The sequence below is a fragment of the Leucoraja erinacea genome, chromosome 3 (genome assembly GCF_028641065.1).
Source record: "Leucoraja erinacea ecotype New England chromosome 3, Leri_hhj_1, whole genome shotgun sequence".
Classification (NCBI taxonomy): Eukaryota; Metazoa; Chordata; class Chondrichthyes; order Rajiformes; family Rajidae; genus Leucoraja; species Leucoraja erinaceus.
This window is the reverse complement of record NC_073379.1, coordinates 90,836,076-90,980,254: the sequence shown is the minus strand read 5'-3', so window position 1 is coordinate 90,980,254 and position 144,179 is coordinate 90,836,076. Positions and strand designations below refer to the sequence as shown.

The window sequence follows — 144,179 nt, the reverse complement described above, 5'->3', positions numbered from 1 at the left end:
TGCCTACCTGGGTCGCCGTTTGGACCTCCGGAGCGTTGGGCTGTTGCTCCAACATCGTGGAGCTCTGGTGCGGAGAGCTTCCAATGCGGGCGGCGCTGAACAACATCGTGGAGACCTGGGGCGCCTTGCAGAGGGCCTACAGCAGTAGTCTCCACCCGGCGCGGCCTGCGGACTTTGGAAGCCGCCGACTCCGGTAGGAGGGGGCCGACTCTGGTGTCGACGCCGCTGAGGACGTCCCGCAGCCCCGACGTCGGACTGGTATCATCCTGGCGAGCGGTCCTGGACATCGGGCCGCCCGTAGCTGCAACTGCGGAGGGCTTGGGGAGACCCTGACCACGGGGAACAGTGGAGGAAGAGACTGACTTTGGTGCCTTCCCACACAGTGGGAAACTTTGGTTCTGCTGTGTGGGGATGTTTTGTGTTGAATTCTATAGTGTGTTGAGTCCTGTTTATTTTTATTGTATGGCTGTATGGGAATTCATTTCACTGTGCCATCTGGCACACGTGACAATTAAATTTATCTTGTATCTTGTATCTTGTATCCTTTTATGGGCTGCTAAAGTAGACTCTGCCAATGTAAGTCCATTGGTAGAGTCCAGGAACCAAGACTTAAATAAAAAAATATACACTTTTAATTCAGTGCAGCAGACGAGGACACCATGTGCTCACTACAATTTCCTGACCTGTGTGAAAATATTTTATTTGGAACAGTCAGAATGAAATGGAAATAAAAATAAAAATGCTGTAAACAATTAACATTGAACAATATAATGCAAGAACAGGTCATTTGACCCCCAATGTCTGTGCGGAACATAATGTCAAGGTAAATTAATCCTCTCTGCCTGCACATGACCCATATCCCTCCATTCCCTGCAGATCTTCCCTCAGTCTCTAATGTTTCAGCCAAAACAATCCAAAAAGCTCCACTTTCTCCTTCTAACCACATAGCATTTTGGTAAACATCTTCTGCACTCTCTCCAAAGATCCTTCCTGTAATCAGGCAATTGGAACTGCACATAATATTCCAAATACAGCCTAACCAAAGTCCTATAAAGCTGTAACATGACTGCCTGACTCTTATACTCAATTCCCTGACCAATAAAGGCAAGTGTACAATTCACATTCTTTACCATTCTATCTACTCGTGTTGCTGCTTTGAGGGAGTTATGGACTTGAACCACAAGATTCCACTGTACATCAATACTGTTGAGGGTTTTGACATGAATTGTATATTTTCCCTTTATATTCAATTTCTCAAAGTGCAACACCTCATACTTGCTGTGGTTAAACTCCATCTGCCATTTATCCACCTATTTCTGTAGCTGATCTATATTCACTGTATTTTTTTTATAGCCTCTGTCACTGTCTGCAACTCCACCAAATTTGGAATAATGGATGTATCATATAAAGGGAGGTTTATTACATGGGTTAATTCTCTGTCCTTCAGAGTTTATAGAATGTGCTAACCTTACTGAATAAAACAAGATTTAACAGAGTAGATTTGGAGGCATCTAATCCCAGGCTTATAAGTCTCGTACGATGTCACATTCTCAAAATAAGGGTAATTTAAGTCAAAATGAAAAATATCTTCATTCAGAAGCGGAGAATATTTTAAATTCTCCCCTTCTGAGGGCTGTGGACAGCCAGTCAATGATTCTCCTCAAAATAAAGATCAAGAAAAGAACACAAAAAAGAGGAAGATATTTTTGGATATTACAGGAATCAAGGGAAACGGGGATAGGGAAGAAAAATAGTAGAAGAGATATGAAGTAAAAGATCTACTATGTCTTGTTGAATGGCAGAAGAGGTGTGAGAGAGCAAATAGCGTAATTCCTTTGTCCTCACATTGTTATGTGGCTCCAGTTACTCCAATGTAACTGTGCAGACAAGCTCCCTTCCTCCAAGAGACTCAAGAGACTACAAATGCTAGAATCAGGTTTTATTTTAAACTGCTGGACAGAATCAGTGGGCCAGGCAGCATCTGTGGAGGGAAATAGACAATTTTCAAAGAAGTTCAGAAAAAGGTTTCCACCGAAAACTCCAGCAATTTGATTTTTGCTCCCTTCTTCCTGAAATATTCTCCTTTGATCCTTTACGTCTTCATAAAGTGCATTGTCAAATTGAATGAAATACTCAGGTCCTGACCAATGTGTTATAAAGAGATTCAACTTGAATAACAATAGAGTGGATAGTGGATGTGTAGAGGATGTTTCCACTAGTGGGAGAGTCTAGCACTGGAGGTCATAGCCTCTAGCCTTTGCCACAGAAGGCTGTGGGGGACATGTTAGTGGATATTTTTAAGGCAGAGATAGATTCTTGATTAGTACGGGTGTCAGAGGTTATGGGGAGAAAGCAGAATTGGGTTAGGAGGGATAGATCAGCCATGATCGAATGGCGGAGTAGACTTGATGGGACGAATGGCCTACTACTGCTCCTATAATTTATGATCTTAAGAACTTGAACTCAGTGTCTCCATGAATTAAGCCCATGACCCCGTGTGCATTACTAATTGCACCATCAACACATCCTAACTCTTTTAATGATTAAACATACAAACACCCCAGTTCCTGTGTACCTACAGTGCTGTGCTATATAGCCAATATTATTTCTCCTCTTTGACAATGTATCGTTTTGCATGTTTCTGTATTAAATTTAGTTTTCCATTTACCTGCACAACCTGGCAGTTCATTTAAGTTTTCACCACGTTACTGTTTACAGCACCTCCAGATTTGATGCTATCTGCAAATGTTGAAATGTTATCCTGCATGGTCCTATCAAAGTCATAGATATATGGAAAGAAAATGTGGTTCAAGCATTAAACCTTAAGAAGCTTATCATCTAAAGTGGCCTCCAGTCTAAAAAAAACATAATTTTCTATTTTCTGTCCTTGAACTAATTTTTATCCATTCTGACACAGAGACGTCTTTGTTTCATGGTGTTTAGTTTTGTTATCCAGCCTCTTGTGTGGAGCTGTGTCAAATGGCCTCTAAAATTAATATTGGCAGCCTCTACTGCGTTCCCTTAATCATCATTCTCAGCTACCTCATCCCAAAAAGTACGCTTAGTCGAATATCATTTCTGTTTAACTAATCTGTGCAGGCTCTCCTTTCTGAACTAAAACTTATTCTATTAACATCTTCCCTGATTATTGCTTCCAAATGTTTGATCACCGCCAGAAAAAATGATGGGCCAATGCAGAGTGACAAAGTGTTTTGTTTATTTTTCCTTGGTAAGTTTGATTTATTAGTAGCTGAATAACAAAGTCAATATACCACACACGTTTGCTGCATTGTATTTGTTGAGGAGGTACTGGAGGAAAAATATGCTGCATGTATATGTTACATACATTTTTAAAATGGAGTTGAGGTGCCAATTGAATTGAGCGGAGTTGAGGTGCCAAAGGAAACAATCCCCTTTATATCAATGGGACGAAGGTGGGAAGGGTCAAAAACTTCAAATTCCTGGGCGTGCATATTTCCGAAGATCTTTCCTGGTCCCAGCACACTGATCCAATTATAAACAAAGCACATCAGCGTCTCTACCTCCTGAAAAGATTACAGAGAGTCGGTATGTCAAAGAGGACTCTCTCGAACTTCTACAGGTGCACAGAAGAGAGCATGCTGAGTGATTGCATCGTGACTTGGTTCGGCAACTTGTATATCCAGGAGCAGAAAAGAATGCAGAAAGTTGTGCCCACTACGCAGTCCATCATCGGTTCTGACCTCCCCACCATCGAAGGGATCTATCGCAGTCGCTGCCTCAAAAAGGCTGCCAACATCATCAAGGACCCACACCATCCTGGCTACAAATTCATCTCTTCCCCACAGCCATCAGGCTATTAAACTCACCATCAAACAAACTTTGAACTATAACAGTCTATTGCACTTTATCTATTTATTTATTGTGTATATATGGTCTATGCTATATAGACACACTGAACTGTTCTGTATTTATGCTTACAATACTCTGTTGTGCTGCATCAAGCAAGAATTTCATTGTCCTATCTGGGACACATGCCAATAAATTCTCTTGACATGGCTTGAATAAATTTAGCGTTCCATATAATCATATAACCATATAACAATTACAGCACGGAAACAGGCCATCTCGGCCATTCTAGTCCATGCAGAACACTTATTCTCCCCTAGTCCCATCTACCTGCACTCAGACCATAACCCTCCATTCCTTTCCCGTCCATATAACTATCCAATTTATTTTTAAATGATAAAATCGAACCTGCCTCCACCACCTTCACTGGAAGCTCATTCCGCACAGCCACCACTCTCTGAGTAACGAAGTTCCCCCTTATGTTACCCCTAAACTTCTGTCCCTTAATTCTCCAGTCATGTCCTCTTGTTTGAATCTTCCCTACTCTCAGTGGGAAAAGCTTATCCACGTCAATTCTGTCTATCCGTCTCATCATTTTAAAGACCTCTATCAAGTCCCCCCTTAACCTTCTGCGCTCCAAAGAATAAAGACCTAACTTGTTCAACCTTTCTCTGTAACTTAGTTGCTGAAACCCAGGCAACATTCTAGTAAATCTCCTCTGAACTCTCTCTATTTTGTTGACATCCTATAATTAGGCGACCAAAATTGTACACCATACTGCAGAATTGGCCTCACCAATGCCTTGTACAATTTTAACATTACATCCCAACTTCTATACTCAATGCTCTGGTTTATAAAGGCCAGCACACCAAAAGCTTTCTTTACCACCCTATCTACATGAGATTCCACCTTCAGGGAACTGTGCACAGTTATTCCGAGATCCCTCTATTTAACTGCATTCCTCAATTCCCTACCATTTACATGAACGTCCTATTTTGATTTGTCCTGCCAAGATGTAGCAGCTCACACTTATCAGCATTAAACTCCATCTGCCATCTTTCAGCCCACTCTTCCAAATGGCCCAAATCTCTCAGTAGACTTTGAAAATCTACTTCATTATCCACAACACCACCTATCTTAGTATCATCTGCATACTTACTAATCCAATTTACCACACCATCATCCAGATCATTGATGTACATGACAAACAACAGTGGACCCAACACAGATCCCTATGGCACCCCACTAGTCACTGGCCTCCAACCTGGCAAACAGCCATCCACCATTACTCTCTGGCATCTCCCATTCAGCCACTGTTGAATCCATCTTGCTACTCCACCATTAATACCCAACAATCGAACCTTCTTAACCAACCTTCCATGAGGAACCTTGTCAAAGGCCTTACTGAAGTCCATATATACAACATCCACTGCTTTACCCTCATCAATTTCCCGAGTAACCTCTTCAAAAAATTCAAGAAGATTAGTCAAACATGACCTTCCAGGCACAAATCCATGTTGACTGTTCCTAATCAGACCCTGTTTATCCAGATGCTTAAATATATTATCTCTAACTATCCTTTCCATTAATTTGCCCACCACTGACGTCAAACTAACAGGTCTATAATTGCTAGGTTTACTCTTAGAACCCTTTTTAAACAATGGAACAACATGCGCAGTACGCCAATCCTCCGGAACTATTCCCGTTTCTAATGACATTTGAAATATTTCTGTCATAGCCCCTGCTATTTCTACACTAACTTCCCTCAATGTCCTAGGGAATATCCTGTCCGGACCTGGAAACTTATCCACTTTTATATTTTTCAAAAGTGTCAGTACTTCCTCTTCTTTGAATCTCATAGTTTCCATAGCTACTCTACTTGTTTCCCTTACCTCACATAATTCAATATCCTTCTCCTTGGTGAATACCAAAGAAAATAAATTGTTCAATATCTCCCCCATCTCTTTTGGCTCTGCAGTCCACTCTCTAATGGACCAATTTTATCCCTCGTTATCCTTTTGCTATTAATATAGCTGTCGAAACCCTTTGGATTTACTTTCACCTTACTTGCCAAAGCAACCTCATACCTTCTTTTAGCACTTCTAATTTCTTTCTTAAGATTCTTTTTACATTCTTTATACTCCTCAAGCACCTCATGTACTCCATGTTGCCTATAATTATTGTAGATCTCTCTCTTTTTCCGAACCGTGTCCAATTTCCCTTGAAAACCATGGCTCTTTCCAATTGTTACTATTTCCTTTCAACCGAACAGGGACATAAAGATTCTGTACTCTTAAAATTTCACCTTTAAATGTCCTTCATTTCTCTTCCACATCTTTCCCATAAAACAAAATGTCCCAATTCACTCCTTTTAAAATTCACTCCTTGGAAAATGGTGGCACACCTGAATGCAGCGGCTCTCTCCCCCGTGTGGATGCTATTGTTTTTGTCTGTTTTGTCTGTTTTGTCCGTTTGTCTGTGGACCTGCGACTCGAAATACTAATAAGTGTACATACGTGTCAATGGTTGTCGTGTTTAACCGGAGGAGATGTAATTGAATTTCGTTGCACAGTATTGTGCAATGATAATAAACGTATTCAATCATTCACTCATTAATTCATTCATTCATTTATTTTAAATCCTTTCGCATCTCCTCAAAGTTAGCCTTTCTCCAATCAAAAATCTCAACCCTAGGTCCAGTTCTGACCCTCTCCATAATTATATTGAAACTAATGGTATTGTGTTCACTGGACCTGAACTGTTCCCCAACACATACCTCTGCCACCTGACCTGTCTCATTTCCAGCACCACCCCTTCTCTAATAGGTACCTCTATGTATCGCTGCAAAAAACTATCCTGCACACATTTTACAAATTCCAAACCATCCAGCCCATTTACAGTATGTGTTTCCCAGTCTATGCGTGGAAAATTGAAATCTCCCACAATCACAACCTTGTGCTTACTACTAATATCTGCAATTTCCTTACATATTTGCTCTTCCAATTCTCACTCCCCATTTGGCGATCTATAATACACCCCTATAAGTGTTGCTGCACCTTTCCCACTTCTCAGTTCCACCCAAATAGCCTCCCTTGACGAGCCCTCTAATCTATCCTGCCAAAGCACTGCTGTAATATCTTCCCTGACAAGCAATGCAACACCTCCACCTCTTGCCCCTCCAATTCTATCACACCTGAAGCATTTATTTAGTTTCCAATCACAGCCCTTCTGCAACCATGTTTCACTGATCGCCACAACATCATACTTCCAGGTGTCAATCCAGGCTCTAAGCTCATCCACCTTTCTTACAATGCTCCTAGCATTAAAATATACACATTTAAGAAACCCACCCCCTCTTATTCTCTGTTTATTATCTTTTTCTTCTTTCTCCCCTAGATTTTGGGTCCGAGTGCTTCCCTTCTCTGCCTCCTGCCTCACACACTGACTGCTAGCTTTCCCTATTTGAGTCCCTCCCCCCAACCATTCTAGTTTAAAGTCTCCCCAGTAGCCTTTGCAAATCTCCCCGCCAGGATATTGGTCCCCCTCGGGTTCAAGTGCAACCCGTCCTTTCTGTACAGGTCACACCTTCCCCAAAAGAAGTCCCAATGATCCAGAAACTTGAATCCATGCCCTCTGCACCAGTCCCTCATCCACTCATTTATCCTCCACCTCGCTCCATTCCTACTCTCACTGTCACGTGGCACAGGCAGTAATCCTGAGATTGTTACCTTTGCGGTCCTTCTCCTTAACTCTCTTCCTAACTCCCTAAATTCTCCTTTCAGAACCTCTTCTCTTTTTCTACCTATGTCGTTGATACCTATATGTACCACGACCTCAGGCTCCTCTCCCTCCCATTTCAGGATATCTTGAACACGTTCAGACACATCCCTGACCCTGGCACCAGGGAGGCAAACTACCATCCGGGTCTCCTGACTGCGTCCACAGAATCGCCTATCCGATCCCCTGACTATAGAGTCCCCTATTACTATTGTCCTCCTCTTCTTTTCCTTACCCTTCTGAGCAACAGAGTCGGTCTTTGTGCCGGAGGCCCGGCCGCTGTCGCTGCCCCCAGGTAGGCTGTCTCCCCAACCGTACTCAAACATGAGTACTTATTTTCAAGGTGTACAGCCACTAGGGTACTCACTAGTCCCTGCCACTGCGCATTGCCCTTCCTAACTGTGACGCAGTTGTCTGCCTCCCGTGGTCTTGGAGTGACCTCCTCTCTGTAACTCCTCTCAATGACTTCCTCGCTCTCCCTGACCAGACAGAGGTCATCGAGTTGCTGCTCCAGGTTCCTAACATTGTCCCTTAGGAGCCCCATCTCGACGCACCTGGCGCAGATGTGGACGTCTGGAGGGCACTCAGACTCCATGACCTCCCACATCTCAGAATCAGAATCAGAATCAGAATCAATTTAATTGTCATTTGGACCCCTGGAGGTCCAAACGAAATGCCGTTTCTGCAGCCATACATTACACACAAATAGACCCCAGACACAACATAATTACATTTAACATAAACATCCATCACATAGCTGTGATGGAAGGCCAAATAAACTTCTCTCTCCACTGCACTCTCCCCCCCCCGATGTCAGAGTCAAAGTCATAGCCCCCGGCTGGCGATGGCGATTGTCCCGCGGCCATTAAAGCCACGCTGGGTGGTGCGAGGTCGCACACCGGGTCTTGATGTTGGAGCCCCCGGTGTGCGCTCGCAGAGTCCGCGGCCATTCCAGCCGCGCGGGGCAGTGGTGTCAGGCCCCGCTCCAGGAGCTCTTCGACCCCGCAACTCGGGCGGGAGAAGTCGCCACCGCAGAAGCCCCGAAAAGCGGTCTCCCCCCAGGGAGCCGTGGGCTCCCGGCGCCGTCGTCCACAGACCTGTAGAGAGCCTCCGACTCTCCGGTAGCAGCAGCAGCAGCAGCAGCAGCAGCAGCAGCGCTCCTCCACCTCTCCAGACTCGGCCAGCTCCACGACGGCAACGGTGAGTTGACACCTGAGTCCCCGGTCTCTTCCTGTTGGAGGCCGCTCCTCGTTGCGGCCTCAACGACGACTGAGACCCGACGAGAAAAGGTCGGGTCTCCAGTGCAGGGAGAGATTCAAAAAGTTCCCCCCCCCCCCCCCTCCCACCCCACCCCCACCCCCCCACACACACACCCCAACATAAAATAACAAACACTACATAAAAACACAGACAAAAATAATAAAAATGCGGACAGGCTGCAGAGGCCGCTGCTGGCCAGAGCCACGCCGCCTACCGGAGGGACAGTAAACTGCCCTGGCCCTCATTCTCCCCCCCTTATTCTGGATACAATACAAAGCCTTACCCGGGATACAAGCCAATCAGCTGCTTTCTCTAGTCCGTTCGACCAATCAGCGGCTTCCTCAAGCCCACTTAATTTGAAGTGTGATCTGCGAATGGAACGTTGCAGATTTTGGCTCCTCCCTCACCAACGGCTCCTGGGCCTCTGTTGAAACAAGCCCCGCGATGAGATTTTACACTCATCGCTCGGACGTCGCTCCTCCCTCACCAACGGCTCCTGGGCCTCTTCCATGTTGATTGAAGTGTCCAAACTAGTTATTCATTATCCTCTACATCCAAAAGCTCTAAAGTTTGTTAATAGTGTCCAACTGATCACTTGCATCAGATAGTTGCAGCAGGAGTTAAAACTGGCATGTAACAAAGGTAATGCCACTATGGTGATGGGGAATTTCAACATGCAGGTAGACTGAGAAAATTAGGTTGGTTCAGGACCCCAAGAAAGAGAGTTTGTAGAGTGCCTTCTAGATGGATTCTTAGAGCAGCTTCTAATGGAACCGACCAGAGAAAATGCAATTCTGGATTTAGTGTCTGATGAACCAGATTTGATAAGAGAACTCGAGGTAAAGTAACTGCTTGGAGGTAGTGATTATATGATTAATTTTAATCTGCAATTTGAGAAGGAGAAGGCTAAATCGGAAGTGTCAGTGATGCAGTTGAACAAAGGGGACTATGAAGGCATGAGACAGGAGCTGGTCAAGGTAGATTGGAAAGGGATCCTAGCAGGAATGACAGTGGAACAGCAATAGCAGGAATTTCTGGGCATAATCCGGAAGACGCAGGATCATTTCATTCCAAAAAGGCAGAAAGATTATAAGGGGAGTAGGAGGCAACCATGGCTGACAAGAGAAGTTAGGGATAGAATAAAACTAAAAGAAAAGACGTATAACACAGCAAAGAGTAGCCAGAAGTCAGAGGATTGGGAAACTTTCAGAGGACAACAGAAGGAAACAAAATGGGCAATACGGGCTGAAAAGATAAAGCACGAGGAGAAGCTAGCCATTAATATAAAGAAGGACAGTAAAAGCTTCTTTAGATATGTTAAGGGAAGAAGAGTAGCAAAGTCAAATGTGGGTCAATTGAAGGCAGACACAGTTGAAATTATTATGGGTAACAAGGAAATGGCAGAAGAATTGAACAGGTATTTCGGATCTGTCTTCACTAAGGAAGACACAAACAATCTTCCAGATGTACTGGAGGACAGAGGATCTAAGGGGGTAGAGTAACTGAAATAAAATTTCATTTGGCAAGAAATAGTATTGGGTAGGCTAATGGGATAGAAGGATGATAAACCCCCTGGGCCGGATGGTCTGCATCTCAGGGTCCTCAAGGAGGTGGCTCTAGAACTAGTGGATGCATTGGTGATAATTTTGTCATGTTCAATCGATTCAGGATCAGTTCCTGTGGATTGGAGGATAGCTAATGTTATCCCACTTTTCAAGAAAGGAGCGAGGGAGAAAACAGGGAATTACGGACCAATAGACAATAGACAATAGGTGCAGGAGTAGGCCATTTGGTCCTTCGAGCCAGCTCAGCCTTTCAATGTGATCATGGCTGATCATCCCCAATCAGTACCCCGTCGCTGCCTTCTCCCCATATCCCCTGATTCCGCTATTTATAAGAGCCCTATCTAGCTCCCTCTTAAAAGCATCCAAAGAACCTGCCTCCACCGCCCTCTGTGACAGAGAATTCCACACTCACCACTCTCTGTGAGAAAAAGTGTTCCTCGTCTCCGTTCTAAATGGCTTACTCCTTATTCTTAAACTGTGGTCCCTGGTTCTGGGCTCCCCCAACATCGGGAACATGTTTCCTGCCTCTAGCGTGTCCAAGCCCTTAACAATGTTTTATGTTTCAATGAGATCCTCTCCCATCCTTCTAAACTCCAGAGTTTACAAGCCCAGCTGCTCCATTCTCTCAGCATATGACAATCCCGCCATCCCAGGAATTAACCTTGTAAACCTACGCTGCACTCCCTCATTAGCAAGAATGTCCTTCCTCAAATTAGGGGACCAAAACTGCATACACTACTCCAGGTGTGGTCTCACTAGGGCTCTAGCCAACTGCAGAAGGACCTCTTTGCTCCTATATTCGATTCCTCTTGTTATAAAGGCCATCATGCCATTCACTTTCTTCACTGCCTTCTGTACCTGCATGCTTACTTTCATAGATTGATGTACAAGGACCTCCAGATCCTGTTGTACTTCCCCTTTTCCAAACTTGACACCATTTAGATAGTAGCCTGACTTCGGTGGTGGGAAGGATGCTGGAGTCAATTATGAAAGAGGTAATAATGGGGCATTTGGATAGCAGTAAAAGGATTAGCCCAAGTTAACATGGATTTATGAAAGGGAAATCATGCTTGACTAATCTTCTGGAATTTTTTGAGGATGTGACAAGTAAAATGGATGAAGGGGTGCCAGTGTATCTAGTAGTGTATCTAGACTTTCAGAAAGCCTTTGATAAGGTCCCGCATGGGAGACTGGTGACTAAAATTAGAGCACATAGTATTGGGGGTAGGGTGTTGACATGGATAGAAAATTGGTTGGCAGACAGAAAGCAAAGAGTAGGAGTGAACAGGTGGCAGGCAGTGGCTAGTGGAGCACCGCAAGGCTCGGTGTTGTGACTGCAACTGTTTACCATATATATATTAATGATTTGGAAGAGGGAATTAGGAGCAACACTAGCAGGTTTGCAGATGACACAAAGCTGGGTGGCAGTGTGAACTGTGAAGAGGATGTTAGGAGGTTGCAGGGTGACCTGGACAGGTTGAGTGAGTGGGCAGATGCATGTCAGATGCAGTATGATATAGATAAATGTGAGGTTATCCACTTTGGCGGCAAAAACAAGGGGGCAGATTATTATCTCAATGGGGTTAGGTTAGGTAAGGGGGAGGTGCAGCGAGACCTGGTTGTCCTTGTACACCAGCCACTGAAAGTTGGCGTGCAGGTACAGCAGGCAGTGAAGAAAGCTAATGGAATGTTGGCCTTCATAACAAGAGGATTTCAGTATAGGACTAAAGAGGTTCTTCTGCAGTTGTATAGGGCTCTGGTAAGACCACATCTGGAGTATTTTGTACAGTTTCTGTCTCCTAATTTGAGGAAGGACATCTTTGTGATTGAGGCAGTGCAGCATAGATTCACAAGATTGATCCCTGGGATGGCGGGACTGTCATATGAGGAAAGATTGAAAAGACTAGGCTTGTATTCACTAGAGTTTAGAAGGATGAGGGGGATCTTATAGAAACATGTACAATTATAAAAGGACTGGACAAGCTAGATGCAGGAAAAATATTCCCAATGCTGAGCAAGTCCAGAACCAGGGGCCACAGTCTTAGAATAAAGGGAAGGCCATTTAAGACAAAGAAATGAATAGCCTCCTCCTGCACCTATTTTCTATGTTTCTATAGAATAGATTTGAATCAATTGTACAATACAATACAATACAATACAATACGGTTTATTTGTCACATTGCACATAAAGTGCAAGTGAAATGAATATGTCAGCAGCGGTACAATTATAAAGAACACACACAAAAACACAATAAAAATGTAACATAAACATCCACCACAGCATTCATCACTGTGGTGGAAGGCACACAATTTGGCCAGTCCTCCTCCATTGTCTGTCCCGCAATGCTAATTTTGGGCAAAAAAATAGTATTTTTGGAAACTTCGCACTTTAAGTCAAATCACGCCTAGTTTACTGTTGTATGCATTAGTGTGGTAAGATATTTGTACAATATAGCAACCAATAAAGCAGCCAAACAGTTACTCTACATGGAGCAATAGTAAAGAATTCCTGGATCCAATCTTAAAATTTAAATTCAGAATGGGACATTTCAAAGATATTGAGGAAAGGTAAGGCTTTATTTATAGCTACAATATGTTTTACTGAAGAACCACACATTTAGAATTGATGTTATAACAGAGGTAATGTTATTCACATGAAGCAAATATTATGAAGGGCCAGCAGCCTAAAATAATTAATGGTGTTGGGAGATGCGTGAGTAGAATGAACTAAAGAATAGGAGGCTGTAAACATTGGAAAGATCCAAAGATCTTTGGTTTTGGTTTGAACAAGAATACTATTTATAGTAAAAACTTGGGCAGTGTGCAATTTATACAATTTACTGATGACATGAAAATAGGTGTAAGGGCAGACTGTGTGAGCAGCTGAAATTTTGAGAAAAGGAGTTTAATGCAGGATAGAGTGAGGCCATGTACTCAGTGAGCAAAATAAAAAGGAGAGATGGCAACCAAAGTACAGGAGGATCTAGATATTCCTTTGCAAGAAATTCAAAATGTTACATGCAGGCTTACCAAATATGCCCCCCCCCCCCCAGCTGCTTGCACTGAGAGAAGAAGGCAGCCCCCCCCCCCCCCCCCCAGCTGCTGCTTGCTCTGAGCAAGCTCAGGCTGCCCCCACACCGCCCCTGGTTTGCACAGCCTGCCAGGCTACTTACAGTGAGCTCTGGCTGCCCCTAGAGTCTGAAGAAGTGTCTTGACTATACATCACCTATCCATGTTCTATAGAAATGCTGCCGAACCTGCTGACCTGCTCCAGCATTTTGTGTCCTTTTATGTATTAACCAGCAACTGCAATTGTTTGTTTCTACTGCATACATTGATAGTACCTTACTCGGTAATAGCAGACAATCGGCAATAATTTCCCCTATTCCCCCCTATGTTCTATTGTAACGAGGATTTACTGTAGCTGGAAAGCAAATTACATGCTGGCATTCATCATAAGGGGTTAGAGTTTACAAATGAATAAGCATCGGTACAATGATACAGGATATTGTTGAGGCCGCACCTGGAGTACTGCATTCAGTTTAGAACATATAGTAGAATATAGAACAGCACAGCACAGAAACATGCTTCTGATGTACAAATATGATGCTAAATTAAACTAATCTCTGATCCCTGCACATTATCCACATGCCCCCATTCCTTGCATTTTTCATGTGCCTATTTAAAAGTCCATTAAACACTATTATCTTATCTGCCTCCACCTCCACCCCCACTCCTTGCAGCACATACCAAGCACTCCCATTTTCTGTGTAAAAAACATGGCTGCACAGCTCCTAGGAACTTTCTCCCATTCACCTTAAAGCTCTGCACCCTAGTTGACATTTCTATCCTGGGAAAAATATTCTGTCTATCCTATCTATGCCTCTCATAATTTTTTTCAACATCTCTCAGATCTTCCCTCTGCCACTGATGCTTCAAAGAAAACAATCCAAGTTTGTTCAACCTCTCCATATGGCTAATACCCCTTAATAAAGGCAGTACCCTGGTAAACCTCTTCTGCACACTCTTTAAAGCCTCCACATCCTGTAATGGGGTGACCAGACTGTTTCCAATGCTCTTAATGTGGCTTAACTCAATGTTTTAAAAAGCTGCAACATGACTTTCTAACACATACAAGAGCAGCTAACCGATGAAGATAAGCCATATGCCTTCTTTACCGCTCTACTTTTGTTGGACTAGGACTCCAAGATCCCTCTGTACATCAATGCTCTCAAGCAACCTCTCCTTAACTGTGTACTTTGATCCTACATTTGACCTCCCAAAGTGCAACATCTCACACTTGCCCAGATTGAACTCCATCTGCCATTTCTTCATCCATATCTGTAGCTGATCTATATCTTGCTGCACCCTTTGACAGGCTTCACTGTTCACATCTCTATAAATTTTGATACCATCTACAAACTTACTAGCCAACCCATCTAGAAATCATTTATATATATATCACAAAGAACAAAGATCCCAGCTCACTTGCCTGCGCAAAAGCAGTGGTTACAGACTTCCAGCCAGATTATCACCCTTCCACCACTACCCTCGTCTGCAATGGTTAAGGTAACCTTGAATCCAAACTGCCGAGTCACCGTCCATCCCATGCAACTTAAACTTCTAGATCAGTCTAAGATGTGGTACCTTGTTAAATTCCTCACTAAAGTCCATCTGGACAACATCCACTGCCCTACCATCATAAATTAACGTTGTTACCTCAAATTACCCAGTCAAGTTTGTAAGACACAAGCTGCTCCATACAGGCTGTCGTAATTAGACAATTTCTATGTGTTTCCCTTACTTAAAAAAAGGAAATACTAACATCAGCAGCAGACCCGAATAGATTAGTTGAATTAATTCCTGGGTCGAAAGGGTTGTCCTGTCAAGAGCAGCTAAAAACTTTGGATGTATATTCTTTAAAGTTTAGAAGAATAGCTGTTGATTAAGGAATCATGTGGAACTAGCACACATGAGGAGTTAAGGCCTGGGGCAGATCAGCCCTGATTGTACTGAATGACAAGGCAGGCTGAGAGCCTACTCCTGCTAATAAATGTTTGTTGAGAAGTCTATCTATACAGCATTCAAAAATGTTACAGTACCATAATTTCTTTGAATGAAACAGAAATTGTTTGTCACTGCAGGAGTGATGACAATAGCCAGGCTTCTTCCATCTTGCACTATTTAATCCCATAGCACTCCAGAGAAACTTAATCAAAGAATATTAAAACCAATAGAAGCTGTAGCGGCAGTTTTTACAACGTCTCAAAGTCCAACCTTCAATAGCCACTAATTTGTTGGGTATGATAAGAAAAGTGGTCTCACGCACTCCACGACACATTTGAAACAGCAAAGATGAATTAAGAAGTCGATGGGGGTGCTGCGAGTCGGCTGCCCTGTCAGCAGCGCGTTCGTTATTTCGACTTTTTTGTTTTTTTTGGTGTGTCTAATGTTAGTTTAGATGTGTCTTGGTGTGTCTTGTGTGGGTGGTGGTGGGGAGGGGAAAGAGGGAAACCGTTTTCGGTCGCCTCCTCCACGGAGAGGGGACTTTTTCCATGTTGTCTCCCTCATGGCCTAACAGCTTGGATTAGTGCGGCCTTCCCCAGAGTTGGGCCCGGAGCATCAGCAGCAGGCACAGCATGGGCTTTTCCATCGCTGAGTGGGGGTGAACCCTTGCTGGGGGTCGCCAGAGAGGCGTGCTCCGATCGCTGGCCTGGTGATTTTGGCACCGTGGGGGCTTTGGTCCGCAGAGCTTCTAGCCGCGGGCATGGCGTGGACTTACTATCCAGAGTCTGGGATCCCTTGCCGGGGATCACCGGAGAAGAGCTCCGACCACCGGCCTGCAGCCTATAACATCCTGAAGCCACGGTCTCCGGTAGGGAAGTGCCGATTCGGGACCTCCAAGCTGCGGAGTGTGTTTGACCGTCCCGACGTCAGAGTTTTGATCATCCCGATGAGAGGGCCTGTACATCGGGTCGTCCATATCCGCAACTCCAGAGGGTTTATGACCCCGACCACGGGTGAACAAAGAAGGAGGACTGGCTGAACTTTGTTGCCTTCCACCACAGTGAAGAATGCTGTGGTGGATATTTGTGTTAAATTTTATTGTGTACTAGACCAAGTGCAGAGTGCAGTGGGTCTGTTCCCCAAACATGCAGTTGTGGGGGGGGGGGAGGCGGCATGCAGCGTCACACACTAACTATCCACCGCCCCAGCAGTCACGCTAATTACCCCCCTTGATATTATATTAATATTATTAATTTGCTCCTTTTACCCCATAACCACCCTATCTACTGACGCATAGCCCCCAACTTGCAGTCTGATCTAGAGGGGGAGGGGGGGGGGGGCGTGGGGGTAGAGAGTGAGGGTAGAGAGAGAAGGGGCAGAGACAAAGAGAAAGAGACAGAGACACAGAGAGATGGGCAAGAGGGATAGTGGGATGGAGAGGAGGAGAAGAGGAGGGAGGGTGGGTGAGGGGGGAAAGGTGGGGAGGAGGGGAGGAGAGAGAGAGGGTGAGAGTGAGGGGGAGAGAGAGTAGGTGCTGATAGAGAGGGGGGTGAAGTGGGGAGCAGGGGGAGAGGGAGGGAGGGTGGAGGGAAGAGGGTAGGCGGTGTGGAGGGGAGGGGGGTTTAGGGGAGGGAAGGAGGGTGGGGGAGGGGATGGAGGGGGGAGGAAGTTAGAGAGAGAGAGAGAGAGAGGGGGGAGAGGAGGAGAGAGGGGGAGAGGAGGAGGGAGGGGGGAGAGGAGGAGGGGGGGGAGGAGGGAGAAGGGGAGGGGGAGAGGAGGAGGGGGGGGAGGAGAGGGGGAGGAGAGGAGAGGGGGGGAGAGGAGAGGGGAGGAGAGGAGAGGGGGGGAGAGAGATGAGAGGAAGAGGGGAAAGGGAGGAGAGAGAGAGGGGGGGGGGGGGGGGGGGAGGGAGGGAGGGAGGGAGGGAGGGAGAGAGAGAATGCCTTTTTACTTCAACCCATCCAAACAACCATTTGCAGGCAGTGCTTTTTTACTTCATCAAACTAACTATATATTCATTTTCAAACCAAATTAAGGGTACTCACAGTGCTGTAGACATTTGTTCAGTGTCTAATTCAGAGCTCAGAGTGACAGAGACTAATTGACAGAGCTCCAGCTTGCAGAGAATAATTGAGGCACACCACTTGCTGGTTTTATAGTCCCTTCCCCTGCCTCCAGCGGGGGCAGCAGAAAGAATGGGGAATTTTGTAAAAACATAAATATCTCTATCATTTTTCATCGACGGGAAAAATCCTCGGCACACATACAGCGGAGGGGGGCTCTGAGCAAGGTGGCCAAAATGACGACTGTAGGTGGCGGCGTTCTCTCAGATAGTCAAGAACAGACTTTTAGTAATATAGATTGTGTGTTCTTTTTAAGTGTATTGCTGCTGGCAAATTCATTTCACTGTAGGGTGCATGTGACGAATAAAATTGACTTTGGCTTTGACTTTGTCTTTGACTTAATAGCTTCTTTATTGTAGTAATACAAAACAATGAAATCACTCATAACTTTCTGTTCTTTATCATCATTCCATTCATGTCATATAAATCATAAAAACTTCTCAAAGTTCTCACCTTGGATAGCCACTAATTTTTCGGGTATGATTAGAAAAGAAGTCTCACGCACTCCACGACATATTTGAAACAGCAAGGATGAATCTATCAGAAGTAGTCTCTTGATTAATAGCTTCTTTATTGTAGCAATACAAAACAATGAAATAACTCATAACTTTCCATTCTTAATCATCGTTCCATTCATGCCATATAAATTATGAAAACTTCTTCTTGTAAAAGTACATAGTCTGACTACATATATATCTCCCAATCATGCTCGTGGTCATGGTAGAAAACTGTTTTATTCCATGGCCCACGACATTAAACTAAAAATGAATCCTCTGAGAGTCTGCGCCAGAATTCTCTAGCCAAAAACACGCCCCAGCCTACGTATAAAATCCCACCCATATTAACACAGACAGATACTAATTAAAGGTAACGAGACATGACTATAATAAACTTACTTAAGCTTAATGGCTCCAACATACCAGCCCCGAATTGTTCTGAGCATATAACGAGGCAATTATTAATAGACATTAAAAAAAGGGAGCTATAAAAGCTTAACATATATCAAAAAACAAAAATAACATGCATATATATTTCTTTAGCGATTCTTCCATCTTCATTTTCGCCTTCTAACAGCAGACATATCTTGGTTATCGGTCTTACCAAGACATTGTTCTTAGTCTAAAGTTGTACTGTACGCACCAAACCTTTAACGTCCGGCATGATTTCCAGTATCTTTCCCATCAATCAATACAATACAATACAATACCATTTATTTGTCATTTGAACCTCACATGACGTTCAAACGAAATTTGGTTTCTGCAGTAATACAAGAAAAGAACCAAGACACACACAAAAACAATTTACACAAACATCCATCACAGTGAATCTCCTCCTCACTGTGATGGAAGGCAAAGTCTTGTCTCTCCCCTGCTCTCCATTCTTCTCCCGATGTCAAAGTCAAAGCCCTCGGCGGGCGCTAGCAAGTCCGCGGCCATTTAAAGCCGCGCCGGGCGATGTAAGGCCCCGCTCCAGGTCACTTTTAACCCCGCAATTCGGGCGGAAGAGTTGTTGTTGCTGATGCTCCGTAAAGCCATCTCCCACCGGGGACGCGCGAGCTCCCGGTGTCACCATCCACCGGAGTCGGGCCGCAGCAGCGCGCCACCACAGCTCTCCACGCTCCGAAGCCGGCCAGCTCCACAACGGTAGGTCCGCAACTCCGCCGGCTCCGTGACTTGAGCCCCCAGGTCGTTCCGGCCAGAGGCCGCCCCACGGTGCTAGGCCCCAACGGCAACGGAGACCTGACAGGGAAAAGGTCGGGTCCCCATACAGGGAAGAGACTTAAAAGTTTACCCCACCCCCCGCCCCCTACACATACACATTCAAAAACCCACTACAAACTATACCCTCACGGGACAAAAAAAAAAAAAGACAGACGAACTGCAGAGGCCACTGCGACGTCGGTCGTGCCCCCCATCCACGCTGCTCACCTCCGTGGTGCAGTAGAATCAACCACCAAAATGATATCACCTGGAATAAAATTTCTTCTTACTTTAAACCATCGTTGTCGTTCTTGGATTTGAGGCAAATATTCTTGTGTCCACCTTTTCCAATAAAGATCTGCTATTTATTTGTTCTCCAACTTTTCCACGCTGTCGTCTACATTCAACCCAATTTTTTATTACCTTTCTTGCAGCAGAATTAGCTTTGATAATCCAATATTTCTTATGAAGTTGCGACAGCATGTGATTTCTTCCTCCATGTCCCATCCGTTCATGAATATGTCGTAACAATAATGGTGAAATATGAAAGTCCTTCGAGAGAATAATAGGATGCTTAGCCTCTTCAGGCATTGCCAGTCTATTCAAGCATCCGCCAAATCCCAGAAGTCCTTCTTCCAATACCGGATCCAGCTTATACAATTGACTGTCTCTTTTGACACTATGTACTCCAGCTTCTAACCTTGATATTTCTTCCTTGTATTTTTCTCTTGGACAGAAAGGAATAATCGCGTTTTCTGCTCTGAGAAGATCATCAAGATATAAACCCTGTACATGGTACGATGCCTTAAAAACTTACATCTTCTTTTCAACCTTTTCCTTCAGTTTTTCCGGATCGTCTTAAGAAATACTTTCAGCAATCTCTTTCCTTTTACGGACAAGCAATAACCTTGTTTTGGCTTTAAGAACCCAAGCCACCACAGTCACCAACTTCTTCCATGATGAAAAGTGGGTAATTAAGTAATTTGTTATGTTTGATGAATCCTTAGCAATAACATTCATTGTAATGTTTTGCTTGATTACCGGATCATTAGTAGAGATTTCAAATCCCAACTCAAGCTTTGGCCATTCTCTGACTGGCTTAGAGAAACTCTGGTCCATTGATCCATCTCTTATTGCTTAAGAAGCGGTCTGCTGTTATTCCTCTAGAAGCTTAATCCGCAGGATTTTCCTTTGTGTTAACATATTTTCACTGTGATACGTTAGTAGTTCTCCTTACATAAGAGAATCGGTTTGCTACAAAATGTTTGGAAGCATTTGGTTTCGTTGTTGACGTACTTAAGCACGGTTGTGCTATCAGTCCAGAAGATGGGAACTCGAGATGAGAAGAACTTTTTTCACACAGAGAGTGGTGAATCTCTGGAACTCTCTGCCACAGAGGGTAGTTGAGGCCAGTTCATTGGCTATATTTAAGAGGGAGTTAGATGTGGCCCTTGTGGCTAAGGGGATCAGGGGGTATAGAGAGAAGGCAGGTACGGGATACTGAGTTGGATGATCAGCCATGATCATATTGAATGGCGGTGCAGGCTCGAAGGGCCGAATGGCCTACTCCTGCACCTAATTTCTATGTTTCTATGTTTCTATGGATTTGTCCAGCAGTAGCTGTAATTCCTTTCACAGTATTATGTCCACTCTGACAGCTAGGACTGCAATTATAAGCTCCATTCTGGGAATCATCATTTGACATTGCATATAACCAAGACGGCTCTTAGGGAGCGGCAGTGAGGGAGCGGCCTTGTGAGGGAAGTGCCTGTTGAGTAAAGTGTGAGTCTTTGGCTTGAGAGTCTTCGGCGAGGAGGCTGAGGAGAGGAGACAAAGCTCGAGAGGACGGAAAGTGGGGAACAAATGTTGGGGCAGATGAGACGGTGTGAGCCTTGCAGAATGTGGGAGCCCAGGGACACAGATGGAGCCTCTGGCTGCTACAACTGTTGCAAGTGCGTCCAGCAACAGCTCCTAAAGGACCGTGTTGCAGCACTGGAGAAGCAGCTGGATGACCTCGGGGCCATCTGGGAAAACGAGAGTTTCCTGGACAGGACCTACAGTGAGGTAGTCACGCCGAGCTTACTGGAAGAACCAAGGTGTGTGACGGAGAGAAAGGGTGGAAATCGTGGAGTGCAAAAGACCCAGGTGGCTGTACCTAATGAAAACGGGGTACGCCCCCTTGGGAACTGTCCAGGGAGACGATGTTTCCAGTCCGAGTGGCGGACACATCGGTGGTTCAAATTCTAGAGATGGGACCCGACCGGCGAGGCCGACATTGGGCAGAGCCCTAGTGGTGGGTGACACCATTGTCCGAAGATTCTATGGCCGCAGACGAGGTGTGAGGATGGTCTGTTGCCTCCCTGGTGCTAGGGTTCAGGATGTCACGAGCCGAATTCGGAACATCCTCGAGAGAGAAGGTGAACAGCCGGCAGTAGTTGTGCACGTAGGCACAAACGACATCGGGAAGAAGAGGAAGGAGGTTCTCCAACATGACTTCAAGGAGTTGGGAAGAAGACTGAAATGCCGGACTTCTAGGGTGGTTATCTCTGGATTGCTTCCAGTACCTCATGCTAGTGAGGATAGGTACAGGGAGTTAGGGGATCTGAGTGTGTGGCTGAGGTGCTGGAGCAGGGAGCAAGGATTTAGATTTATAGACCACTGGGATCTCTTCTGGGGTAGGGGTGACCTGTACAAAAGGGACGGGTTACACCTTAACTGGAGGGGGACTGACATTCTGGCAGGCAGGTTTGCTAGGGCGACACGTGTGGGTTTAAATTAAATAATGGGGGTAGGGAATTGACAAATTGGGAGTATAAAGATGGAGTTGAAGGGGAAGTGGCTACAGGAAAAAATTCAAAAGATTCCCGAATTAATGGGAAGGAAAGCTCAAGAATGGACAACAGAGTAAGGTCAGGGCCAATTGAGAGCGGTGCGAGGGGGGAAGTGTATACAGAGTTCAAAGTGTTGTATGTGAATTCGCGAAGTATATGGCATAAAGTGGACGAGCTTGAGGCTCATTAGAAACTGGCAAGTATGATGTTGTGGGAATTACTGAGACATGGCTGCAAGAAGGCCAGGGCTGGGAACTCAATATTCAAGGGTATACCTCCTATCGAAAATACTAACGGGTGGGCAGAGGGGGTGATGTAGCTCTGTTGGTGAGGAATGAAATTCAGTCCCTTGCAAGGGGTGACATTGAAACAGGAGATGTGGAGTCAGTATGGATAGAACTAAGGAATTGTAAGGGTAAAAATACCCTAATGGAACTAATCTACAGGCCCCAAAACAGTAGCCTGGACATAGGGTGCAAGTTGAATCAGGAGTTAAAATTGGAATGTAGTAAAAGTAATGCTGTGGTAGTTAAGGGAGATTTCAACATGCAGGTAGACTGGGAAAATCAGGTTGGTACTGGACCCCAAGAAAGGGACTTTGTAGAGTGCCCTCGTGATGGATTCATTGAACAGCTTGTATTGGAGCCTACCAGGGAGAAGGTAATTCTAGATTTAGTGTGATGTAACGGACTGTATTTGATAAAGGACCTCGAGGTTAATGAGCCATTAGGAGGCAGTGACCATAACATGGTCAGGTTTAATCTACAATTGGAGAGGGCGAAGAGTAGATCGGAGGTGTCAGTGTTGCAGTTGGCCAAAGTTGACTGAAAAGATACACGAGGAGGGATGACAGTGGAACAAAAATGGCAGGTGTTTCTAGGAATAATACAGAAGGTGCAGGATCAGTTCATTCCTTGGAGGAAGAAAGATTCCAAGGGGAGAAAGGACAAGGGACATCAGGGACAGTATAAAAATTAAAGCGAAGAAGTACAACGTAGCAAAGATGAGGTACGAAGGTACCTAGTCAAGAATATAAAGCAGGATAGTAAAAGCTTCTTTAGGTATGTGAAGAGGAAAAAAATAGTTAAGACGAAAGTTGGACACTTGAAGACCGAAAAAGGTGAATCTATTATGGGGAACAAGGAAAATGCAGATGAATTGAACAGGCACTTTGGATCTGTCTTCACTAAGGAGGACACAAACAATCTTCCTGATATAGTAGTGGCCAGAGGATCTGGGGTGACAGAGGAACTGAAGGAAATCCACGTTAGGCAGGAAATTGTGTTGGATAGACTGATGGGACTGAAGGCTGATGAATCCCCAGGGCCAGATGGTCTGCATCCCAGGGTACTTAAGGAAGTGGCTCTGGAAATCGTGGATGCATTGGTGATAATTTTCCAATGTTCTATAGACTCAGGATCAGTTACTGTGGATTGGAGGGTAGCTAATGTTATTCCTCTTTTTAAGAAAGGCGGGAAAGAGTAAATAGGGAATTATAGACCAGTTAGCCTGATACCAGTGGTGGGGAAGATGCTGGATGTAGTGTACCTGGACTTTCAGAAAGCATTTGATAAGGTCCCACATAAGAGATTAGTGGACAAAATTAGGGCACATGGTATTGGGGGTAGAGTGCTGACATGGATAGAGAAGTGGTAGGCAGACGCAAACAAAGAGTAGAGATTAACGGGTCCCTTTCAGAATGGCAGGCAGTGACTAGTGGGGTACCGCAATGTTCGGTGCTGGGACCGCAGCTATTTACAATATACATCAATGATTTGGATGAAGGGATTCAAAGTAACATTAGCAAATTTGCAGATGACACAAAGCTGGGTGGCAGTGTGAACTGTGAGGAGGATGCTATGAGAATGCAGGGTGACTTGGACAGGTTTGGGGAGTGGGCAGATGCATGGCAAATTAAGTTTAATGCGGATAAATGTGAGGTTATCCACTTTGGAAGCAAAAACAGGAAGGCAGATTACTATCTAAATGGCGTCAAGTTGGGAAAAGGGGAAGTATAATGAGATCTGGGTGTCCTTGTATATCAGTCTATGAAAGTAAGTTTTGGTCCCCTAATTTGAGGAAGGCCATTCTTGCTATTGAGGGAGTGCAGCATAAGTTTACAAGGTTAATTCCCAGGATGGCGGGACTGTCATATGCTGAGAGAATGGAGCAGCTGGGCTTGTACACTCTAGAGTTTAGAAGGATGAGAGGATATCTCATTGAAACATATAAGATTGTTAAGGGCTTGGACACGCTAGAGGCAGGAAACATGTTCCCGATGTTGGGGAGTCCAGAACCAGGGACCACAGTTTAAGAATAAGGAGTTAAGGGCTTGGACACGCTAGAGGCAGGAAACATGTTCCCGATGTTGGGGAGTCCAGAACCAGGGGCCACAGTTTAAGAATAAGGAGTAAGCCATTTAGAACAGAGACGAGGAAACACTTTTGTCCTGGCGACCAGCGACCCATGATATAGTCCCGGCGACCGGCCGGGACTACAGCTTCGGCGGTGGCACAGCGCAGGGACACCATCATGGAGCGGACGACGCCTTACTGGGTTGCCGTGCGGCAAGCTCCGGAGTGCTGTGACCGCTGACTTCAACATCCGAGGAGCTGTGGCTGCGGGCGTCCAGCTGCGGGCGGCGCTGGATTTAAAACACCGCGGAGCTGGGGAGGAGGGGCAGCGACATGTTGGAGTAGTCACACTTTTCCACGCTCCCGACTTGTTCACCTCCAGCTTTTATTATAGCTCAGCCTAAGTTTTATAACTACCCATAAATATTTAAACACCATCAACAGCACCTCTCCACGCCATAAAGATGCCAGGCAGAGGAAAGAAAGAGGAGCAAAAGACGGAAGACTCAACAACCAGCACCGTCATTGCTACGCTAGCGGCCATGTTAACAGAGAACAAGGCTTCGCTACTGGCAGAATTCAACTCAGAATTCAACGCAGCGTTCACCAAACTGGAAACGAAGCTGGACAATATCCAGACCACTATTTTAGATCACCAACAGCGTCTTTCGTCATTGGAGTCATTTGCCAATACCACCAGCCGACATGCGAGCTATAGAGACAAAGCTAACTACAGTGACCGAAGAGAACGCCAAGCTAAAGTCTAAGCTTATCGACCTGGAAGGCAGGAGTTGCCGAAATAACATAAGGATAGTCGGTCTCCCCGAGAACATCGAAGGCCCCCAATCAACAGCTTTTTTCTCTCAACTCCTGCTCAAGACTCTTGGCAAACATGTACTGGAATCAGCCCCGGAGCTAGACCGAACCCACCGTATGCTAGCAGCTAAGCCAAGCCCCGGTGAGAAACCCAGAGCAGTTGTGATGTGCTTCCATAGATTCCAGACCCGCGAGTTGGTGGTGCGTGTGGCTCGGAGGCAGAGGGGTAAGCTGAAGTACAAGGATATTCCGATCCACATTTTTGAAGACTACTGTCCCGAGATAGTTGAGCAACGCTCCGCATACCGAGACATTATGAAGGAACTGTACAACCTGGGCCTCAAACCCTCCCTTCATTATCCGGCCAAGCTGTTCATCATGACCGGGGAAGGAAAGAGGCGACGGCTAACATCTCCCGAGGACGCTCAGGATTTCATCTCATCTCACCGTCGACGCAGACCGGGACCCACGGATGACTGACTTCGCTCGGTACGTCTATATTCGAGTGGCACAGGGGCCCGGCTAATCTACGGTTATACTATGGGCTAACTTTAGCTTGACTGCTCTTAGCAACTGCTAACACTCGGCCTTGCTGATTATACTAGACCCCTGTCTCGAAATGTATGAGGCTGGTAAGAACTCACCATGATTCGTGACTATGTTATACCAACTTTTCCTTATAATGTTTATGTGTAATCATACTTGAAAGGTTCTTCCCCTGCACATGCTATAACATTACGCTTAAGGGACCCACTCTGTGGTTCGTGGTCTGGTCTCTGCCTTCTTGTTTTTAGCAGCTGGCTGCTAACGTTGCCAGCATTCGGCTGGTTTGTTTACACTAGTCTTCCTAGCGGACTGTCTGGGGCTGATAAGAACTCATTACAGCAAAGACTGTGTTACACCAATCTGCTCCTACAGCGTTTTTGTTTAACCATACTTAATTGATGTTCCTCTGCCCTGTGCTCTAATCCAAGAGCCCAGTTTACAACTTGCTAATTTCTCTAACGCTACTCTTTCTTTATACCTTGTTGACTTTAAGATATACTATGTAATACCAAAGGAATCTATTCTTGATTCACTTATACGTTGGCTTGCTTATTTAGTGGGCTACTATCTCTCTAATTCCTAAAAAGGAGATAGATCCCCTGCTTTGTAAACCAATCTCACTCCTGAACGTGGACCACAAAATCCTCTCTAAAGTCCTTGCGCTCCGTCTTCAACGAGTGATGCCTTCTATTATCTCGTTAGATCAAACAGGGTTCATGCCAGGCCGACAGTCCTCCCACAATACTAGGCGTCTCCTTAACGTCATCCATTCACCGAGTAGTGAGAACCCGGAGATAGTGGTCTCTCTCGACGCCAAAAAAGCTTTCGACAGGGTCGAGTGGAGGTACCTATATGAGGCGATGGACAGGTTTGGGTCAGTCTGTTATACTCGTCCCCGGTGGCCTCAGTACAAACAAACGGCACACTGTTGCCCCACTTCCCCCTTCGGAGAGGTACCAGGCAGAGTTGCCCGTTATCACTACTCCTGTTTGCTGTTGCGATAGAACCCTTGGCGGTTTGGTTACGCTTAGAGAAGGGCTTTAAAGGTATTACACAGTTCGACACAAATCATAAAGTCTCATTGTATGCGGATGACCTGCTCCTGTACATCTCGAATCCAGTCAGCTCTCTCCCTGTGATTACGAATATTTTGGAACGGTTCGGTGCATATTCTGGTTATAAACGTAACTACCAAAAAAGTGAGCTATTACCGATTAACTCATTGGCTAAGCAGCTCCCTCGCTCTTTAACCTCATTCAAATGGGCGGAGGACGGGTTTCGTTACCTCGGCGTTTTTATTACAACACCTATATCTGATATGTTCCGCACAAACTTTCTGCCTCTGGTTGAGAAAGCTGAAAGAGATTTTGACCGCTGGTCAGTTTTACCGCTGTCCCTCGTGGGCCGGATAAATCTGGTCAAGATGGTCGTCCTACCCAAATTCCTGCATCTTTTTCAGCACGTTCCTATTCTTATCACTAAATCTTTTTTTGATAAATTAGAAAGGACAATATCTACATTTTTATGGGGTAGCAAACCGGCTAGAATCCAAAAGGCGATACTGCAGTCTCCTAAGAGTGACGGCGATTTGGCACTTCCTGACTTCAGGTGATACTATTGAGCAGCTAACTTGCAAAAACTCCTGTATTGGATGAATGACAATTGCGACCACCTACCGACCTGGGTACACATGGAAAAGGCGAGTTCACGTCGCCCGTTGCGGTCTGTCCTATGCTTCCAACTCCCCCTTCCTATAACATCTGTGGGTGCAGGCCCAATTGCGTCCCTTTCGCTCAAGATATGGAGCCAACTCAGGAAAAACTTTGGTTCACAAGGCCCTTCCATCTTGACCCCACTGCTTAAAAATCACATCTTTAAACCTTCAAGTACAGACCCCGCATTCAAAACTTGGCATGGTAACGGTATCAGTAGTATCAAAAACCTATACAAGGATGGTATTTTTTTCGTCCTTTGCGGAGCTCTCGTCCAACTACAGCCTCCCAAACTCCCACCTTTTTCATTTTTTCCAGATTAGGGATTTTGTGAAGAAGACATTCCCCCATTTCCCAAATCGCCCCCCTGAAACCCTGACCGATACCATCCTAGCGCTAGACCCCAACCGGAAGAAATGCATCTCTGTTTTGTATAACTTGTTAGGGTCAGTTATATTGAAACCTCATACCTCATTAAAAGCTGCGTGGGAGGGCAAGCTGAATACGAAACTAACAGACCAGCAATGGGACTCTGCCTTGGATTTGATCCATTCTTCTTCCATATGTGCCCGTCATGGCCTAATCCAATGCAAATTCTTTCACAAAGTCCACTACACAAATGCAAGATTATCTAGAATTTACCCCGCTGTTAGGGACACCTGCAACAGATGTAATCAATCCCCTGTCAACCATAGCCATATGTTCTGGTCTTGCCCTAAGCGAGCAGCCTTTTGGAGGAGTGCTTTCGACATGATAAGCAGAGCCTATGGCCAGACTATTCCTCCAAACCCACTGTCAGCCATTTTTGGTACTCCTCCCGACACCAACCTCTCTGTTGCGTTGAAGTGGCTCCTGGCTTTTACAACCTTGTTAGCCCGGAGACTGATCTTGCTTAACTGGAGGCTCACTTGTCCCCCAACACACGCCCGCTGGATCAAGGAGGTGCTCTACAATTTAAAGCTTGAAAAACTTAGGTTCTCTCTCAAAGGCTCTACCAAGACATTCCTAGACACATGGAACCCTTTCCTGGAACTTGTTAACTCTCTTAACTTGTCCCCGGATTCGGATTCGGACTAAGTGCTTTCTATCACTGTCCTGCTTTACTGCAGCTGCTCCCCCCTTAGCCCCCCCCCCCCATTTATTTATTTAATTACCTACTTATTTACTGTTATTAGTTACTTTTTTTTTTCTTCCTTCCCAGTACATTTTGTTTTGTTTATCTCTATGTATTTGTGTGGATGTGTACGTATGTGAGTGTTGTTTGTCCCCATTTGGTTCCGACCTGATTCGGGTGGGTAAGGGTAAGGGCTTTGAGGGCCGCTTACATACTGTTGCACAATTATGCCTTGAGTGTCACTGTCTGTTATCATTGTATGTATACAAATTGATGTGAAATTCAAATAAAAAGATTTCAAACTAAAACACCACGGAGCCTGGGATTCGAGATCGCCAGAGTCGGAGCTCCAACCACCGCTCCAAAGAGATGTACCTTCATCCAATATTCAACAAGATCTTGTTGTGCATCCCCATCAGGCCACCATAGGAATCGCAAATAGTCAATATGCTTTTCTGATACTTTGACTTGATGAAATATTGTTTTAATATCAGCCATCAAAGCCACCGGTTCTTGTCTAAGTACTCCAACGAGTAAGTTGGTAAGGTCCGGACCCTACATTAGTTGACAGTTAAGTGATGGTCCTTTGAAGACTGCAGCACAGTCAAAGACCACCCTCAAGGTCCCTTTCTTTGAGTGATACACCCCATGGTGTGGAATATACCATAGCTCTCCATCACTTTGATTCAGCTGGTCTGTTCGTACCATTTCAGCATAATCATTGTCAATTGTGTCCTTTAGGAAAGATATACATTCTTCATGAAATTTCTTATTCTTGGCAAACTTGCGTTTCAGATTCTGGGTGCGTTGATCTGCAGTGCAATGATTATTCGGCAGGCTAACACTTTCCTGTTTGAAAGGTACGTCGAGACAATAGAGTCCATCTATCATCCTTACTGAGTAGTTCATAACATCCAAAAACTTCAACTCCTCTCTGCATATTTCCTCTGATTCCTTACTGGTACTTTCATAGAAGTTGTGATTGTATTGCTTGATCAATAGCTCTTCTAATTTACCACTAGATATTCGATTGACACAGGGGCAGGGTGGTTATTTTCGTTCCTCCTTCTGTTGTTCCTACTCAAGGAGCCATAGATAACCCATCCAAGTAGAGTTCTCATAGCAAATGGTTCATCTCTTTGACTGCTGATAATCTCTTTAGGTTCCAATGCCTTCAAAGCAATCATTCCAATAAATAGGTCGATACCAGAATTTATTTTAGGTATCTTGACATCCTTCAAGTAAGTCCATTGTTTCAAGTCTTCTTGCTTGGGTATATTTAGATGAGAAACCGGCATGGTCTCGTGTATAAACACATCAGATATTTGTATAAAATTGTCTTCATCCAGACTAGATATTTCCATAACTGTAATATGATGACCAGGGCCAGGATTTTGCCATAAATGCCATGTGCCTTTTCATGCCTTTTTTGATGATTTTAGGAAGAAAATGCCTTTTTCCCGATTGAGTGCCTAAATCAGCCTTTTTTTGCCATCTTAACGTAACTTACAAGAAAATTTACAGCACCATGGCAAAACCCGGCTGTAATTGGGTGTGTGGGAAAGAGTCCAGTCTTTGCAGACTGGAGTCATGCATTAAGTAGGTATGAAGTGGTGATTGGGGAGGAGTAGGTGGGGAAGGATCTAGTCTTTTCAAACTGGAATCAAGCTGTGAGTAAGTGTGAAGTGTTGGTTGGGGATGGAGTGTGGGGTAGCTTGTGATTTCTTGAAAGCCCTTCCACACTGAAGAACAGTCATTTGCTGAGAACCTGCTCAACTTCTCAGAGTACCTTTCCTTGGCAGCTCTGATTCCTCTTCTCAGCTTGTACTTGGCCTGCCTATAGATGTCTGCATCCCTGCTCCTGTAGAATCTACCCCTGCAAGCGTCAAAATGCCTAAAGTTGTCAACGCCTTGTAAAAAACTGAACGATTTGGTGAGAGTGTACGGGAGTGATATATTCTCTACAGACAACAGTGTGCAGTTTTGCAAAGCATGTGAGAAAGCAGTGAATCATGAGAAGAAATATTTCATCTCCCAGCATGTACAGACAACTAAACACAAGTCGACTGCAGAGAGACTGAAGGTGGGAAATACGCAAGCTTGTCTCCTCACAACATTTACTGCTGGCTCCAATCGCAAATCTGAGTTTTCGAGTGATCTGTGCAAAGCATTCATTGATGCTGGAATTTATAGAAACATAGACATAGAAACATGGAAAATAGGTGCAGGAGGAGGCCATTCGGCCCTTCAAGCCAGCACTACCATTCATTGTGATCATGTTTGATTGTCTCCTATCAATAACCTGTGCCTGCCTGCCTCCCATATCCCTTGACTCCACTAGCCCCTAGAGCTCTATCTAACTCGCTCTTAAATCCATCCAGTGACTTGGCCTCCACTGTGGCAGGGAATTCCATAAATTCACAACTCTCTGGGTGAAAAGTTTTTTCTCACCTCAGTCTTAAATTACCTCCCCTTTATTCTAAGACTGTGGCCCCTGGTTCTGGACTCGCCCAACATTGGGAACATTTTCCTGTATCTAGCTTGTCCACTGTGAAAATTGGAAAACCAATCTCTCAGAGGTTTTTTAGGGAAATACACAAAGGAACCTATACCGAGGGAGTCATCATTACAGAAAAATTATGATGACAGCAACTTCAACATTGTTGTGCAGAAAGTTTGAGATGGTTGCATGCATCAAAATATGGATCTCAATAGACGAGACAACCAATGCTGTGGGGAGATATGTTGCCAATGTGGTCATCGGTAAACTGGAGGAAGGTCAACCATCAAAGGAGTATTTCTTGACATTGGAACTATTGGAGAAGTCAAAAAGCACAACTATTGCTCAGTTGTTTACATCTTCACTTGCTGTACTTTGTACAAAGTTTCTGGCGATGTAAGTAAAGGCATACAAAGAAAATGTGAGAGGGGGATTTTAGCTAACAAATATCTTGAAGAAGTACAAAACATAGCTACATTTCTCAAAGGTAGTTGTAATGACCAAGATATCAACATGAATGTAGAGTTTGGAGCTTGTTTCAGGAATGCACCAGTGACCTCAGCTGTGGTAGAAAGAAGGTTTTCACAACTGAAGCATATTCTGTCTGACAGACGGCATGGTTTAACACCAGATAATTTGAAAAAATGCTAGTAATTATGTGTACCAGGCAATAATGTAGTATACCTTTATAATTATCATTTTTAACCATATTTTGGTGGTGAAAAAGGAGGTGCCTTTTTATGACTTTTTTGTCAATAAATGCCTTTTTTGTGCCTTTTTTGTAATTTTATTTTGCCTTTTTGCCTGCCTATTTGAGAGATTTTTAGCGCCTAAACATCCTGGCTCTAATGATGACTATCGCAGGATTTCTCCTCATTCACGGTACGCAATAGAATCTTAGTCTTTTCTCCTGTGATGTCCAGCCTTCTCAACAAGCTTTTATCCAAAAAAGCATATGTTTGCAACACTGTACTCCCCTGGCTGCTCCTTACCTTTACTGGTAAGATGGAGAAAATACAGGTTTCTACCTCAACCCCAATAAGTGCATTTATTTGAGGTGATGTAACAGCATCACTAGTAGCTGGTTTCTCCTTCAGTTTTATTTGCCCTGGCTTCTTTTCCGTATTCTTCTGATCAGTATGAAGTAATTCGGGATGATCTTGATTACATTTATCACAAGTCATACGACTCTTGCAGTCTTTAACCATGTGTCCTTTCTTCAAACATCCAAAGCAGACTCCTTTCTCCTGTAAGAAGTCCATCTTTTCTTTATATTCCTTCTTCTTGAATTTTCGACCACCTTATGGTGTGACCAACCTCATCACATGACAAACAGAAACCTCGTGGCTTAATGGTAGATGTGTCTCTTTTCTTCTCACCTGTTGTTTCTACAGGTATTACAGCGGTAGCAAAACTGCTTTTCTTAGGTCCTGACCTTCCTTTTGTTTTAGTAAAGGTAGAACCTTTGATAGTTGCAATTGGTTTAGGATCTTGAATATTCCCATGGTATAGATTTGACATTAACCGTACTTCCTTTTCCATGAAATTCACCAAGTCAGGAAGCATGGCTTCTCATTTCTCAACTTCCAATATCAGACCCGTGCTATCTCTCCACCTTTCTCTAAGCCTATAGGGCAGTTTTAGAATGATAATTCACATATTACTAACAACATTCAATTCTTGCATGTGGTTGAGATGTTTCATTGAGCTACAGCAGCTTCTAAGAAATATCGCAAACTCACACAATGCTTTCGCGTCTTCCACCTCGATAGCTGTCCAAGCATAGGCCTTCTTCATGTATGCATTAGCAATCAAGTAATCATTACCAAAATGTTCTCTAAGCTATTCTCTTGCCGTTTGATAGCCCTCACCCGCAAGCAAATTTCGACAACCTCCAACAAGCTGCTTTGGATATCTGCTTGTGTAATGCTCTAGAAATTGTAAGCGATCTCTTTCATTAGTAGTTTTCATTTCCACTCCCTCCACGAACTGGTCTATGAAAGTTTCATACTGCAAAGGATCACGGTCGTACTTAGGAATTTCCATTGGAGGTAAAGTGGAAGTAATATTATGTTGAGCTAGATTCTCGCTAATTCTCATTTGATACCTCACCAATTCACATATTTCTTGTTTAAATCCCTCATTGGACAGAGGAATGGTAAACAGGCCTCTGAGAAGAGTACTGGTCTGGGTAAGTTTTGTCACGAGCTGGGCACAAATGGATCCAAAACAGGCCTCTGAGAAGATTACTGGGTCGCCAGCATATTATGAGCCTCAACAGACAGCCCAAAAGATATTTGCTTTGGTTGCACTATCATCACATTCTCTTTGGATTCCATTCTGGATTTCAACTTTCTTTAGCATCTGCTTCCATAACTTGTCTCTATCCATCTGGCATCTTTCCAGGTAGGCTGCTTCTCCCTTCTCAGTTCGCTTGGTCTCTCTTCTTCCATATCTTCTGTCTTCTGACTCCACAGCTCCCCCTTGTGGCTCCTCTTCATACTCACCTGTCCCTCGCTCCATGGGTTAATCCTCTTGGCTGACTGCCAGATCGTTGTCCAAGTGCAGAGCTGGCTATCAGCACATCTTGTCCGTGGTTCCAAAACAATCCAATTATTTTGAAGGTCTTCTCAAAAACAAACTGGCAAATACTTGAAAACATCTAATTATTTGCCAAGATTTTCGAAGTCTTCTTACTGGTATTTTGTAAGCTTGTCCAAAACATCCAATTAATTTCCAAGGCAGTTCACTCTAAGCTAGCTGACTTATCTTGAAAGAATTTGAATACATCATTTCAGTTCCAAAACATTTGCTCAAGTCTGAGCTCTTCAAGGTCACAACACCTATACTGGCTGTCCTTATCCAGGCTACGATAAACAAGCTTGATTGTAGCAGCTTCTTGGCTGCTTTCCAAACTTTTGCAGAACCCTTTACAGGTTTTTAGACTTAAACTTCTGATATTTCTCATATATAGCAAGCAATCGATTCTTACTCACGGCTGCTCCCTCGGACAATGAAGTCGCCTTTTTTCCGATGACCCAGGCGTTCAACCGTGTCAATTCTTCTTCTAGAATTCAGGCTGTAATCTCTGGCAGAGATCCAGCTTCTTCGATTCACTGTTGAATCAGTCTTTTGCTACTACGTTTCCTCGTAGTAACAAGTTTTATACTTAAAAGTAGCGGCAGTTTTTACAACGTCTCAAAGTTCAACCTTCGATAGCCACCAATTTTTCGGATATGATTAGAAAAGCAGTCTGACGCAATAGAACGACATATTTGAAACAGCAGAGATGAATCTATCAGAAGTAGTTTCTTGATTAATAGCTTCTTTATTGTAGTAATACAAAACAATGAAATAACTCATAACTTTCCGTTCTTAATCATCGTTCCATTCATGTCATATAAATTATGAAAACTTCTTCTTGTAAAAGTATATCATCTGACTACATTTATATGTCCCAATCATGCTCCTGGTCATGATAGAAAACTGTTTCATTCCATGGCCCACGACATCAAACTAAAAACTAATCATCTGAGAGTCTGCGCCAGAATTCTCTGGCCAAAAACACGCCCCAGCCTACGTATAAAATCCCACCCATATTAACACAGGCAGATAATAATTAAAAGGAACAAGACATGACTATAATAAACTTACTTAAGCTTAATGGCTCCAACAGGAGCTGTAACCAAATATTTGGACAAATGTATCAATGTTGCCATTGTGCTGCAAAAACTGATCTTATGCCTTTGAATAACATTACTCCAGAGCAGTAGGTTAATTAATAAGATACAAGAAACATGAGTCAAGTGAAGAGTGTGATCCAGGAAACAGAGTCCATATCCAGGCAAATACAACCATATAGAGGACAGACTTTGCAGCTGGATGATATGTTCAGTTGTGTTAAAGGCCTCAGAGAAAATTGAGGAGAACCAATGGGAAATATAAACCATGACCACATTCACAAGGACTAAAAACCAAATGACGTATCTTCAAATGGGAAGATATGCATGATCAAGATTTTTATTTCACATGAAATATGCATATTTAATTTAGTTAGTTTGAGTCTCTCAGATCAATTGAATCTATTTTAATGTCAGGTTACTTAAGGGTTACTCATAAATTCTCCCAAGTTTTCCCCTTGCTTCAAACTCGGAGAATGTCTGTAGCGAGTCCGCAGGAGTCCGTAGCGAGTCCGTAGGCGTCTGTAGATATTTCGTAGTGACTCGTAATGCCAGCCGTAGGTACTCGGGGCATCAGGTAAGTCGGGACGTTTTTGCAGCATGTTGATAAATGTCCACGAGTAAAAAAAATAGCCCCGAGTACCTACGGCTGGCTATTACCGTAATTCACCAAGTTGGAATCAAGGGGAAAACTCGGGAGAATTTGTGAATAACTCGGGAAAGTGGGACAGGGGCTTTAGAATATATCCGCAAACATATGATGATCCCAGAGGGCCATTGACAACGCCCAGAGGATTGTCGGCTGCCCTCTCCTTACCTTGGAGGACTTACACAGTTCCCGCTGCATCAAAAAATCCCAGAGTATTATAAAGGATATTTCCCACCCCAGACACTCCCTGTTTGAACTGTTGCCGTCAGGCAGACGGTACAGATCTACAAGCGCAAGGACAAACAAACTTAAAAACAGTTTTTACCCCACTGCTATAAAGGCACTAAATGTAGCCGCCAAGGAACGCAGGGGCGATACATACTAAGGGACTGTGGTACACTGTGAAATCGACAGAAGGATGGAGGGTTGGGTGTTTATGCGTGCTATTTTCATGATATTTATTTTAGTTGTTTATCTTTTTTTAATATTTTACCTTGTATGTATCGTTAGCTTTTAGAAATGTTTGAATGGTGCACTGACTGGCTGACATTTTTTAATTTCGTTGTACATGGTTCATGTTACAATGACAATAAAGAAACTATTCTATTCTATTCTATTCATATTCTATTCATATTCTATTCTATTCTCAGTGCAGCTAGATAAACCAGCACAGTATTGCAACAAGTCGAACTGATACATTATTGCTCCAATGATCCAGGTTTAATCATAATCTTCTGTAATAGCTCAATGAACCAATGACAATCTGGTGATCTCATGTTTACCCTTATTGCTGTGAGTGTTTTCATAGATTTATTAAATTATTTTTAATATAAATACCTCAACTATTGTGAAATACATCAAGGTCATTTCTCCAGAACAATATCTAACCTTCTGGACACGTACCCAGTTTAATCACCACCATCATGGTAATTGAAATTAATGTACAATAATTCCACCTTTAGCCAATGATTTATGATTTTACAGATTACAAACTTTGGATCCCTATGCTCATAGGGACAAAGTCTGCAAATTCACTATCCTGTAATGAGATTATCATTTATCACCTTGAATCTGATAATCTTGCTGACTAAATGCCACAACATTTAAATTTGAATGTCACTCAATATTTGAAGGGCGTTAAAAATAATTGACTGTGTGGGGGGGGGGGGGGGGGGGGGGGGGGGGGTGTGTTGCAGAGGGACAACTCCAGGTAGACTGGAGATTGGGCAATGTTCAAGGACTCGCCAATGGACCTGAATGAATAAGCTACAGTCATTCCAGGCTTCATAAGGAAATGTGTGGAGGACTGCGTTCGAACAAAAACCTTCCGAGTGTTTCCTAACCAGAACCCTTGGATGAACCATGAGATCCGCATTCCTCTGAAGACCAGATCCTGGGCATTCGGGTCTGGCGATGCAGAGGTCTACGGCCTTGGTAAGGCCATCAAAAAGGCCAAAAGGGACCTGCTCTTAGCTGGAGGGTGAGACTGATGTCACGCAACCGTGGCAGGCCTTCTACAAGGCAAAATTAGGAGGTGGCTCAAACGACAGTGCAACATCACTCCCTGACGAGCTCAATGCGTTCTACTCATGGTTCGATAGGGAGAACACTGATGTGCCTTCCCGAGCCCCTAATAACCCTGATGGTGTTACCATCATAGTCACAGAGGCCGACGTCAGAAGATCCTTCAAGGGGGTGAACCCTCGGAAAGCGCCTGGACCTGATTGTATACCCGGTTGTGTTCTAAAAACCTGTGCGGACCAACTGGCTGGAGTTTGTACGGACATTTTCAACCTCTCACTTCTGAGGTCTGAGGTCCCCACCTGCTTTAAGAGGGCATCAATAATACCGGTGCCCAAGAAGAGTAAGGTGACGTGCCTCAATGACTATCAACCAATGGCACTAACATTGGTGGTGATGAAGTGCTTTGAGAGGTTGGTTATGGTGCACATCAACTCCTACTTCGACAAGAACCTCGACCAACTACAGTTCGCATACCGCCACAACAGGTCAATGATAGATGCAATTTCACTGGCTCGCCACTCACCACTTGGACAATAAAAACACCAAAGCCAGGCTGTTGTTTATAGATTACAGCCCGTGTTTAATACCATCATTCCTTCCAAGCTGGTTACCAATTGGATCCTCGACTTCCTCATCCGCAGATTACAGTCTGTTCGAATTGGAGGAACCACTTAATCCTCAGTAACAATTAGTACAGGAGCACCTCAAGGCTGCGTGTTCAGCCCCCTACTTTACTCACTCTATACCCATGACTGCGTAGCCGGTCATAGTGTGAACTCCATCATCAGGTTTGCTGATGACACCACTGTGGTTGGACGAATCACAGATGGGGACGAGTCAGAGTATAGAAGTGGGATCGACCGACTGACCAAATGGTGCCAGCACAACAACCTGGCTCTCAACATTAGTAAGACCAAGGAACTGATTGTGGACTTTAGTAGGGGTAGGATGAGGACCCACAAACCTGTTTATATCAACGGGATGATGGTGGAGTGGGTCAAGTACTTCATTCCTGGGCGTGCATATATCAGAAGATCTTTCCTGGACCCAGCACACCGATGCAATTGTAAAGAAGGCACATCAGCAACTCTACTTCCTGAGAAGATTGCGGAGATTCTGCATGTCGAAGAGGATTCTCCCAAACATCTACAGGTGCACGGTCGAGAGTATTCTGACTGGTTGTATCGTGGCCTGGTTCGACAACTTGAACGTCCAGGAGCGATAAAGACTACAATAAGTTGTGACCACTGCCCAGTCCATCACCGGCTTTGACCTCCCCACCTTCGAAGGGATCTATCGTAGACGCTGCCTCAAAAAGGCAGCCAAAATCATCAAGGACCCACAAGGACCTGGCTACACATTTATCTCACCACTTCCATCAGGAAGCAGGTACAGGGGCCTGAAGACTGTAACGTCCAGCTTCTTCCCCACAACCATCAGGCTATTAAACCCAACGAATAAGCTATGAGCTCTGAACTGCAAAAGGCTATATTATTATTTGTTATTTGCCCAATATTTGTTATTTATTGAACATTCTTTCCCCCCCCCCCCCCCCCCCCCCCCCGTTATATACAGTGTTTACATATTCACATATTCTGTTGTGCTGCAACAAGTACGAATTTCATTGTCCCATCCGGGACTTATGACAATAAAACACGCTTGACTCGACTTGAAACGTCGCCAATTCCTTCTCTCCAAAGATGCCTCCTCATCCGCTGAGTTTCTCCAGAATTTTTGTCTACCTTTGGCTATTGATATTACCACCGAAGGAAGAGACTAAAACCATGTTTCTCCCCACCCCCCATACACAACCTAATAAACTAAATTTAACTAACTTTAACTAAAACAGACAAAAGGTAACAACAACAACAAAAAAAGAAAAAATAGACGGACTGCAGGCGAGCTGCAGCTGCCAGGCAGCGCCGCCACTTCCGGACAGCAAGCAGGGCCGGTGGCCATCCATGAGCGTGACCATCTCGCTCATGAGGGCCGATGGCTTTCAGTCGCCGAGCCTGCTCATGTTGAGGATCCGCGCCGCTCGCTCCAGGCGGCTGAGCCCAAAGGTGCGGAGAAGCGGCGCCTTGAGGTCTTGGTATTTATTGGCTGGCGGCAGATCGCGCAGGTAAGGCACCTCGTGACTGGCCGTTTCCTGGTTGAGCGCGCTGACGATATAGTTGAAACAGGTTTCATTGACCGTGATCCCGCTGATATGAAACTGCTCCTCGGCCTGCTGAAGCTATACCTGTGGCTGAGAGGTCCAGAAGGTCGGTAGCTTCAGGGCGACCATGTTCAGTTGGGCCTGGCTGGCGGCAACGGAGGGTTGAGCACTGGCGGGGTGCATGTTGTGCTCTAAAATGTCCATTTTGGAACAACGAGGGTCACCAATAAGGCGGGACTCGAAGCTGTCCGGCCAAGAATGAGGCAGGACTCGAAATTTGGCCAGCCAGTAAATCTTTAATGCTCTGCAATAATACAGCTCCCTACTCCACACGAAGGCACGGGCATTCCCGACCTTAAATACTCCCCAGGGGAGCCTCGTGACCTGTACCTCGCATCACCAAGACACGTGACTCTCCCCTCCAGAGCCGAGGGTTCGCACTGTGCATGGCTCACCACCAGGGTCTGCCACAACATGGTCATATCTGTCGTCATCCATTTACAGCGCGTGCATTAGCATAAAAAACAAAATGTTCCATGCAAAATGGCAATTTGCAGCCAACTAATTGGCATAGAAACTCCTCAATTAACTGAAGTAAATTCAAGCCAAGCTAATGTTGATTTCCATATAATCCAAATGGGGAGGTCACATTTGTTTAAATACTATGCAAAATAGGCAAACACATCACCGGGCAAGGATTACCTGTAAAAATTCTAATTTCAATGAGGGACTATCCTCCAGAATCCATCTTATGGTCAGGCAGAATCCCAAATAGGGTGGCAGAGTGGTACAGCTGGTAGAGCTGCCTCACAGTGCCATAGACTCGGGTTCGATACTGACCTTAGGTACTACTATGTGGTTTATGCACGTTCTCCCCATGAACACATAGGCTTCTCCGGGTGCTCCATTTAACATCTACATTCCAAAGACATGCAGGTTTGAAGATGAATTAGCCTCTGTAAAATTGCATCTAGCATTTAGGGAGTGGACGAGGACGTGGAATAACATTAAACTATTGAGAATGCGTGATTGATGGTTGGCGTGGCTTTCAGTTTAAAAATACAGCATGGAAATAGCTGTTTGGCCCACCCAGTCCATGCTGATCAGTGATCCCCACACACTAAAATTATACACACATGAGGGACAATTTACAATGTTTTCAAAACCAATTAACCTACAAACCTGTGCGTCTTTTGAGGGTAGGAAGAAATTGGAGCACCCAGAAAAAAAGCACAGACAGCATCCGTAGTCTGGATTAAACTCGAGTCTCTGGCTAACTAAACTAAATTAAACCAAACTAAACTAATCTTCCGTTTTGGATCCCTAAGTTACTCATGGCCAGTAACTGCGGAGTGGAAAATTCTATTTGGGCCGAGACACGGGATTCTGTAAATTGCCTGGAGCAAACATGGTCTGACCCAATTGCCTTTCTGGCACATTGGTGGATATTGGGAAATGTACTGATTTACTGGGAAATACTTTTATTTACAATAGTCAATGGGTGCAGGAGTAGGTCATTCAGCCCTTCGAGCCAGCTCTGCCATTCAATGTGATCATGGCTGATCATCCACAATCAGTACCCCATTCCTGCCTTCTCCCTATATCCCCTGACTAGTTTCACTGGAATCCTGTGACTCTCTAGGGACGTATATGGGCAGTCTAAAAAATTCAGTTTCATGAATATTTATGCCTTGCTACTAAGAAGCAGTCAGATGTTTCAGAGCTCTGGATTTAGATCTAATATCTTCTGATTTTATGTCCACGACACTTTGTCTATTTGATTGATTTTTTATATAAATGACCCCCACCAAAGCTGTAACCAGGGAATGATCTACACAGTAGGCCCAAAAAAGCAAAAACACTATATTCTGCGCTCTACTTGTTTTGTGCTTTACTCTACCTGGATCTGGATCTGGATCTGGATGTAGTACGCTGAAAAGCTCGAGGTAGAGCATCATTCAGCACTGGAGAATTTGGACAACTTTTATCAAGCCAATTAATCAAGCCAATTAACCTACAAACCTGTACGTCATTGGAGTCTGGGAGGAAACCGAAGATCTCTGACAAAACTCACGCAGATCACGGGGAGTACGTACAAATTCCATACAGACAGCACCTGTAGTCGGAAACTAACCTGGGTCTCTGGCGCTGCATTTTGCTGTAAGGCAGCAACTTTACCACTGTGCCACCGTGACTGCCCTATAAGCAGTGGGCCATACTGGTCAGAAGGACAAGTTATTAATAAATTTTAGGTATGTATTAATTGTATTTGTGTATAGTTTGGATGTAATCATGTATGGCATGGATAGACTGAATAACATGCAAAACTGTTTTTCACTGAATCTTAATACTCATTACAATAAACCAAATACCAAACCCAAATTGTGGAGGACCCAATATTGTAGCCAAATCCAATATTTTTTATTAAGTTTAGCTTAGTTTAGTTTATTCTCATGTGTACTGAGGTACAGTAAAAAGCATTTTTGTTACGTGCTATCCAGTCATTGGAAAGACTGTACATGATTATAATCAAGCCGTCCACAGTGTACAGATGCAGGATAAAGGACATAATGTTTAGTGCAAGATAAAGTCCAGTAAAGTCTGATTAAAGAGGTCTCGATGTCTCCAATGAGGGGGATGGTACATCAGGGCCGCTCTCTAGTTGGTGGTAGGGTAGTTCAGTTGCCTGATAAGAGCTGGGAAGAAACTGTTCCTGAATCTAAATTATGTAGATTATTTTCAAAAGAAAAACGCTCAGTAAAGCTTTCCAAAATCCAATACCAATGTCACTTGGACAGGACTTCTGCTTCTTTTGCATATACATCATTTCAGGATGCATAAACTGCTAGCACTGAAGGGAGCTCCTGGCGAGCACTGTGCCAGCATAGAAGGGAGTACCTAGTGAACACTGCACCAACGCAGACGGGATCTCGTGGCGAGCATTGCACAGCCTTGCCAGAGCCAACCAGTCCCGAGCTCAGCCGCAAGAGCGCCGTCGGCGAGTGTGAAGGGATGTCGGTGACCGACGAAGAACATCAGCGAGTGAGCAGGGCCTTCCGAGAATGAGAGGGACGTCGGCGAGTGAGGAGGCACGTCGGTGAGAGTGGAGGACCGTTGGAGAGCCATCGTCCACATGAGTGCCGGCAGTCGGCTGAGGATGGGCCCGCATGAGTCATGGCAGTCAGTGGAGGGCGCACCATAGAGATCAAAGAGGGACCAGGTATGGGGGGGGGGCTGCCGAGAGAGCAAAGAGGGGCCAGGCATGGGGGGGGGCTGCCGAGCGCAAAGAGGGACTCGGGGTGGGGGAAATAGAGAAGGAAGAGGCACTATATTGAATACTTTTGTAACATTTACATGGTGACTCTTTACAAACTGGTGTACTGTATGCAAAGAATTACACTGTACCAAGCACACGTGTCAATAAAGTATCAATCAAGAAATGTACACTTGTTCCATTCCACCCACATAACATTGGTGCTGCAATCTGCCAAGCACTTCTCCGAGAATTTTAAAGTGCTTTTTAAGAGAACTGAAGGGGAGTCAATGTTCATACCGCTAGGGTGTAAGTTACACAAGAAAAAATGAAGTGCTGTTCCTCCAATTTGCGCTGGGCCTCACTCTGACAATGAAGGAGGCCCAGGACAGAAAGGTCAGATTGGGAAAGGGAGGAGGAGTTAAAGTGTTGAGCAACTGAGAGATCAGGTAGGTTTAGGCGGACTGAGCAGAGGTGTTCAGCGAATTGATTGCCGAGCCTAAGCTTGGTCTCGCCGATATATCCACGGCAGTTACAATAGATGAGGTTGGAGGAGGTGCAAGTGAACCTCTGCCTCACCTGAAAAGACTGTCGGGGTCCTTGGATGGGGTCGAGGGGAGAGGCATAGGGACATGTGTTGCATCTCCTGCGGTTGCAGGGGAAAGGACCTGGGGAGGGGATGGTTTGGGTGGAAAGGGACGAGTTGACCAGGGAGTTGCAGAGGGAACGGTCTCTGTCCTGGGCCTCCTCCATTGTCAGAGGTCCAGCACAATATGGAGGAACAGCCACCTCATGTTTCTCTTGGGCAGCTTGCAACCCAGCGGTATGAACATTGATTTATCTAACTTCAAGTAGCCCTTGCTTTTCCTCTCTCTCCATCCCCTCCCCCATCCCAGTTCTCTGACCAGTCTTACTATCTCCGACTACATTTTATCTCTGTACCACCCACTCCTCTGACATCAGCCTGAAGAAGGGTCTCGACCCGAAACATCACCCATTCCTTCTCTCCAGAAATGCTACCTGTCCCGCTGAGTTACTCCAGCATTTTGTGTCTATCTTCAATTTAAACCAGCATCTGCAGTTCTTTTCTACACAGTAGATGTGGTATATTTGTATCTCCAGAAGGTATTTGATAAAGTGCTATATTAAGGTTAATTGCACTAGATAACTAAACACTAGCTAGGGGCAAAGTATTGGCATGGATAGGAGAGCGATTAACAGAGAGTTGGAATAAATGGGTCATTTGCAGATTGGCAAGTGCAGTGCCACAGGGATCATCCACAGCTCTACAATTACGATCTATATTATTGACTCAATGTACTGTCACTAGGTTTGCTGATGATGGAAAAATGGGTTGGCTAACAAGTTGTGAGAAGGAACAAAAAGCCTGAAAGTTAAGTAGGCAAGAAGTTGCCAAATGGAGTACAATGTGGGAAATGTGAAATTTTCAACAGTGAAAGGAAGAATGAAAACGTATGCAATTATTTAAATGGAATAATACAACAGACTGTTGCAGTGGAAATGAATCTAGGGGCTCTTGTACGTCAAATATTGAATGTTAGAGTGCAGTGATTCAGAAAGCTAATTCAGTTAGTCTTTATCACAAGGGACATGAAGCATAAAAGTTTACTCAGTAAAAGGTACATTTTAGGGAAGAATGTGTTTGTACTGAAGGTCATAGAGTCATACAGCATTGAAACTGGCCCTTTGGTGCCCTGGGTAAGGGCCTCACAAGACACTGAAGAAGAGATGCAATTTCAAGTCCTTTTTAGAATTGGTGCTTCTTCACCTTCTTGCGTATGGCGTGCACAGCCTAAGGTTGTAGTCGGGTTGATCGCATTAGTCAAAACAGGGTGCACCACATGAAAGTTGCAATCTCCCACCCCAGAATTGGTGCTGTCAGATTGGGTTGATTGATTATGAATTAGAGATGGAACAGTTTAACACAACTGGCTTCATTTTGAGGAAGCATGCAAGAGGGCCTCTGCAATGGAAATAATGCTAAAAATGTAATGTAATCTACAGGCACCCACACAGTAGCCAGGAGATAGGGTGCAAATTGAATAAAAATTGGCATGTCACAAAGGTAATGCTACGGTGGTTGTGGGAGATTTCAACTAGCAGGTATTCTGGGAAAATCAGCTTGGTACTGGACCCCAAGAATGGGAGTTTGGCGAGTGCCTCCGAATTCTTAGAGCAGCTTGTACTGGAGCCTACCAGTTAGGAGGCAATTCTGGATTTAGTGTTGTATATTCAACCAGATTTGATTAGGGAATTTTAGGTCAATGAGCCATTAGGATGTAGTGACCATAATATTATGTTTTAATCTACAATTTAAGAGAGAGAGGGCAAATCGGAAGTGTCAGTATTACAATTGAGCAAAGGGGACTATGGTGCCATGAGGGAGGAGCTGGCCAAAGTTGGCAAAGTTGGCCAAAGAAGGCAGGAACAGGGTACCGATTGTGGATGAGAGCCAGTGGATGTAGTGTACCTGGACTTTCAGAAAGCCTTTGATAAGGTCCCACATAGGAGATTAGTGGGCAAAATTAGAGCACATGGTTATTGGGGGTACAGTACTGACATGGATAGAAAATTGGTTGGCAGACAGGAATGGCAGGCAGTGACTAGTAGGGTACTGCAAGGCTCAATGGTGGGACCACAGATATTTACCATATATATTAATGATTTAGATGAAGGGATTGAAAGTAACATTAGAAAATTTGCAGATGATACAAAGCTGGGTGGCAGTATGAACTGTGAGGAGGATGCTATGGGGATGCAGGGTGACTTGGACAGGTTGTGTGAGTGGGCAGATGCATGGCAGATGCAGTTTAATGTGGATAAATGTGAGGTTATCCATTTTGGTGGCAAGAACAGGAAGGCAGATTATTATCTGAATGGTGTCAAGTTAGGAAAAGGGGAAGTATAATGAGATCTGGGTGTCCTTGTTCATCAGTCACTAAAAGTAAGCATGCAGGTACCGCAGGCAGTGAAGAAAGCTAATGGCATATTGGCCTTCATTACAAAAGTATTTGAGCACAGGAGCAAATAGATCCTTCTGCTGTTGTACAGGGCACTAGTGAGACCACACCTGGAGTATTGTGTGCAGTTTTGGTCTCCAAATTTGAGGAAGAACATCCTTGCTATTGAGGGATGGTGGGGCTCTCATTATCATCATTGGCGGTAACTCGAAACGAGTATGACTGTCCTCTCATGGAGGATGCATGTGCGTGACTTTGTTTAACGTGGGGAGACTGGTGCACAGACAGCCACCACACGGTCCTTGACAGATCTGGGTCAGAATCTAGTGGCATGGAATCCAAGACAACCGGGGACCCTTTTCTGCAGCAGCCTTCATCCGCCTTCCCAGCCGTTGTGACGCTCCACTAAAGTCAGCCATCATCCTCCGCCTGTTCCACAGTTGAGGTCTTAGTTGGATTGCTCTTTGTCAGAGATCTCCCCCTCGACCTTACCGCCATGGGTGACCCTAGACGGCATCGCTCTCAGGATCTCAGGACCACATGGACCAAGCTTCTCCACCACGACAAGGTGACAATCCACGGAGAAGGGCGGGGCTGTCATATGTTAAAAGAATGGAGCAACTGGGCTTGTATACACTGGAATTTAGGGGATCTTATTGAAACATATAAGATTATTAAGGGATTGGACACACTAGAGGCAGAAAACATGTTCCCGATGTTGGGTGAGTCCAGAACCAGGGGCCACAGTTTAAGAATAACGGGTTGGTCATTTAGAATGGAGAGGAGGAAAAAGGTTTTCACCCAGAGAGTTGTGAATCTGTGGAATTCTCTGCCTCAGAAGGTAGTGGAGGCAAATTCTCTGGATGCTTTCAAGAGAGAGTTAGATAGAGCGCTTAAAGATAGCGGAGTCAAGGGATATGGGGAGAAGGCAGGAATGGGGTACTGATTTTGGATGATCAGCCATGATCACAGTGAATGGTGGTGCTGGCTCAAAGGGCCGAATGGCCTATTCCTGCACCTATTGTCTATCATATCATACATAATATAAAATTGTGTGTGGGTGTCATTTCGTGTGCGATTCACACCTTCCCGAAAACCCGACGCGGTAATAGTGACAAGTTACCTTAACCACCCCACCGACTCAGTTATTTTGTCGCCGCCCGACTCGCTGTGCTGTCGACTAGCACTCGCCTGGCTGTCCGCAGTCCGCAGTGCAGCACCCAGCCCCGTCCACAGCCCAGCAGCTCAACACGAAGTACGCTCGTGCTTCAGCTCGGGTTCTACAACATGGCGGCGGCGGCCGTTATCATCGTGCGGGTGCGGGGCAGTGCGATGGGAAGGTGGCCCTGGCGGCCATTACTCCCTCGTCTGTCACGCAGGTGGATGGGCTTTCCCGTTGCGGCCCTCCCCTGCTTTTGACCGTCCGCCCACTCGCAGCAGCAGTGCTGCCCACTCTAAAGACGCCGCAAATCGGAAACCCCAGTTCCAAGCTGCAAGCTCCCCTGCCTCTATGTCGCTCTCTGTGGCCCTCTCTAGAGCAAAGAGTAGGAGTGAACGGGTCCTTTTCAGAATGTCAGGCAGTGGCGAGTGGAGTGCTGCATGGCTCGGTGTTTGGGCCGCAAGCGTTTACCATATATATTAATGATTTGGAAGAGGAATTTAGGAGCAACACTAGCAAGTTTGTGGATGACACAAAGCTGGGTGGCAGTGTGAACTGTGAAGAGGGTGTTAGGAGGTTGCATGGTGACAGGTTGAGTGATTGGGCAGATGCGTGGCAGATGCACTATAATATAGATAAATGTGAGGTTAGCCACTTTGGCAGCTAAACCAAGGGGGCAGATTATTATCTCAATGGGGTTAGGTTACGCAAGGGGGAGGTGCAGCGAGACCTGGGCGTCCTTGTACACCAGTCACTGAAAGCTGGCTTACAGGTACAGCAGTCAGTGAAGAAAGCTAATGGAATTTTGGACTTCATAACAAGAGGATTTCAGTAAAGGCGTAAAAAGGTTCTTCTGCAGTTGTATAGGGCTCTGGTGAGACCACGTCTGGAGTATTGTGTCCAGTTTTGGTCTCCTAATTTGAGGAAGGACATCCTTGTGACTGAGGCAATGCAGCGTAGGTTCACAAGATTGATCCCTGGGATGGCAGGACTGTCATATGAGGAAAGATTGAAAAGACTAGGCTTGTATTCACTGAAGTTTAGAAGGATGAGGGGGGATCTTATAGAAACATATAAAATTATAAAAGGACTGGACAAGCTAGATGCAGGAAAAATGTTCCCAATGTTGGGCGAGTCCAGAACCAGGGGCCACAGTCTTAGAATAAAGGGGAAGCCATTTAAGACTGAGGTGAGAAAAAACTTTTTCACCCAGAGAGTTGTGAATTTGTGGAATTCCCTGCCACAGAGGGCAGTGGGGGCCAAGTCACTGGATGGATTTAAGAGAGGGTTAGATAGAGCCCTAGGGGCTAGTGGAGTCGAGGGATATGGGGAGAAGGCAGGCACAGGTTATTGATTGGGGACGATCAGCCATGATCACAATGAATAGCGGTGCTGGCTCGAAGGGCCTCCTCCTGCGCCTATTTTCCATGTCTCTTGTCCCTCTCTGTGGTTAGTGTTTGTGTGTGTGTGTGTGTGTGTGTGTGTGGGGGGGGGGGTGGGTGGGGTGGGGGTTTTAGTGTGTGAGGTTGGTTAGTGTGTGTGTGACGCCGCAAGCCGCCCCCTCCCCTCGCAACTGCGTGTTGAGGGGACAGGACCCAACCGGTCCCACTTGGTCTAGTTGTCTATAAAATATGATGCAATCTGATGTGATTAGATTTTGGATTGCCAGTGTTGCCAGTGCCACACAAAAGAGAATGGTCATGGCAATGTCTTCTTTGTCCACAGCATCATATCGTAGTCACAACATTGTTTTCTGCTGAAATAAGCCTGAAAAGTGGGCGAGATTAGGATTACCCTGGTGGACCATCCGAGCACAAACATTTTTCTATCTCTCATCATTAAAACGACATACCGCTTTTCTCTTTTAACCATTAATATTGGTGACCTAATATTTTTCCACATTACATTCCGTTTGTCACTTCCTTGCAGATTTGCGTAGCTTATCTATCTCCTTGAAGCCTCAATCCTCCTTAGAATCTTACTTTGCATCATACATTAACATAGATAAATTATCAGCAAAAAGCATCCTGCTGGAGGAACTCAGCTGATCAATCTGTATATGTGGAGGCAAAGGGATAGTCGACATTTTGAGTCAGACCCTAAAACACACTATGTCTTTGCCTTCATAGATGCTGCCTGACTCAGAGATCCACCAGCAGTTTGTTTTTTGTACTCTATGTCAGCATCTGTGGTCTCTTGTGTCTCCATGGATATACAGGTACAGTCTACCCTCGTCATTACGGACTACTTTATAACAGATTTCGGTTATAGTGGACCGAGGCACCCGTTTGTGGTGGCAGTTTACAGCAGCACGCAACGCAGCAATGGGCATCAGAAAGGTGGCAGGGGGGAGAAACACTCTTGAAGAAGGATACATTGGGCATGGGTTTGCAGTGGCTGCAACAAAGCAAGATCCCAGGGTATTGGATGCAGATACAGCGCACGCCGCTGCACCTGTGCCGCCCTGGCAACATATGCCTCAGTCGCCTGGTACGGCGTTCTCGTTGCACCGCTTCCCGTTTCCACCAAAGATCTTATAGCTTCGCTCTAAGATCTTTGGTTTCCACCAGGTTACTCAATGAGCTGGCATCATGCGGTGTGCTTCCGGTTGCAGGAGCAGAGAGAGTGACCAGCATGAAAACGATGTGAATACCGGGCCTGTCTCTGGCGCATCGCAGGAGCAGAGAGCGTGACCAGCATCGCTCTGCGGCTCCCCAGCTGTGAATTCCCCTGGTTTAATTCTCCAACACTATGCTTCTTCCCACCCGGCCTTGGATTAAACTAATTGATATATTCGCCACGCCCCCACCCCCCCCAATTTACTCAGTTATAGCGGACAATCATCTATAACAAACACCAGTCATACCCCCTCTATGATCTGTTATAACGAGGATTACTACACTATTACACATACCCTGATTCAAATCATAGAGATAGATTATGCACCAGCACTAATTTGTATGGTACTCACAAATTAGCTGTCTGCTTATCTATGTTTTCTTACCATTAACCAGTTATCGATACATACCAGAATATTACCCTTAATCCCATTCTTAAACGTCGGTGGCACCAAATGTAAACAGGGCGATCGTTTCGCTGAACATCTTAACTCAGTCTACCTGGTCTACTTGCTCCCAGTTGCTAAACAATTTAACTACCCTTCCCATTCCCACACTGATCTTAATGTCCTAGGCCTAATCCGTTGTCAGGGTGAGGCCAAATGCAAATAAGAGGAACAGCACCTCATAATTTGCTTGTGCAGTTTACAAAGTATGAAAGTTGATTTCTCTAACTTGGAGTAACCTTTGCGCCCACGCTCTCTCCATCCCTCTCCCACCCTAATCGTGGTACCAGTTTCACTGTGGTCCTGGTGAGTTTCATTGTCTGCAAAACTCGTTCTCACCTTGCCCACAGCCAACAATGGACCGCTTCCTTTAACACCGTTATTTTTTTGCATATCTTTCAATCATTTGTTATATATCTCTACATCACCGTCAATATCCCTCGTTTCCTTCCCCTGACTCTCAGTCTGAAGAAGGGTGACGGTCTCGACCCGAAACGTCACCCATTACTTTTCTCCAGAGACGCTGTCTGATCCGCTGTGTCACTTCAGCATTTTGTGTTTATCCTCGGTGCAAAACCAGCATCTGCAGTTCCTTGTGTCTCCCTTATTTTGATGTCAGGCTCGTCGCGTTGAGAATTCGAAATAGCGCAGCTGCCTTTCTTGAGCCGCTGCGGTTGCCGTCGCCATTCAAAGCCTTGCCAAAGGGGGAGTTTGTTTGGAATTCAGTTCCGTACTTCCACATCCCTTCCTCGTCGTTCATGTTTCGGAGTAATTCCGCCTCAAACGCTGCTGTCAGTCGGTGCCTCAGGATCACAACCGTCCAGTCATCATGATTAAAGCCATTCTGATATTTAATAACCACGGCAAACCGCGTCTGTCCAAGTTCTACGAGCGTTATGTGAGTATCCAGTCCAATGCCGGCCGGGTGTCCGGACGCCCGGCGCCGCCGCTGCTGCTCACTGAGGCGACCGTTGGCTTGCGGCTGCCGCGCGCCGCCCGCCAGAGCACTGACCCACCAGGACGCGCGCCCCCGGGCACAGGGCTCGCGGTTGCCTGTGGCCGCCCGCCCGCCCGCCCGCTGCTCACTGACGCGGCCGTTGGCTTGCATGCTGCCGCGCGCCGCCCGTCACAACACTGACCCGGGCACAGGGCTCGCGGGTTGCTCAAGGCGGCAGTTGGCTTGCGGCCGTTGGCTGCCGCGCGCCGCCCCTCGCACCACTGACCCGGGGACACGAGCACAGGGTTCGCGCTTCAGACCACTCGTCCAACGAGAAGTGTCCAGGGTGGCGGAGCACCACTTCAATGGAACAGCAGTCAAACCGGTATTCATACTACGAGCTACTTGTGAATTCCCAAAATGTTTGTGTTTTTTTTTCGCGAGTTTCTGTACATGGGGTGGAAGCTGACCTAGGAAGCTTTGGTTTTACCACACATGGAATACTGTACTAATTTGGCATCGCTCCTTAGGAAAAATGGTGTAGATTTGTAATGATCCCATGGCTCTTAAATGTGTAGAAGAGATGACATAAACAAGTAATTTGGGGTTATTTAATTATTTTTTTATAAACGCAAAAGCTGTACGTCCAGGGACACTCTAAAGCTCTCCCCTTATTTAATCTGTGAAAATAACTTTCTTGGCTTAAAAGTGAGATCAACATGTTCTGAAAGTTGATGCTCAATTGCTTCCAGCATCTGATACATGTGAAGTTGATGAATTTGTTTAAAACCAAAACTGCATCAAATTTAAATTTGTGCCTCCAAAAATGTCATTATTTGTTGTAATGTTTCTATGTGGTTCTTGCTCTCCAATATATCTAAGTTTTAGATTAGACAATGGTTTCCTAAGACTCTAGTAATTCTCATTATGTAATTCTGAGTGAAGAAAAGTCTGGACCCGAAACGTCACCCATTCCTTCTCTCCAAAGATGCTGCCCGTCCCGCTGAGCTACTCCAGCTTTTTGGGTCTATCTTCGGTTTAAACCAGCATATGCAGTCCTTCCTACACAGTAATTCTCATGTTGCAGCCACTGAATTAATAATGTGTACAGGTGCCTGAAATTTGACCACCTGTGTGTAGGGGTTTCAAAAGCATAATTAATGAAAATACATGGAGTGCAAATATGATACGTCACTTATATTGTATCATTCACAAACTGGGTCATAGTAAACCTTTACATCTTTATAAATACTGCATTTTGGAAAGACAGTTTCTGTTTAATTACTAATTTTTGTTTAGCTTTTTTAGATGGAAAAATAAATGGATGTTAGGCACAAAAAGCTGGAGTAACTCAGCGGGCCAGGCAACATCTCTGGAGAGAAGGAATGGGTGACATTTCGGGTCAACAGCCTTCTTCAGACCCTAACCGTCGCCCATTCCTTCTCTCCAGAGATGCTGCCTGTCCCGCTGAGTTACTCCAGCTTTTTGTGTCTGTCTTTGGTTTAAACCAACATCTGCAGTTCCTTCCTACACATAAATGGATGTTGATGGTTCATAAAGAATAGATCAGAAAGAAGCATTGGGTGTTTATGTATTCTCTAGTTTTATTGAGATATTATCTGTGTCAAGATGATTTATGTACCTGAAATCCTAATTGTTTTTGAGTGCAGATAGTTTGTTGATAGGTTTGTGGTATTGTGCAAGGTATGAGTTTGAAACTAATCGTCTTTTCTGACACCTGTAAGGGATACGAATTTAGGAAATGAAAGTAGGTCAGTCATTCATTCCCATGTTCATGCTACACCATTCAGTAAGATCGTGGTTAATCTTTTAAAGAATCACGTCCATGTACCAATCTCATATCCCTGGATTCTTTTTACATCAGATTAATTAATCTATGTCTTGAATATGTTCTGAGAATGAGCTACCAGATCATTCTTGGGCAGAGAATTCCAAAAATTCACTACCATCTGTTTAACGCTTGCATCCCCTCTCTCACTGTCCCTCCCCCACTTGAGTCGTACTAGATTTACTGTCATCCTGATGAATTTAATAGTCTGTATAGCTCATTATCATCTAGTCCACAGCCAACAATGGACTGTTTTTTTGATCATCATTACATTTTTGTATATCTTTCATCCATTTTTGTTCTATAACTGGCTGAAAAGCACGGTCAGGCAACATCATTGCAGATAGGGTGACCCTACCCGATGAACACAATAGTTTTTTGGCTCGCTATGAGCAGAAGGCCAACAGGGCAGTGACACCTGGCCCTTCAAACTCCAATGTGCCTCTCCCCAGGGTGACTGTAGCAGAGGTTAGATCTGCTTTCCTGCGGCTAAACCCACGAAAACCAATGATCAGATGGAGTTCCTAGTTGCGTCCTAGTAGTTGCATGGACCAGCTAGTGGGAGTATTCGCTGACAACTTTAATTTCTCCCTACTCCGTTCTGAAGTACCCACCTGCTTCAAGAAAACCACCATCATCCCAGTGCCGAAGAAAAGCAAGACTTCATACCTAAATGACTACCATCCAGTAGTCTTGACATCCACCATCATGAAATGTTTTGAGAGGCTATTATGGAAAGTATTAAATTCAATCTACCCAGTGGCCTTGACTCACTGCAGTCCGCCTACCTCCACGGACGATGCCATCGCCCTAATCCTACACTCATCCCTAGAACACCTGGAGAAGAGAGACACCTGCGTCAGACTCCTATTCATAGACTGCAGCTCTGCCTTTAATGCCATGATACCATCCAAATTTATCACCAAACTCACAGGACTTGGGGTCAGTACTCATTTCTGCAACTGGATCCTCGACATCCTGACCGACAGACCTCAATCAGTGAGGACAGGGGACAAATCATCTTCCACAATAATCCTCAACACTGATGCTCCACAAGGATGCGTTCTCAGCCCCCTTCTTTACTCCTTGTATACCCATGACTGTACAGCCATTTATAAATCTAATTCAATTTTCAAATTCGTAGATGACATCACCATTGTGTGCTGGATATCAAATAATGATGAGACAGGAAGGAGGTTGAGAACCTTTTGTCCAACCTCATCTATTGCATCTGCTGCTCTACATCGGTTAGACCAAGCGTAGGCTTGGCGATCGCTTTGCCGAACACCTCAGCACTGTTCGCAATAACCAACCTGATCTCCCGGTGGCTCAGCACTATCACTCCCCCTCCCATTCCGAATCCGACCTTTCTGTCCTGGGCCTCCCCCATGGCCAGAGTGAGGACCACCGTAAATTGGAGGAGCAGCATCTCATATTTCGCAGTTTGCACCCCAGCGATATGAACATTCACTTCGCTAATTTCAGGTAGTCCTTACTTTCTCCTCACCTTCTCAGCTCTCCCCCAGCCCTCTGGCTCCACCTCTTTCCTTTCTTCCTCTCGCCCCCCCCCCCCCCCCCCCCCCCCCCCTTACATCAGTTTGAAGAAGGGTTTTGAGCCGAAAAGTTGCCTATTTCCTTCGCTCCATAGATAATGGCTCACCCGCTGAGGTTCTCCAGCATTTTTGTCTACCTTCGATTTTCCATCATATGCAGTTCCTTCTTAAACATCCCCAATCAGTACCCCATTCCTGCCTTCTCCCCATATCCGCTGACTCTGCTATCTTTAAGAGCCCTATCTAGCTCTCTTGAAAGTATCCAGAGAACCGGCCTCCAACGCCCTCTGAGGCAGAGAATTCCACAGACTCGCAACTCTCTGCACATAGATACTGTACAAGCAACTCTGAGATTATAGTACTTGTGAAAATTCAACTTTTTTCAAGAATGTGAGTGCAACTGGTGTTGCCAAACCTAAATACCCTTAAATATAGCAATGAGCCATCTTGTTCAGGCCAATGGAGAATATTCTATTCCTTGTAGATAATGGATAGTGTTTGTGATGTCAAGCGGTGATTATTTGTATAAGATACCCAGCTCTCCTTACCTGCTCTCACAGGCATAGTATTTATGTCTGGTCTGCTTGAATTTTTGGTTATTTGGTTTTGCTGAATATAATGACGGGTAAATGTGGTGATGTAAGGCTTTTGAACATCATGGATAGATGATTAGAGCTTCTCCTCATTGGTGGTTAGTGCTTGGTGCATCTACAGCACAAAAATTAGCTCGTATCTGAATGTTTGCTTTGGTCTTGTTTCTTGCAGACATGACTACATTTTCTGAGGATTTGCAGATTGAGCATTGTACAATCATTATTGAATATCTATTTGTTTGATCAAATGATGGCAGGAACATCATTTAAAAATAGCCACTAGTGGTTGAACTTCGATACTGTTCTGAAGAACTCCTGCAACTGTGTCATGGAGATGGGAGAGAGAACTGATATCTACGAGCAACGCTATCTTGGAGCAAAGTCTAATGGGCCTGTCCCACTTGCGCGACTTTTTAGGCGACTACAGGAGAATATATATGTTTGCCACATGTTTGCCGGAGGTTGCCGGGGTGTCGCCTGCATGGTGGTTTCCCGCATTCTCGTAACTAGTCGCGGCTTTATTCTAGTCGCCGCTAATTTTTCAACATGTTGAAAAATTAGCAGCGACCTGAAATTTGACGCCATGGAGAGTAGTGAGAATTCTCGTGAAGTAGGTGCAGTGGTAGTGGCTGTAGGTTGGCATAGGCTGTTGCCGGTGCTGATCGGTGAATTTCATTGGCTCATTGGGAAATAAAAATGTAAACAGTTTTCAGAACCAAGGATAACCGACCGGTAATGTTAATGTCCGCCGAGCTTCACAACCGTGTATCTCTGGCTGCTTAAAAGTTGTCACCACTCATTTATACCTCACTCTGCCTCAGCAAGGCCAGCAGCATAATCAAGGACGAGTCGTGATTGGCCACCCTGTCTTCACCCCTCTCCCATCAGGCAAAAAATACAGAAGTGTGAAAACGCACACCTCCAGATTCGGGGACAGTTTCTTCCCAGCCGTTATCAGGCAACCGAACCATCCTGCCACAACTAGAGAGCAATGCTGAACTACTATTTACCACTTTGGTGACCCTCGGACTATCCTTGATCGGCTTTACCTTGCACTAAACGTTATCCCCTTATCATGTATCTGTACTACACTGTTAATCATCATCATCATCATCATCGTTGAAAACATCAATGCTTTACAATGCTTTGTACGACAGTGATTGCAACTTCTACTGAAGTTTTAATGGCCGTTGGCTCGCTAGGAGCTCACCCGCCCTTTGACGGGTCTTTTTTTTGGTCCTGCTGGAGGCTCACAGCCCCCTCCTGGCAAATCAGGTGGGGGAGACGGTTTAGTCGCCGACTATCTGACCATGGAGCAGGTAGCACGGGATTACATTGTGGCGGTGGAAACTCCCCCCGGAACTGACCTAAATGTAAATGGCTCGATTGTAATCATGTATGGTCTTTCCACCGACTGGTTAACATGCAACAAAAGCTTTTCACTGTACTTCGGTACATGACAATAAACTAAACTGAACTGAAACTGAAGATAGACACAAAATGCTGGAGTAACCCGGTGGGACAGGCAGCATCTCTGGAGAGAAAGGAGTCTGAATAAGGGTCTTCACCTGGAACGTCACCCATTCCTTCTATCCAGAGATCCTTCTATCCAGAGATCCTTCTATCCAGAGCTACTGGCAACTTGACAAATCCCAGCTAGTTCAGTAAGGACGTTCGGGGGAAGAAGCCTTCAGCTTTCACCCTTACATAACACCCTCAGCAGTGAAATCTGCACCCTGTTAGTTAGGGGTGGATCATAAATGCCAATGACACCATCACCACCCACAACCCCACAAATGATTACATCTTTACAAATATGCCCAACTTCTGCCAAACATCTGTCTAATCTCACACATTGCCATGCCGATAAAGCCCTGTTGCTGCAAACACAGAGAGCGAACTTCAGCACATAGAATCATATAATCAGGCTCGGTAAGGCGCTGGTAAGGCTTTGTTTGGAGTATAATGAACAATTTTGTGCATTATATCTGAGGAAGGAGCTGCTGGCTCTGGAGAGGGTCCAGAGGAGGTTTACAAGGATGATCCCATGAATTAGCTTAGAGTCTGGATAGACACCTGGAAGTATGATGTTGTGGCGATCAGTAAAACATGGTTGCAGGAGGGCTGTGATTGGAAAACAAATATTCCAGGATTTCATTGCTTCAGGTGTGATAGAATTGGAGGGGCAAGAGGTGGAGGTGTTGCATTGCTTGTCAGGGAAGATATTACAGCAGTGCTTTGGCAGGATAGATTGGAGGGCTCATCTAGGGAGGCTATTTGGGTGGAATTGAGAAGTGGGAAAGGTGTAGCAACACATATAGGGGTGTATTATAGACTGCCAAATGGGGATTGAGAATTAGAAGAGCAAATATGTAAGGAGATAGCAGATATTAGTAGTAAGCACAAGGTAGTGATTGTGGGATATTTCAACTTTCCACACATAGACTGGGAAACACATTCTGTAAATGGGCTGGATGGTTTGGAGTTTGTAAAATGTGTGCAGGATAGTTTTTTGCAGCAATACATAGAGGTACCTACTAGAGGAGGGGCAGTGCTGGACCTCCTGTTAGGAAATGAGACTGGACAGGTGGCGGAAGTATGCGTTGGGGAGCACTTCGGGTCCAGTGATCACAATACCATTAGTTTCAATATAATTATAGAGAGGGTCAGAACTGGACCTAGGGTTGAGATTTTTGATTGGAGAAAGGCTAACTTTGATGAGATGCGAAATGATTTAAAAGGAGTGAACTGGGACATTTTGTTTTATGGGAAGGATGTAGAAGAGAAATGGAGGATATTTAAAGGGGAAATTTTAAGAGTACAGAATCTTTATGTTCCTGTTCGGTTGAAAGGAAACAGTAAAAATTGGAAAGAGCCCTGGTTTTCAAGGGAAATTGGACATCTTGTTCGGAAAAAGAGGGAGATATACAATAATTATAGGCTGCATGAAGTAAATGAGGTGCTTGAGGAGTATAAGGAATGTAAAAAGAATCTTAAAGGGATAAAATTGGAGAGACCGAGTGGACAGCTATCTGCAGAGCCAAAAGAGATGGGGGAGATATTGAACAATTTATTTTTTTCGGTATTCACCAAGGAGAAGGATATTGAATTATGTGAGGTAAGGGAAACTAGTAGAGTAGCTATGGATACTATGAGTTTCAAAGTAAAAGAAGTACTGACTCTTTTGAAAAATATAAAAGTGGATAAGTTTCCAGGTCCGGACAGGATATTCCCTAGGACATTGAGGGAAGTTAGTGTAGAAATAGCCGGGGCTATGACAGAAATATTTCAAATGTCATTAGAAACGGGAATAGTCCCCGGGGATTGGCGTACTGCGCATGTTGTTCCATTGTAAAAAAAGGGTTCTAAGATTAAACCTAGCAATTATAGACCTGTTAGTTTGACTTCAGTGGTGGGCAAATTAATGGAAAAGATACTTAGAGATAATATATATATATATATATATATATAAGCATCTGGATAAACAGGGTCTGATTAGGAACAGTCAGCATGGATTTGTGCCTGGAAGGTCATGTTTGACTAATCTTCTTGAATTTTTTGAAGAGGTTACTAGGGAAATTGACAAGCTTAAAGCAGTGGATGTTGTCTATATGGACTTTAGTAAGGCCTTTGACAAGGTTCCTCATGGAAGGTTGGTTAAGAAGGTTCAACTGTTGGGTATAAATGCAGGAGTAGCAAGATGGATTCAACAGTGGCTGAATGGGAGACGCCAGAGGGTAATGGTGGATGGCTGTTTGTCGGGTTGGAGGCAGGTGACTAGTGGGGTGCCTCAGGGATCTGTGTTGGGTCCTTTGTTGTTTGTCATGTACATCAATGATCTGGACAAAGGTGTGGTAAATTGGATTAGTAAGTATGCAGATGATACCAAGATAGTTTTTGATAATGAAGAGGATTTCCAAAGTCTACAGAGTGATTTAGGTCATTTGGAAGAATGGGCTGAAAGATGGCAGATGGAGTTTAATGCTGATAAATGTGAGGCTACACCTTGGCAGGACAAATCAAAATAGGACGTACATGGTAAATGGTAGGGAATTGAAGAATACAGTTGAACAGAGGGATCTGAGTTGGATGATCAGCCATGATCATATTGAATGGCGGTGCAGGCTTGAAGGGCCGAATGGCCTACTCCTGCACCCATTTTCTATGTTTCTATCTGGGAATAACCGTACATAGTTCCTTGACGGTGGAATCTCATATAGATAGGGTGGTAAAGAAAGCTTTTGGTATGCTAGCCTTTATAAATCAGAGCATTGAGTATAGAAGCTGGGATGTAATGTTAAAATTGTACAAGCCATTGGTGAGACCAAATCTGGAGTATGGTGTACAATTTTGATCGTCCAATTAAAGGAAGGATGTCAACAAAGTAGAGAGAGTACAGAGGAGATTTACTAGAATGTTGCCTGGGTTTCAACAACTAAGTTACAGAGAAAGGTTGAATAAGTTAGATCTTTATTGTCTGGAGCGCAGAAGGTTGGGGGGGGGCGGACTCGATAGAGGTCTTTAAAATGATGAGAGGGATAGACAGAGTTGATGTTGGCACGCTTTTCCCTTTGAGAATAGGGAAGATTCAAACGAGGACATGACTTCAGAATTAAGGGACAGAAGTTTAGGGGTTACATGAGGGGGAACTTCTTTACTCAGAGAGTGGTAGCGGTGTGGAATGAGCTTCCAGTGGAAGTGGTGAAGGCAGGTTCGATGGTATCATTTAAAAATAAATTGGATAGGCATATGGATGAGAAGGGAATGGAGGGTTATGGTATGAGTGCAGGCAGGTGGGACCAAGGGAAAATAATTGTTCGGCACGGACTTGTGGGCCGAGATGGCCTGTTTCCGTGCTGTAATTGTTATATGGTTATATGGTTAATTAGTATGTTGATCTATGATGAGCATTTGTCTGCAATGGGCCTGTACTCGCTGGAGTTTAGAGCAATGAGGGGGGACCTCATTGAAACATACAGAATAGTGAAAGGCTTGGATAGAGTGAATGTGAAGAGGATGTTTCCACAAATGGCAGGGTCTAGGTGTAGAGGTCATAGCCTCAGAATTAAAGGAGGTTCTTTACGGAAGAAGATGCGGTGTAATTTCTTTAGATGGTGGTGAATCTGTGGTATTTATTGCCAAGTCAGTGGATATTTTTAAGGCAGAGATAAATAGATTCTTGATTAGTATGGGTGTCTGGTTATGGGGAGCAGGTAGGAGAATGGGGTTAGGAGGAATAGATCAGCCCTGATGGGCCAATTTGGCCTAATTCTATTCCTATCACTTATGACCTTATGACATATATATTGATGCATAAGAATATACATATCATAGTTACTAAAGAACAGAATATAGCATATTGTTGTAGAATATAGCTTTTGTTATGGAATTGAGCATAGAAACGGGCCTTTCGATCTACAATGTCTGTGTTGAACATGATGCAAATAACATACAATTTCTTCATTTTATTCAATGTCTTTTCTTAGAGTCATCAAACATGGAAAGAGGCCATTCGGCCCACCTTGCCCATCCTTTCCAGCTTGACAACATCTTTCCTATAATAAGGTGACCAAAACTGAACACAATACTCTTTACTCAAGGCTCTGACTGATGAAGGCTAATGTACTGAAAGCCTTCTTGACCACGCTGCTACCTGTGACCCCACTTTCAGGGAGCAATGTACCTGCAATTGAATTTCGATCACAAAAATAACCTTTAAAAAAACAAAAAAAACAGCAGGCATCTCTCCCACACACGACGCTTAGGCCAATTATTCACCATAATAGTTGGAGTGGGCAAGACACTGCATCTGCCCGATCTATTCCTCTCATGATTTTACTCTTCACCTCTCATCCTCCTGCTCTCTAAGGAATAGATTCCTAGCCTACACAACCTCTCCCTATAGTTCAGACCCTCTAGTCCTGGCAACACACTCGTAAATCTTTTCTGTGCCCTTTCCAGTTTGACGACATCTTTCCTATAACATAATGACCAAAATTGAACACAAAACTCTAAATGTGGCCTCACTGACGTCTCATACAACTGCAACATGACCGCCCAACTTCTATGTTCAATACTCTGACTGATAAAGACCAATGTGTCAAAAGCCTTTTTGACCACCTTATCTACCTGTGATGCCAATTTCAATGAGCTATGTTCCTGTACTCCTAGATCCCTCTGCTCTTCAACACTACCCAGAGGCCTACCATTCACTGTGTTGGTCCTGCCCATGTTAGACTTCCCAATATGCAACACCTCACATTTCTCTGTATTAAATTCCATCAACCATTTTTCAGCTCACCTGGCCAATCGATCCAGATCTTGCTGCAATTTTTCACAATCATCTTCACTATCTGCAAAACTACCCTCTTTTGTATCATCAACAAACTTGCTAATCTTTGCTGATTATGATTTCATCCAAATCATTGATGTACATGACAAACAGGGACAGGCCCAGCACTGAACTCTGAGGCACACTACTAGTAACAGGCTCCAGTCCGAGAAGTAACCTTCCACCACCACCCTCTGCTTCCTCCCTTGAAGCCAATTTTCTATCCATTCAGCTATCTTTCATTGGATGTCATATGTACTGACAGTGGAACAATTACATTTTTACAGTGCAGATTTACAGGCCTGTTAACCCAATATACATAGGTACCATGCAATAAACAAAAAATCAATCAATTAATCACACCAGTACCTTTGCATAAAAGCCCTACAAGTGCATTAAATGTTGGGGATAGAGTGAATAGTGTAGATGGGGCATAGAAACATAGAAAATAGGTGCAGGAGGAGACCATTTGGCACCTGATTCTGGACTCCCCCAAAATTGGGATCATTTTTCCTGCATCTGGTTTGTCCAGTCCTTTTACAATTTTATACATTTCTATTGTGTCCTCTAAAGTCCTACAGAGCTGCATCATGACTTCCTGACACTTGTATCCCTTACCTTTGGCATAATGACTGAGCAGGTGTGAGGTGCTGCACTTTGGGAGGTTGTATGTAAACATAGAAACATAGAAAATATGTGCAGGAGGAGACCATTTGGTCTTTCAAGCCAGCACCGCCATTCATTGTGATCATGGCTGATCATCCACAATCAGTAACCTGTGCCTGCCTTCTCCCCATATCCCATGATTCTGCTAGCCCCAAGAGCTCTATCTAACTCTCTTTTAAATTCATCCAGTGAATTGGCCTCCACTGCTTTATGTGGCAGAGAATTCCACAAATTCACAACCTTCTGGGTAAAAACTTTTTTCTCATCTCAATTTTAAATGGCCTCCCATTTATTCTTAGACTGTGGTCTCTGGTTCTGGACTCTCCCAACATTGGTAACATTTTTCCTGCATCTAGCTTGTCTAGTCATTTTATAATTTTGTGTGTTTCTATAAGTTCCCTTCTCATCCAAAATTCGAGTGAATACAAGCCCAGTCTTTCCAATCTTTCCTCATATGACGGTCCTGCCATCTTGAGGATTAACCTTGTGAACCTACGCGGGGATTAAATCGGTGGCGGTGCATCGCGGTCAGTGACTCTGGGTGGGCGGAGGGACCAGACTGTCCCCAACTCTGCTGCAGATGACGGGGACAAAGCCGGGCTTTTGGCCCCGTGTGTCCGCTGCCTGGAGCCGCGGCCCCGTTCCACCTAGCCCCGTGTGTGTGTGTGCGCTGCCGACCCACAGCCCGTCAGAGTGTGGCCGCACGGGTGAGAGGAGGCACAGGGTGGCTGTGGCTGTGGCTGGACGGCAGTGACCCCGGGGGGAGAGTGGGGGCTGTCCTGAGGGATGCGCTCCTTCGGCCGCTTACACCTTGATGCTCGGGTTCAGAGTGCTCAATCACCCTCCAGCCTCGGCGGTCTTGTGTGAGAAAATGACCCCACCCACCCGTCTCCCCCGGCCAGTGATGTGGTGGACGCGGGGGTCTGGACCAATCGCTGACAAGTCCCGCCCCCCGTCGGTGTCATGCCCGTTATTTGCCTTTTTGGCGTTGCGTCCGTTCGGTTAGTTGCCTTTTTGACGTTGTGCCCTTTCGGTTAGTTGACTTTTAGGCGTCCTGCCCTTTCGGTTATTTGGCTTTATGGCGTTGTGTCCGTTCGGATATTTTGCTTTTCGGCGTCGCATCTGTTTGGTTAGTTGGCTTTTCGGCGTTGCACCCTTTCGGTTATTTGGCTTTTAGGAGTCCCACCCTTTCAGTTATTTGGCTTTTCGGCGTTGTTTCCGTTCGGTTGTTTGGCTTCCACTTCTTCGCTTCGACATCTTGTCCTTCGGCGCCACGTCCGCACACAGCCTGCTGTACCTGCATGTTTACTTTGAGTGACTGGTGTATAAGGACACCCAGGTCTTGTTGCATTTCCATTTTTCCTAATCTGACACCATTGAGTTAATTATCTGCCCCCTTGTTTTGGCCACCAAAGTGGATAACCTCACATTTATCTACATTATACTGCATCTGCCATGCATCTGCCCACTCACTCAATCTGTCCAAGTCATCCTGCAACCTCCTAGCATCCTCTTCGCAGCTTTGTGTCATCTGTAAATTTGCTGGTGCTAATTCTATCATCTAAATCTTTAATATATATTGGAAATAGTAGCGGGCCTTGCGGCACTCCACTCGCTGCTGCCTGCCTTTGTGATAGGGACCTGTTTAATTCCTACTCTTTGTTTCCTGCCTGCCAACCAATTATCTATCCATGTCAATACCATGTGCTCTAATTTTGCCCACTAAACTCCTGTGTGGGACCTTATCAAAGGGCTTCTGAAAGTCCAGATACACTACATCCACTGGCTCTCCTTCATCCATTTTACTTGCCACATCCTCAAAGAATTCCAGAAAATTAGTCAAGCAGGATTGTTCTCGGAGACTGTTCTCCACACAGAAAATAATTAAATCAGATTTAATGGCTTCAATGAAAGAGGATCTGGCAGAAGCAATTCTGTTCCTGAGGACAAGTTATTAATACATTTTAGGTATGTACTTTTGTAGCAAACTTAACTACCAATGCATTTTCTTTTAATTTCTATTGCACTTGAGATTTTTATTTTGTCATAATTTAACCATTTAGTTCACACCTGTGGTCGTAGTTTAATACATTTTGGAGTAATACTTTTATAATTTGTATTTAATTAAATGGAATTTTAATTTTGTCAAAGTCCTCTCTGTATTTTTTTTTTCCTTCTAGCATAATGAATTATGTGTTTTTACAAGAATAACCAATAAAAAAGTCACAATATCATAGCTACAACCATTAGACTCAAAACTTTAAGGACATGGGCTTGATGGTTCATAGGGTTCTTATGAAATGCCATCTTGTGTAATGTTATCATAGCAGATTTAGAATTATTATACCCAGGGGTCAGGGTCGGATTCAGAGTCGGATACACAAGAAATCAAGGAGTCTGAGTTGGAGTTGGGTGTTTTGTGTATCGACTACAGCCCTGGGACCCAGGCTGTGATGAGGCTTGCAACCACGTGGACTATAATCCCAAACAGGGCATCAGTATACAGCTTATTGGTGACCTGAGTGTTTTTTAACAACTAGACAAAGTGCGGACCTGTGTGGCCCGTCCACCCATCGCAATATTCCACCACTCATCCATAGCCCCCAACTGCGCAGTCGCGGCTGACGTTTTTAAAGTTTAAAATGGCAATCTTGTAAAATCTAAGATCGATGTGAATGCATCTCACTCTTTCAGTCCCCTATTCCCCTCCATTATCCTCACTCTCCCCACCCTCCTCCAACCCTCCTCTGCATCCTCTCCTCCTCCCTCTTCCCCATCCCTTCCTCCATTACCTCGCCTTCCCTCTTCCTGCCCCTATCCTCCTCCATTCCCCCTCATCCCCCAGCACCCCCTTGTTAAACTGAGTTATTTTGTCAATCTAAAGTCAACTTGACTCAAACGCTGTTGAAATCGATTCTTTATTCAGCTGAGACTAATCTCTGCATCTTTCAACACAGATCTGGGGCGGGTCCAGAGAGAATAGTAACTTTGATAGAAACTCATGGCATTTATATAGGTATTAGACATTTCAGATACAGAGGGTATGACAAGCTAATAACCAATCAACGGAGTCCTTCTGGTGATTTACAACAACAGTCACATGATCCCTCGGGCAAAAAGGCTCAAGGTGATTGGGCGATGATGGGGGCAACAGTTCATTGGACAAGCTGGATGGAAGCGATGGGTGGAGGCTCTGCACAGCCTGGTGCTCGGTTGATTCGGGTGCAGCTCCAGAAGACCGAGCGCCTGGAACTGGTCAGAACTTTGTCAATGGCTCCAAAACCTACTGACTTTCACTTGAAGTCACAGTGGACTATTTCTATACACCTTGTACTAATCGTGGATTCTGCTTAAGTATAATAATAATAATAATAAATTTTATTTATGAGCGCCTTTCAAGAGTCTTAAGGACACCTTACAAAAATTTAGCAGGTAGAGGAAAAACATGTAAGGGGAATGAAATAAATAGTAGAGACATGACTAGTACACAAAGTAAAGACAGAATTCAATACAAAACACAATAATAAGGCAATTAATGCACAGATGAAAAGGGAGGGGGACGTGGGGCTAAGGATAGGCAGAGGTGAAGAGATGGGTCTTGAGGCGGGACTGGAAGATGGCGCGAGACACGGAATTGCGGATCAGTTGGGGGAGGGAGTTTCAGTGCCTGGGAGCTGCCCTGGAGAAGGCTCTGTCCCCTAAACTGCGGAGATTGGACTTGTGGATGGAGAGGAGACCGGCAGATGTGGATCTGAGGGACCGTGAGGGTTGGTAGGGAGAGAGGAGGTCAGTGAGATATGTGGGGGCCAGATGGTGGAGAGCTTTGTAGGTGAGGATCAGGATTTTGTAGGTGATCCGGTGGGAGATTGGAAGCCAGTGAAGTTGTCTGAGGATTGGAGTGATGTGATGCCAGGATTTGGTGTGGGTGATGAGTCGGGCGGCTGCGTTCTGGACCAGTTGGAGTCGGTTGATGTAGGTGGAGCTGATGCCAAGGAGAAGTGAGTTGCAATAGTCCAGTCGGGAGGAGATGAAGGCATGGATGAGTCTTTCAGCAGCGGGCGTTGTGAGAGAGGGTCTGAGTTTGGCGATGTTGCGGAGATGAAAGAAGGAGGTTTTAATGACATGGCGGATATGAGGCTCAAGGGAGAGGGTGGAATCAAAGATCACGCCAAGGTTGTGGGCCTGGGGAGATGGGGAGACAGTGGTCCCGTCGATGGTGAGAGTGGGGTTATTGATTTTGCTGAATGTGGCTTTGGAGCCTATGAGGAGGAATTCTGTCTTATCGCTGTTGAGTTTGAGGAAATTATGTTGCATCCAGGTTTTTATAGCTGACAAACAGGAGTTGATAGAGGGGGGGGGGGGGTTGTGGGGGGATTTGGTGCCAAGGTAGATCTGGGTGTCATCAGCATAACAGTGGAAGTCCAGGTTGAGGTGGCAGAGTATCTGACCAAGGGGGAGGATGTAGATGATGAAGAGGAGGGGGCCGAGTACGGAGCCTTGGGGACGCCTTGAGTGACTGTGGCTGTAGCAGAGGTGTGGTTGTGGAGAGAGATGAAGTGGGATCTGTTGGAAAGGTAGGAATGGAGCCAGCTGAGTGCAGAGCCTTCAATGCCGAGATCTTTGAGTCTGGTGAGCAGGATGTTATGGTTCACTGTATCGAAGGCTGCGCTCAGGTCGAGGAGGATGAGGATGTTGAGGGAACCAGTGTCAGCAGAGGTGAGGAGGTCGTTGAGGACTTTGAGGAGAGCAGTTTCTGTGCTATGGAGGGGGCGAAAGCCAGATTGGAGAGGTTCAAGTAGGTTATGGGCAAGGAGGTGGGAATGAAGTTGCGACGCAACGATATGCTCCAGGGTTTTTGAAAGAAAGGGGAGGTTTGAGATTGGGCGATAGTTAATGAGAGAGGAGGGATCAAGACCAGGTTTCTTTAAGATTGGTGTAACAGCAGCAGTTTTGAAAGCGGAGGGGACAATTCCTTTGGACAATGAGGAGTATGGCGATACTTTACTGAACTGTATGTAAAAAAATAATTTCATTGTATGTCTGTACATGTGATAATAAAGAACCATTGAGTCCCGAGGTGGCGGTGGTGGAGGCAAATATGATTGTGGTGTCTGAAGGACTTTCAAATTGGCATATGGATATGGAGGGATATGGATTATGTGCAGGCAGATGACATTAGTTTATTTTGACATTATGTTCTGTGCAGACAGGGTGGACTGCAATATTTGTTCCTGTGCAATACTGTTTGCGTTTTGAATGCATAAGCCATTGCAAAAAAATATCTTGAATGGGGGTAGCAATGGGAACAGAGGTTATGATTTGGAATTGTTGTAATTGGCATTTAGTTAGAGGTTGGTATATGTTATTGAGGAACGAGCTGTAGGACATATAAAAAGGTACAATTATTTTTTTTAATGCTGAGGAAATGTGTTTGACAAATGTATTGGTTCTCTGAGAGTAAATATAGCATTTTGGATTTCCAGAAGACTTTTTTTTGGGGGGGGGGGGGGGGAAGCTAATGTGAAGAAAATCGGTCCAGATAAATAATTTTTAGGTCTGCAAATTGCAGTTAGTGAAGTGATACGGTGTCTGTACTATGACCTCAACCAGTTACAATCTATTTGACTGAAATGAAAGGGTGAAGTGTAGTGTTGCTAAATTTGTTGGCAATCCAAGAATGGGCAAGAAAGCAATTGTGAGGAGTATGCAAAGTGGCTTCAGAGATATATGTAGTTAAGAGAGTGGGTGAAAATTTGGTGCATAAAAGATTATCCATTATGATATGGAGCGCAGAACATTGCTTAAATGGAAAGTTGCAACATGGGGATAAAAGTGTCCTTTTAGTTTAGTTTGGAGATACAGCATGGAAACGGGCCCTTCGGCCCACCGGGTCCGTGCCGACCAGTGATCCCCGCATATTAACTATCCTACACCCACGAGGGACAGTTTTTACATTTACCAAGCCATTTAACCTACAAACCTGTACGTCTTTGGAATGTGGGAGGAAAGTGAAGATCTCGGAGAAACCCCACTCGGGTCACGGGGAGAACGTACAAACTCCGTACAGACAGCACCCATAATTGGGATCGAACCCGGGTCTCCGGCGCTACATTTGCTGTGAGGCAGCAACTCTACCGCTGCACCACTGTGGCTGCCCGTGATGTTGTAGGTGAAAGATATTTGGCTAGCACATAGTAACTAGGAAGGCAAATTGTATGTGTAAAAGTATATGGTACAAATTGATTAAAGTATTTGTATAGAAAATGCAAATATATTTAGGTATGTTACAATACTTACCTTCAGCGGTGCTGCAGTTCTGCCACTGGCCATGTGCACGATTTTAGCGCGTTGGGGGGGGGGGTTAAAACACGGTTTTCTCCTACCTTGACCTGTATTATATTTTGTTGGAGTGCAGGATGGATATTTATGGGATGAATATTGACAGGATGGATATTGAGAAGATTGTTAGTTCGCCTCATAGAAGAATTTAAAACCAGTGGTCATAGCTCCAGAATAAGGGTTGTCTATTTCAAATCTAGATGAGGAAACATTTTAATGTTTTGAGAATTTCAGAATTTGCCAAAGCTGAGATGGGTGGAGTTAATCATCAGGTAAAGGCACAACATTGGAAATGAAAGCAAGTTGGACTCAAATCATGATATTGAATGATCGAGCAAGTTTGAGGTGCCTTGTGAGCTGCTGATTTATTGCATTAATATGTCAAAGTGCTTAACTAAAGAATGAGATGTTGCTGAAGTTCCACTGGAAACTTGTAGAAGTTAGCCTTGGACATGTAGAAGTTAGCCTGATAAGCGGAGAGCAATATATCTGCATGCAGATTGGAGGTGGGTTGCAAACTGTCTCCTTTCCACCCCCCCTCCCCCCCCAGCTTGCATTTGTCTTCAGATGACAAAGCGAGCCGCAAATACTGTACTCTAAATTGAAAGGACTGCAAGAAAATTGTGATTCCACTACCGAGTGGATTGATGATGGCAGGGCAGTAGATACGATCTTCATAGACTTTAGCAAGGCCTTCAAGATTCCCGTATGGTTAGGTCTGGAAGGTTGGATCACATTAGATCCAGGGTGAACAAAATTGACTGGTGGTAGGAGTCCGAGGATGGTAATGGAGGGTTTATTTTCAGATAGAAGACCTGTGAATACGATGTGCCACAGAGATTGGTGCTGGGTTCACTGTTGTTTGCCAAATATGTTTGGTTTAGCTTATTATTGTCACATGTATCGAAGTGCAATGAAAAGCTTTTTTGTTGCATACTATCCAGTCAGTAAAAAGACTATACATGATTACACAGGGTACAGATACAGACAAGTTAAACGGTATAACGTTTGGTGCAAGGTAAGGCCCGAATAAAGATAGTTTGAAGGTCTCTAACGAGGTAGCTGGGAGGTCAGGACCGCACTTTAGTTAGTGAACGGATGGCTCAGTTGCCTGCTAACGGCTAGGAAGAAACGGTCCCTTAATCGGGAGATATGTGTTTTCAAACTTCTGTATTTCTTGCCTGATTAGAGAGAGGGCAAGGGATGACCAAGGAGACTGGTCCTTGATTATGTTGGTGGCTTTGCCAAAACTCCATGGTGTAGATGGAGTCGATGCTAGGGAGGTTGGTTTGTGTGCTGGATTGGGCTGCATCCACAACTCTCAGCAATTTCTATCCATTTTGAATGGAGCTGTTCCCAAACCACGCTGTGATGGATCCCGAAAAAATGCTTTCTGCGCGCATCTGTGAAAGTTGGTGAGGTTGTTGGGACATGCTGAACTTCCTAAGCCTTCTAAGGAAGGAGAAACATTGGTGTGCTTTCTTGACAATTGCTTCAATGTGGCTTGTCCAGGACAAATTGCAGGTGAAATTTATTCCTAAGAACTTGAAGATATCAGCCATCTCTATTTTGGCACCATCAGTGTATGTGTGTACTGCTTTGCTTACTGAAGTCGATCGCAATATCCTTCAAAGTCTTGCAGACATTGAGGGAGAAGTTGTTTTCTAGGCACCAGGTTACGAGTTCTCCTTCATGTACACCGTATCATCATTATTTGTTATCTGGGCCGCTATGATGGCGGTGTCTGCAAATTTGTAAAATTGATCTGGATTGGTTTTTGGCTGCACAGTCATGAGTTTATAAGGAGTATTGAAGGGGGCTGAAAATGCATTCCTGCGGGGTGCTAATGTTGAGGATTATTGAAGAGGATGATTTGTCACCTATCCTAACTGGTTGGGTCTGTTGGTCATGAAATTGAGAATCTAGTTGCAGAGGTGAGTGCTGATTTCAAGTTCCATGAGCTTGGATGGCATAATAATATTGAAAGTAGAAATGTACTGTATAAATAGGAGTCTGACGTAGGTGTCTTTTTTAACCATTCAACTCGGTAAACATTTGCTGTTGAGTGTAGGGCCAGGGATATGGCATCGGCAACAGCAAATGTTTGCATTTTTGCATGCTAAACCAGAGCAGGACTTGCACAGTAAATGGCAGGGTCTTGGAGAATGTTTTAGCACAGATGGACCCAGGACTACAAGTACATAGTCCCATGAATGGGGTGGCAGATTGCAACCTTCACGTGGTCCGTCCTGTTTCGACAAATGCAATCAATCTGGCATGCACAATCAAATAAGTTCAAATTGAACAAGTTGTCCTAGGACAACTTTAGGCTGTGCACGCCATACGCAAGAAGAAGAAGCCCCATGAATCTTACAACATGGTTAGATGGCATTTAACACTCTCCTTCATCGGTCAAGGCTTTGAGTCCAAGAGTTAGGACATCATGTCAGGGCTGTGGAGTCGATACTCAAAACACCCGACTCCGACTCCTTGATTTCTTGTGTATCCAACTAAAATCTAAATCTGCTATGATGACATTACACAAGATGGCATTTCATAAGAACTACATGAATCATCAGGCTACCTTTTAAACACGTCCTTAATGTTTTGAGTCTAATGGTTATAGCTATGCTATTGTTGCTTTTTTATTATTTAATCTTGAAAAAACCCATAATTCATTATGCTATAAGAAAAAAAACCATATAGGACTATGACAAAATTAAAATTCCGTTGAATTAAATTAAAATTATAAAAGCACTACAAAATTTATTAAACCAAGGCCACATTATGAGCGAAATGGCTAAATTATAACAAAAAAAAATCTCAAATGCAATAGAAATCTATATTACTAAAAGTCTGATCTTGACCGCTTTTGACTTGCTGTGCTTTGATTTCCGAGAGAACGCCGCCACTTATGGCTGTCATTTTTGGCCACCTCGCTCAGAGTACCCCTCTGCCAGACTGGACTGGAGGATTTTTCCCATCGATAAAAAATCAGAGATATTAATGTTTTAAAAAATTTCACCAATCTCTCTGCTGCTCCCGCTGGCAGCAGGGAGCAGGGACTGTAAAACCCGGAAGTGTCGTGCCTCACTCAGTATTTGCGAGATGGAGGAAGGGAGAGGCTCACGGCTCTCTGAGCTCGGAGTAACACTGAACGCACGTCTACTCCACGGTGAGTGCCCTTAATGTGGTTCTAAAATGCTCTGTCTCTGGTGAGTGTGTTTGTTGGATGTTATTTCAAGCACGTTTTTGCTTCATCACCAGCAGCCTCTACAGGAAGCTTTAAACATTTGTTTTACACACTCTATATTCAACATGTTCTGAAGTTACTTGGCATTTTAGTATTGTGTGTGGGGGGGGGGTGTGAGTGTGTGTGTGTCCATGGTGTGTGTGTGCGTGCGTGTATATTACAAGGAGCAGAGTGGGGGGTGAAGGGAGGAGGGGTGACTGAGTGAACTGCCAGCGTACCAGGCGTGAGTGGCTGCACTGCCAGCTAAGTGAGCTGCCAGCCCAAGAATCCATTTGGCCCACAATGTCTATACTAGCCCCCTGGAAACCAGTACCTTCGGCCCACAACACCCATGCTAGCACAACGGTGATTCGGAACAGTACGGCCCACTGCGTTTAGGGCAGTCACGGTGGAACAGCGGTAAAACGTTGCTGCCTTACAGCGAATGCAGCGCCAGAGACCCGGGTCCGATCCCGATTACGGGTGCTGTTTGTACAGAGTTTGTATGTTCGCCACGTAAACTGCGTGGGTTCTCTCCGAGATCTTCGGTTTCCTCCCACATCCCACAGACGTCCAGGTTTGTAGGTTAATTGGCTTGGTAAATTTTAATGTGCGGGGATCGCTGGCTGGCGCGGAACCGATGGGCCTGTTTCCATGCTGTATCTCTAAACTGAACAGAATTGCTTCTGCCAGATCCTCTTTCATTGAAGCCCTTAAATCTGATTTAATTATTTTCAGTGCGGATAACAGTCTCTCTACTGACCTGAGAGGGAGGTATGGCTGTTGCTATCATAGCTGCAAACTTTACTATTTCTGGACAGTAATTTGAGGAAACCTGTCTTAAGGCATTAGGGGGGGTTGAGGGGACACAGCCCCCCCAACCTCCCCTGTTTTGGTTAGGTTGGGGGGGGGGGGTGGGGGCAAGGGTACGCAGCCCCCCCCCCCCCCCCCCCCCCGGTTTTTAGGTTAGCTTGGGTATACTATACTTTTTTACCTAAATGAGCCCCAACCTTTTTTCCTTCATTACCCAACCCCTTCCTAACCTTTTAACCTAGAATATTATGTCAAGCTTCCCGCTGAATGTAGAAATTATGGTTTGTATTGATGAAAAATGACCAAATTCTTTGACGCTTTGCCAAGAATAGTGTTTACTGCTTTTGAGAAGGAATTAATCATCACTGACTATTTATTTTGTGGTAAATCATGAAAATTCGTAATATGTATTCATTTATAATATATTTTCCCCTTAAATGAATTTATATTTTAAATTCAGAAATTATCCAGACATGTTCACTCAGGTGGAGGTAAATCAACTGGTGATGGCGTTTGTTTACGTTTTGTTTCTCGTCCTTCTGCCACCAGATGGCAGCACTGATGTGATTTCTCATTCTCTTGGGTGGAAATAAAGTGTGCGGTATCTTTAAAAAGTGGGATTTTTTTCCGATTTACGTAGTCTCTGAATGAGGTCGGAGTTGGGACTTTTTTACCGAATCCGACTCCAGCAGCACCAAAATTGCTCCGACTCGCTGACTCTGACAGACTCCACATCCCTGCATCATGTTACATCTGTATAAGATGTGGGAGTAGAGTTTGCCCAGCTCCAGGAAGAATGAATGCCATTAGACTGGAAATGATTCAGAAAAGTTTCACAAAGTTGTTACCAGGACTGGAGGCTTTTGAGTTATAAGGAGAGGCTGTCTAGGCTGGTACATTTCCCTTGGAGCATTTGCGTCAGAGGAGTGACTTTTTTTTATAGTGAATGGAATCATGGGGGGAATGGATAATGTCATATTTATGGAGGTCACAGTCATTTTCCCAGGAGAGGGGAGTCGAGCTAGAGGGTATAGCCTTTACATTTAAGATATGGGCAAAGATTTATGATGGGCCTGGGAGTAAGCTTTTTCATGCAGAGGGTTGTGAGAATATTGTGAAGGCTGCAGAGGAAGTTGTCGAGGCAGGCACAATTATAATATTAAAAGGCGTTCAGGCAGATACATGGATAGGGCTGGTTTAGAGGGGTATGGATCAAATGCAGGCAAATGGGACTAGCTCAGGATAGGCAGCTTGGACGTCATGGATGCATTTGACTGAAGGCCATGTTTACATGCTGTTTAAGAACATGGAACAGTATAGCTCAGGAACAGGCTCGTCAGCCCATATTGTTTGCTGAACATGATACTAAATTAAACAAATCTTTTCTGCCTACATGTGATCCATATCCCTTCATTTGCTGCAGATCTAATATTTGCTGTGCCTATCTAGAAGCTTCATCACCACAATCACATCTAATTCCACCACCGACTCTGGACAGTTTGTTCCAGGTACCCACCACTCTCTGTGTATTTAAAAAAAACTTACTCCGCACATCTACTTTAAACTTTTCTTCTCAGATCTTCAAGCTACGCCCTCTTCTTTGGCATTTCAACAGTGGGGGACAATAGGTTCTGACTGTCTTAATATATCAACAGCCTGAAGAATCCTCTCCAATCGCTTCCCTACCACTGATCGGAGGCTCGCCAACCTATAAGTGTCCTAGATTATCTCTACTTCCCTTTTAATAGAGCAATATTTCTACTCTCTAGTCAACTAGGACTGTACCCAATGGCTAACAAGGACACAAAGATCTTTGTATCGTACATCTCTTAATAGATCCCATCACACCCTGGGCATTTATCCACCTTGATGTTCCTCAAAGCATCCATCACTTACATCAGCTTGATTTCGAACTGCCCATGCATATTAACATTAATCTCACTTTCCTCTATGTCTTTCCCCTTTGGTGAATACAGATGCAAAAGTACCAGTCTAGTACCTCCGGCAAAGTACTAATTGGGGGTAAGGCAACATTGTTAGATTGGAGCTATGAAGAGAAATTGGGACATCCTCTGACACCATGCATAAGTTTACTTCTTTAGCCTTGAGTGATCCCACCTTCACTTTTGTTGACCCCTTGTTCTTAATGTATGTATAAAAAGCCTTGGGATTTTCTATAATCTGACTTACTAATGACATTTCATGCCCTTTTCTGGCTCTTCTAATTATCTGCTTGAGTTCCTCCCTTCTTGCGTTATATTCCTCAAAGTCCCTGTCTGATTTCATCTTCATAAACCTTGCATCAGGTTTTTATTTTCTATTTAACCATATAACCATATAACAATTACAGCACGGAAACAGGCCATCTCGGCCCTACAAGTCCATGCCGAACAAACTTTTTTTTTTTCCCCTTAGTCCCACCTGCCTGCATTCGTACCATAACCCTCCATTCCCTTCTCATCCATATGCCTATCCAATTTATTTTTAAATGATACTAATGAACCTGCCTCCACCACTTCCACTGGGAGCTCATTCCACACCGCCACCACTCTCTGCGTAAAGAAGTTCCCCCTCATATTACCCCTAAACTTCTGTCCCTTAATTCTGAAGTCATGTCCTCTTGTTTGAATCTTCCCTATTCTCAAAGTGAAAAGCTTGTCCACATCAACTCTGTCTATCCCTCTCATCATTTTAAAGACCTCTATCAGGTCCCCCCTTAACCTTCTGCGCTCCAGAGAATAAAGACCTAACTTATTCAACCTATCTCTGTAACTTAGTTGTTGAAACCCAGGCAACATTCTAGTAAATCTCCTCTGTACTCTCTCTATTTTGTTGACATCCTTCCTATAATTGGGCGACCAAAATTGTACACCATACTCCAGATTTGGTCTCACCAATGCCTTGTACAATTTTAACATTACATCCCAGCTTCTATACTCAATGCTCTGATTTATAAAGGCTAGCATACCAAAAGCTTTCTTTACCACCCTATCTATATGAGATTCCACCTTCAAGGAACTATGCACGGTTATACCCAGATCCCTCTGTTCAACTGTATTCTTCAATTCCCTACCATTTACCATGTACGTCCTATTTTGATTTGTCCTGCCAAGGTGTAGCACCTCACATTTATCAGCATTAAACTCCATCTGCCATCTTTCAGCCCATTTTTCCAAATGGCCTAAATCACTCTGTAGACTTTGGAAATCCTCTTCATTATCCACAACACCCCCTATCTTGGTATCATCTGCATACTTACTAATCCAATTTACCACACCTTCATCCAGATCATTGATGTACATGACAAACAACAAAGGACCCAACACAGATCCCTGAGGCACCCCACTAGTCACCTGCCTCCAACCCGATAAACAGCCATCCACCATTACCCTCTGGCTTCTCCCATTCAGCCACTGTTGAATCCATCTTGCTATTCCTGCATTTATACCCAACAGTTGAACCTTCTTAACCAACCTTCCATGAGGAACCTTGTCAAAGGCCTTACTAAAGTCCATATAGACAACATCCACTGCTTTACCCTCGTCAATTTCCCTAGTAACCTCTTCGAAAAATTCAAGAAGATTAGTCAAACATGACCTTCCAGGCACAAATCCATGTTGACTGTTCCTAATCAGACCCTGTTTATCTAGATGCTTATATATATTGTCTCTAAGTATCTTTTCCATTAATTTGCCCACCACTGAAGTCAAACTAACAGGTCTATAATTGCTAGGTTTACTCTTAGAACCCTTTTTAAACAATGGAACAACATGCGCAGTACGCCAATCCTCGGGGACTATTCCCGTTTCTAATGACATTTGAAATATTTCTGTCATAGCCCCGGCTATTTCTACACTAACTTCCCTCAATGTCCATGGGAATATCCTGTCAGGACCTGGAGACTTATCCACTTTTATATTTTTCAAAAGTGTCAGTACTTCTTTTACTTTGAACCTCATAGTATCCATAGCTACTCTACTAGTTTCCCTTACCTCACATAATTCAATATCCTTCTCCTTGGTGAATACCGAAGAAAAAAAATTGTTCAATATCTCCCCCATCTCTTTTGGCTCTGCAGATAGCTGTCCACTCTGTCTCTCCAATGGACCAATTTTATCCCTCCTTATCCTTTTGCTATTAATATAGCTGTAGAAACCCTTTGGATTGACTTTCACCTTACTTGCCAAAGCAACCTCATATCTTCTTTTAGCTTTTCTAATTTCTTTCTTAAGATTCTTTTTACATTCTTTATACTCCTCAAGCACCTCATTTACTTCATGCTGAGTATAATTATTGTAGATCTCCCTCTTTTTCCGAACAAGATGTCCAATTTCCCTTGAAAACCAGGGCTCTTTTCAATTTTTACTGTTTCCTTTCAACCGAACAGGAACATAAAGATTCTGTACTCTTAAAATTTCCCCTTTAAATGTCCTCCATTTCTCTTCTACATCTTTCCCATAAAACAAAATGTCCCAGTTCACTCCTTTTAAATCATCTCGCATCGCATCAAAGTTAGCCTTTCTCCAATCAAAAATCTCAACCCTCTGTCCAGTTCTGACCCTCTCCATAGTTATATTGAAACTAATGGTATTGTGATCACTGGACCCGAAGTGCTCCCCAACGCATACCTCCGCCACCTGTCCAGTCTCATTTCCTAACAGGAGGTCCAGCACTGCCCCTCCTCTAGTAGGTACCTCTATGTATTGCTGCAAAAAACTATCCTGCACACATTTTACAAACTCCAACCCATCCAGCCCATTTACAGAATGTGTTTCCCAGTCTATGTGTGGAAAGTTGAAATCTCCCACAATCACTACCTTGTGCTTACTACTAATCTCTGCTATCTCCTTACATATTTGCTCTTCCAATTCTCGTTCCCCGTTTGGCGGTCTATAATACACCCCTATAAGTGTTGCTACACCTTTCTCACTTCTCAATTCCACCCAAATAGCCTCCCTAGATGAGCCCTCCAATCTATCCTGCCAAAGCACTGCTGTAATATCTTCCCTGACTAGCAATGCAACACCTCCACCTCTTGCCCCTCCAATTCTATCACACCTGAAGCAACGAAATCCTGGAATATTTAGTTTCCAATCACAGCCCTCCTGCAACCACGTTTCACTGATCGCCACAACATCATACTTCCAGGTGTCTATCCAGACTCTAAGCTCATCCACCTTTCTTACAATGCTCCTAGCATTAAAATATGCACATTTAAGAAAACCCCCGTCTCTTATTCTCTGTTTATTTCCTTTTTTTTCTTTCTCCTCTTGTGTCCGAGTGCTTCCCATTTCTGCTTCCTGCCTCCCATTCTGTCTACTACCTTTCGCTATTTGAGTCCCTCGCCCCAACCATTCTAGTTTAAAGTCTCCCCAGTAGCCTTTGCAAATTTCCCCACTAGGATATTGGTCCCCCTCGGGTTCAAGTGCAACCCATCCTTTCTGTACAGGTCCCACCTTCCCCAAAAGAAGTCCCAATGATCCAGGAACTTGAATCCCTGCCCTCTGCACCAGTCTTTCAGCCACGAATTTATCCTCCACCTCGCTCCATTCCTACTCTCACTGTCGCGTGGCACAGGCAGTAATCCTGAGATTGTTACCTTTTTGGTCCTTTTTCTTAACTCTCCTCCCAACTCCCTAAATCCTCCCTTCAGGACCTCTTCCCTTTTTTTTCCTATGTCATTGGTACCTATATGTACCACGACCTCAGGCTCCTCTCCCTCTGATTTAAGGATATCTTGGATGCGTTGAGACGCGTCCGAGACCTTGGCACCAGGGAGGCAGACCACCATCCTGGTCTCCCGACTGCGTCCACAGAATCGCCTATCCGATCCCCTAACAATAGAGTCCCCAATTACTATTGCCCTCTTCTTTGTTTCCCTACCTTTTGGAGCAACAGGGCCGGTCTCTGTGCTGGAGGCCCGTCCGCTGTCACTACCCCCGGGTAGGCTGTCACCCCCATCCGTACTCAAACAGGAGTACTTATTTGCGAGGTGTACCGACATTGGAGTACTCACTCGTTCCTGCCTCTGCCCCTTGCCCTTCCTTAACGTGACCCACATGTCTCTCTCCCGTGGTTTTGGAGTGACCACCTCTCTATAACTCCCCTCTATGACCTCCTCACTCTCCCTGATCAGAGCGAGGTCATCAAGCTGCTGCTCCAGGATCCTAATACGGTCCCTTAGGAGCCCCATCTCGCTGCACCTGGTGCAGATGTGGATGTCTGGAGGGCCATCCGACACCATGACCTCCCACATCTGACATCCAGAACAGTATACTGCTCTGACTGTCATTCTCCCGCCTTACCCTGGATCTGATACCAGTATAATACAATAGAAACTGCTGGGAGAAATCAGCAGGTTTCTGACTCACAACAGCTGCTCCCTCGTGACCTTTTAAACTGCACCTTTATTATATAAACAAAAAGCACTGTACCTTTAGCCCACTGTACCCTTTAACCCACTGTACCTTTACTAAAGCACTGCCCCTTTAACCAGAAAGCACAAATGCTAACCTGATGTTGCACCCAATCAGCTGCTTCCTCTAGTCTGCTTCCACCAATCAGCGGCTTCCACCAGAACCCTCACGATTGAGTGCCTATATCAGCCTTTTTTTGCTGTTTTGCTAAAAGGTTGTGCTATTTTCTCTAGTTGTACCGTGATTACAATGACGTTTTCTATGTTAACATGTTAATATTAATGTTATTATTACCGTGTTAACATAGTGTAACTTGCAAGAAAATTTCCACCATCGGGGGTGAAACGGGGGGCGCCACCGTTGTTCGTTCATTTGCTCGTGCCGCTGCACGCTGGTTCAGTCTTCTCCAAGATCTATTTAAGAAAGAACTGCGGATGGTGGAAAAATCGAAGGTAGACAAATGCTATAGAAACTCAGTGGGTGAGGCAGCATCTATGGAGAGAAGTAATAGGCAAAGTTTCGGGTCAAGACCCTTCTTCAGTCTGATGGGGGGGGGGGGGGGTGGGAAAAAGAAATGAAGAGGCGGAGACAGTAGGACTAGAAGTAGGGCTGGGAAGGGTGAGGGGGAGGGGGTAAAGGAGGAGGGAGAAGACAAGAGCTATTTAAAATTAGAGAAGTCAATGTTGATCCCGCTGGGCTGTAAACTACCCAAGCAAAATACCCGAGCTTGTCTCCTACATTTACTGCTGGCTCCAGTCACAAATCTGAGTTTTCGGGTGATCTGTGCAAGGCATTCATTGCTGCTGGAATTCCACTGTGGAAATTGGAAAACAAATCTCTCAGAGGTTTTTTAGAGAAATACACAGGGGAACATATACCAAGCAGGTCATCATTACAGAAAAATGATGTTGACAGTAACTTCAAAATTATTGTGCAGAAAATTAGAGATGAAGTTGCATGCAACAAACATGGGTCTCAATAGATGAGGCAACCGATGATGTGGGGAGATATGTTGACAATGTGGTCTTCGGTACAACCGTGGTCAAACAGTTGTTTACATCTTCACTTGCTGTACTTTGGCCAGAAGGTATAAAATACGAGAATGTTCTGTTTGTGACTGATGCAGTTCCATACATGAAAAAAACTGCTCATGCTCTTAATGTTTTATTCCCCAAAATGTTGCTTTTGACATGCTTAGCTCAAGGACTTCTTAGAATTGCCAAGTACGTACGTAGCTTCATTCCTAATGTCGATCGTCTAGTTTCCAATGTCAAGAAAATCTTCCTCAAAGCACCATCACGTGTACAGTTGTTCAAGGAAATGGCACCGGAGATTCCTCTTCCTCCTCAGCCCGTTTTGACTAGGTGGGGTACATGGCTTTCTGCTGTACTCTACTATGCTGTAAATTTTGAAAAGATAAAATAAATCGTCTCCTGTTTTGAAGAAGAAGAATGCAGCAGTCAGGATCGTCAGTGAAATCATGCAGAAAAAGTCCTTCCACCGCGATCTTGTGTTTATTGCTTCCAATTTTGCAACCTTCCCACAAGCTATAATTTCCCTTGAGAAACGTGGCAAAACATTAGTGAATAACTTGCAGGTTTTCAACAAAGTAACTGCCGATATTCGTAAAATTCCTGGCAATGTAGGGAAAGACATACAAAGAAAATGTGAGTGATTTTGGATAACAAAGATCTTGAAGAAATACAAACCATAGCTAAAGTTCTCAAAGGTAGTTGTAATGCACAAGATATCGACATGAATATAGAGTCGGTAGCTTGTTTCGGGTATGCACCAGTGACCAAATATAGAGCGGAGCAAGATGGTCCACTCCACAAAAAAGCCGCAGTAGCTGATGGGTAATCTTCAGCGCCATTTCCGTAACCGGTTTCTGTCATGGTGGCGTCCACATCCACAAGTGGAGGGTACTGCTCGAATCGCTAATGTAGGAGACCCGACCAGTCTTTCTTCAAGTTCTTTGCTTTGAACTGCAGGCATATTTGATTGTGACCTCCCGGGTAATGTGCACACTTGTTAACATGTCAGTGAAGTGGTGAGACAGAAACTTGTTGGCACCTGCAAATATTCCCTTGGAAAATGGGAAATATTCCAGAATTCACCTGTGATGTACAAGATAAAATAGGTTAATTCCTCGGATTTTGTGGTGCAAATGAAATTATCCATTAGAGATGTTTATGTGGGTAAAAGTTCGGTAATATCCATCATACATTTGTTCGCATCGAACTATTAATTAGAACGAGAATCCAATCCAAACGCCACATCCATGCGTTTTATTATGCAACTAATTATACGACAAATCAGTACCGTTATTACAATCTGCAAAAGGGCAGAAGGGTACATATTTTAGTCATGACCCAGAAACAAATTTATCCAATCATTCAAGCTATGGCAGGTTCACTCCAAGTTTCCCAGAAATATATCAGTATTATATTTCCAATCAATAATGCGTGTTGGGTTGCCGTGATTTCTAATTCATCCTGATTTAATTTATTCTCTTCCTATCTTGCACCAATCGTCAACTCAGAAATATAACCTTATGTGAATCGTGGCTGCAAAATTACTTTAAAATGTGTTCAAATTGTGGGCTACTGAATTTTAACAAAAAAAGCTATGACATATGAAATGGAATCAAGTCTTGTGCAAATCATCCCGTGTGATTATGATGTATCCAAATATAAAGCAATGTTTTAAATAGAGGTGAAGACTGTAAATGATGTGCACACTTGTTGAATCTTCTTAAAATTAAAAATATGTTAATTTCAGGAAATGGGATTAGCCACAAGTCAATGTATGATTGTTTTAATGCAAACGTTGACAAGATATATGCTAAATGCAATTGAAAATACATTATTTAATCACGCAAAAATGTTAAGCATCTTGCATCCTGTAAAACAAAATGCTCGTTGTATTTATTGAACCACTTTGTACTTCTGATAATGTATGCCTGCGGAAAGAGGGGGCCCAATGACGAGCAAACATAATAAAGTTATCAATAATTTTCATTCTTGTTACTGTAATTGCAGATGATATAATTTTACCTAATCTTCCTTGGAATTGCTACTATTATGCTCATCAGGCGAGGCGATGTTGATAATTTATGACAATTCTGAGCGACCCTTTTATTATCTGTAACGTTTTTTAGATGTTTTTAATCATCACTATTGTATTGGAACCGAGACCTAAATTAAAGGTGTAAACTAATGAACTGAGAGATCATGCTGGATGGATACATCCATAGCATTCGTCAAAGCGCGTGGCATAGTTTAGCGAAGATATTAATAGATATAAAATATAAAATAAAACAAAGAGCGTATATCATGGCGAGCGTATAATTCATTTTATCGGGATTGCTACGTCGTCTTGGTCTTCGCTTCAGTCCGAAAGCTAACCGACTGTGCTGTTAACGTTCTTCACTTCATAGAAACATAGAAAATAGGTGCAGGAGTAGGCCATTCGGCCCTTCGAGCCTGCACCGCCATTCGATATGATCATGGCTGATCATCCAACTCGGTATCCCATCCCTGCCTTCTCTCCATACCCCCTGATCCCTTTAGCCACAAGGGCCACATCCAACTCCCTCTTAAATATAGCCAATGAACTGGCCTCAACTACCTTCTGTGGCAGAGAATTCCACAGATTCACTACTCTGTGTAAAAGATTATTTTCTCATCTCGGTCCTAAAAGACCTCCCTCTTACCCTTAAACTGTGACCCCCTAGTTCTGGACTTCCCCAACATCGTGAACAATCTTCCTACATCTAGCCTGTCCAACCCCTTAAGAATTTTGTATGTTTCTATAAGATCCCCCCTCAATCTTCTAAATTCTAGCATGTACAAACCGAGTCTATCCAGTCTTTCTTCATATGAAAGTCCTGCCATCCCAGAGATCAGTCTGGTGAACCTCCTCTGTACTCCCTCTATGGCAAGAATGTCTTTCCTCAGATTAGGAGACCAAAACTGTACGCAATACTCCAGGTGTGATCTCACCAAGATCCTGTACAACTGCAGTAGAACCTCCCTGCTCCTATACTCAAATCCTTTTGCTATGAATGCTAACATACCATTTGCTTTCTTCACTTCCTGCTGCACCTGCATGCCTACTTTCAATGACTGGTGTACCATGACAGCCAGGTCTTGTTGCATCTCCCCTTTTCCCAATCGGCCACCATTCAGATAATAGTCTACTTTCCTATTTTTGCCACCAAAGTGGATAACCTCACAATTTTCCACATTATACTGCATCTGCCATGCATTTGCCCACTCACCCAACCTATCCAAGTCACTTTGCAGCCTCCTAGCATCCTCCTCACAGCTAACACTGCCCTCCAGCTTTGTGTCATCCGCAAACTTGGAGATGTTGCATTCATTTCCCTCATCCAGATCATTAATATATGTTGGAAATAGCTGGGGCCCCAGCACTGAGCCTTGCGGTACCCCATTAGTCACTGCCAGCCATTCTGAAAAGGACCCGTTTATTCCTACTCTTTGCTTCCTGTCTGCCAGCCAGTTCTCTATCCACATCAATACTGAACCCCCAATACCGTGTGCTTTAAGTTTGTATACTAATCTCTTATGTGGGACCTTGTCGAAAGCCTTCTGAAAGTCCAGATATAACACATCCACTGGTTCTCCCTTATCCACTCTACTAGTTACATCCTCGAAGAATTCTATAAGATTCGTCAGACATGATTTACCTTTCATAAATCCATGCTAACTTTGTCCAATGAATTCAACACTTTCCAAATGTGCCCCTATCCCATTTTTAATAACTGACTCCAGAATTTTCCCCACCACCGATGTTAGACTAACTGGTCTGTAATTCCCTGTTTTCTCTCTCCCTTCCTTTTTAAAAAGTGGGGTTACATTAGCTACCCTCCAGTCCTCAGGAACTACTCCAGAATCTAAAGAGTTTCGAAAAATTATCACTACTGCATCCACTATTTCTGCGGCTACTTCCTTACGTACTATGTGATGTAACTTATCTGGCCCTGGGGATTTATCGGCCTTTAATCCATTCAATTTACCTAACACCACTTCCCGGCTAACCTGGATTTCACTCAGTCCCTCCATCTCATTTAACCCCTGGTCTGTTGCTATTTCCGGCAGATTATTTATGTCTTCCTTAGTGAAGACAGAACCAAAGTAGTTATTCAATTGGTCTGCCATGTCCTTGTTCCCCATGATCAATTCGTCTGTTTCTGACTACAAGGGACCTACATTTGTTTTAACTAATCTTTTCCTCTTCAATCTATAAAAACTTTTGCAGTCAGTTTTTATGTTCCCTGCCAGTTTTCTTTCATAATCTATTTTCCCTTTCCTAATTAAGCCTTTTGTCCTCCTCTGCTGGACTCTGAATTTCTCCCAGTCCTCTGGTAGGCTGCTTTTTTCTGGCTAATTTGTACGCTTCATCTTTTGTTTTGATACTATCCCTGATTTCCCTTGTTATCCACGGATGCACTACCTTCCCTGATTTATTCTTTTGCCAAACTGGGATGAACAATTGTTGTAGTTCATCCATGCAGTTTTTAAATGCCTTCCATTGCATATCCACCGTCAACCCTTTAAGAATCATTTGCCAGTCTATCTTGGCCAATTCACGTCTCATACCCTCAATGTCACCTTTCTTTATGTTCAGGACCCTTGTTTCTGAATTAACAATGTCACTCTCCATCCTAATGAAGAACTCAACCATATTATGGTGACTCTTGCCCAAGGGGCCACGCACAACAAGACTGCTAACTAACCCTTCCTCATTACTCAATACCCAGTCTAGTATAGCCTGCTCTCTCGTTGGTTCCTCTACATGTTGGTTTAGAAAATTATCCCGCATACATTCCAAGAAATCCTCAGCACCCCTGCCAATTTAATTCACCCAATCTATATGTAGATTGAAGTCGCCCATTATAATTGTTTTACCTTTGTTGCACGCATTTCTAATTTCCTGTTTGATGCCATCCCCAACTCCACTACTACTATTAGGTAGCCTGTACACAACTGCCACCGGCGTTTTCTGCCCCTTAGTGATTCGCAGCTCTACCTATATCGATTCCACATCCTCCAAGCTAATGTCCTTCCTGTCTATTGCGTTAATGTCCTCTCTAACCAGCAACGCTACCCCACCTCCTTTTCCTTTCTGTCTATCCCTCCTGAATATTGAATATCCCTGGATGTTCAGCTCCCAGCCTTGATCACCCTTGCAGCCATGTCTCCGTGATCCCAACTATATCATATTCATTAATAACTATCTGCACATTCAACTCATCCACCTTATTAAGAATGCTCCTTGCATTAAGGTACAAAGCCTTCAGGCTTGTTGTTACAACACTCTTACCCCTTATACAATTTTGTTGAAAAGTGGTCCTTTTTGATTTTTGCCCTGGGTTTGTCTGCCTGCCACTTTTATTTTTCACCTTGCTAACTATTGCTTCTTGCCTCATTTTACAGCCCTTTGCTTCTCTGCTCTTGCACCCTGCCACATTAGTTTAAATCCTCCCCAACAGCTCTAGCAAACACTCTCCCAAGGACCAAAGTATCACATATATATATATAGATATATATTTATCTATTTGTCTATTTGTCTGTTTGTCTATCTATTTATCTGTTTATCTATTTATCTATTTAAAAAAAATTGAAAGCACAGAAACTGTTTCCCTACATCGTTGATTTGTTTAATACAAAAATCAATTCAAACACAGGACATGAGCCATTAAAAGGAATTTTTTTTAAAACACACAAACTGTTCCCCCCGCAACGCTGATTACAGCAAGTTTAATACAAAAATCGATTCAAATACAGGACAGGAGCCATTTAAAAAGAACAAAAAAACATTTAAAACATTTCAGTTTTTTTTAGTGCCTAAGCATCCTGGCTCTAGCAATTATATATACATAATTCAAATCCATGGTAGTGAATAATGCATTGTGTGCACTGTAATTTGTCTGAGTTGTTAGTCATAAAATGGACTGGTAACAATTTCATCATAGTAAGCCATTAGTCCTACTGTATATTTACTCGTCACAAGCACAAGCAATTGAAAACCATATTCCCTTTCAAACGTCCTGTGAGTTTTGTTTTTCTCACTCTGCCTCCAATATGCTTCATTGCCGAACTGGTGTATTAGGCTGAAAAAGTGGCCTACTTTTTGATTTTGACATGTTTGCTTTGGATATTTATCTATAATTTGTTTACGCCTTAATCCACATTTCTTAACTGTATCCCCAAATCTACATCAAACAGTTGCTACTTAGCAACATGTAGGAAGTTGACGCTGTTGCTTTAACACTGTCTGTCAGTTATAAGCAAATATTATAGAGCAGAGCAAGATACACCACTCCTGCGTAATCCAATGCACTGAGGTGTAGTACATTCTATGATCTTTGGTTATAAGTGTCTGATTAAAGACTTTATTTCAAAAGTTGCCAGCTTTTTATGCATTGATAACTAATTTTAGATTTTAAATTACTTTACTCATTTACAGAGTGAAGATACACAACAACAAATTATAAGGGAGACGTTCCACTTGGTATCAAAAAGAGATGAAAACGTCTGTAATTTCTTGGAAGGTGGCATGTAAGTATTGGTTCTTGCAAAAAATAGTTTGTGTAAAGAATTTAGCTTCAACCAAAAACTGATAATTAAAGTCCCTGTCCCACTGCAGGGATCTAATTTACGAGTTTAGAAGAGTTTGCACGCGACTAAAACTCGCAACATGGTCGACATGTGGTCCTAGGAGGTCACTAACTTCTTCATGCTCGAGGGAAGTTCCCGCTGACTCGCGGCCTCAGTTTGGTCGAGGAAATTTTTTCAGCATGTTGAGAAATTTTCCACGAGTAAAAATTCGTCGGCATGGTTCTTTTGAACTCATAGTGTAGTGGAGTGGGGTCGCTATGTAGTTATAGTAGGTATGTTGCAAAGCGTACCTGAAGCGTCGCTGAAAATCTGTCCCAGCCCGTGTGCGCGATTTTGGCGACGTTTAGAGGGGGGCGGGTTTAAAACGCGATTTTCACTAGGCTGTTCCAATCGAAGATGTTCAGCCTAGTAAATCATTAACGAAAAATCGCTGAAAGACCCCGTCGCAAAAGGTATTATTAGTTTTTATGGCCTTGTATAATAGTTATACTAGTTTAAAAATCACTCTCTAAACCCGCGACCTCACGCAACCACAGGGCCGCATGGAGCTGTATACAGAAGGTATGTAGCTTATTTTTACATTAAAAAGGGCTTTTTAAGAACCCTTTATACAAAGTTTAATGTTGCGAGTAGCTAATTTTGGGCTCTTTATATCCCGCAGTATTTTTCTGGGCATTTGAGGGCACAAATCCACCGCAATGTGAACGTTCTAAACCAGCGCGTTCACAGGATCCCACTAGAAAGCTGATTTAAAATGGACTTTAATTTACAACAATTGAACACTAAATTCCTTCCATTTGACCTATAAATTAATGTAAATGAGATTTCAAAATCATGTTTTATTGTGAATTATTTATGAATATTATTTGGACACTTGGGCTATTTAAAAATGTTAATCATTTATTAAGAAATGGATAGATGTTTAGATCTAGTAATTGAAGTTTGAAATTAGCTACAATTGGGTAACTAACTAATTATATGTTTTAATTTCAGGTCACCCAAGTAAGATTATTTTATATTTGTTTCAGAATGGTTCAATCTACGATAACTGAAAATTTCATTCAATTCTCTTAATTTTTAAGAAGGTTATGGCCTTTTGACAGCATACGATCACAGCTTTTTTGTTATGTCCATAGAAAATCAATAGGGAACAAGATGCTAATTTCCGAGTATGAAAATGGCCATAACATTTTAAATATGATATGCCATGAAACATTTTAAATTTTTACTTTATCTGATAGATATGATTACAGACTTGATTTTTTAGGTCTCAAATTTTAAACTTATTTTTATGCTTTATCCTTGCTAACCAGGACATTTAAATTGGCTCAATTTCAGAACCAAGAAAACTGACCAGTGATTTTTTTTACATCTGGTCAGCAGCAGCCTCTGCAGTTTGTGTTTTAACTGTCTGTGTTTAAATGTAGTTTTTGCTAGTTTATAGGCAATCGAGGAAACTTTTTTAAATCTCCCTGCACTGGGCAATCTCCGTCGGGTTTTTGCTGGGGCCACAACGAAGCGGCCCAGGAACCGGGGACTTGGTGCTACGACTCACCGTCGCCGTCGCGGGGCTGGCCGAGTCCATTGGAAGCGCTGCTGCTTTGCAGAACCGGAGAGTCGGAGGCTCCAAAAACGGCTGACCGGGAGCCCGTGTCCCTGGAGGGAGTTAACCGCTCTTCGCTCTCGCAACGGCGACTTCCCCCGCCCGAGTTGCAGGGTTGAAAGTGGAGCGGGGTACATCACTGCTGTGGAATGGCCGCGGGACTCTGCGAGCGCACGCCGGGGGCTCTAACACAAGACAGGCCAAAATCGCCAGCCGGGGGCTTTGACTTTGACTCTGACAATAAACATCTGTTATGTAAATACAATTCACATTTCGTTTGGACCTGTTGCCTTTCAAGTTCACAATGTTGCCTTTCAAGGTATGTATACATAGAATATTTATACCGCCACTTACCTTGCAAACAAATAATGTATTTATCATTTTAAAAGAGTAAAACAAAAATATCGCTTCAAGTCAGATCCTTCAGCTTGGAGTCATGCTGACCCATCATCCACCAATTTATATCCAAAATGCTTTTTTTCCATTTTCTATTCTCCCTTCATTTTCACTCTGATTCTATTGGTCACCTGCACACTAGGACAATTTGCGGTGGCGATTTAGCCTCCCAAACTGCATGCCTTTGAGATGTGGAAGGAAACTAGAGCACCTTCACGAAATCCTCATGGCCATGGGGAGAATATGCAAACTCTACAGATACAGCACCAGTGATCAGGAGTGAACCTGGTTCACGGATGTTGTGAGGCAGTGGCTCTGAACTAAACCATTGTACCCTCTATTTTAAGAAATCATAGATGTTTCATGTAGTAAAAGTAAGTTGTTTTGGTGGTGTGATATATTTGTAAATTGCTTTTGGTAATTTTGTGTGTTTCAGGTTAATTGGAGGAGCAGACAATAAACTTATTTACAGACATTATGCAACTTTGTATTTTGTTTTTTGTGTGGATTCCTCAGAAAGTGAACTTGGAATTTTGGATCTAATTCAGGTATTTATGCAATCTATTGCCTAATTTATTGTTGTGATATCAATTTTGAGGTATGTGGAAAAGACTGTGGAGCTTGTAAACAATTTCAGATGATCCATGTACAGGTGCAAGTGGATAACGCTTACTTTTTGACCTTTACAATGTAAGCACAATTGTGGAATGATTACATTGTTTTCTGACAGTGGATTGGGAGTTTTTAATCTGTGCCAATGCACAAAATCCATTAAAATTTGAACCATCACATGAGCCATTAGGACGTGAGCAAAGATTTGTCCAATGTTGGGTTTCAAGTTGTTGAACACTCGTGTTCTTGAAGATGTTCTTTCTAACCAGTTTGCAGGTAGCTTACAGACATTGATGTTGAAAACCATTGTTTGTTTGAACGTTTGCTTATTCAAGTTAGGCAAATTGTTTTGACACTTGTAAGGGAGTAATTTTCAACAAAATTGATCATTGGGATCAAGTCTCCAAGGATGAGTTGCTTGCACCAGTAAGGTCCAATTGAGTTTGGTAAGTGAATCACCCCCATTATGTGCTATGCCTGCTTTTCAAAAAAACATTTTAACATTTTTCAAATTCAATGGCTTGCTGTAGTTGGCAGAAGCAGGGGTGTTGGAGTGTGAGGGGAGGGAAGAAAGAATGGTGCTTGTGGAACTATCATCATCAATTCCATTATGTATGTTGCCCTTTACCCTGGCATCAGATAAACATTGCTCAGAAGATACCATATATTTTGTGGATTGAAGGGAGTATACTGGTACACAGAAAGAGGTAATTGTAGAGAGATGTGTTATTGACTGCTGGCATCCTGAGGGCGGGTGGGTAGGAAAGAACATGTGGACGAGGAAGACGGAGAGAGTGATTCCTGCAGAAAGGGTGGGGGCAAGATGGGAAATGTGGCTGATGATGCCATTGGGCAAAAGATGACCAAGGAAACTATCTCTATTGTGTCTGAGGAGCGGGTACGAGAATGATCATGCAGGAAATGCACCATCCCTGTTCCCCAGCCCCGCACGACCCTATTTTACCTTCTCCCCAATTTCCACAAACCTGACTGTCCTGGCAGACTCATTGTTTCTGCCTGTTCATGTCCTACCGAACTTATTTCCACATACATCAACCTCAACTCCATCCTATCCCCCCCCCCCCCCCCCCCCGGTTAAATCCTTCCCAACCTATGCTCACACGCTTTTCGTCGACTTCCGTTTTCTAGGCCCACATTCCCTCATCTTCACCATGGATGTCCAGTCACTCTGCACCTCCATCCCCCACCAGGAGGGTCTCAATGCCCTCGACTGGAGAACCAACCAATCCCCATCTACTGATACTCTCCTCCGCCTAGCAAAGTTGGTCCTTACCCTTCATAAGGTTTTGTTTGACTCCTCACATTTCCTCCAAATACAAGGCGTATAGGCCCCAGCTATGCCTGCCTCTTTGTATAGGTACGTCGAACAATCCTTGTTCGAGACGTACCGTGGCCCTATCCCCGAACTCTACCTCCGCTACATCGACGACTGCATTGGTGCTACCGCCTGTACCCACACACAACCCACTCACTGACTTCATCCATTTCACCACTAACCTCCATCCAGCACTCAAATCACCTGGACCATTTCCGACATTTCCCCACCATTTCTTGACCTCACTATATCCATCACAGGTGATAGACTACTGACCAACATCCACTATAAACCCACTGACTCCCATGGCTATCTGGACTACACGTCTTCCCACCCTGCTTCCTATAAGGATTCCATCCCCTACTCCCAATTGCGTCTATGCCGCACCTGCACCCAGGATGAGGTGTTCCACACCAGAGCATCGGAGATGTCCTCATTTTTCAGGGAATGGGGATTCCCCTCTTGTACCATAGATAAGCCTCTCACCAGAGTCTCTTCTATACCCCGTGACTCTGCTCTCACTCCCCATCCCCCCCCAACACGTTACAAGGGCAGAATCCCCCTTGTCCTCGCCTTCCACCCTACCAGCCGTCACATACAACAAATAATCCTCCAACGTGATCCCACTACTTGCCACATCTGACAGTGTGGTGTGGAGAGAATAACCTGCTCCTCAACACCTCGAAGACCAAGGAGCTCATAATAGACTACAGGAAGAAGAAAACAGACATTACACCATTAATCATCAGAGGGGACTGTGTGGAGAGGGTGGCGGATTTCCGCTTCCTGGGAATCCACATTGAGTAGGACCTGACATGGAGCGTGAACATCTCTGCGCTGCTGAAAAAGGTCCAGCAGAGACTGCACTTCATGAGGGTGCTCAGGAAGAACAACATCACTCAGAGACTGTTGCTGTCCTTTTATCGGTGCTCCATAGAGAGCATCCTAACATACTGTGTATGTGTGTGGTACACCAGCTGCACAGCGGCTAAGAGGAAAGCACTCCAGAGGGCTATTGACAACGCCCAGAAGATTGTCGGCTGCCCTCTCCTTACCCTGGAGGACCTACACAGTTCCCACTGTCTCAAGAAATCCCAGAACATTATAAAGGACATTTCCCACCCCGGACACTCCCTGTTTGAACTGTTGCCGTCAGGCAGACGATACAGATCAATGAGGACACTGACAAAGACTCAAAAACAGTTTTTATCCCACAGTAATAACTACACATAATATAGCCACCAAATGAGCGCAGGTGCGCTACATACCAAAGGGATTGTGCAATCGACAGAAGAATGTATGGTTGTGCGTTTATGCTTGCTTTTTTCATGTTATTTATTTAGTTGTTTATTTCAGATATTCTCTTTTACGTATCGTTAGCTTTTAGATAACGTGTGAACTGGTTGGCATTTTTTATTTCGTTGTACATGTTTACATGTTATAATGACAATAAAGAACCTATCCTATCCTATCCTTCCCATTTCCTGCCCTGTTTCCTGCTTTCCGCAGAGACCACTCCCTCCGTAACTCCCTGGTCAATTTGTCCCTTCCCACCCGAACCACCGCCTCTCCAGGCACTTTCCCTTGCAACCGCAAGAAATGCTACACTTGTCGCTTTACCTCCCCCCTTGACTCCATACAAGGACCTAAGCAGTCTTTCCAGGTGCGGCAGAGGTTCACCTGCACCTCCTCCAACCTCATCTATTGCATCCAGCTGCTCTACATCGGTGAGACCAAGCGTAGGCTTGGTGATCGCTTCGCCGAACACCTCTGCTCGGTTCGCAATAACCAACCTGATCTCCCAGTGGCTCAGCACTTCAACTCCCCCTCCCATTCCGAATCCAACCTTTCTGTCCTGGGCCTCCTCCAGAGTGAGGGCCACTGTAAATTGGAGGAGCAGCACCTCGTATTTCGCTTGGGCAGTTTGCGCCCCAGCGTAATGAACACTGACCTCCAATTTGGAGACATGGCTCCAGGGTGACCATTGCTGGGAGCTGAACTTCCAGGGATATTCAATATTCAGGAGGGATAGACAGAAAGGGAAAGGAGGTGGGGTAGCGTTGCTGGTTAGAGATTAGATTAACGCAATAGAAAGGAAGGACATTAGCTTTGAGGATGTGGAATCGTTATGGGTAGAGCTGCGAAACACTAAGGGGCAGAAAACGCTAGTGGGAGTTGTGTACAGGCCACCTAACAGTAGTAGTGGAGTTGGGGATGGCATCAAACAGGAAGTTAGAAATGCGTGCAACAAAGGTAAAACAGTTATAATGGGTGACTTCAATCTACATAAAAGACTGCATGGATGAACTACAACACTTGTTCATCCCAGTTTGGCAAAAAAATAAATCCGGGAAGGTAGTGCATCCGTGGATAACAAGAGAAATCAGGGATAGTATCAAAACAAAAGATGAAGCGTACAAATTAGCCAGATAAAGCAGCTTTCCAGAGGACATGGAGAAATTCAGAGACCAGCAGAGGAGGACAAAGGGCTTAATTAGGAAAGGAAAAATAGATTATGAAAGAAAACTGGCAGGGAACATAAAAACTGACTGCAAAAGCTTTTATAGATATGTGAAGAGAAAAAGATTAGTTAAAACAAATGTGCGTCCCTTGCAGTCAGAAATGGGTGAATTGATCATGGGGAACAAGGACATGGCAGACCAATTGAATAACTACTTTGGTTTTGTCTTCACTAAGGAAGACATAAATAATCTGCTGGAAAAGCAGGGGACCGGGGGTCAAATGAGATGGAGGAACTGAGTGAAATCAAGGTTAGCCGGGAAGTGGTGTTAGGTAAATTGAATGGATTAAAGGCCGATAAATCCCCAGGGCCAGATAGGCTGCATCCCAGAGTACTTAAAGTAGTAGCCCCAGAAATACTGGATGCATTAGTGATAATTTTTCAAAACTCTTTAGATTCTGGAGTAGTTCCTGAGGATTGGAGGGTAGCTAATGTAACACCACTTTTTAAAAAGGGAGGGAGAGAGAAAACTGGGGAATTACAGACCAGTTAGTCTAACGTCGGTAGTGGGGAAACTGCTAGAATCAGTTATTAAAGATGGGATAGCAGCACATTTGGAAAGTGGTGAAATCATTGGACAAAGTCAGCATGGATTTATGAAAGGTAAATCATGTCTGACGAATCTTATAGAATTTTTCGAGGATGTAACTAGTAGAGTGGATAGGGGAGAACCAGTGGATGTGTTATCTGGACTTTCAGAAGGCTTTCGACAAGGTCCCACATAAGAGATTAGTATACAAACTTAAAGCACATGGTGTTGGGGGTTCAGTATTGATGTGGATAGAGAACTGGCTGGCAGACAGGAAGCAAAGAGTAGGAGTAAACGGGTCCTTTTCACAATGGCAGGCAGTGACTAGTGGGGTACCGCCAGGCTCAGTTATGGGACCCCAGCTATTTACGATATATATTAATGATTTGGACGAGGGAATTGAATGCAACATCTCCAAGTTTGCGGATGACACGAAGCTGGGGGGCAGTGTTAGCTGTGAGGAGGATGCTAGGAGGCTGCAAGGTGACTTGGATAGGATGGGTGAGTGGGCAAATGCATGGCAGGTGCAGTATAATGTGGATAAATGTGAGGTTATCCACTTTGGTGGCAAAAACAGGAAAGTAGATTAGTATCTGAATGGTGGCCGATTAGGAAAGGGGGAGATGCAACAAGACCTGGGTGTCATGGTGCACCAGTCATTAAAAGTAGGCATGCAGGTGCAGCAGGCAGTGAAGAAGGCGAATGGTATGTTAGCATTCATAGCAAAAGGATTTGAGTATAGGAGCAGGGAGGTTCTACTGCAGTTGTACAGGGTCTTGGTGAGACCACACCTGGAGTATTGCGTACAGTTTTGGTCTCCTAATCTGAGGAAAGACATTCTTGCCATAGAGGGAGTACAGAGAAGGTTCACCAGACTGATTCCTGGGATGTCAGGACTTTCATATAAAGAAAGACTGGATAGACTCAGTTTGTACTCGCTAGAATTTAGAAGATTGAGGGGGGGTCTTATAGAAACTTACAAAATTCTTAAGGGGTTGGACAGGCTAGATGCTGGAAGATTGTTCCTGGTGTTTGGGAAGTCCAGAACAAGGGGTCACAGTTCAAGGATAAGGGGGAAATCTTTTAGGACCGAGATGAGGAAAACTTTTTTTCACACAGAGAGTGGTGAATCTGTGGAATTCTCTCCCGCAGAAGGTAGTTGAGGCCAGTGCATTGGCTATATTTAAGAGGGAGTTAGATGTGGCCCTTGTGGCTAAAGGGATCAGGGGGTATGGAGTGAAGGCAGGTACGGGATACTGAGTTGGATGATCAGCCATGATCATATTGAATGGCGGTGCAGGTTCGAAGGGCCGAATGGCCTACTCCTGCACCTATTTTCTATGTCTATGTTTCAGGTAGTCCTTACTCTCTCCTCCCCTTCTCAGCTCTCACTCAGCCCACTGGCTCCACCTCTTCCTTTCTTCCTTCCTTTCTACCCCCCCCCCCCCCCCCACCCTAACATCAGTCTGAAAAAGGGTTTTGACCCAAAACGTTGCCTATTTCCTTCACTCCATAGATGCTGCCTCACCCGCAGAGTTTCTCCAGCATTTTTGTCTACCTTTGATTTTCCAGCATCTGCAATTCCTTCTTAAACATCTTTAAACAGGAAATGCGCATGATGGTTTCATCAACTATCGTCTTTATTTAAATTACTTCTGTATGTACAAGGAGTAAAGAAAGGGGCTGAGAATGCATCCTTGCGGAGCCCCGTTTTGAGGATTATCGAAGAGGATGATTTGTCTGTTAGTCAAAGTCGAGTATCCAGTTGCAGAGATGAGTGCTGGCAACGAATCCCATGAGTTTGGTGATAAACTTGCATGGTATACTGGTATTAAAGGCAGAGCTGTAGTGTATGAATAGGTATACCTGACGCAGGTATCCCTCTTATCCAGGGGTTTAATAGTGATATGTAGGGCTAGGGCGATAGCATAATCCGTGGACCTGTTGTGGCGTTAGGTGAACTGCAGTGGGTCAAAGCTGCTGGGTAGACTGGATTTAATGTGTTCCATAACTAGCCTCTCAAGCATTTCATGATGGTGGATTGCAAGGCCACTGGTTGGTCGTCGTTTCGGCCTCTCCCAGGACGATCAATGGGAACTCTGACGGGCACGGTGCATCGTTTCTGCGCAGCCACTAAGGACACAGCCAGGAACTCCGTCTGGGCCAGCTGCTTTTTGTAGGTTCACCCACAGGAAGACCAATCTAACCTCTGCTACTGTCATGCTGGGGAGAGGCACACTGGTGTCTGAAGGGCCAGGTGTCACTGTCCTGTTGGCCTTCTGCCTCAAATCGAGCATAGTCTCTATCTTTTCCCATACTCTCTCATCTGCCCTCATTTTGTTTACTTCCCCTCTGTACTTTCAGCAAGCCCAGTTCTTAGTTTCATTATTAACCTGACATCCGGAAACCTTCCAGAGGCGCCACGAGTGGCAGAAGCCTGGACCGGCAGTGGAACCTCATGGGTTGGAGGTGGAAGCTCGCAGGTCGACAGAGCCCATGGCCATCGGCTGGGGCCTGGGTCGGCACCATGGAAGTGTCCGGAAATGACCCAGCAATGTTAGTGGAGAGGCCAGTACGGCGAACAATGATGGCACCGACTGACGGAGGTGAATGGATACGTGGAAGTGAGGATGTCGCTGCCGACGGAAGGAACAAAAGAGGACCCTGCGTGGTGGGACCGCCATGAGGGAGGGAGGGATAGGGGGGGGGGAGAAACAAAAGGGAAACTGGCACGGTGGGGGGGGGGGGGGGGGGGGGGGGGGGGGAAGAAATCTGTAACTTTGTAAGATCCTTTTATGGGTGTCTATAAGAATTTCACTGACTTGTCACGTGACCATAAAGTATTCTATTTTATCTGAGAAACTGCAAATTTGCTGTTCTCAGATCTTTAATCTGAGAACCATTGTGCCCCATCTTTCTGTCCTGTTTATATCAACGGGTCGATGGTTGAAAGGGTCAAGAGCTTCAAATTCCTGGGCGTGCGTATCTCTGAAGATTTCCTGATCTGAGAACACTGATGCAATTATTAAGAAAGCACATCAGCGCCTCTACTTCCTGAGAAGATTACGGAGAGTTGGTTTGTCAAGGAGGGCTCTCTCTAACTTCTATAGGTGCACAGTACAGAGCATGCTGCTGTGCCGGTTGCATCGTGGCTTGGTTCGGCAACTTGAGCGCCCTGGAGCGGAAAAGACTACAAAAAGTAGTAAACACTGCCCAGTCCATCATCGGCTCTGACCTCCCTTCCATCGAGGGGATCTATCGCAGTCGCTGCCTCAAAAAGGCTGGCAGTATTATCAAGAACCCACACCATCCTGGCCACACATTCATCTCCCTGCTACCTTCAGGTAGAAGGTACAGGAACCTGAAGACTGCAACGACCAGGTTCAGGAGTAGCTGCTTCCCCACAGCCATCAGGCTATTAGACGTAGCTCGGACAAAACTCTGACCATTAATAGCCCATTATCTGTTTATTTGCACTTTATCAGTTTATTTATTCATGTGTGTATATATTTATATCATGGTATATGGACACACTGATCTGTTCTGTAGTCATGCCTACTATGTTCTGTTGTGCTGAAGCAAAGCAAGAGTGTCATTGTCCTATCAGGGACACATGACATTAAACTCTCTTGAATCTCTCCCCGGACGCCCAATGGGGACGGGCATGGTGCAGCATGGATTGGTGGCATTGGCACTGCCGTGTGAGCTGAAAGGCACGAGGGAGGGAGGGAGCGAAGCTGCAGCGGCGGCCGGCAGCGCAGCGCTCGCAGCCGGTGCACAGAGGCACTGACACCTGCTGCCCGGGAGCTTCCCCGTTCCATCTCTGCCGCTTCATGTTGTCGGCGGCTGCACATCCGACCAAGAGAGAAGAGACTCGACGTCACTCACAGCCGTCAACCGACGCGCTTCCCAAGACCGCACAGATCGCTGCCATGTGGCGTAGAGAGACAAACTCTGCAGGGACTGAAGATAGCGTGAGAATTCTGTCATTGGCGTGAGAGCGTGAGAATTGGCTGATTAGGCGTGACTGACTCTCAAAGCGTGAGAGTTGGCAGCCCTCACGCTTTGTATGTCGGTAGCTGCAAAACTCTTGAGGGAATTGCACGCCAAAGATAAAATATGATTTTGAAGACGCTTTGAGATTAATCTTTTTCCAGGGATTGATCGCCACATGATAGGATTAGGAGTGTGAAGGGAACTGCGTTGGAGAGTAATAAGCTGAGTGATTAGAGTTGACACTATTTGTAATTAAAGACTGGGAACAGCAGGCCCACTTTTTACGATGGCAACCTTGGGGAGATCTATAAAATCACTATCATTGGCAGATTATGTTGTTGCTGCCCATATGACAAGCACTGCAGTGTTTGCAAATCAATAATAATTAATAATTTATGTTCTATTGTTGCAGGTGGATTTACTTTTATTTGCAGCATCCCTTGTTGATATTGGTTCAATCAGTGGCACTAGAAGGAGCTGCAGCATATCGTGACATGGTGATCACCGAGCCGTCTTTGTAAAACCATTTTTTATTAAAGGGCCTGTCCCACTTGGGCGTCATTTGCACGTCATTTAGGCGACATCATTTATGCATCACGATGCGCACGTCGTGACGTGCACGTGATGTGCACATTACGCGCGCGCAATCGCGCGTGGTGTCCCAGGATTTTGGGATTCACTAAATCTTTGCGTGCCACCTGCGTAACGCAAATGATGCCCAAGTGAGACAGGCCCTTTAGTTTGCTTTAATTTAATACAATGTGATTGGCATGTTACCACATTGCCCTTTCATGTGCTCTGATTAAACTGTTGGAGCAAATGAATGGGAACCAAACATTTTAATCCAAAATGCGATGAGAAACCGGTGAACTCTCTGAGCCTTTTTTTGAATGTCATTATCAAGCCCACAATGTCAAGCCCTCAGAGGAATTTATTTGATAAGGAACCAGGCCATTAGGTTGGGCACACCCAGATATAAGAAGGGAGGCTTTCATTTTTCCTCCGTACATTGTTTTTTGTGGGTTTTTAACCACTGAAAAATATTTGTCACTTGAAAATTACTTTATTCCAAGCATCATAAAACCTATTGTTTCATTTAATGAAAACCTAAACATGTATGTTTTTTGTAATATTTTCTGCTTGCTTAATCAGTACATTATCAGGCGAATTCTTCTGATAGTGCAGTTGGTGTGAAAACTTATTTGTACGTATATTTGCTGTTTCTTGTCCCAACCTGTCACCTGCTAACAAATATAATCTCCCTATTCTATAGATATTGTTGCACAATATATGCAGGCACCCCCCACTCTGAATTTTTGAAATGATAAACTATATGGAAAGTAAATGTTTGCATGCAACAGGTACGTTACTTCCAAATGTGGAGTATTGCTATGTACAATGCAGAGCAGCGTTTCAAAATTTGCCTCTTGTTGGACCACCTTTTGTCAATTGCACTATGCAATAAAAGTAACATTAGCAAATCTGCAGATGACACAAAGCTGGGTGGCAGGGTGAACTGTGAGGAGGATGCTATGAGGATGCAGGGTGACTTGGACAGGTTGGGTGAGTGGGCAGATGCATGGCAGGTGCAATTTAATGTGAATAAATGTGAGGTTATCCACTTTGGTGGCAAAACAGGAAGGCAGTTTAATATCTGAATGGTGTCAAGTTGGGAAAACGGGAAGTAGAGCGAGATCTGGGGGTCCTTGTTCAAATGTCTCTGAAAATAAGCATGGCAGTGAAGAAAGTGAATGGCATGTTGGCCTTTATAACAAGAGGAATCGAATATAGAAGCAAGTTGGGAAAACGGGAAGTAGAGCGAGATCTGGGGGTCCTTGTTCAAATGTCTCTGAAAATAAGCATGGCAGTGAAGAAAGTGAATGGCATGTTGGCCTTTATAACAAGAGGAATCGAATATAGAAGCAAAGAGGTCCTTCTGCAGTTGTACAGAGCCCTAATGAGACCACACCTCGAGTATTGTGTGCAGTTTTGGTCTCCAAATTTGACCTGGCGGACTGGTGCGCACGTAACAACTTGTCACTAAACACCTCCAAGACCAAGGAGCTGATTATTGACTTCAGGAAATCCCACAATGGAGAATACACCCCAATCGCCATTTACGGGGAAAGTGTGGAGAGAGTGTCCAGCTTTAAGTTTCTGGGCACTCACATTTCAGAGGACCTCACGTGGTCCACCAACACTGCTGCGCTGGTAAAGAAGGCACAACAACGACTGTTCTTCCTGAGGACATTACAAAAGACTGGTCTGCACCAACAGCTGCTGACAACGTTCTACCGCTGCACCACAGAGAGCATTTAACGTATGGCATCTCTGTGTGGTATCTCAGCTGCACGGAGGCGGAGAGGAGAGCTCTTCAGCGCGTCGTCCACAGAGCGCAGAGGATCATTGGGACACGGCTACCAGCCTTGGAGGGCACCTACCACACACGGTGCCTCAGGAAGGCCGTCAGCATCCATAAAGACTCATCACACCCCTGTAACGGATTACTTCCCTCCGGCAGACGTTACAAGGCCTTCTACGCCCGAACCTCCAGACTCAGAAAAGGCTTTATTCCAAGAGCTATAGCGGCTCTGAACCCCCCACCCCCCATGGACTGTCTCCCTCGGATGGTCACGACACACAGCTTATTTCTTTATTTTACTTTTCTTTTTCATCGGTTGGAGCTGCATACTAAATCTCGTTGCACTGACGTGCAATGACAATAAAAAGATTATTATTATTATTATTAGGAAGGACATTCTTGCTGTTGAGGGAGTGCAGCGTAGGTTCACAAGGTTAATTCCCGGGATGGTGGGACTGTCATATGCTGATAGAATGGAGTGGCTGGGCTTGTATACTCTGGAATTTAGGATGAGAGGGGATCTTATTGAAACATATAAGATTATTAAGTGTTTGGACACACTAGAGGCTGAAGGGCCTCGAAGGGCCTGCTGGCTTGAAGAGCCAAATGGCCTACTCCTGCGCCTATTGTCTATTGAAACATGTTCCCGAGTCCAGAACCAGGGGCCACAGTTTAAGAATAAGGGGTAAACCATTTAGAACGGAGATGAGAAAAAATGTTTTCACACAGTTGTGAATCTGTGGAATTCTCTGCCTCAGAAGACAGTGGAGGTCAATTCTCTGGAGGCTTTAAAGAGAGAGTTCAATAGATCTCTTAAAGATTGAGGAGTGAAGGGATATGGGGAGAAGACAGGAACGGGGTACTGATTGTGGATGATCATCCATGATCTCAGTGAATGGCAGTGCTGGCTCGAAGGGCCGAATGGCCTATTCCTGCACCTATTGTCTATTGTCTTTTGTCCATTTTATCATTCATCTTGCTGTGTACAAGAATAAGTGGAATACTGTTCTTTTTATTCAGGTGAGAGAAAAGGATCATATAATAAATTAGATTTATTTCACAAATTTCATCAATGTATTGTGAGGTTAGGTTGTCCTGTTGCTAGCAAACGCTATCATACGTTGGAACCCAGCTTCAGGACTGCACTAGTTGAGTTTTCTTTCACTATATTCACATTACTATAAAATAAATCATGCTTTATCAATGGAGCATGATTAAAGGGCCTGTCCCACTAACGCGACTTTTCAGCGACTGTCTTCGACCTTCAAGCTCAAGGGCGCTTGCCTGAAAAACCTTGAGCTGGATCGAACGTCAGTGATGAAACAGTGAGCCGTGTACTCACACACGCACACGCACACACAAAAAACACACACACCCACACATGCGCACACACAAAAAACACACACACACCAAAGGCAGGGGCAGGGAAAGCGGGGGAGCGCTGTCTGAAATTCACACCCGCGAGGGGAGAAGGAGTAGAGACACTTTTAAGAAGCCAGACAACTTTTAATAAATTTTAGCGGGCATTTAACATTACTGGTTGGTTTACTTTTTTTTCTCAACGAGCTATTGACTTTGATTACCTACTATAGCATTACGACCTACCACGACTAAACCTACGAGTAAAAAAAATATTGAATATTTTTTTATTTCCATCGCACCCTTTTTACTCGGGGGCATTTTTCAGCTTGTTTAAAAAAAAAAACCGCCGCAACCTAACTGATGCCTCAGGTACGCGAGGACTACTCTTGAGCATGAAGGAGAGTTATAAAGACCTAGGACCTCGTGTCGACCATGCTGCGAGTATGAGATGAGGGCAAACTTCTAAACTCGCGAATTAGGTCCCCGCAGTGGGACAGGGCCTTAAAGTACTTTGTAGATTTATGATATGGCTACATCGGTTTTCTTGAGTTTTGAATGATTTAGGGTCTGAGCATGCGATGCTTATAAATTTATGAATGACATCTACTTCCATCAGTGTTCCATTCATCGTAAATTGTAAGCGGGATGTGTATCGTTATTCAAAACACTTTTAATTACCTGATCACATAAACTGGCCTATGTTCAATTACTTTTTTCAGTGGCCTTATTTAAAACGTTTTGCTGATTATTTTCCTCAGTGATTTTGTTTAAAACTTGTACCTTATGTGTGTGCTGGATGGCTACAACAGGAGGTTGCCAATGACTGATTATGGTCTTTGCGCTCAGTTTATTGCTGCCAAAGCTTTCAACAATGCACTACAATTTTTCAGCATTTACATTTTTCTTACCAATATTTCTACCAAAAAACAACATTGAGGGCATCAGTACCATGGGCCTGATTTTGTCTGTAGTGGTTGGTGTTCTTGCTGTTGATGATCGTGTGGTCATTGTAACTGGAACTTTGAAAGAATAAGAATGTGGATGTTATCTATCTATATACTATTAAAAAGGAGGTGAAGAAATGTTATTTAAAGATTGTGTTTAGTGGGGGAGTGCGAAAGGAGAGAGGTGAGGGAGGGAGTGACAGGGTAGGGGGAAGGAGAGGTGACAGAGAATGGGATCAGCAGGTTCAAGGGGTGTGTGTGATTTTCCCTTTGAAACGTGTGTGTGTGATTTTCACTTTGAAACGTGTGTGCGTGTGTGTGTATGTGTCATTTTGCCTTTGAAACGTGTGTGTGTGTGTGTGTGATTTTGCCTTTGAAACGTATGTGTGTGTTATTTTGCCTTTGAAACGTATGTGTGTGTGTGTCATTTTGCCTTTGAAACATATGTGTGTGTGTGTGTGTCATTTTGCCTTTGAAACGTATCTCCTCGAAAACCGGACGCAAAAACGCGGAGATTTTTATAATGTCGGTAGGGATTTAACTTATGATTTCATAAATGCACTCCTCTCTAAATTCGGTCCATTATTTCACCAGAATTTGAATAAAGTTGCTCACAAAACTCACTTTTTAAAATATAATGACCGCTTGCCAGCTGCTGACGTCGCAATGCCCACATGCCCACCAATCCAGGCCCATCTTTTCCACGAAGTACGTTACCCCCCCCCCCCCCCCGCTGCTGTGGATTAAGGCGCAGAAAGATCGAGAAAGTTCTGCAGAACAAAGATTCTACAGCTCCGTTCCGCTATAGGATCTTTGTTCTGCAGATCTCGGGGCAGCAGTGCCTCATGCAATGAACCTTCGCACTGTCAGCACAGCTCGTGAAGCCCCGCCCACGCGCTCATTCCAGCTGTGGGATTCCAGATTCAGAAGTCGCTTCTCTCTCTCTCCTCATTTGGCAGCCCACTCGCCCGGCTCCCCTCCATCCCCAGTCCAGTGCGTTCATTCTTTGGTCCAGTAATTATTAAATTTGAAGTTGACCCTTAAATTGATGGTGTGGTGGGTAAAGAGGAAGATTGTCTAAATATACGACAGGATCTAGATCAACCGGGGAAGTGGTCAAAAGAATGGCAGATGGAAGTTAACCCAGACAAGTGCAAAGTGATGGATTTTGGTGCAGTTAAACCAGTGTAGGGTTTGCACAGCAAGTAACACTGCCCTGGAGAGTGTCGTAGAACAGAAATCTTGGGGTAAATGTACAGAGTTCCTTGAAAGTGGTGACGCAGGTAGACTTGGTGGTAAAGAAGGTATATAACACGCTTGTGTTCATTGTCAGGACTTTGATTCCTGAATTTGGATGTCGAATTTGGATGTCGTTGCAGCTGCACAGGACATTAGTGAGATCTTGCCTTTCTGTAGGAGAGGATGTGTTGTTAGAGAAGGTGCAAAAAAAAATTCACTAGGATGTCACCAAGACTGCAGGGCTTGAGTTATAAACGTAGAAACATAGAAATTAGGTGCAGGAGTAGGCCATTCGCGCCTTCGAGCCTGCACCGCCATTCAATATAATCATGGCTGATCATACAACTCAGTATCCCGTACCTGCCTTCTCTCCATACCCCCTGATCCCCTTAGCCACAAGGGCCACATCTAACTCCCTCTTAAATATAGCCAATGAACTGGCCTCAACTGCCCTCAGTGGCAGAGAGTTCCAGAGATTCACCACTCTCTGTGTGAAAAAAGTTCTTCTCATCTCGGTTTTAAAGGATTTTCCCCTTATCCTTAAGCTGTGACCCCTTGTCCTGGACTTCCCTAACATCGGGAACAATCTTCCTGCACCTAGCCTGTCCAACCCCTTAAGAATTTTGTAAGTTTCTATAAGATCCCCTCTCAATCTTCTAAATTCTAGAGAGTATAAACCAAGTCTATCCAGTCTTTCTTCATAAGACAGTCCTGACATCCCAGGAATCAGTCTGGTTAACCGTCTCTGCACTCCCTCTATGGCAATAATGTCCTTCCTCAGATTTGGAGACCAAAACTGTACGCAATACTCCAGGTGTGGTCTCACCAAGACCCTGTACAACTGCAGTAGAACCTCCCTGCTCCTATACTCAAATCCTTTTGCAATGAAAGCTAACATACCATTCGCTTTCTTTACTGCCTGCTGCACCTGCATGCCTACCTTTCAATGACTGGTGTACCATGACACCCAGGTCTCGCTGCATCTCCCCCTTTCCCAATCGGCCACCATTTAGATAATAGTCTGCTTTCCCGTTTTTGCCACCAAAATGGATAACCTCACATTTATCCACATTATATTGCATCTGCCAAACATTTGCCCACTCACCCAGCCTATCCAAGTCACCTTGCAGTCTCCTAGCATCCTCCTCACAGCTAACACTGCCCCCCAGCTTAGTGTCATCCGCAAACTTGGAGACAGTGCCTTCAATTCCCTCATCCAGATCATTAATATATATTGTAAATAGCTGGGGTCCCAGCACTGAACCTTGCGGTACCCCACTAGTCACTGCCTGCCATTGTGAAAAGTACCCGTTTACTCCTACTCTTTGCTTCCTGTTTGCCAGCCAGTTCTCTATCCACATCAATACTGAACCCCCAATTTTGTTTTCAGCTTTAAGTTTGTCTACTAATCTCTTATGTGGGACCTTGTCGAAAGCCTTCTGGAAGTCCAGATACACCACATCCACTGGTTCTCCCCTATCCACGCTACTAGTTACATCCTCGAAAAATTCTATAAGATTCGTCAGACATGATTTACCTTTCGTAAATCCATGCTGACTTTGTCCAATGATTTCACCACTTTCAAAATGTGCTGCTATCCCATCTTTAATAACTGGCTCTAGCAGTTTCCCCACTACCGATCTTAGACTAACTGGTCTGTAATTCCCCATTTTCTCTCTCCCTCCCTTCTTAAAAAGTGGGGTTACGTTTGCTACCCGCCAATCTTCAGGAACTACTCCAGAATCTAAAGAGTTTTGAAAGATTATTACTAATGCACCCACTATTTCTGGAGCTACTTCCTTAAGTACTCTGGGATGCAGCCTATCTGGCCCTGGCGATTTATCGGCCTTTAATCCATTCAATTTACCCAACACCACTTCCCGGCTAACCTGCATTTCACTCAAGTCCTCCAACTCCTTTGACCCGCGGTCCCCTGCTATTTCCGGCAAATTATTTATGTCTTCCTTAGTGAAGACGGAACCAAAATAGTTATTCAATTGGTCCGCCATATCCTTGTTCCCCATGATCAACTCACCTGTTTCTGACTGCAAGGGACCTACATTTGTTTTAACTAATCTCTTTCTTTTCACATATCTGAGAGGGACTGGATAAACTGGGACTGTTTTCTCTAGAGCAAAAGAGGCTGCAAAGTGATCTTGTAGAGTTCAAGGGGGTTAGATAAAGTAGATAAACTCCATAGTTTTCCAAGGTAGGGGAGTCTAAAATTAGAGGCATACATTAAGGGGGAGAGGGGGTAGATTTCAAGGTGACCCTGGGTGTGTCTTTTCCACACGGGGCTGTGGATAAATGGTATGAGAAAGTGGTAGAAGCAGATACAATTACAATGTTTACATTGGACAGGTTCGTGAATAAGAAAGGTTTATAGGGGTATGGGCCTAATACAGGCACATGGGACAGCTCTGAAATTGGGGTTCCACAAAGACTGACCATCCTATGTGTGTCATTGCAGATCACAAGGATGATTAGTACTGGAAGTGGGAAAATTAATTTCCTGAAATTATTATTACATTTCCACTCAATAAAAAGGGATTTCCGTTGTGTTATGTTGATAATAGCATATTTGGCTAAGCATTGCTTTGATTTTTGAATCCTAGATTTTCATTGGTATGATGAGACCAATATTTATGTCTCAACGAAAATAATTAAAACCGTGATTCAACATTATGAGACAACCATTTCTGGAAAGTTGTTATGTGCAATTGGCATGTGAATTTCTTGACATTACTATTGTGATTACCTTCAGGGCTGCCAACTCTCACGCATTGAACGTGAGACTCATGCATTTCACGAAATTCTCACGCTCTCACGAATAAAGTCACAAGCAATTCAATTCGCCCAAGGCTTCCATATCTCCACACTCACCAATGAGAATAGTTTTCTGTTGGTGGGTTTCCCGTAAAGAGCGAGCAATTTGATTGTCTTAAGCCCACTGCACACTATGGTGTTTGGCGGCGCGACTCACCCGTTGCAGCGGCCCCTATAGCCTGTCTGTCTTTTTTTTATTTTTTGTCTATTTAAATGTAGTGTTGGTGTTTTTTTAATACTGGTTTTAAATGTGTATATGTGGGGGGCGGGGCGGGGGGAACTGTTTAAAATCTCTTCCCTGTCCGGGAGCCCCGATCTTTTCCCTGTCGGGTCTCCGTTGTCGTTGGGGCCTAACACCGTGGAGCGGCCTCCAACCTGAACGACCTGGGGGCTCGGGTCTGCGGAGCTGCGGACTACTCACCATTGTGGGGCTGGCCGGCCTTGGAGCGTGGGGAGCGGTGGTGACTCGCTGCTGCGACTCGACTCCTGGTGCCCGGAGGCTCCAGCAACGCAGCCACAGGTCCGGTGGACTGGGACATCGGGAGCTCGCGGGTCCGGGTGGAGAGACCACTTCCCGGAGCTCCTGCAACGGGACTTCTCCAGCCTGTGTCGCAGGGTTGGAACGACCCGGAGCGGGGACGTACATCGCCCGGCGCGGCTTCATTGCCATGGGACATTCCAACGCCCGCCGGGGGCTCCAACTTTGTGACATTTAGACCAGGAGCGGGGCTGTACATCGCCCGGCACGGCCTAAAACGGTCGTGGGACTTAGCATCGTCCGCCTGGGGCTTCGACATCGGGAGAGACATGGAGAACAGGGGAGAGAAAAGATTTTGCCTTTCATCACAGTGGGTCCACTGTGATGGATGTTTGTGTGAATTAAATTGTGTGTATGTCTAGGGAATTGTCTTTGTTTGTATGGCTGTGGAAACAGAATTTCGTTTGAGCCTCACTGAGGCTCAAACTTATTTTCAGTTTAATTTTTTTTCCTCATTCCTTTTAATAGTACACTAGACCAAGTGCAGACCCGTTGGGTCTGTTTCCCCAACGGCGTTTGCGGGGTGGGTGAGAAGAGGGGAGGGAGGAGGAGGAAACGGCATAGATTTGGGAGGGAAAGGAGAGCGGGGTAGGGGGTGAGAGATGGGGAGAGATGTGGGGGGGGGGGGGGAGGAGGGAGGGGATGGGGGGATGGGGATGGGGAGAGGGGGTGGGGGGAAAGAGGGGAAAGAGTGGGGAGGGAGGGAGTGGAGGGGAAGGGGGAGAGGGGGGTAGCGGGAATGATGGAAGAGGGACAGAGGGATAGGGGGAAGGGGTTGGGGGGAGAGGGAAGGAGGTGGGGTAGAGAGGGAAGGGAGAGGGGGAGGAGAGAGTGGGAGAGAAGTGAAAGAGTGGGGGGAGAGGGGGGGAGGGGTAGCGGGAGTGGTGGAAGAGGGACGGGGAGTGGTGGAACAGGGACAGAGGGGAAGGGGTGGGGGGAGAGGGGGAGGGAAGAGAGAGGGGTGGGGGTGGGAGAGGCGTGGGGTAAGGGGATAGAAGTGGAAGAGTGGGGAGGGAGGGGTAGGGGGAGCGGTGAAAGAGGGACAGAGGGGAAGGGGGTGGTGGTAGAGAGGGAAGGGGGGTGGGGGAGAGAGAGATAGGTGGGAGAGGGAGAGGGGTGAGGAGAGGGAAACATAGAAACATATAAAGTAAGTGCAGGAGTAGGCCATTTGGCCCTTCGAGCCTGCACCGCCATTCAATATGATCATGGCTGATCATCCAGCTCAGTATCCTGCACCTGCCCTCTCTCCATATCCCCTGATCCCTTTAGCCACATGGGCCACATCTAACTCCCTCTTAAATATAGCCGATGAACTGGCCTCAACTACCTTCTGTGGCAGAGAGTTCCAGAGACTCACCACTATCTGTGTGAAAAATGTTTTCCTCATCTCAGTACTAAAGGATTTCCCCTTTATCCTTAAACTGTGTCCCGCTTGTCCTGGACTTCCCCAACATCGGGAACAATCTTCCTGCATCAGACAAATGCAATTCAGGACTTTTCTCTTCACAAGCAAAGTCAGAATGACGGTTAGTGAAGAATTTGAATAATCACTGAGCGTTCAGATGCTGCGCGCGCCTCCTGCACCAAAGGGGGGAGGGAGCGTGTGTCGTCACACACAAAGATCTTGTAGCGGTCACATACTAAGCACGCGCCTCCACAAACAGATGAGCGTCTTCTTGAATGGAGAGCGCGTGGCCGCCTCCACAAACAGTCACACACACTGTGGACCTGCCCCCACAATAAATATTGTGTGAGGAAGGGGAGGGGGAGGAGAGGATGAGGGAGAGAGGATGGGGGAGAGAGGTGAAGGGGGGGGGGAGGGGTTGGAGCAGGCGTGCATGAGTCGAGAGAAGAGAGAAGGGCTGCGAGAGAGAGGCTGGTACAACAACAAAAAAGCTGGATAAACTCAGCGGGTGCAGCAGCATCTATGGACCGAAGGAAAAGGGCAACGTTTTTGGCCAAAACCCTTCTTCCGGGTTTCGGCCAAAAACGTTGACCATTCAATTCGCTCCATAGATGCTGCTGCACCCGCTGAGTTTATCCAACTTTTTTTATGTCTACCTTCAATTCCCCAGATGTCCTCGCACATAGAAACATAGAAAATAGGTGCAGGTATAGGCTATTAGGCCCTTCGAGCCTGCATCGCCATTCAATATGATCATGGCTGATCATCCAACTCAGTATCCTGTACCTGCCTTCTCTCCATACCCCCTGATACCTTTAGCCACAAGGGCCACATCTAACTCCCTCTTAAATATAGCCAATGAACTGGCCTCAACTACCTTCTGTGGCAGAGAATTCCAGATATTCACCACTCTCTGTGTGAAAAATGTTTTTCTCATCTCGGTCCTAAAAGATTTTCCCCTTATCCTTAAACTGTGACCCCTTGTTCTGGAAATCAGCTTTTTTTATGTCTACCTTCGATTTTCCAGCATCTGTAGTTCCTTCTTAAAGACAGAGACTGTGCACGGTAAGGGAATGAGGAGGCAGGGGGAGAGTGGGATGGGGGGGGGAGGGGGAGAGGGGGGGGGAAGAGAGGGGAAAGAGTGGGGGGGGGGTGGGAAGGGGGGAGAGAAAAGTGGAAGAATGGGGAGGGAGGGGGGAGGGGGGTAGCAGCGGTGGTGGAAAAGGGACAGGGGAGTGGTGGAAGAGGGACATAGGGGTAGGGGAAGGGGTGGGGGACAGGGGAAGGGAGGGGGAGACAGGGGTGGAGGAGGGAGAGGGGTGGGGTAAGGGGAGAGAAGTGGGGGAGAGGGAGGGGTAGGGGGATGGTGGAAGAGGGACAGAGGGGAAGGGGGCGCGGGAGAGAGGGAAGAGGGAAGGGGGTAGAGAGGGAAGGGGTGGGGGAGAGAGGGATGGGAGAGGGGTGAGGAGAGGAGAGAAGGGAGAGAAGTGGAAGAGTGGGGAGGGAGGGAGGGGTAGCGGGAGTGGTGGAAGAGGGACGGGGGAGTGGTGGAAGAGGGACAGAGGGGGGTAGGGGAAGAGGTGTGACGGAGGGGAAGAAAGAGGGGTGGAAGAGTGGGGAGGAGGAGGGGTAGAGGGACTGGTGGAAGAGGGGAGAGAGTGGTAGGGGAGGGGGGGGGCGGGGGGGAGAGGGGAGGGGGGGGGTGGGGTAGAGAGGGAAGGGGGGTGGGGGAGAGAGGGATGGGTGGAGAGAGGGAGTGGGATGAGGAGAGGGAAACATAGAAATTAAGTGCAGGAGTAGGCCATTCGGCCCTTCTAGCCTGCACCACCATTCAATATGATCATGGCTGATCATCAAACTCAGTATCCTGTACCTGCCTTCTCTCCATACCCCCTGATCCCTTTAGCCACAAGGGCCACATCTAACTCCCTCTTAAATATAGCTAATGAACTGACCTCAACTACCTTCTGTGGCAGAGAATTCCAGAGATTCACCACTCGCTGTGTGAAAAATGTTTTCCTCATCTCTGTCCTAAAGGATTTCCCCCTTATCCGTAAACTGTGACACCTTGTTCTGGTCTTCCCCAACATCCGGAACAATCTTCCTGCATCTAGTCTGTCCAACCCCTTAAGAATTTTATACGTTTCTATAAGATACCCCCTCAATCTTCTAAAATCTAGCGAGTACAAGGCGAGTCTATCCAGTCTTTCTTCATTTGAAAGTCCTGACATCCCAGGAATCAGTCTGATGAACCTTCTCTGTACTCCCTCTATGGCAACAATGTATTTGAGCATTGGGCATTGTGACATCACACGATGGAACGTTCACCATGGGCTGGGGCTCCTGCAAAGGCATATGTAAATGAATCCATTCCGATTGGACATCTGTGAACATTGGGCATTGTGACATCACACAATGGAAACCTTCACCAGGGGCTGGGGCTGGTGCTGCTTCTATGGGTGAGAAGCCAGTTTATTTTTGAAATATTGGGGGGTGGGGGGAGGATTTGATTAAAAACGTGTACTTAAACACGACGAAATGTAATGAGGAGCGGATACTTAGAAAGAAAAGTGAAATCTCTACCGAAATGGAAAAGATGTCGGCGATTCTGCGTCTGGTTTCGGAGTTGCAGTGAATCAAAGGAAGAAATGCAGCCGGCAGCCATACATTTAAATGGATCCATTCCGATTGGACATCTGCGAGCATTGGGCATTGTGATTGGACATCTGCGAGCATTGGGCATTGTGACATCACACGATGGAAACGAATCAAAAGGCAGAAAGGCAACCGGACGGCAGCCGGTCGGATGGCACGAGAGTTTTATATATTGATAGATAGATAGATAGATAATCAATTATTTTAAAATTTATCGGCAATTGACACTGCACTCTTATTTTATTCAGACATTATACTTTTTTTGCTAGAGTAGAAGACTTGGATATTTTTTCTGAGTTGAAAGTCATAAGCTTTCTGTGATAATGTGTAGGAAGGAACTGCAGATGTTGGTTTACACTGAAAATAGACACAAAAAGCTGGAGAAACTCAGTGGGGTAGGCAGCATCTCTGGAGAAAAGGAATAGGTGACGTTTCAGGTGGAGACCCTTCTTCAGTCTGAGAGTCGGGAAAGGGAAATGAGATATAGAAGGTAAATTGAACAAATGAATGAAAGATATGCAAAAGGTAATGATGATCAAGGAGTGGTGAAGCCCACTATGATCCAATGTTGGCTGCGGGGTAGATGATAACGAGTTATGCAGACAGATACTCAACAGGACGACATTGAAACTAGTATGACGACTAGGGTGGGGAGAGTCTGAGAGAGAGGATTTTGGAGTTACTTGAAGTTAGAGAAATCAAAGTTGTAAGCTGCCCAAGCTAAATATGAGGGGTTGTTTCTCAATTTGTGTTTGGCCTCACTCTGACAATGGAGGAGGCCTAGGACAGAAAAGTCAGTATGGGGAGGGGAGTTAGAATGTTTGGCAACTGGGAGATCATGAAGGCCAAGACAGAGTGATCGAAGATGTTCAGCAAAATGATCGCCAAGTCTGCACTTGGTCTCAATGATATATATTGGATTTCACACATGGAACAGTGGATACAGTAGATGAGCTTGGAGGAGGTGCAAGTGAACCTCTACGTGGATGAAAGCAAACTGGGCATTTGATGTTAGATGAATATCTACTATACTGTGCATGCATAGACATGAACGAGTTGAATATTTATCATATTAATATAAACCGCATATACTTGAATCTGTGTAACACTAAACTATGTTTTACTGGGGGGGGTCTAACTTTATATTTTTTAGTTATAATTTTTTTTTTTTAGTTTTGCTGTTATGGGTGAATTTGCAATAAAAGCAAAACATGAAAAACCTATTTTGTGATCCTTAATTTTGAAGCAATTATTTTGCTGGGATGTTTCTAGCAAATAAAATGCAAGTTACTTTAAATGGAAATTGCATAAGGCCCCTGTATTGAAGAAAATTGACTTGGAATACTTGCATGCAATTTATAGCTGGCCAAACATTTTAATAATTAGTACCAGTATTTTTTAAAAAGTGAAATTTTCTGCAAGTAAAAAAGAATACCCCCCCCCCACAATTATCTTGAATATCATTGCAATGTTTTCATATTCTTATTTTATATTTTCATTTAGTTTTGTATCATAATCCAATATTGTTTCATTGTAATTAATTCTGTCCTCCAAGTTATTGATGTTTACTATAAATAGACACGGTCAAGTACTGATTCTTATCGGATACCATTTGTGACATGATAAATCTGAAAATAGCTAACTTACACCTACTCTTATTTAGTAATCCCTTGCTTTAACCTTGTTAAAATGGTAATTGCACATTTACTTGTGATGTTGGATTGCTTTTGTCTTAGCTTGTGCATTAACTTCTTTCTCTTCCTATAACTGTTCATATATTTCACTTTATAAAATGAATGCTTTTCATTTCAACACAAATGGGAATCTAGTTTCATGTGCTAATCTGTTACGGAAAAATACTTCGAAACTATAAGTCTTTTCAATGTTTTTATTTTGACAGGTTTTTGTGGAAACATTGGACAAATGTTTTGAGAACGTCTGTGAGCTGGATTTAATTTTCCACGTAGACAAGGTATAACTTGACATGATGATTCATAATAACATGTATAATTATCAGTGGAGCTGTTAAATGCTTGTAGTCCATTGGGAATTTGAAAAAAATTCAACTAATATTTGCTATTTACTGAGAATTATTCACTAGACGTGTAAATATTCAATGAACAAACTAAAATTGTTTACTCCCAGTGGTCATGGGTATGTTGACCTGTGCACTGATCTGCTTTAAAAAAAAGTATACTGTATCTCTGTCTCTGCCTCCATCTCTTGCCGCAGATTAACAAAATGTTAATTTGGAAAGGCACAAATGAATCAGTGACAGCATGGATTTGCTAAGTGAAAATAGTACCAGGCAGGCTTGATTAAGTTGTTCGGTGTTGCAACAAGGAGAGTTGATGCGGACAGTGTTGATGATACTTATTTGCTGATGATACAAAGTTGGCTACATTTAGAATGGGAGGAGAATGTGAAGAAGCTTTAAGGTGATGCAGTCAAGCTGCATGAATCAGGGTTCAAGGGGTACGGAGAGAAGGCAGGTACAGGATACTGAGTTGCAGGCTCGAAGGGCCGAATGGCCTACTCCTGCACCTATGTTTCTATGAATGAATAAGAGGCCAGATGGAGTCTTATGTGAAAACATTTTAAGTTATCACACGCATTTACAAAACAGAAACTGAATAATCTTAATTGTTGAGAAATCGGGTTATGTTGATAACCTGAGAGTCCTTGAAGGTAACACCCAAAGTGCAGGCGCACCAAGCAATTAGGAAAACAAGTAATATGTTGGCCTTCCTTACAAAAATATGTGATAATAGGGTTAAATATGCCTTTCGGCACTTATCGGGGGCCCTGATGAAATTGTACTTGGTCTCCTTTGCATAAAAAAATAATATATTTGTCACAGAGGGTGTGAGTGAAGATTCACTGGATCGGTTCTAGGGATGGTGGTAGGTTTATTGTAAGAGGAGAGATTGACCTGTTAACGCTAGAAGAATGAAACAAGTTCTCATTGAAACTTGCAACATTTGTGGCTCATCAGACTTGATGCAGGCAGAATGGTTCATTTGGCTGAGGAATGTAGAATTATTCATCAAAATCGCAATAAAGAATTGACTTTGATGTGGAGGAATTTTGTGAAGCTAGTTTTTCTGAATCTTTGGAATACCCCATCCTGGGGGACTGAAGGCTCAAATATGAAAGTACTTCAAAATAGGGATCAATAGAGTTCCCAAGTTCAGAAGTAGAATGAGGCTATTCGGCTCATCGAGTCTGCTCCGCCATTCAATCATGGCTGAACTCTGCCTCCTAATCCCATTTCCCTGCCTTCTCCCCATAACCCTTGACATCTGTTCTAATCAAGAATTTGTCTATCTCTGCCTCAAAAATATTCACTGACTTTGCCTCCACAGCCCTCTGTTCCACAGATTAACTACCCTCTGACAAAAGAAGTTCCTCTCATCCTTTCTAAAAGAGTGCCCATTAATTCTGAGGCTATGACCTCTGGTCCTAGACTCTCCCACCAATGATAACATCCTTTCTACATCCACTCTATCTATGCCTTCTATTATTCTGTAAGTTTCAAAGAGGTCCCTCCTCAACCTTCTAAACTCCAGCGAGTGGAGGCCCAGTGCTGTCAAACGCTGATCATATGCTAACCCACTCATTCCTGGAATTATTCTTGTAAACTTGCCAGCACGTCCTTCCTCAGATATGGGGCCCAAATTTGCTCACAGTACTCCAGATTTCTGGATATTCAGGTAATCAAGAGAAATGAGGAAAGAACAAGAGAGTGGCATTGAGGTTGAATATCAGCCACGGTTTTAATGAACAGCAGATCAGACACAAAGGGCCAAATGGCTCATTCCTGTTTGTAATTATTATATTATTTTGTTTGATGTAGCTGTGTGGATTTTAGCAAGGCTTTTGTGTAGTTAAGACAAAACAAAGCCCAGTATACCCAAGTATGTGTTGCAAATTGATTTGCAAATTGTCCCAGTGACAGGAATTAAAGGACTGCCAGATGTTTTTGTGACTGGAAGTGGCAATCAGTAGGATTCCAAAATGCTCAGAATTCAGTCCCTTTTTGAATAATAAGTGACTTAGAAAGTTTGTGGTTGATGTATAAGGAATAAGAAAGCTGCAGACGGGGGAAAGAGGTGTATATGTTCTAGTAACCAGGAAAAGGCAAATAAAATGTAAACAAAAATTTGATGACATTTGTGTTCTGAAAGAGAAATTGCTAGTTTGTACACACATTTCTGAAAAGTCTTTTAAAATGAATGTATTCTTGGTTAGAGTTCATGCATTGTGCCTACCATTACTTTATTTACTGGAAGCTTTAATCTGATTTCCTACGCTTTTGTGCTTGCCAATGATTATAGATTAATAAATCATAGGAACAGAATTGGGCCATTTGGCCCATCAAGTCTACTCTGCCTTTTAATCATGGCTGATTTATCTTTTCTTCCCAACCCCATTCTCCTGCCTTCTTCCTGTAACTTTTAATACGCTTATAAATCAACGGTTTATTTAAAGTAGTAGTTAAGTAATACATGGAACAGTGCAGTGCAGGAACAGGCCTTTAGATCCACAATGCCTGTGCCAATCATGACACCGTTAATCTCCTCTGTCTGCATGAGATCCACATCTTTTAATTCCCTGCATGTACATAAGCCTATATAAAAGGCCTTTAAAAGCCACTCTCGATCTGTTTCCATCATCACCCATTGCAGCGCATTTCAGGCACCCACCATTGTGCTTTATAAAAAACTGTCCTGCATATTTCCTTTAAACTTTCTCCCTCTCATCTTAAAGCTATGCCCTCTGGTCCTTGACATCTACTCCCTCGAGAGAAATGGTTCTGATTATCTCCCCTATCTATGTCTCTCAAAATGTTATTGTTCTATCGGGTCTCCCCTCAATCTCCAACTCTCGATAGAAGATAATCCAAGTCTGTCCGACCTCACCTTTATAGCTAATACCCCTTACTCCAGGCATCTTTCTGGAAAACATCTTCTGCACCCTCTTCAAAGCTTTCACAATGGGCCACCATAACTGTGCATAAAAGTACAAATGCGGCCTAACCAAACCAATTTTATTCTGATTCTGTTTTGAAGGTTCACAATATTTTGGCAGAAATGGTAATGGGAGGAATGGTTTTGGAGACCAATATGAATGAAATAGTTACTCAGATTGATGCTCAGAACAAAATGGAAAAATCTGAGGTAAGAATGCTATACCTTGTGGTAAATGCTGTTTAACTCGCATGATTGTGGATTCTGCATGTTTCCTGTGTCTTCTGTCATAGCTTATTTTTCAGTGGCAAGAGCCAGCTCGCTTGTAGTTCTAAGGAATGCTCTTGACATAATTTCAACTGTTTTACCTTGATATGTTAACAGCAAGCTTGGTGCATTATAATATGTTTTAATAAGTTTGACCATTATTTTCTGCCTTGTCCACAAATATGATGAGTAAGTTTTGAAGAGATTAACATGAATGAATTTGCATGTGCATTAACCTGAAATATCTAAGCTTTTCTACATAATCTTATTTTATACATAAATTTAATAGGCTGACTCCTCTTAAAACAAAAATACAAAGCAGATTGAATGAGTAATATTAAATGGCTGTCTCTTTAAAATAAACGTGATTTGATCTGCATATTAGTTGGTGTCAAGCAGAGCAAATATTGGTAAGAGTGAATCTGGGATGGGAGAAAAATAATCAGCAAAATCATCACCATGACCACCATTCAGTAACTCCTTGAGCTATACCAATTACGCATACCATAATCTAATAGCCACTTTGCATTCATTGTCTCCCAAGTACTAGTACTCAATTGTGTAAAGTGCTATTAAGTGCCTGTTGCCTTTGGGACAGGTTTTGAAGTAACCAATTTTCACCATTGCTGTGCCTCTTTCCACAAATAATCTAATCTCTTAAATTGTAAAATAGGTTGTTTGGCCAAATGTGATATTAATATATTACAGGTACTGATGGTTTGGGTGTACATTGCTAACATTTTCTGCATTTATTACACAATTTCTTCAAAATGAAAATTTCTGAAATTCCCTCATAACACGTAGGTAATATTGGAATGCTGGATGAAATGGTGAATAATGTAGCATTCTAAGAGGTAATAATGGGGCATTTGGATAGCAGTAAAAGGATTAGTCCAAGTCAACATGGATTTATGAAAGGGAAATCATGCTTGTCTAATCTTCTGGAATTTTTTGAGGATGTGACAAGTAAAATGGATGAAGGGGTGCCAGTGGATGTAGTGTATCTAGACTTTCAGAAAGCCTTTGATAAGGTCCCACACGGGAGACTAGTGACTAACATTAGAGCACATGGTATTGGGGGTAGGGTGTTGATATGGATAGAAAATTGGTTGGCAGACCGGAAGCAAAGAGTAGGAGTGAACGGGTCCTTTTCAGAATGGCAGGCAGTGGCGAGTGGAGCGCCGCAAGGCTCGGTGTTGGGGCCGCAACTGTTTACCATATATATTAATGATTTGGAAGAGGGAATTAGGAGCAACACTAGCAAGTTTGCAGATGACACAAAGCTGAGTGGCAGTGTGAATTGTGAAGAGGATGTTAGGAGGTTGCAGGATGACAAGACAGGTTGAGTGAGTGGGCAGATGCGTGGCAAATGCACCGGTCACTGAAAGTTGGCGTGCAGGTACAGCAGGCATTGAAGAAAGCTAATGGAATGTTGGCCTTCATAACAAAAGGATTTCAGTATAGGAGTAAAGAGGTTATTCTGCAGTTGTATAGGGCTCTGGTGAGACCACATCTGGAGTATTGTGCACAGTTTTGTTCTCCTAATTTGAGGAAGGACATTCTTGTGATTGAGGCAGTGCAGCGTAGGTTCACGACTTTGATCCCGGGGATGGCGGAACTGTCATATGAGAAAAGATTGAAAAGATTAGGCTTGTATTCACTGGAGTTTAGAAGGATGAGGGGGAATCTTATAGAGACATATAAAATTATAAAAGGACTGGACAAATTAGATGCAGGAAAAATGTTCCCAATGTTGGGCGAGTCCAGAACCAGGGGCCACAGTCTTAGAATAAAGGGGAGATCATTTATTACTGAGGTGAGAAAAAAACGTTTTCACCCAGAGAGTTGTGAATTTATGGAATTCCCTGCCACAGAGAGCAGTGGAGGCCAAATCACTGAATGGATTTAAGAGAGAGTTAGATAGAGCTCTAGGGGCTAGTGGAGTCAAGGGATATGGGGAGAAGGCAGGCACGGGTTATTGATAGGGGACGACCAGCCATGATCAAAATGAATGGCGGGGCTGGCTCGAAGGGCTGAATGGCCTCCTCCTGCACCTATTTTCTATGTTTCTATTAACAGTCATTTTTTTCCCACAAAAAATATGACTCGAGTGAAATACATTAAAAATAGATTATTTTAAACCTGGATTTGCTCTCTTTGGAGAAAAGAGGTTGATGGGAAGGTTTGATAGAGGTGTCGGGTAAGTAACAAAGAAGATTTGTTTTCATGAGCTGATGATACAAAACCCAGCAAACAGATTTGAGATAAGGAAGGTGATTGGTGGTTGGGGAGAATTAAATAAACTTGATTGAGTTTTTTTGTGGAGATGACCAAGGTGATCAATTAAGTTAGGGCAGTGGACGTTGTGTACATGGATTTTAGTAAGGCATCTGGTAGTCTCTCATGGTTGGCTGATCCTGCAGATTAATGTGCAAATGATCCATGGTAAATTGGTCATTTGGATTTAAAACTCATAGAAAATTTGTAGAAAACAGGGTTGTGGTGGAAGCGTGCTATACGGTTTGTAGCAGGGGATCTTATAGAAACTTACAAAATTCTTAAGGGGTTGGACAGGCTAAATGCAGGAAGATTGTTCCCGATGTTGGGGAAGTCCAGAACAAGGGGTCACAGTTTAAGGATAAGGGGGAATCTTTTAGGACTGAGATGAGGAAAACATTTTTCACACAGAGAGTGGTGAATCTCTGGAATTCTCTGCCACAGAAGGTAGTTGAGGCCAGTTCATTGGCTATATTTAAGAGGTATATTTAGATGTGGCCCTTGTGGCTAAAGGGATCAGGGGGTATGGAGAGAAGGCAGGTACAGGATACTGAGTTGGATGATCAGCCATGATCATATTGAATGGCGGTGCAGGCTCGAAGGGCCGAATGGCCTACTCCTGCACCTATTTTCTATGTTTCTGTGTTTGGAGGCCTATGAGCAGAACCCGAGGAATCAGTGAGAGGGATCTGTTGTTTGTGACTTGGATGTAAATGGAGATAGGTTGAGTAGAGGTATAGCTGTAATATTTTACAAAAGATTTTATGTGCGCACAGGTTGACCTTGTGAGATTCTGTTCTTTTGAATATCTTGCCATTAACCTTAAAACAAATGTAACTGTGCGCACTCTAACACTGTACAGCCCACCCCGACAGCTATCATTTTTCCATATAGAATTCTCTGAATTGATCTCACTGGTCATAATGAGATATGACAGTGATTTTAAATGGAGATTTTAACATTCATGGAACAACAGCACGGATCTCAAGGCAACAGAGTTTCTGAGCTTACTTGACAAGCTCAACTTTACTCAACTTGTAAACGAGGCCACTCACAAACAAGGAAATACACTGGACCTGGTGATATCCCGAGGGTTAAAAATTGATAACATCCTGGTGTTTGATTTTACTGTTTCTCACCATTACTCTGTATTTTTTAATGTGTTTTAAAGTTGTTTAGGCGCCCTTTGGAGTCTACATGTAAAAGGCGCTTGTAAGTACATTCGGTCCTCTCACCCAGGGAGATTATGTTGACGAAATGATAAAAGCTTTTAACAGTAACGTAGCTACGACACTTGATAAAGTTGCACCTCTCAAGATTAAAAGGAAAAGTAAGGGCTAAAACATCTCCATGGTTAAATAACTGTTCGTACGTTTAAAAAAGCATGTAGAGTAGCCAAAATAAAGTGGAGATAAACAGGAACAGAAGTACATCTTGGTATCTATAAAGAAACCATTGCGACATATTAATGCTGTAAGATCTGTAAGGAGGACCCATTTTATCAAATTATTGCAGAAAGTGGTTGAAATAGTAAAATTTTGTTCTCCATCATTGCTGGATTACTAAACTCTGGTTCAACTCCTAATTTTTTTTTTTTACCCCACCTTCTGCTGAAAAATGTGAGCGGTTTGCCAATTATTTTAAAGGTAAGGTTCAGACTATCAGAGCTGGTAACACCTTAGATTCTACTGTCCTCTGCTGCCGACCTAGTAAGGCGCAAGAAAAAATGATCAGTTTCATAAGTATTTCTACCTCAGAACTTTGTAAAATTGTGACTGAGAGCAAATCCACTGCTCATTTCGATGAGGTTCCTACAAAGTTTTTAATGTTTTTAACACTTTATCCAGTTTTCTTCTTACAATTATAAACATCTCCCTTGAGACTGGAAATTTCCCAGATACTTGTAAAACCACTGTCGTAAAGCCTCCGTTAAAGAAACCAAATTGAGACAGTGGGTTACTGAGTAATTACAGACCCATATCAAATCTACCCTTTAACAGCAAGTACTGGAGAAAGTGGTATTCAACCAAATACAACACTTTCTGAATCAAAATGATGTTTTAGAGAAATTTCAATCTGGTTTCATAGCAATTTACAGCACTGAGACTGCCCTGATAAAAAATAGTCAGTGCCCTTAGAGTTAGCACTTACGAGAACAAAGTCTCAGTGCTGATCCTCTTAGATATCACAGCAGCTTTTGACACCATTGATCACAGTATTCTTATAGATCGTCTAGAAAACCGGGTCAGCCTGTCAGATCAGTTACCAAGTTGGTTCCAATCCTATATATGTGGAAGGAAGTACTTTGTTAGCCTTGGGGACTATGTGTCACAGCTTTGGTATAGCACAAGGAAGCTGCCTTGGCTCGTTACTCTTTTCCTTGTATATGCTGCCGCTAGGAGGAGTTATCAGACAGCAAAATGTAAATTTTCTAAGTTATGCCGATGACACTCAATTATACCTCTCTGTCGAACCCACTGATGCAAATGCCTCAAATTCTTTGACCTCCTACCTATTTTCCATTTAAAAAAAATGGATGAATGCTTACTTTCTTAAAGTCAACGATGATAAAACATAAATTTTATTACTTGGATCAAAACCCAGGAGAGAGATGTTACTCGGTAAACTGGGAAATTTGACTGTCTATGTCAAACAAGAAGTCACAAACCTGGGGGTAAAAATTGCCAATTATCTTAATTTTAAATCTCATATAAAAGGTAACAAAATGTGCTTTCTCTCACGTCAGAAATATTGCGAAGGTACGGCCTTTCTTAAGAGTCAAGAGTCAAGAGTCAATTTAATTGTCATTTGGACCCCTGGAGGTCCAAACGAAATGCCGTTTCTGCAGCCATACATTACACACAAATAGACCCCAGACACATAATTACATTTTACTGTGATGGAAGGCCAAATAAACTTATCCCTCCCCTGCACTCGCCCCCCCCCCCGATGTCAGAGTCAAAGTCAAAGCCCCCGGCTGGCGATGGCGATTGTCCCGCGGCCATCAAAGCCACGCCGGGTGGTGCGAGGTCGCACACCGGGTCTTGGTGTTAGAGCCCCCGGTGTGCGCTCGCAAAGTCCCGCAGCCATTCCAGCCGCGCGGGGCAGTGATGTAGGCCCCGCTCCAGGAGCTCTTCAACCCCGCAACACGGGCGGGAGAATTCGCCGTTGCAGGAGCCCCGAAAAGCGGTCTCCCTACAGGGAGCCGCGGGCTCCCGGTGCCGTCGTCCGCAGACCCGCAGTAGCAGCCTTCGCATCGGCAGCAGCAGCGGCATCGGCAGCAGCAGCAGCAGCGCTCCTCCACCGCTCCACCCGCTCCGGTCTCGGCCAGCTCCGCGACGGCAACGGTGAGTCGGCACCAGAGTCCCCGGCTTCTTCCCGTTGGAGGCCGCTCCTCGTTGCGGCCTCAACGACACCTGAGACCCGACGAGAAAAGGTCGGGTCTCCAGTGCAGGGAGAGATTCAAAAAGTTTCCCCCCCCCTCCCACCCCGCCCCCAACCCCCCACACACACACCCCAAAAAAAAATAACAAAAACTACATAAAAACACAGACAAAAAATAATAAAAACGCAGACAGGCTGCAGAGACCGCTGCTGGCTAGAGCCGCGCCGCCTACCGGAACTCAACATGACTATAAAAAGCTCATACATGCTTTCATATCAAACAGACTTAATTACTGTAATGCCTTATTTACCGGTCTGCCTTCAAAATCCACCAAGTTCCAGGTCATTCAAAATGCCGCAGCCCGGCTTTGAACAAATACCAAGAAAAGGGAACATATCACCCCAGTATTATATTCTCTTCATTGGCTCCTTGTGAGATCCAGGATAGACTATAAAGTTGTCCTCCTTGTCTATAAAGCCCTAAATGGCTTGGGAGCAGCATATTTTACAGAGTCCCTCGTTCCCTATGCCACTACTCAAGCACTCAGGTCTTCTGATGCTGACCTGTTAGCCACTCAATGCCGCAGCAATAAGAAAATTGGTGAAGCAGCCTTTTCCAATAATACTCCCAAGCTGTGGAAAACCCTTTTATGAGAGACGCCCACTCAGTTGACATTTTTACGCTATTAACTGCCTATGTTCTTACTGCTTTAAATTGTATTTTTGTTTAGACCTGTGTTTATTTGGAAAGCACTTTGGGTTGCATTCAATTGTATGAAAAGTGCTATACAAATAAAGTTATTATTATTAATAAATTTGCATATAACACAAATATTGGTGGGGTTGAGTGCAGTGAGGAAGACTGCTAATGTATAGAGTGAGAGATAAATCAGCTCCAGAAATGGGTGGAGAAATGGCAAATGGAGTTTAATTCGAGCAATGTCCAATAATCTAGTTATCTGATTGTTCGGAAATCCCAATGGTTGGGCATCTGGCTTCGAGCTCTGTTACTTGCACGACTTTTACACTCAGCAGGTTAACTGGAACATTTATTATACTATAGTATGACATAAAAAATAAAAATAAGTGTGCTGGAGTATTCATAGGAGTACTATATAATAGTCCAGAATCTCTGCCTGTCCAGCACCATGTGGCCCTGAAGGTGCCAAATTATCACATTTTTATTACATTTATAACTAAATGGAATTTAATACACATTTTACAACATGACTGGCTGCAAGAACTGGGAGAAGATGGGACACTTTGAAGTTGGAATTGAACCATGTAGTGCTAAAAATGTTGCTTCCCTTGCAACCCACGATATAATGAGCTGCTGATTATTGTTTCTGGCACTTGGTGTCAGTAGAGGAAAACCCATTTTTTGAAGCATATAGGATCATGTACTTTTAAAAAAAAAAACTGGCTTTGCTGGTTGGCAACTGATTATGGAACCTTTTGCTACAGAAAGTTTTGTGCTTATACATTTTTTAATTGTGAAGTCAAATGTGTGGTAATAAATTATATGGATTACAAACTAGAAAATGTAACTTTTGAATGGCATTTGGGACTCATTACTATTCATAAAAAATGTAATTATTCTCTAGCAATTCAGGAAAAGGAATACCAGTTTAATATTTGGAATATTGCTCCTGATAATGTTAATGGGTAATTGGGGCTGACCCTGAATGTAATACGCTGATAGGATTGCTAACAGAAATCTTTATAGAGCTTTGTTATAATATTATAGTTAAGTTGCTTTGAGATTACTATACTTTTGTATCATCCATCTCTCATTAATAACAAGCAAAGGTTAGGTTTGGTCATAGCCATAGTCATACAGCTTGGAAACGGGTCATTCGGTCCAATCTGTTCATGTTGACCTACATTATTACCGCCTGCCCGTGTTTGGCCCACATCCCACTAAACCTTTCCTATTCATATACCTGTCTAAATGTGTTTTTTACCTTTGTGTACCTTTGTGTTTTTTAAATGTCATTTTCATGCCTACCTCAACTACTTCCTCTGGGAGCTCATTCTATATACCCACCACCCTCTGAGTGGAAAAAGTTGCTCCTCGGGTTCCTGTTAAATCTTTCCCCTCTCATGTTCCCATTGATTCCCCAATTCTGGGCAGAAGACTGTTTTACCCCATCTATTAACCTCATGATCTTGTACACCTCTATAAAACCCCCCTTATCCTACAGCCCTCCTAGTCCCAGCCTGCCTAACCTCTTGCTATAACTCTGGCCCGCAAGTCCACGCAACATCCTCGTAAATCTTCTGCGCCCTTTCCAGCTTAACAACAACCATCCCTTAGCAGGGTGATCAAGCTGAACACAACTCGTGTACAACTGTGACATAACATCCCAACTTCTATACTTCATACCATGACTGATGAAGGCCAATATACTGCAAGCATTCTTGACCACCATGTCTAGCTATGATACCACTTTTGAGGAACTGTTTCTGTACTTTTAGATCCCTCAGCTCTACAACACTCTTCAGGGCCCTGCCATTCACTGTGTAGGTCCTACCTGGGTTTGACTTCCTAAAATGCAACACCTCTCACTTATCTACATTAAACTCCATTAACCATTCCTCACCCACTTGCCCAACTGATCAAGATCCTGCTGTAATTTTTGATAACTAATTTAAATATCTGCAATATCACCCACTTTAGTGTCTCCTGCAACCTTGCCAATCATGCCATCTGTATTCTCATCGAAATCATTGATATAAACCATAAACAGTAAGGTCATAAGTAATAGGAGCAGAATTAGGCCATTCGGCCGATCAAGTCTATGCCGACATTCAATCATGGCTGATATATCTTAACCCCATTTTCCTGCCTCCCCATAACCCCTGACTCCCGTACTAATCTAAAATCTATCTATCTCTGCTTTAAAAATATCCATTGACTTGGCCTCCTCAATTGTCTGTGGCAATTAATCCCACAGATTCACCACCCTCTGACTAAAGAAATTCCTGCTCATCTCCTTCTTAAAAGAATGTCCTTTTATTCTGCGGCTATGACGTCTGGTCCTATACTCTCCCACTAGTGGAAACATCCTCTTCTGAGCCCAGCACCAAACCCAGAAGCCACCACTAGTCACAGGCCTCCTGTCGGAAAAACAAATTTTCACCATTATGTTTTGCTTCCTTCCATGAAGCCAACAAAGTTGGCCTAAATCTATGAAGGTATTGATTATAGAAGTTGGGATGTTATGTTATAGTAGTACAAGGCATTGAATAGCTCACATTTGAAGTATGGTGTTCAGTTTTGGTCACACTGTTAGAGGAAGGATGGTGTCTTCAGGATCTGAGGTGTATGAAATGGTTAGGCAAGCTAGGACTTTATTCCTTCCTTCAAGCGCAGGAGGATGAGGGATAATCTTAGAGAGGTGTATAAGATCTTGAGGAGAATAGATAAGGTAAATGCACAGTCTTTTGCCCAGAGGAAGGGAATCAAAAAACACTGGACATAGGATTAAGGTGTGAGGGGAAAGACTTAACGAGAATCTGAGGGGTAACTTTTTCACACAAAGGGTGATGGACTTTTGGAACGTGCTGCCAGCCCAGAGGTTAAGTGGATCTTGGACAAGCAGCAACAAGGAAAAGCAGGGTGAAGAGCTGATTGGCTGAAGCCGGTGGGGGAAGGTGAGTCAGAGGTGGAAAGCAGTTTAAAAAGTGCGCCCAAAAAGAAGCCAGACAGCCCAGAGCTTAAGTGGATCTTGGACAAGCAGCAACTAAGAAAAGCAGGGAGTAGAGCTGATTGGCTGAAGCCCATGGGGGATGGTGAGTAAGTCACAGGGGAAAAACAGTTTAAAACTGAGGAATTTGGTTGTAAATCAGGCAATTTATCAGTCAATATAAGCAAGACGGCAGTGAGGGTGTGGCCTTGTGAGTAAAGTGTGAGTCTTTGGCTCGAGAGTCTTTGGCGAGGAGGGGAGGCTATGCAAAAAGCTCGAGGGGACGGGACGCGGTGAACACATGACAGGACAGATGAGACGGAGTGATGCTTGCAGAATGTGGGAGCCCAGGGACATGGATGGAGCCGGTGGCTGCTACAACTGTGGCAAGTACGTCCAGCTTCTGTTCTTGAAGGACCGTGTTGGGGCACTGGAGAAGCAGCTGGATGACCTCAGGGGCCATCCGTGAAAACGAGAGTTTCCTGGACAGGACCTACAGTGAGGTTGTCACGCTGAGGGTACGGGAAGAACGAAGGTATGTGACTGAGAGAAAGGCTGGTAATCGTGGAGCGCAGGAGACCCAGGTGGCTGTACCTAATGAAAACAGGTATGCCCTCTTGGGAACTGTCATGGGAGACGATGTTTCCAGTCCGAGCGGCGGACACGTCGGTGGTTCCAATCCTAGAGATGGGACTCGACCGGCGAGACCAACGTCGGGCAGAGCCCTAGTGGTCGGTGACTCCGTTGTTCAAGGAGCAGACGAGACGCAAGGATGGTCTGTTGCCTCCCTGGTGCCAGGGTTCAGGATGTCACAAGCCGAATTCAGAACATCCTCGAGAGAGAAGGTGAACAGCTGGCAGTAGTTGTGCACGTAGGCACAAACGACATCTGGAAGAAGAGGAAGGAGGTTCTCCAACATGAGTTTAGAAAGTTGGGACGAAGACTGAAAGGCAAGACTTTGAGGGTGGTTATCTCTGGATTGCTTCCAGTACCTCATGCTAGTGAGGATAGGTACAGGGAGATAGGGGATCTGAATGTGTGGCTGAGGGCCTGGTGCAGGGAGCAAGGATTTAGATTTATAGGCCACTGGGATCTCTTCTGGGGTAGGGGAGACCTGTACAAAAGGGACGGGTTACACCTTAACTGGAGGGGGACTGACATTCTGGAAGGCAGGTTTGCTAGTGCTACACGTGTGAATTTAAACTAAATAGTAGGGGGGAGGGATTGACAAATTGGAAGTATAAAGATGGAGTTGAAAGGGAAGTGACTACAGGAAAAATTACAAAAGATTCTCGGATTAATGGGAAGGAAAGTTCGAGAAGCGATAAAAGAGTAAGGTTAGGGCCAATTGCGAGCGGTGCGAGGGGGGACGTGAATACGGAGGCCAAAGTGTTGTATATGAATGCGCGAAGTATAAGAAATAAAGTGGATGAGCTTGAAGCTCAGTTAGAAATTGGCAAATATGATGTTGTGGGAATTACAGAGACATGGCTGCAAGAGGGCCAGGGCTGGGAACTGAATATTCAAGGGTATACCTCCTATCGAAAAGACAGACTGGTGGGCAGAGGGGGCGTGGTTGCCCTGCTGGTGAGAAATGAAATTCAGTCCCTTGCAAGGGGTGATGTTGAAACAGGAGATGTGGAGTCAGTATGGATAGAACTAAGGAATTATAAGGCTAAAAAGGTCCTAATCTACAGGCCCCGAAACAGTAGCGTGGACATAGGGCGCAAGTTGAATCAGGAGTTAAAATTGGCATGTAGTAAAAGTAATGCTGTGGTTGTTATGGGAGATTTCAACATGCCTATTAAGAATAGCATCTCTGTGGCAAGGCAAAATAGGGAGAATTCATGGTCCCTGTAAGCAACTATGATGCTCCCAAATAACTCTGCTTGCAGCTCACATTTTGGAGCTAACGGAGGGTCTTAAGAATTATTTTTATTTTATTGTCAAGATTTGACCAATGATGTTAAAGCTGGAATTATTGTCCATCCTTAATTCCTTTTGAGATATTGTTGAGCTATCATCTCTGCAGTTGTCGCCACTGCAGTCCCTCTCTTACAACTACTGCCACGGTGATGTAGAATTGGGATTTCCAGCATCTTAACCCAGTACTTACGTTTGTGGGAAACTTAGTTGGTGGAATTTCTATGCTGACCTTGTCCGTCACAGTGGTGTAGGACCTGAGTCTCGTTAATCATCGGATTCTCAGTGATGCATTCAAGTAATCCAGGCAAATAACCAATTTAGTAGATGGTACCACTGCTGCCACTGTGCTCTGATGGCAGAGGGGATGATTATTAAGGGTGGTAGAAGAGAAACCGTTCAAGCAGACAGCTTTATTTCTTGTGTGTGGTGACCCACAGGATGTAGATAATGGGGAATTTGGAGATTATCATTGCCCATCATTTTTATGGCACAATGGTACTACCACTTGTCAGCTCATAATTGAAGGTTATCTAGGTCTCGCTGGATGCAGCATAGAGTTTAACAGGATAGACACAAAATGCTGGTCTAACTCAGCGGGACAGGCAGCATCTATGGCTAGAAGGTATGGGTGACATTTCGGGTCGAGAATCTTCTTCAGAAAGAGAGCCGGGGGGAGGAAATGAGAGATCAATACGGGGATGTAGAGGGAGAGAGAGAGAGAGAGAGACATAGAGATTTTGAATAAATGAATGAAAGATATGCAAAAAAGTGACGATGACAGGAAACACACAATTATTAGAGATTTGCTCTGCGAGAACGAGATGCTGGTGCGACTTGGGTGGGGAAGGGACGGAGAGAGGAGGAATTCAGGAGTTGAAGTTTGAGAAATCAGATTCATGCCACTGGGTTGTAAGCTGCTGGTGAAATATGAGATGCTGGTCCTCCAATTTGTGTTTAGCCTATTTCCTTTATCATCGTTACTTTTTTGCATTATCATTCATTCATTTTTTCTATATCTCTCTAAATCCCTGTCTGGATCTCTTGTTTCCTTTTCCCCTGACTCTCAGTCTGAAGAAGGGTCTCGACCGAAACGCCACCCCTTCCTTCTCTCCAGCGATGCTGCCTGTCCTGCTGAGTTACTCCAACATTTGGTGTCTTATCTTCAGCTTAAGCCAGCATCTGCAGTTCCTCCCCACACAGTTTAACTTAGTATTTGCAAATGTATTTGAACATCCCACTTTTAACTTTAGGATGGAATTCATATGATTAGTGTGACATGGTGTAGAGCTGTGTACCTGTAAAATGCAAAATAGCGGGTTTTAAGTGCAGCTTGAGAGGATTGTGGATGATGCCTTCCATCACCTCAATAGTGATCACGAGTACACTGGGTGATAGTGAGCTGGATTGGATTTGTCCTGCATTGTCTTGGTAATGTTCTTTGTTTATAATAGAAAGTATTGTTTGGTTAATCACTATACTGTTATTCATTTTACTTTTGGGGGAAAAACTCTATACATGGTATCTGCACTTGCTTTGCTTTATCAAATGTTCGTGAATGATTTAAAACGCTGTGTTTTGGACATTTTATGATCAAAATGTTTTTAAGATGATTAGCTTGACAGCAAGCTGGATTAGTGCCACACAATTCTTTGTAAAGTTCAATCTAATAGTATTTGGCTTCCAACTTTGAGGGAAGCTCCTGTCTTTAGGGCCAGAAGTGCATCACAGGTATGTATCATTCTTATTCAGTCAAATGTTCATTCCTTTATATCATCCTGTCTTTCAATCAGTTATTTATTATGACTAAGAACTCTTGTCTGTCATTTGGTTGATGTAATTTATTGTGGAATTTGTGAATTATTGCTCTGCTTACTTCTGCATTGACACACAAAATGTACCAATAGGTACCAAAAGAAAATGAGAAACAACAAATGAGGAGCAGATCTTAGCCATCAGTCTCTTTGAGCCTGCTCCACCAGATGGTAGAGCTATCGCGATTCTATTTTATTGCCCTATCCCTGTATCTCTTGATTCCCTTGATATGCAGAAATCATCAATCTTGATATTGTATTAACTCAATTATTGTATGTCTACAGCCCTCCAGGGTAGAACATTTCAAAATTCTCCCCACGAAATCTCCCCTCATTTTTCTCTTAAATGACCTCTACCTTATCTGAGACTGTGGCCCGTTATTCTAAATGCCTCAGCCAGGAGAAGCATCATTCCTGCGTCCATTCTTTTTCTGTAGGAAATTTGTTATCACTAAATGTAATTATCTCTCAAAATTCTATAGAATACAGTTGTAAATTATTCAGTCCTTTGTCATGGCAAACCTGTAGTTTCCAATAACTAGCCCTCATAAAACTGACCGGAACATCTAATATAAATGAGATACTAGGCTACTGTGAAGTTTAAAAGAAAAAGGTTAGGACTTCTCTGTGACATCCAAATCCAATGCCAAATTCTGACTATTTGCAGACTATGGCAAGATCAAGTAATTTGGTACCAAGTGAGAACTAAACTTCTATTGTACCTTCCATATTCTAAAACATTTGCAATTATGTGCAAATGTTGAGAGTGCATTTTTAATTTAGGCAATATGAAATGAGCTTCACATAAGCCACAGTATTAAATGCCCTTTTCTCATGCATCTCAAAGTTCTTAAAAATATAAATTGTTTATGCAATCAATAAACTTTTCAGATTTAAGTTCCTTTGCCTTGACTGTGGTCAGGATAGAGACAAAAAGTAGCTTGTTAAATGGTTCCTGAACATTGTTCTCTTCAGGATTGATCCACATCATTGCTGCCAATAAAATCATTATTCTGCTTTACAAGTCGCCTTTGATCTAACCTTTCTGCAGAAATCTCTTGAATAACTTTCTCTTTGTGAGTGAGAATTGTTTTGCTGCGTGCTTCTATTGGAGGGAGAGATGGTTGCTCCCAGATTCACTTTTGTTCTGCTTTATTTCCAAAATGACCTGACTTGCCCTAAATATGGACAGACATGAAAAACACAGTTGAAGTCAAAGATATTTGGAGAGGGGAAAGGGAAATAAAATAATTAGTAAAATAATTAGTAAGTCAGAAGTAAAATGAATACATGTAGTTGCACTTTTAATTTTGGATCATTACAGGCTATCATTCTTTCGAAGCTCACCCACTCAGTACTTTAGATGTTCTATCAGTCCATAAAAGTTGCCTCCTTATTACAGTATGCTGGTGCTGATTGTTGATTCTACTTTCTTATTTAGATCATTAGGCATAGGTTGAATGACCTAATTTTGCTCCTATCTGCTCTGCCATTCGATCATGGCTGATTTGTTTTTCCCTCTCAACCCCATTCTCCTACCTTCTCGTAACTTTTAACACTCTTACTAGAATTTTGTCCAAAGTTGTTTAGATCAGACTGTAAAACAAACAGGACAGAATGGCAATTCTAAATTGTGATTCTTAGTTGAATCTTCATTATGCCACATCTCACTGATATCATGTGTTCGGTATTTCTCACTTGCACACTGGCCAACTTGTTATCAGTTTTAAGATCAGTGAATCATCAAGATCTTTGCATGCAGCCAGGTTACAAGAAGATCAACTGCTTTGCCAGTAACAAAATCCAGGTGAGTGCTCCATTTATAAATTGTTTTCTTAAAACTGGAGCTGAAATACTAAGACTGTTTGAGCCCCAATAAAGGATTCATTAAAATGCAGTAAGAGATTACTTACAGAGAGAGTATATGGATTTGAAGCATCTTAGCAATTTTATAAAGCATGGGGTTATAATGTTGGGGGAGTTAGAACGTTGAGAAATGTCCTCCTTTTGATGATTTGGCCATTGAGTTGATATCTCTCCCTGGATCAAATTGATCAAAAAACTCGGACAGAATTTACCGCCGAAGGGCTAAGATCCATTACTGCTGTTCTTTCTACAAACCCATAGTAAAGTGACAGGCTGCATGAATTTCATATAGTGTCACTGATTCGGAGTAAACATTAAACCGTTTAAATTGTCTTCAAGTTTAGCTGTTAGAGGAGCAGGATTAGGAAATAGAAATTTTAAGTCTGCCATTTGAAGGCTTCAAAGCACTTATCTCTGTTCTCTCACAACTTGGCTTGCATTCAATGTAAATGTCTGGATATTTCCAAGTGAATTTCTCAATCACAGCATTCTGTAGCTGATGGGTATTCAAAGGTAAAATATCCTATCACATTTATACAAGATATATTGCAAGAGCTTTTGGCTTCTCTGTTGAATGGGGTTGGTATATTTTCCTGCATAATCCCCAATGATTAGTGTTAAGAGTGTTAGAGTAGAAAGGTTCCAGCATTTGATCAATGGGGAGCTGTAGTATTAAATGACCTGTTTCTGACCTTGTTGGTTCTGAATCGAATGGAGAGATTTCATTTTTCCTGATTGTGATTCAGTGACTTCAGCTGGAGGGGGGACACGGTTGAACTTTGCCGCAATTTGTTTCATGATGTACATATAGTAAACTGTCATTTGCTGTTTCACATAAAAGATAAATGTTTTACGGATCAAGTACTGGAGCAGCAAACTATGGAACATACTGTGTCCATACTTTTTGTTGAGTGAAATGGGAGGGGAGAAGGTCTGATATTGGACTGATTCGAGCCATTCTCTAGTTATTTGTGTATAACATTATAAAGTACATCTTTTTATTCCTTAGTCATCTTGAAGTTATTCTTCACTTTCCAAAAACAGGTGACCTTTCTAGCAATTTCCATTCTTCTCTCTTACAGACCTTTATCTTTCAATCTCCCAGACAGGACAGATAGATTCTGTTACTATAATCTCTCAGGTACTGCTGCCTTTAAATGGCCCACAATAACTCCTCCTCTTGTTGTTCACAAATAGAAAGCAAAATGATGTCATCAGAGTTATGGGTCACTTGTATGGGAACCTCATTATCATATGCCTCATGCTAGGGATGTTATGAGGTATAAATGTTAAAGTATTTTAATTCTTCCTATAGGCTTCTCCTTATTTTGTTCTCCTACTTGCAGACTTCATTTTGTTTTCTCTATCTTGTAATTGCATGCATGCAGTATAATCTTTGGAGTGTATCATCAGACTAGGAACATTAATCACTCGTGACCATTATGATTTTCATTCATTATTTAACTAATGCTTGTGTATGAGGAGATTTTAAGAGAGCATGGTTTAACTTGCCAAATTCATTTACAGTTACGCATTCATCTATAATTCTGACTAAAACAACCTATGCAGTAAAATTCTCCATTCATTAATTCTCATGCAGGGATGTTTATCTAAAATCTGGCTGTTAATCGTGTTTTTTTATTTTTCTTCAAGAACCTATCAAATTTTCTGTACCTAATTTGTAACTTTTCTATAGTGAGTTGTCATCTAAATTTTCAATGTAATATTTTTATTTGGTTTACCAAATTCTATTTTATTTGAACATTTTCCTCGCTTTTCTTGGTCATCTGTTCAGTGCTTCTTGAACATTTTGCAATAAACTCATTTTAGTTTGTAACATCAATTTACATAAAGACCATTTTAATTCCAATTTTAAAAATTCCATCCCTCTGCATATTACGCACATTAATGGTGTTCTCTAATTCTCAACCTGTCATTGTTCTGAATGATTTAATATTTTTAAACTTGCGGTATCCATAGTATTAATTCTATGCAATACTTTTTATAATGTTAGCTGATCTCTTGCAGATGAATTTCCAGAAAATGTTAACGTGATTGGTGATCCCTTTGCTTGAACTGCATGAACATGCATGATTAGTTAGTCTTGTTGGAGGGTATATGTGCAAATAATTTTATAATTCCTGAATGCATCGTGAGAATTTGCTTACATTAATTTTTTTTTTAATTGCCTTCAATTTGCGATGTCTATCACTTTGCTTTGCTATCCTCAATTTCTATGGAATAATAGGATGACTTCCATGGTGGCCATGAACTCTTCAACTTAAATGTATATTTGTATATGTTGAGAGTTAAAACTGCAAAGGAAAGAACACTTGTTATCAATAACTTCACGTTTGACTCCTCCCATTTCCTCCAAATACAAGGCGTAGCAATGGGCACACGCTTGGGCCCCAGCTATGCCTGCCTCTTTGTCGGTTACGTCGAGCAATCCTTGTTCAATACGTACCAGGGCCCCATCCCCAACCTCTACCTCCGCTACATCGACGACTGCTTAGGTGCCACCTGCACCCACACACAACTGACTGACTTCATCCACTTCACCACTAACTTCCAACCGGCACTCAAATACACCTGGACCATTTCCGACACTTCCCTACCATTCCTTGACCTCACTATCTCCATTGCAGGTGATAGACTTCTGACCGACATCCACTATAAACCCACTGACTCCCATGGCTATCTGGACTACACTTCTTCCCACCCTGCTTCCTGTAAGGACTCCAGTCCCTACTCCCAATTCCTCTGTCTACGCAGCATCTGCTCCCAGGATGAGGCGTTCCACACCAGGGCATCTGAAATGTCCTCATTCTTCAGGGAACGGGGGTTCCCCTCCTCCACCATAGATGAGGCTCGCACCAGGGTCTCTTCCATACCCCGCAACACTGCTCTCTCTCCCCATCCCCCCCCACTCGCAACAAGGGCAGAGTCCCACTAGTCCTCGCCTTTCACCCCACCAGCCGTCATATACAACAAGTAATCCTCTGTCAGTTTCGCCACCTCCAACGTGACCCCACCACTCGCCACATCTTCCCATCTCCCCCCATATCTGCCTTCCGCAAGGACTGCTCCCTTGTCAATTCTTCCCTTCCCTCCCGTACCACACCCTCCCCGGGCACTTTCCCTTGCAACCGCAGGAGATGCAACACTTGTCCCTTTACCTCCCCCCTCAACTCCATTCAAGGACCCAAGCAGTTGTTCCAGGTGCGACAGAGGTTTACCTGCATCTCCTCCAACCTCATCTATTGCATCCACTGCTCTAGATGTCAGCAGATCTATATCGGTGAGACCAAGCGGAGGTTGGGCGATCATTTCGCCGAACACCTCCGCTCGGTCCGCAATAACCAACCTGACCTCCCGGTGGCTCAGCACTTCAACTGCCCCTCCCACTCCGATTCCGACCTCTCTGTCCTGGGTCTCCTCCATGGCCAGAGCGAGCAACACCGGAAATTGGAGGAACAGCACCTCATATTCCGCTTGGGGAGTCTGCATCCTGGGGGCATGAACATTGAATTCTCCCAATTTTGTTAGTCCTTGCTGTCTCCTCGCCTTCCTCAGCCCTCCTGCTGTCTCCTCCCATCCCCCAGCCTTCGGGCTCCTCCTCCTTTTTCCTTTCTTCTCCCCGCCCCCCCACCCCCGATCAGTCTGAAGAAAGGTTTCGGCCCGAATCGTTGCCTATTTCCTTTGCTCCATAGATGCTGCTGCACCCGCTGAGTTTCTCCAGCTTTTTTGTGTACCTTCAATATTTATACTGCTGGGGTATGACTTCACTAACTTCAATTTGCCCTTGCTTTCCCTCTCTCCCACCATCCCCTCCCCCTTCCCAGTTCTCCCACCACTTGGTACCTTCTCCAACTACTACATTCTATATCTGTCCCGCCCACTCCCCTGACATCAGTCTGAAGAAGAGTCTTGACCCGAAACATCACCCATTCCTTCTCTCCAGAGTTACTCCAGCATTTTGTGTCTACACAGGTTAGTATGATCTTCTAGATCAGGGATCTCCAAACTATACCCCGTGGGCCACGTTCGGCCCGCCACGAGATTTTATCCGGCCTGCAGCAAGCTCTTAATACGTTCCGTGCGGCAGGCTATTTAGCGGGTTCTGTGGTAGCTCGGGAACTTACGCGTCAGTTTGCTGTTGGCCAGGGGTCGGCAACCTGGTTCTGCGTAGGGGCCAGGACCCATGGCTGAGCGGATGGCGGGCCACATCTTATCCGCTCCAAAGCGTTGGAAGGAACTCCGGGGCTGCAGGGGTTAAAGATCGGTGGAAGGAGAGATTGTGCGAGGCGCTCGCTGGCTTTGCGGTGTGGAGCGGTGGAGCAGGATTCGGTGGAGTCTGTGCTGGTACCAAGCCTTTCCTTCCTTGGGCTGTGCCTCCAGTGTCCGCCGGGGGATTGGCGCGGCAGCTGACAGAAACCCGAGAAGGAGGGGAGGGTGAAGAATTCCTTTCAAACAAATTCGCCCCGATACAACGGGAGAAGCTGGAGACTCGCCTGGAGAAGCGAATGATTGATAGTAACCCTCCGGCCACCGCGCGAATCCCGCAACCGCTGTTGCCTTCGGTGTCTCACACCTCAATACACAGACACACATGCCACACACACAGGGCTGGCTTCAGCTGCCCGAAGCAGGAGCCCACCCCCCAGGTAAAGCAATTGTTGTGATTCCAACGGCAAACCCCCTCGGGTAGACTGAACTTCAGGAGGATTGTGTTTACAGCGAGAACTGGAGGTTCTCCCCACCACTTACACAGGGCCCGGCCCCAGTCGGCAGCACAACCACTGTCAAAATCAACAAAACAGCAGTTCTCCCCCCCTTCCCATTAATATGGTTGCATAAAACTTTATGATTACATTGGTTAACCTTGATTGATGGCTACAAGTTTTGTTTGGAATTTCTTCCATTTGTTTTACTTAAGTTCTTTTTTGAGTTCATTAAATTTATAAAACTGACAATTCTTTATTTTTTTCCTACGGCCTGCAAAAATGTGCCAAATATATAATGTGACCCTCCTGTTGAAAGGTTTGGAGGCCCCTATTCTAGATTATAAAAATATTGAATTTTTAAAGTTTGAAATTGTAACGGAGGGAAGCACAGCAAAGTTGACTGAGATTGTTGTAAGTCCTACCTCTCCCTATGTATAATAATGCACAGCCTACGAATATTTATTTAATTTATTAGGCATTTATTGGCTAAAGAAATAAGCTCTGACCATTTCTTGTTTTTGCATTTATCCAAATGGGTTTAGTCTTTGCTCTGATAACCCATTGGTGGGATTGTATGAAATGGACATGTCTACAAGTGACTGGTTGTTGTTGGAACAGTATAAATGGTAAGAATATCCCTTGAAGATCAATGGAACCCCTTGAGCAATAGAATAAAGATCCTCTGGTCTTTGCTTTTCACCCCACCAGCCTCTGCATCCAACACATCATTCTCCAACATTTCCACCAGCTGCAACATGATCCCACTACCAGACACTTTTTTCCTGACCATCACTTTGGGTTTTTCCCTCAAAGACCATTCTCTCCATAACTTCCAGATTTGGTCATTCCTGCCCCTCCCAAGACATCTGCAGGCGGTGAAACATCTGCTCTCTTGCCTCCATTCAGGGACCTAAACAGCCCTTGCTAGTGAGACAATGGGTTACTTGCACCTCCTCCAACTTCATCCATCACATTTGGTTCTCAATATGGCCTCTTGTATGTGGGTGATAACAAGCATAGATTAGGTGACCGCTTTGTTGAACACTTGTGTTCTGTCTGGCACAGTCTGCTGCAGCTCCAGGTTGATAGGTGTTTTAAGTTCTCCTTCCCATAGCGACCTTTCTGTCTTTGACTTCTTCCATCTGCCAATTAACTCTTTGTTTTCTGGATTCTCATATCACTTGCCAGCTCATACCTTCTTTCTACCTCCTTGTACCAGCTATCTCTCTTCTACTGCAATCTTAAGGGTCTCAACACAATACATCAACTGTCCACCTCCCTCCATATATGCTGCCTGAGTGTTGCTGGTAGATGATTGGTAAAATCAGATGGGGAGCGGATGTGCAGATGGAACCAGGTGGGGGAGAGGAGTGGAGGGGATGGGATATGTAGATAAAGAGAGAAGGAAACTAGATATGTGGGAGAAATCATCAAGGGTGTAGCTTGCCTGAAATTGGAGAATTCAATATTCATACCTTTGGTTTTAGCTATCCAAGCAGAATGTGAGATGTTGTTCTTTCAATTTGTGTTTGGCTTCTGTAGAAGAGGAGAATGCCAATGATAGATGGATCAGCATGAGAATGTGAAGGAAAGTTAAAATGGCATACAACTGAAAGCACAAGGTGGCCACTGCAAATAGTTGGTGCTCCACAAAGTTGGTCATCTAGTCTATGCTTGGCTTCTCCAATGTAGAGAAGGCTACATTGTGAGCAGCAAATACAGTATGTGCCTTCAGAAGTACAGGTGACCCTCTGTCACTTGGTCCTGGGGTCTTTAGGTTCCTGGATGGTAGCTGGGAATAAGGTGGGTAGACAGGTGTTACTTATGATTGCAAGGGAAAACGCCAGTTGATGCGGAGTGGGTGGGAGGGATGAGCAGACCAGGAGGTGAAAGAGAGTGGTCCTTGTAGAAAGTGGCGGAAGAAGGGAAGATGTGACTGAGGTTGAGATCATGTTTGGAGCTGACGGAAATGGTGAAAGCCGGGATGTTGGTTGCAGAAACTAATATTGTGATATGTAAAAACCAAGGGAATTCTATTGCCGCTCCGTCTGGGAGAGTGAAGGAAGACAGCAGATATGTAGAAAATGGAAGAAATGCATGCAAGGACTCTATCAACTGGTCATGTTTCCAGAAGGAGGAGGACATTTCAGAAGCTCTAAAGGAGAAGCTTCATCTCGAGAACAGATGTCACAGGGATGAGAAATTGGGATGGCAACCTTGCAGATGACTATATTGGAGGATGTATAGTTGAGGTAGCTGTGGATTGCTGGGTTTACAGAAGTCAGTGGTAAATTTCCTCATTTCACCTCCTCCCTCACTGCCATCCAGAATCCTAAACAGCTCTTCCACGAGGCAGAGGTTTACCTGCGCCTTTTCCAACCTGCTCCACTGCATTCATGTGCTCCTCTACTTTGGAGCTCATAGTACATTCAGATGCTCATGTGGCCTCCTCTACATGGAGAAGCCAAGCATAGACTAGATGTCGAAGATAACTAAAACTAAGGTTTTAAAGGGCTCTGAGCCAAATGATGATAGCGTTGTCTAGCCCAATACAACAACTTGGCTGGAATGGACAAGGTGGGACTAAGCGTCCATATAACTCCATGATTTGTTCGTCAAAAATTTTAAATAATACTTTGCTTCTCTTATAAGAGAGCAATTTGGATATTGTCGCTGGAAACATTGACATTTCAGTAACAATGATAAATCCTTTTTGCAGACAATACTAAATATATCTTGTGAAAACATTCTATTTTTACATCTGTAATAATGCAAAATACAACATTTTTTGTTTGTTCTCAAAATATTCTTGGGCTGTAGAGTGTATTACCTGTTTAAGTCACTGCAATAACTCAATTGATTTATTTCAGGTGCCTGAGGCAACTTTCCAGTCTGGTTAAGGAACAAACTATGAATATAATGCGCGTAAATGTCCCATATTATTTCAAAAGTTAGGAGCCACTATTTGCTGTCAATGTCAAAATTATCTTAAAATAAAGCATTTTTCATTTGTTGCAAGCAATGAACAATGAAAAATAACTCACTGTTCTCAATCCACCCTTCAAGAATATATTTCTGAAAACTTATTTTGTGTCGTTAAATACTCTTCTAATTTTTTAATATTTGCGTCCTTGTTTAGGCTGGTCTTGCGGGAGCTCCAGCCAGGGCTGTGTCAGCAGTAAAAAATATGAATCTTCCGGAAATGCCTCGAAATATTAACATAGGAGACATCAGCATTAAAGTGCCAAACCTGCCCTCATTTAAATGAGAAAACAACCTCGGCTTCCAGTTTGGAATATTTTCTAATCAAGGTTTACCATGAAACTGTCTACCAAATTAAATATCTAATTAGTATCAAAAGGTACGTTGGGAAATTATATCCTACATTGCACCAGTAAAACATAAAAAGCATTTTGTTGTGCTTGATTTATTTTATATCCAGTTTCCTGTGTAATGTTACATTTACATTGACATTCCAGTGCTCTCTGAAGTGACTTTTTATTGTGTGCTGGCTGCTATTTAAGGTAATTATTTAAGACACAGTGACTTTGTACAATCTGTGCTATCAATTATTCTTTGTATATCTGATGGAATCCATATAAACAGTAAAAAAAACACTCTGACTATTTTGGGAATATTTGTATTTATTTAGAAATCTGTTGTATAGTGGAGCTAATGAACATTTTCTTAAGGTTCTCACTTGCAGTATTATGATAGTTTAAAAAGAAATGCAACAGATCTTCAAATGTGAAGATTGTTATCTTTTTCAATTCAGAATTTGTTGTAGAATCCAGCGTCGGCAAACAAGTCATTTCCAATATTTTGTTGTCTTTGTATTCCTGATAGCTTCACGTGCATTTATACTCAATGCTGACGTTATCAGATGAGGTTAAAGACAAAATAACAAGGGGTTTGACATTCAATTTAAAAATGCAAAAATAAGCTTTTAAAGCTTGGCTTGCCCGGGATGCAAGGTTTAAGTTCCATCTTAATTCAAACACATACCGGTTTATGAACAAGATTTGCACCTATTGTAGGTGTGACCTATGGTTTCTAAAAGTTGTTTAATTTTTATAATGGAAATGCTAGCCCATTAAGCACAATGCATTACTTGTACAAAACGAACAATTGAAATATTCATTGTTTAGAAATATAGCATTTATGACTGAATTTTACTTGAAGTTATTGACAAATTCAAAAATGACTTTTAATGATGAAGGAAAGAAAGTACCTATTGAGCCAAAAAGGATTTAATCAAGAGAAGTCTGCCTAGATGGAATTTAAAGACTGGCTATAATGGCTAAATACTACAACTTGAAATGTTTTGAAAATAAACATATTTACAACCTGAAAAAAATATTTAATTTCATTGCAGCAGAATATACATAAAGTAGTGAATACATTTATATATTGTGCAGCATAATATAGCTTATAACTGTATCACCTTATTTGTTATATGGTTAATAAAGTTATATTTACTTTCCCTTGATGGTTTGTAATCTGAAGTTATTAACATTTTAAAACAACACTGATTAATCTGCATATTAGTGAAATGCATGAAGTATATAAGCCAAAAGGAATTTGCAACATGCTTTATGAACAAGAAACATGCAGCTGGATAAATGATGCTGTGTGGAAGAGACCAATTTTATTTGCCGCCTCCTAAGAGCATAAAGCAGTGCATAATAAACAAATAAATAAATTGTATTGTTCTTGCATTGCTTTTACAGGGGTGTGAGATTGCAACCTTCACGTGGTCCACCCTGTTTCGACTAATGCAATCAACCCGACGTGCACAAACAAACAAATAGAACAAGTTGTCCTACAACTTTTAAGTTGTGCAAGCCATATGCAAGAAGAAGGATTGCTTTCACGTGATTCATGTAGTGTAATCAGGAATTTAACATTTTAGAGCCCTTCGGCAAAGTTTTGACCAGCATCCGCTATGAACATGAAATGCCAATTTATGAACAGATGAACACATCAATCTATTTGCATTATGCAGTAATTATCTCAGAGATGATTCGCAGAAGTCAACTAGCCATCATTTCATAGATACATGGCCGACACTGTTGAAGTTTGAAAGGATCATCAATCAATCGTGAAATAATTGGAGATAGGTGCAAATCATCATGCAATGCAGATTATGTCACAAGTGAAACATAGAAACATAGAAAATAGGTGCAGGAGTAGGCCATTCGGCCCTTCGAGCCTGCAACGCCATTCGATATGATTATGGCTGATCATCCAACTCAGTATCCTGTACCTGCCTTCTCTCCATACCCCCTGATCCCTTTAGCCACAAGGGCCACATCTAACTCCCTCTTAAATATAGCCAATGAACTGGCCTCAACTACCTTCTGAGGCAGAGAATTCCAGAGATTCACCACTCTCTGTGTGAAAAATGTTTTTCTCATCTCGGTCCTAAATGATTTCCCCCTTATCCGTAAACTGTGACCCCTTGTTCTGAGTCCCAGTACTGAGCCTTGCGGTACCCCAGTAGTCACTGCCTGCCATTGTGTAAAGGACCCGTATATGCCTAATCGGCCACCATTCAGCTAATAGTCTACTCTCCTGTTTTTGCCACCAAAGTGGATAACCTCACATTTATCCAAATTATACTGCATCTGCCTTGCATTTGCCCACTCACCCAGCCTATCCAAGTCACCTTGCAGCCTCCTAGCATCCTCCTCACAGCTAACACTGCCCCCCAGCTTCGTGTCATCCGCAAACTTGGAGATGTTGCATTCAATTCCCTCGTCCAAATCATTAATATATATTGTAAATAGCTGGGGTCCCAGCACCGAGCCTTGCGGTACCCCACTAGTCACTGCCTGCCATTCTGAAAAGGATCCGTTTACTCCTACTCTTTGCTTCCTGTCTGCCAGCCAGTTCTCTATCCACATCAATACTGAACCACCAACACCGTGTGCTTTAAGTTTGTATACTAATCTCTTATGTGGGACCTTGTCGAAAGCCTTCTGAAAGTCCAGATATAACACATCCACTGGTTCTCCCTTATCCACTCTACTAGTTACATCCTCAAAAAATTCTATAAGATTCTTCAGACATGATTTACCTTTCATAAATCCATGCTGACTTTGTCCAATTATTTCACCACTTTCCAAATGTGCTGCTATCCCATATTTAAAAACTGATTCTAGCAGTTTCCCCACTACCGATGTTAGACTAACTGGTCTGTAATTCCCCGTTTTCTCTCTGCCTCCCTTTTTAAAAAGTGGGGTTACATTAGCTGCCCTCCAATCCTCAGGAACTACTCCAGAATCGAAAGAGTTTTGAAAAATTATCACTAATGCATCAACTATTTCTGGGGCTACTTCCTTAAGTACTCTGGCATGCAGCCTATCTGGCCCAGGGGATTTATCGGCCTTTAATTCATTCAATTTACCTAACACCACTTCCCGGCTAACCTGCATTTTACTGAGTTCCTCCATCTCATTTGACCCCCGGGTCCCCTGCTATTTCCGGCAGATTATTTATGTCTTCCTTAGTGAAGACAGAACCAAAGTAGTTATTCAATTGTTCTGCCATGTCCTTGTTCCCCATGATCAATTCACCTGTTTCTGACTGCAAGGGACCTACATTTGTTTTAACTAATCTTTTTCTCTTCACATATCTATAAAAACATTTGCAGTCAGTTTTTATGTTCCCTGCCAGTTTTCTTTCATAATCTATTTTCCCTTTCCTAATTAAGCCCTTTGTCCTCCTCTGCTGGACTCTGAATTTCTCCCAGTCCTCTGGTAGGCTGCTTTTTCTGGATAATTTGTAAGGTTCATCTTTTGTTTTGTTACTATCCCTGATTTCCCTTGTTATCCACGGATGCACTACCTTCCCTGATTTATTCTTTTGCCAAATTGGAATGAACAATTGTTGTAGTATCTTGGCCAATTCATGTCTCATACCCTCAAAGTTACCTTTCTTTCTGAATTGTTTCTGAATTAATTATGTCACTCTCCATCCAAATGAAGAACTCAACCATATTATGGTCACTCTTGCCCAAGGGGCCACGCACAAGAAGACTGCTCACTAACCCTTCCTCATTACTCAATACCCAGTCTAGAATAGCCTGTTCTCTCCTTGGTTCCTCTACATGTTGGTTTAGAAAACTATCCCGCATACATTCCAATAAATCCTCTTCCTCAGCACCCCTGCCAATTTGATTCAACCAATCTAAATGTAGATTGAAGTCACCCATTATAACTGTTTTACCTTTGTTTCATGCATTTCTAATTTCCTGTTTGATGCCACCCCCAACTCCACTACTACTGTTAGGTGGCCTGTACACAACTCCCACTAGCGTTTTCTGCCCATTAGTGTTTCGCAGCTCTACCCATATCGATTCCACATCCTCCAAGCTAATGCCCTTCCTTTCTATTGCGTTAATCTCCTCTCTAACCAGCAACGCTACCCCACCTCCTTTTCCTTTCTGTCTATCCCTCCTGAATATTGGATATCCCTGGATGTTCAGCTCCCAGCCTTGGTCACCCTGGAGCCATGTCTCCGTGATCCCAACTATATCATAGTCATTAATAGCTATCTGCACATTCAACTCATCCACCTTATTACGAATGCTCCTTGCATTGAGACACAAAGCCTTCAGGCTTGTTTTTACAACACTCTTACCCCTTTTACAATTATGTTGAAAAGTGGCCCTTTTTGATTTTTGCCCTGGTTTTGTCTGCCTGCCACTTTTACTTTTCACCTTGCTACCTATTGCTTCTACCCTCATTTTACACCCCTCTGTCTCTCCGCTCACACATTTAAGAAACCTTTTCCCTTTAACTCCATCCTCGACTATCCCATTTGACACCCCACCCCCCTTATTCAGTTTAAAGCCACCCGTGTAGCAGTGGCAAACCTGCCTGCCAGAATGCTGGTCTCCCACTTGTTAAGATGCAATCCGTCCCTATTGTATAGTTCCCCCTTACTCCAAAACAGATCCCAGTGATCTAAGAATCTAAATTCCTGCCCTGTGCACCAATTCCTCAGCCACACATTCAGGTCCCGTATCTCCCTGTTCCTGCTCTCGCCAGCACGAGGAACTGGAAGCAAACCGGAGATAACAACCCTGGAGGTCCTGCTTTTCAGCATTTTTCCGAGCTCTCTAAAGTCATGTTGCAGAATATTCATCCCCTTCTTTCCGACATCGTTTGTGCCGACATGCACTACCACTTCCGGCTGTTCACCTTCACCCTTGATGATTTTCTGCACTCTGTCCGTGACATCCTGGATCCTGGCACCAGGAAGGCAGCACACCATCCTCAAATCCTGTCTGTTGCCGCAGAAACCCCTGTCCGTACCTCTCACAATGAAGTCTCCCACTACAATGGCATTGCCTGATGTTGGCCTATTTGGTTTTGGCTCAACAGCCCTATTTGCTTCGCAAGCCAGTCCGCCGCTCAGTGTAATAACGTCTTCTGTCCCGACAGCTTCTAAGTGGGTGAACCTGTTCACAAGAGGTACAACACCCGGGGACGTTTGCATTCCATGCTTCCCTCCCTTTCTCACCGTCACCCACCTTTACTCTTCCAGCCATCCTTATTATGATAGTTCAATACAACATTGGTGGTTTTATACTCTATGTATCAATTTATGAAACCCAGATTTCTCATTTTTCTAACCACAGTACCCCTTGTCTGCTCACTCTCAGCAGCTATTCACGCACTCCCACAGTCAAACTCTTTGTACCTTCATGTTTATTGCCATCTGCAAATTTGAACTTTTTATCTGCACATATATTTTCCAAATCATAAAGACAGACATCAGTCATCCAAGCATCAATCACTCTATCACTGCCTATCATTCTTAATTCAAGAGAAAATGTCACTTACCATGTGAATTCCTTTCCAATGTGCACATGTGTTTGGCTCAGTACCTCAGAAACAGGTGAAATGTGCACAAACTGCAGGGCTGCCAACTCTCACGCTTTGAGCGTGAGACT

At 43.9% G+C, this 144,179-nt stretch overlaps 1 protein-coding gene across 3 annotated transcripts; it reads left to right on the top strand.

The window, feature by feature from the left end:
- Positions 1 to 50,299: 50,299 nt before the first annotated feature.
- On the top strand, positions 50,300 to 139,706 carry LOC129695819 (AP-3 complex subunit sigma-1). Of its 3 annotated transcripts, none has more exons than XM_055633169.1 (6): positions 50,300 to 50,499; positions 85,825 to 85,916; positions 88,412 to 88,523; positions 112,201 to 112,272; positions 115,373 to 115,480; positions 138,357 to 139,704. In XM_055633169.1, exons 1-6 carry the CDS (start codon positions 50,431 to 50,433, stop codon positions 138,483 to 138,485), a joined length of 582 nt encoding a protein of 193 aa, XP_055489144.1. In that variant the 5' UTR covers positions 50,300 to 50,430; the 3' UTR covers positions 138,486 to 139,704. The 3 variants fall into 3 exon arrangements, with proteins under 3 accessions (XP_055489144.1, XP_055489142.1, XP_055489143.1); XM_055633167.1 differs by lacking the exon at positions 50,300 to 50,499 and adding an exon at positions 50,506 to 50,923 and having other exon boundaries at positions 138,357 to 139,706; XM_055633168.1 differs by lacking the exons at positions 50,300 to 50,499; positions 138,357 to 139,704 and adding exons at positions 50,506 to 50,923; positions 131,573 to 133,934.
- Positions 139,707 to 144,179: the final 4,473 nt, after the last annotated feature.

What these genes read in the sequence shown, in the direction of transcription:
- LOC129695819 (XM_055633167.1), top strand. Translation starts at nt 50,516, where the DNA reads ATGCCGGCCGGGTGTCCGGACGCCCGGCGCCGCCGCTGCTGCTCACTG. An exon ending in ATGGAACAGCAGTCAAACCG is followed by an intron (nt 50,924 to 85,824) that starts GTATTCATACTA and finishes ACTCATTTACAG; the next exon opens with AGTGAAGATACACAACAACA. An exon ending in ACAAAATGGAAAAATCTGAG is followed by an intron (nt 115,481 to 138,356) that starts GTAAGAATGCTA and finishes GTCCTTGTTTAG; the next exon opens with GCTGGTCTTGCGGGAGCTCC.